The sequence below is a fragment of the Xenopus tropicalis genome, chromosome 2, assembly GCF_000004195.4.
Source record: "Xenopus tropicalis strain Nigerian chromosome 2, UCB_Xtro_10.0, whole genome shotgun sequence".
In the NCBI taxonomy this organism is placed as follows: Eukaryota; Metazoa; Chordata; class Amphibia; order Anura; family Pipidae; genus Xenopus; species Xenopus tropicalis.
The window spans coordinates 131569463-131713641 of NC_030678.2; the positions used below are offsets into that span (position 1 = coordinate 131569463).

General features: G+C 37.8%; 1 protein-coding gene across 1 annotated transcript in view; it reads right to left on the minus strand.

The window, feature by feature from the left end:
* Window positions 1-137398: 137398 nt before the first annotated feature.
* The window catches only part of pcdh8.2 (protocadherin 8, gene 2), a 7179-nt gene continuing 398 nt past the window's right edge, over window positions 137399-144179 (minus strand). Inside the window, 2 exon segments of the mRNA NM_001004845.1 lie at window positions 137399-137634; window positions 142462-144179. The exon segment at window positions 142462-144179 is cut by the window's right edge and continues 398 nt beyond it. Coding sequence (NP_001004845.1) covers window positions 137572-137634; window positions 142462-144179 — 1781 coding nt within the window. The 3' untranslated portion in view covers window positions 137399-137571.

Sequence of the window (144179 nt, forward strand, 5' to 3'; positions counted from 1 at the left end):
CAAGTTTAATGATTATTTAATGATAAATAAGTAAGTAAACAAACAGTAGGTACAGTGCTAGGTACCATGAAAGAGGCAAGTCTTTATACCAGATCAGTGGTCAAGGCAGGCGACAGACCATAACAAGTCTGCATGTAAGGTAGGCACGAGGACTAGGCAGGCAGCAAATTATACAGAGTACAAATAACAGGCCAGTGACAGGAGACAGGCTTATATAACCACTTCATTGGGAACTTACCTGCGGCTGAAACTAATGCAACTGCACCTAAACGCAGAGATAGGCATCGACAGAGGGGAAAGAAAATAACAAAACAGGTTACAAGGCAGAAATCCTAAAGCCTCCTGTGGCTAAGTCAGGTGGAGCACAAACTGGTACAAGGTCCTGGATTCTATTTTGACAGGCGACAACTAAGATCACTTATTAAGACCCTGCCAGCTGTAGTGTTACTTGTCTTAATATTAGGACCTCTGAGGAGGGGGGAAACTTTGGTTTGGGTAGTTTACCAAAACATACTTGACCATCGTTGAACTTATAAGTTGTAGCTGTATTTTAATGTATGGTAAATGGGCTCTTTGGGGGAGACTAGTGCTATGCCACAGGGGACTGATTAAGCCCATTAACTTTTTAGCTACATACTGGTTAGCAAGAACATCTTTATCTGTACCCTTACTATTAGCATCAGCCTGTCAAAGATACAGTAATTCAGTTAGCTTGGCATTGAATAAGCCTAAACCTGCTTAATCCTTTCTTCTCTGCATGTATTGACTGCCAACTTAGCCGAATGAATTATCTTTGACAGGGTGACACTAGTAGTACAGGTACATATAGCAATGTCTTCCAAACCAGTATGCAGCTGAAGAATTAAGTATATTATATGGAATTGTTGGGTCCTGGGCTTTCCAGACAAGATATATTTCCGTAATTTCATCATCATAACCATAAAATCTGATAAACATCAAATAAACCCAATGGATTGTTTTGCCACCAACAAGGATTCATCCAGCTTACAATTAAGTACAAGGTACTGTTTCATTATTAAAAAAAAAAATATTACTTGTTTAAAATGAACTCTATGGGAGAGGCTTCCCTTAAATTGGAGCTGTCTGGATAACTGTTTTAACACACCTGTATTAATATAATCAAGCATACAGTATCTATACATAATTTATATTGAAATCTAAACAAACATGAAGTCTCTTAAATACTAGGGAGACAAGTATACATATACAACAATTCTTAGCATTGCTTAATTAAAATTATGATTTGTTCTGTACTGCTATCATGTGCATTCTAACCAAGTATTACTGTCTTAATTTGATTAAAAGCCTTTATTAAAAAGAGGTTACCAGTTGCCCAAGCCTCACATTTTGGAGTTATTTTAGTCATTTAAGATGAGAATTTTTTTCAGATACAAACCTCTGTACTCGCATGAGCTGACTGTGGAATAGATCTCAGTGCTCAGTGGATGCTTACTGTCAAAGTACATTAAATTATTCTGATCCGTAGAACATTTAATTTATTTTTTTGTCCCTCCAGCACTCATTGCTTGCTCCTGACTTTCATTTGACTTTATTTGATCTGGACTAAACTCGTCTCTGTAAAACACATATAAATTACATGCAAAGATTAAAAAATGACTGGCATAGAGTTAAAGAAGCAACTCACAACACAAGATAATTGTTAAAATTTGCTGTTCATAAAATGTTAAAAATTCATTTTTTTTTGTAATGTTGGTGCCGAGTACCTTGGAATTTCAAATCATTTTTATTCCAGCTTGGAGAGTTTCTTTTGCAATCAGCAATGCACAAAATAGTTTATATGGCTCCCTTTATTTTCATCTATATTTATATTTTCTGGTCTTCTTCATGATCCGTAGGTTTATCATTAAATTGGTAAACTGGATTCTTTCAACTATGAAATAGTGCAAACTTTTCAATAATTGTAATCTCCCACTGTTAAGAATACATATTTTAGTTATTTAGCTACCTGAAGCATGCTTATCAAACATTTCTCTATGGTTTGCCCCTGACACGTTACAGTCCAATGATTGATTAAGGTTTTTTTCCTCTAAAATGAAACCTTACAGATTCAATGTTTTTTTGAACAGGAATTTCAAATGCTCAGACCATAAGAGAGGTGTCAATTCCCTGTGGCAAATCTGAGCAGTGCTTCTAAATTATATTACTGCAAAAAAACATTTTCCCAGTTGAGCACTTTTTTTTTCTCGTCCTGGGGTTTAAAAAGTGATCCTTAGCTTATTATAAATATTTCTGCCTGGATGATAGTAACTAGATCAAATTCTGACTCCCATGACTCCACATGCTAAGGTTCTGAAAAATTAATTGGGATAAGAACAGACTGCAGAACCTTCAAGCTTTGGTGTTCATGCACGCTGATTTACTACAGTACTGCAAGAGATATAAATGTATGCATAAATAGATTTTACAGACAGTCAGAGAAAAAGAACGTAGCAGCCTTTCAGCTCTAGATTTACAACTGAACTGAATGTCGACTACGGGTTCTCTGACAATTGGCAGAATCACCTCGGTGCTGTCTCTCCTTTCTGACTTGAATCAATAACTATCAGACAGAGAAAGAGTTTGGAAGACTAGAATTTTCCAAAATTGCCCTTGCATAATTATACTAATCAATAAAAATGCATGCATTTATAAATACAGTTTAGCTTGTTAGTTTTTCAAGTTACATATCTGTAACCTAAGCACTTTTATCAGATCAAATGTAATTCAATTTGAGGCAATAGATGAAAAACAAGACAAATCAACACTTACAAGGGAAACATTTAAAGATGGTACCAGACACATTTAAATTAACATATCTTCATTAAGATCCTTTTGATTTGGATGATTTATTGTCTTCACTGATATTGAGTTTCACCCCGGCCAAATCTTTAGTGCTGATGGCAAGTGGAAGTTATCAGTAGCAGCTCTGTGGGGCTTATGTCACATATCCGGATAATGGAGAAATGCCTGTTGACGTCCATGCTACTTGAAAGGAAGCTGTTATTCAAGTCAATTGTAGGCCAACATATGTCACACAGGCATTTTCTCATACATCCTCTGTATATACTGCATTTATTAGGCTCATAATTTGATGGCATCACTTTTTACAGGTCATGATTATGAGATATTTTTTGTTTACCATTATATATGGATCATCAAAATGGCATTTCAGTCATTTATTATTAATTCAGCATTGTTTCTGTTTTGTTTAATATTTAGCTTATTAAACTACTTTTTTTTTTTCATTGCTTTACTTAGACAACATTTAATGGCTTTCCAAGAGAAAGGATCATATCCTACAGTTGCATAGGATCCTGGAAAAAAGAAGTCTGGTACAAAATTAGAGAGAACATTTTATCCTGAAATATGTTTTTTCCCCAGGGCAGTAACAACAGAATTTTATCTTTAGGAAGGGAGGGGGTTATGGGTCCCATGTTTCTGCATAAAAAGCATGCCTTTAGTATTTACTACTAAGGGGCACATTTACTAACCCACTAATCCGAATTGGAAAAATTCTGATTCTGAAAACGAACATTTTGCGACTTTTTCGTATTTTTTGCGATTTTTTCGTCGCCTTTACGACTTTTTGGAAATTGTCGCGTCTTTTTCATTACCAATACGATTTGCGCGAAAAAACTTGAGTTTTTCGTAGCCATTACGATTCGCTCGTATCTTGTCGCGACTTTTTCGTATTGAGCGCTTGTAAGCGGCGGCGAAACTTTCAGACTTAGCATGATTTTGGAAGCCTCCCATAGGACTCAATGGCACCCTACAGCTCCAACCTGGCCCAAGAAAAGTCACCATACTGAAGCTTGAATGAATCCGAATCTTTCGTACTCGGCACGAAAGCTGTGAAAAAGTCGCGACTTTTCGCGCAAGTAGTAACGCTACGAAAAAATCGCAACATTTTGCACAACATTCGGAATGGCTACGAAAAAGTCGCGACAATTTTCCGAAAAATCGCCAAATACAGATCATTACGAAAAAAACTTGGACGCATTCGGCCCGTTCGTGAGTAAGTAAATGTGCCCCTTTGTGTAACTGTACATGGGGGCATTTACAGTTAGACTTTTTAAACTCAAATTTAATTTAATGTTTCCCCCCAATCTCTGAGCTACAATTGTAAGTGATGTGTATGTGTACATCACTGCTGATGACATTGTAAAGTCCATGAAGTTTTATACCTTATGTGCAATCTCTAAACCTAAATCATGGTCTATCAGTAGAAAAGGGTGAAATGCAACAAATATATTTTGTGCAGTACAGAATCCATTTCTTTATTTCTTATGACCAATCCATGTGCATGTTGAGTTCTCAAGACCATCAAATTGATGCAAGTAATCATTGCAAATCTTCGTAGAAAATTGTTTGTTATTCAGCAGCAAAACGATGTTTGCATTACAGTTCAATGCACAAACATAGCATACTGAGCAGAAATTTGCCATTTAAGGAAACATTTTATAAACTCCAAAGAAACCGTTCTGGTCTTTTAAATCAATACTCCAAGCAAAGTCAATCAATGATCTTGGCTAAGAACATTCTGAACTGCTTTACAGTAGTATGTACATTTGTTTTTCAAAGTAGACATATTAAGCAAATGAACAAGCCATAAAATTGTCTTTCAAAGCCAAAAGGTGTGTTTAATAAAAGCAAGTGAATAATTAGAATTTTGACTAAACATATAGGTAATGTAAAAACCAATTACAGCTAGATCCTATGTTCTGCTTATATTATTTACATACAATTGTCAAATTAACTATTATGTCTGTAAGATATGTTGTGTTAAAATATATTACAATAAATAAGAACAAAGAGCTGATTCAAAACTGCTTACCTATATATAATAAAAGTGCTTGTACAAGGCTTTTTTTTAGAGATGATGCTGACTAGCTAAAAAGGAAAATACATTAAAGGGGTATTTTACTTTAATTAGTAATGAGGTAGATGTCTAATCTAATTTGAGCTTTGTTTTTTTTAACATTTTTATTTGTGTCCTACAACACTCATGCATGGAGTTTCAGCTTCAATAAGGTTGCTAGGGCTTTATTACCCGAGCAACAAGGTAGTGGTTTGTAAGTTAAAATGGAAAATTAATATTAAAGGAAAAGTTTAAAATGAAAAAAATTAGCAAAGCTAATTCAAAAATCTGCCAGATGCATGCATGCGGATTTATGTGTTTGTGATTGTGTGTGTTATAAATTGACGTTTGAAGCAAAGTCTCTTGGTATTAAAAGGAGAATTACTGCAAAAATGAAATTTTAATATAAGCTTCATCTCATACAGAAGACAGGGTCAGCTTTTGATTGACAGGTAGGTCTAATACATATTTTAGAGGGGTTCCCTTTCCTAGCAAATGTGTTAGTGCTAATTAGTGATGAGTGAATTTTTTTCGACAGGCATGGATTTGCAGCCAATTTCCGCATTTTGCCATTGCCAAATTGTTTTGCAAAGCTTCCCCGAAAATTAGCAGCACGTTAAAAAAAAGTTGCAGACGCGTCGGAAAAAATTGTGGTCAGGTCAAAATAGGCGCGGTCACGTAAAAATGGGTGCATCTGCGATAAAATAGGAGCAGTCGCGTTGACAAAAGTCGAGGACCACAAAAAAGTCATGCAACACCCGTGTTTCACTAAATTTTTCTTAGGCTTTTCACCGTTTTGAGATTTTTTTCCGTAGTTTGGCAAATTTTTTTCTGAAGCAAAACAGGACATATTCGCTCATCACTAGTGCTAATGCAGATAACTAATGCCAGCACAAATGAAGTCTAACAAAATAACTGACTCCGGCATAAACCGGGCATGTAGAGAGACAATATTTCTGTTTATTTTGAAAAAGTAAGCTCTAATACATCCTATAGGCAAATTGAGCACCCCCCCAAGCATGTATTAGAGTGAAGAAAGAATGACAGATGCTGAGAGGGACAGTGAAGATTACCTTAATAATTTCAGCAACAGTACAGAATTTTTAAATGATTTTATTTTGAAAGCTTCTTATTTTATTGCTTATACAATAGTTGCCCTTTAAGATAGTTGTCACATAATCTGTTTAAATTAAAATCTATTTTTTCATCTGCTCCCTGCTAAGCTATCTTAAACTCTCTATTTGGCATTGACTAAAACCTGTAGGATGTGCACATCTGCAGTGATTGCATGTCCTTACCTTACCTTCTGCCAAATGTTTACTGTATACTATATAAACTGTATAATATGGCTGGAGTAAGGAAATCAAATTTTTAGTACGTTATATAGTTCATATGCTCAGCCTCTAAACATTTCTTTATTTCTTTTTAAAAAGTGTTCGGAATATAATACAAAGGAATTCAGGACTTATTTAATAAAAGATACAATTTCCATAATGTGTGCTGTTTATTCATATTTTATGCATGGTTTTTGATTCCAGCTGCAAAGGTTTATTATGAACAAAGATGGGACAACTTATAAAAGATAAAACTTCTATTCAGTAAACACAAATACACTTTAAAACAGCACCACCTGGGTGCCCATCCAGTATAATTCAAAATGCAAGAGAATGGCTGGTGCTTTTGCTATTTTCTCTTTATAAAAAGCTTTGTTCCACCATTTCACTACAATGTCCTGCAGTGTATTACGCTATCCCCAGGAAGTGACAAATACTGTAGGAACTGATTTATCATGCCTCAAGGAACTTTGTCAGGAAAAACGATTGCAGAAAAGGCCAAGTTTTAGGTAGCAAGCTTTTTATTCATTTTGCTAAAACGGTTAGTGGATAAAATGACTTGTTTTTACATGAAACAGGAGCAAGAAAAAACAAAAGCAATCAATTGCAGAAAATGTGAGTGAGTTAAGGAAGTCATTCAACTTTTTGCAATTGTTCCGGCTGACACTAATCCTCAAGGCATGATAAATCAGCCCTGTACTGTTGGCTTAAAATATCTATTAAACCAAACATCTTATAAAACTGTAAATAACAAGTTGCCTAATTCCAGGCAGTATCATTCTGTGGCCACTAAAGCCAATAAAGTGCTGTCTTGCATAAACAATGGCATTAAATCAAGGCATGAAAACATACTTTTGCCTCTTTATAGGTCTATGCTATATGTATGCAGTGCAGCTTTGGGCTCCAGTCCTTGTGCAGAGATGGTAAAGGGGATGGAAGATTTAAACTATAAGGTTAGACTGTCGAGGTTGGGGTTGTTTTCTCTGGATAGAAGAAGCTTGCAAGGGGACATGATTACTCTGTACAAGTACATTAGAGGGGATTATAGGCAGATAGGGGGTGTTTTTTCCCATAAACATGATCAGTATTGTTGCCATTTCGAGCCTATGGAATGTTAATCTGCCTAAAGCATGTGTCCTCTGGAACATTACTAACAGTGCTATCATAAATACTAGGGCTAGGTTGTAGTAGCTAATTCTTGAAATGAATTCTTACCTACTGCTTAATACCACTGCCATTAATAGTAAGGTGTGGGAGCTAGTTTTTAGAGGTAGGCTGACATCAACCACATTCAATAGATAATTAGATTAATCTGTCCACAGTTCTTACATTTTATAAGACTACTCAAACCTACTATCATGGATAACTATGTCAATTTCTATCATTCTGCCGTACCACATCCCATTAGTTATCCACACATCATTGCCAACACAGGTGCCACTATATTATACATATAGATTCTTGACAAATCATTCCTGCAGTATTACTAAAGGTGTGTATTTTCTTTGAAATACATAATTGGTCTACCTTTCCTTGCACCTAGTGCAGCTGACTGAAGTCAATGGGTGAAGCCCAGGTAGCAAATAACTTCTGGTGAAAAAGTGGTAGAAAAAAATGCAGGTGTTGAATGCTACAACTTGGCTACACATATGCCACAATGCAATTACATGCATTACAAAATGTTATAATTTGCCTAGTTTTCATCTACCTATTTGTTTCTACAGCTCCACAAACTTGCTGGTATGTAGACTTGAGTAGAAACAAACATACTGTATCCACCAAGCTCATTACATCCTGTCACAAACACAAGAGGAAATGCGCTACAAAAATATATGCTATGCTAATAACACACAGGAAAACAATAGATAATTTAGATTTCAATGTTCTTTGGTAGTACTCTTGCCTAGGTGCCTAAGTGATATCCTTACAGTATAAAAGAAAGGTTTATTAGAGGTTCCAGATGTGTTAATTGCCATGCTGTTTCCCTAGAGGATCACACAGTATGTGCTTTAGCCCTACTCTAAACAGAATGCAATTAAAGACGTCATTCCCCAATAACAGAAATCATTCATAGGGATTTATGATCAAGCAAAATAGCCATTATGTGATTTACAGAAATGTTTACTTTATATCTGCCTAGGTAAAAATGCAGACCTACACTAAACATTTTAATGGATGGTTGGTCTAGCAATCATGGCATCAGAGCAAGAAGGAGCTGTTTCCTGAATTTCAAATATCCCCTGTCATTCCAAATCTTTTGCTGAATAGATTTTTTTCTTCAGCTGCTTTGCTATGCTGTTCTATCTAGAAGATACTCTGCTATTTTATTGATGTATTATATCTTCCCCCTGACAGTTTTAAATTCACAAACAACTAGTCCATTACGAGCATTTGGTTGAGCTTTTGTTTATAAGACAGAAGATTTCAAAGTACAGATAAGAGTGTCTCTAAGTAACTAGAGTAATTGTTCCGTTGTTAATGTTCTGACAAAATACTCATTTGCATTTGTGATGCATATTTCTTTGCGATGATAAAACAGTGCTGAGAGAAAAGGGATTTTTTTTAATACTACTAAATGTATTTTGATTGTGGTGTTTGCCTCTTGCGTCCTGTAGAAAATCATAACTCATTAATTTCCTTCCATCCACACAATTTGTAATTTCTAAGTAGTATTAAATGAACAGTTAGGCAGTCTCTAAGCTTCCAAACCAATGCAAGAATCAGCACAACGGACGCTGGTAAAGGAATCCCATTAAAAGCAATATATTTCAGAATGCTAGTGCACCCTTTTTGCTCCCATCTAATCCCAGTACTCTAGTAATTAGACTTTGATAAATAGCTGTTCAAATGGTCTATAATACATTAGTCTTTGCATATTTGCCTGCGTGCAAATGCTACCGTGAAACATCACTGCAGCTTATTCCTTGATTAAGAAAGCCAGCATTTGCCAAGTATTTTGTTTGAAGTATGGATTTATCTGGAGAAGGCACACACTGCTTTGAAACTGCTTGTACTCCAGATGCATTGCCTGTAGGATTCGCCTTACTGTGTGATCCCATATCTGTAAACATGGCTGCTTTTTGCATTCAGAATTCCTGAAAAAGAAAACAAATTAAACAGTTACTTATTTCAAGATACATATTGATATTTTATCATTTATAAGTATTCCAATTATTTACTGAAGATATTTTTTTCCTAAACTATAAGAATATTGTATGGTACCATGATTATCAGAACTTAATATATAATAAACAATAATTGTAATTTTTTTTTGTAATGTGCAGTAGATTAGATACCATGGTGGAACAGTTTGTTGCCTTGCTGCCTTGCATTGCTGGTGTTGGGTTTAATTCCAACCTGGCTACCATCTGCAAGATGTTTATATGTTCTCCATTCTTCTGCATGGATTTTCGTTTTCTGCCACACTTAAAAGAACAAGATGATGTTACAGAGATCTTAGACTGAGCCAAGTAATCTGTTTGTATGTTTTTGGAACATGGGAGAAAACTGGATTGCCCAAATAGTACCTCTATTATAACACTTTTTAGATGTGAATACATACATGTTATCAGCTGGTGAACACACCATTCCCATTCAAGCTTTGTTACAGTATTGATTTGCAACTTCCAAACCATTGGGGATATTTAAACTCCTCTTGGACAGGCCCCAGGGTGTACATCTGCAGGCACCTAATATAGTGCCTTTTAATAAACCTCTCAAGTTAATGACCCCTAGCACTGTTTGCTTTTGTACTTGGTAGGTGATAATGAGGACACAAGAGGACAAAAGAAGACACACTCCATTTTAACCATGTATTTGATACCAGCTAAGATATAATTGATCATTATTAGAATCAAAATAATGAATTGGGTTTATTTGTTTAAATAATTTTTGGTAGACTTAAGGTATGAGGATTTAAATTACAGAAAGACCCCTTTTTGGAAGAACTCTAAGTCGTGAGCATTCTTAATAAAATGTCCCATACCTGTAATTTCTTTCTAAAGATGTATGCTTAAAAGGTTAATGTAATTATTAAAGGTGTATAAACCTTTTAACATTACCAAAGTTTTGACTGATGTTCCACCTTCAACTTCTGAGGTCTTTAGAAAGGATTGGGCAATTTTAAAAATGTTTTCAAATGTTTACAGCACTATCTCCCTCATAGTGACCAGATGTTGGCATGTTAAGGGAAGGGGCACACTCACAGATTTGTTATTTCTATAAACCATAAAGAGAATGCTACTAAAGGCACTTTTCAGCCTGATATATTTCAGTCAGCTGGAGCTCAGCTTTGAACTGTAGATGTTCCTACCCGCACCTCTAGACATTTCCCATGTCTCATTCCAGCTGCCAGGGGTTGGGGGAGAAAAATCACAATAATAATTCATATAATCAAGTATTTTGTTTACAAATCAAGCACACTCCATATTTCTGTGATCTGGATTGAAGCAGAAAGCTGTAGTGTACTAAATATTTATAAAGATAAAGGGTATCCTGCTTTCTGCTCCACTGTATGGGCTATTATGCCTGATTGGATCTGCTGAAGCTAATAACAACCGTTAGGTGAATACCATGATACTCCCATACCAGAAGGAAACGAGCCAAAACTTTGCTTGTCAAAGTTTTTTAAATGTATGTTCGATTAGGTATTTGCTTTAACATCTGACTGTGTATATGTTTGTGACTCTTACTGTATATATGGCTGTGTATGTATCACTGTTTGTATGTGTGTTTTACTGACTGGATGTAATGTTTTTGTTTGTCACTTTAATGTTTTAATGTTTTTCACATGTAGAAGAATAGCTATTCAAACTTTGCCCATTCTATTCAGTTCATTTGGGTTTAGTGACCTTAGATATAGGTGGTCCATGTAATTATTGGTGGGAGGAGGTCTAACACATATATGAAAAAGGCAGGAGGTTCCCACTGGCACCTGGGTATCAGATGGGGCCCTTATATTGGTGTAAAAGTAGGAAGGCCTTAGTGAAGAAGAAGCCGGGCAGTGGGGGTAAGGAAGAAGGAACCCACTGAACAAGGAATAGGTAGTGGTAAGTAAGATCTTATGGTAGATACTATGTTTACCTTAAAAGTAATTAAGTGGGGCTGTCTGAAGCTCCATGGAGAAGGGCAAATGATATGCTACAATAAAGCACTCAGGGAAAATATGAAAATTAAACACTTACTTACTTACTTTGGAGAAAATAATAAGGGGACCCATCTTAATGTGCAATTTAAAAAAATAGCTATGATGTTGTGGATTTCTCACCCTACCACATTTGTACAATGCCATACATAGATCATTTCAAAAAAGGATTGCATGTCTTTTTAGCAAGTGATTTGATGAGCCATTATTACCATATAACCTATATTAGAATATAGTCAGTCATTTCTTGTGGTTTTCTCTTCATTATGTTTTAGCTTGTCTTATTTTAGAGGGCCAAGACTCAAGTTTTTTTATTATTAACCCAAATGCAGATTTGCACATAAGCAACCATAAGTAAACAAAGATAAAACAGTTTTTAATGGTTGAATACATTGTGGCCCAATATTTTACTGCCTAGTAGCAGGTGTATTGGAACTATGGATTGTACTGTGTTTATTTCATTTAAATATTGGAATTTGGTTTATGCAGTGAACTTTGGCATTTGAAAATATACAGAAACTACTTATATGTGCTTCCAGCAGAGGATGATTACTTCAAAGAATAATAATGATGGTTAAAAATTGTTTTGGTCCTCAATACAGCCAGTAATAATGATCAAGTTTGAAAATACGGTATCATAAACCTTCAGTGGAAATAAGGTTCTCATTCATCAAAGTGACACTTAAAGGCAAAAACTGAGCCAAGAAAAAGTCAAGAAAATGTAATTCAAACAGATTACAAAAGCACACCAAACTGAAACACGTCAAGAAACGTGCTCTGTAATTTGCTATTGATGCATATTCACTTCTTTATTTGGCTAGCAGTTTCAGAAGAAATGTCAACTTTGCAAGCCAATTATGATTGTAAAAACATATTTGTTCAGAATCCAATTGCTTTCTGGACCAGTAAAACAGCAAACGGCACTGAAAATAAATTGAGCATATTTCAGCATAGCGATTAGGGCGAAAGGTTCTGTCCTAAAAACGGCTTAGACTTTGCTTAATCAATAGAAATGCTCAAATCTATCCCTGTGTTTCATTTTAAGGCTTACCTGTTGTTTATTGGATTTGTTTGCTTTAACGCACATAAGCTTCACTTCCCCTTCTAGCTACAACACTCATGGACCTCTCCAATCAGCAGTGTAGTAAAAGTAAACACTTGTCTTCGTTAAAGGGCAATTGATTCTGCTTTGTGAAATGTTTATTCTCATCCTAATTTTAGCCAGAAAGAAAATAAGTACCAAGGAATATGCAAGCCATTGTAAGAGCAAATCCAAAAACTGATAATGTTTTAGAAGTAAAGTAAATCAAAATTGCCCAAAAGATGACAATTTGATAAAATATTATATATTGCTTTCGGATTACAGGTTCTTAGGTATTTTTATTTGACAAAAGTTTCCCAGATTCCGGGTGAGATTTTGGGTTTCCTATTTCTTCTTGCCAAATAAAGTTTAAAGGACATATAGGAAAGGTAAAAACTCCAGGGGTGGAAGTTTGTTAGGAAACCCCAAATGAACAAAACGCTAACCTTTTGCCCCAGGCAGTGGGCCTCTTCTATTATGAAAAAACAAAAACGGCCCAGGTTAGTTTGCTTGGGAGTGTGCCAGGGCCTAGGTGCTAATGAAATACTAACCAAAGGCAATTCAAGGGACAGCTGGCTGCTGGCAGTTTGCTGTGTGGGGCCCTCAGAAAACTACCCAGTGCTGGTTAGTTTTTTATAGAAGAGGCACCAGCCTGTGAAATATTTAAGGTTGAAGTAGGAAGCATCCCACTTTCTACTAAAAATAGCCCTACATTTTGTAAATTGTACCAGAGATGTATATGAACTACAAGATATGCCAACTATATATTTACTCTGATCATCAAAATGGTCTATTCTGAGAAACAGGTGGCGAAACATCTGGCACCAAGCACACATAGTGTGCTGTTTATTTCAATCAACTTTGGTGTATTTTTATATGAAATGCTCATTGCAGTAGTGAGCAACATAGTAGATTTCAAGGACTAAACATTACATGTAATGCACATGGTTTGAGATCTTTTGGAGAAGTAAACTCACAAGACCCCCTTACTTTCAACTCCAGCTATGCTAATACCTGTAATAAACAGTTAATAAAAAATATTTGTGGAACAGATTTATTTAATGTGACAGATTCCCTTTAACACACTTTGGATTTGTCATTGTAATACAGTTACATAGTTACTAAATTATTGATCACAGTTCGTATATTTTCTTTTTACTCTATTTTCTATCTATATGCACATACAGTGTTCCATCTGGTTTCAAGGTAAATAATAAGAAGAAAGCATAAAATATTACGTCCCTTTCAAAAGATCTGATAAAGTACAGCAAGTCTATCTTAAGGGACATTGTTCATTTTTTAACTTTCTTAAATGTTATCCTTCATTCAACATTGACAATAAATATAAACATGCATTACAAACGCATTCCGATTAAAAAAGCTGTTTATTTCTTCCTAAGGGAAACGGGCTTGCCTAGTTAATAGCATAGATGACTATAAACACAGCGTCTAGGACTCTTTTATCTGCATTCTCCAGCCGATGAGTCCCTTAGGTCATACAATGACCTTAAGAAGTCTATGGAGGCAATGTGCTCCAAGGTATTGCAATTTATCTAGCAGGATGTGATAAGGATGCAGAGAAGGCTGCTTTTGCTGCTATCTGGCGCCTGTGCAGCCTGGCCATTTCCCAAGGAAGAGTCCACTTCTGATATTGTTTATTACATTCTTCACCTATTGGCACAATGTAGAATATATTAATACAGTTATTTTTGGTAAAAATATATAAAAGAACAAACGACATTAAGCAGGATAAAATTATCCAGTGAAAAAACAAAAGTGATTATGTACCTTTATTATTTGGGTGGTTTATTTTCCAAGTATTTTATAATATGTCTGTCTCCTGATCTTGCTAACTGGACAGGTTTTTGGCAAGACTCATGATGCACAGGCATTTCTGCTTACTATGGTCTTTTTGGCAACAAGCACGATGATCAAGCCAGCCTTTTCTATTGATACCAACTTCTCATTCTCACAAATTCAGTCTGCTGTAAGACAGTCACTTCCCATTCAAAGTATAAAAAGTGGTTGGTAGTAGGGATAAATGTTTAAAATTGCTGCAGTTCTTCCTCCTGTTTTGTGATCAAAATATGCTGTGTGCCTTTGTCTTAAAGGGATACTGTTAAAAAGGTGTGTCACATATAACAGAAAACAATATATATTAGTAAAGGTATGGGATCTGTTATCCAGAATGCTCGGGACCTGGGGTTTTCCGGATAAGGGATCTTTCTGTAATTTGGATCTCCATAGCTTAAGTCTGCTAAAAAATAATTTAAATATTGAATAAACCCCATAGGATTTGTTTGCCTCCAATAAGGCTTAATTATATCTTAGTTGGGATCAAGTACAAGGTACTGTTTTATTATTACAGAGAAAAAGAAAATACATGGGAGATGGCCTTTCCGTAATTTGGAACTTTCTGGATAATGGGTTTCTAGATAATGGATCCCATACCTGTACAGGTATAAAATGTATTATCCATAAACCTGTTAACCTTGTACTTGATCTCAACCAAGTTATAATTAACCCTTATTGGAGGTAAAACAACCCTATTGCTATAAAACTATTTTTTATTAGGCTTAAAAGATGGTTATACAAATTACAGAATGACATCTAATAATAAAAAAAAAAACCTAGGTCCTGAGCATTTAAACTTATGGGCTGACTTATTAATAATCGAGCCTCCTGGCTTAAGGAATTGGTTACTAAAACCACGTGTTTCAGAAAAATCTTGGCAAGTTTTAGGTGCTGAGCTTTATATCTTTTTGAGGATACAGAAACTAGTTTGGGAACTTGTGGGGTTTTAAGTAAACAATTGCTCGAGCTGGGAAACTTGAGCATGTCAGCCCCCATGTTAATGTCACTTGTGCATCATTTTTTAGTAGTTACAGTATGTGGCTGTTTCTCCTAACATCTTGAAAAAAATTAGGCTTTTTTATTTATGTATGGCTGATCAGTGGCCAGTCAGTTAAAATACCAGCCAAAACCAAGAGAAGAACATATCAGTAAATGTATAATTCCATGTCATTCTGCCTATTCCCAATCCAAGCTGTTAGCTCTAACTCTATGGCCCTGCTCCTTTATAACCCCATCTTACCCACCAAATTCCTGCCTAGACCTCCCCTATTACATTACCTTCCTGCCGCAGTTGCAAAATAGCCCCATACCCTCACAGTCACCACCACCCCCTTTTTTTGACCAGAGGGCGGCAACCCTTCATTATAGCAAGGATTCTAGTGATGTACTCAGAAACAGAGAAAGTAGGCGTCATTTATCATTGCCCTTGCCACAAGCGAAGGAGCACTAAGTGCCACAAAGATGCTTCCCTTAATGCCCATTCACTTTGCAGTTGTGGCTGGGCCAATACTGCACACAGCACCTCACACCGGGTAAAAATATCTATATGCCATCCTCCTCCCACCCTTCATAAATAGAGGCATTGCTGTGTGCATCTGGAGAAAGCACTTCTGCAACAATTTTTTTAAAGTGCAGGGCAAGAAACTGTGCAGGAAACTGTGGATTGGTGCCTCTGTTTTGCACTTTGCATTCTCTCCTGCACTTAAAAAATGACCCCCAGTGTCTCACAAGGTAGTAGTACAAATAGCCATTAAATTGCATTTGTACTGCTGTCTAAGCATGACTGTGAGTAATTTATCAATTAGGATTGAAGAAAAGAAAGCTTACTTACATAAGTACATAAGTATCCTATATTTATACTAATGTAACTGCCTTATTAATGCTTTTTTTTTTTTTTTAAAAAGAAAATTAAATTGCCATGGCACTAATTTTGAGATAATGGTATTACTTGAACTAAAAAAACCGCAGACAGACACTCCTTACAGAAGAACACTATTTCTTAATGTCCTGCTGCTTTTATAGCCATAATGACAGAGAGAGGAGCACTTGCAGATATACACAACGAGTAGGAGTGCTGGGGCTCAGACATGGTTGATGCTACATGAGTTTTGAGCCACTTATAAACTGCCAGAGCACTTGAAAGCTTTCTAGAATGCAAAGGATTAATCTGAGCAAATATCTCCCTCACTAGCCAAAGATAAATGATGATAAACTATTCATGAATGCGCATGTGAGCTTGTTAGCACTTTTAAAAGCGACGATTTACTGATTGTAAAATGATCAGAAGTGTGCTTTTGCATCTGTATTGCCAACATCAATTTACCACATTTTCTTAATGAGACAATCATTATTCATTGTAATGCCTGAGAATTGCTTTCTTCATTACCCTCTTTTGTTCTTCAGTTCTATTTCACACATAGGTGTGCTCATCTTCCGATCTGTCATTTGTTCTCTTTTCAATGCCTTTTGAGTTATGTGGTTTAGAATATCATTTTATTAAAACTACTCTTGGCAAATTAGTCTTTTAAATTCAGTACAAAATCTCCACTAAGTGATGAAAATAGGTAAAGGTGAACTGAGTCAGATTTAATCATTTAATGCAAATTACACCAAGATGGAGTATGTCAGACTGAAATAAATAGTTATTATATTCCATGGGTTTTCCTGAAATCTACATAAAACTCTCCTCTCAGATTTCAGAAGGAGGGAGTATTATTTTTGTATTAAAATTATATTAAAATTAGCATTACTCATAGAAAAGTAAAACCATCTTAGACATGAAAAAATGCATAATGGATAATACATGGTTTGAGTCCGACTTCTGAGACTTTTACAAAGAGAATTTCATAATCATGAAAGGGATCATCGGGAATTATTCACCTCAAAAGACAGCTATAGCTTAAACAAAGTCACCCTGGATCTACATACAAAAGCACATTTGCAAACTGAACTGAGTCAAGTGACTTATTACAAAAGGTCATCAGACACTGAAAGCAAAGGGAGGATGCATGTTTTGATTTGTTTCAAGTAAACCTCCAGTATATTAAACAAGTAACATCTTATAATAAATTGATCCAGAGTTAAATACTCCAACAAAAGCCTTAACAGCAGAGGTGCAGGTAAATGGAAACCATGTACAGTGCACTTTGGCTATGATTTGCCAGATATGGGTAAAATCACAAATTATTTAGAGGGATTATATATGTGTGCGTGCACAGTGGGCAACATTTTCCTGCAATGAATTGTGCCTAAATCGATTTTCATTATAGGTATTTGGGTCAGAGTAGTGCTGAGAGTTTGTCCTGTTTTGCTTCACCAGAAGATTTGCAAAACTGAATTTTTTTTATGTGCGCAACTTTTTTTTGACACAGCTGCGCCCTTTTTGATATGCCCACGCCATTTTCAATGTGAATTTTTTGCGACAAAATTTTGCAGCAGTTTTTGGAATTGACAAATCATTAGGGTTGAGGAGACTGCCTTATACAAATACAAATAAATAAAAGGGATTCTGGGAATAAATTCCAAACAAGCTCTTAGAAAATCCCATTTAAATGGGTTTATCCTATAGGCTAAACCTCACCCACTGGGTTTTAAAGCAGAATCCAGGATAATAGCTGATCAGATTCCCAGTGTAGTGCAGGGCTTTCTGATCAGCTTAGAGTCACCGTGTGGATTCACAAACAAATCATTAGGGTTGAGGAGACTACCTCATACAGAAACAAATAAGCAAAAGAAATTCTGGGAATGAATTCCAAACTGTTAGAAAATCCCATTTACATGGGTTTATCCTATAGGCTATAGAATTTTGCTGCAAATCCATGCCTGTTGAAAGCATTCGCTCATCACTACTTCAGAGTTCCCTTAGTGCGTCAGCAGGCATAAAAGGATAGGGAGTAAGCCAAACACTGGAAAAGATAGTATATATTTTACATGACTAATGCAGATGAAGCTTTTCTGAGACTGCCTTCTCTATTGAAGCAGTTTGAAGAAGCTTTATGCTTCAGCTAGTTAAAAAGTGAGGCCTCGATGCACATTTTAATAAGAGTAGACAGAAAATAAAACATGCTCAACACAAAAAAGGTTCCACTGTGTAAAAATGTTTTGTACAAATGTAACGTACCCACATATACAGTACGTTGCTAGTGCGTAGTGTACATAAGAAAACTTCCTACTAAAAAATGTATGTGTAATAAAGTGTAATAAAGACTATTGCAAAATGCAGCTTTTAATGCTTGCTTATGCTTGTGGTGTACCTTCATGCCACTTCTGGGCCCGGAATTTTAAAGATAAACAAGTGAAGAAAGAGGATTGCTTGGTCACATGGAGCCCGAGCCAGTGCAGTTTTCTGCTAACAGGAGCACCAACCCAGGATATCAGGGTAGAGATTACAATCACTGGGGGTGCCTAACATTTGGAAACCCCCCCCCCCCTCCCAGTGACTAGATTTTTCTTCTTCTTCTTTAAGCAGCATTTTGATCTATTTTTGAACCAATGTTATGGCCACATTGCCCCATGTGTTGCATGTGGCCCTTCTTTGATTGCTGACTACACTGAATGTTACTAAACCATTGGTCGCACGAAACATCGTCAGATCCGCCACACACCATTCAGGGCTGAATCGGCAGATAAGGAGGTAGGAACAATAGGATTTCTACCTCCTTCTGCCGATTCAGTGCTGAAGGGAGATTTTGGTCAGGCGCCTTCTATGGCGCCCGATCAAAATTTTCAAACTGGTCCGATCGGCGAGTCGGCCGATATCAGCAGCTTCCTGCGATATCGGTCAACTCGCCGACATACCATACACGCACCGAATATCGTACGAAACGAGGTTTCGTACGATATTATCGGTGCGTGTATGGCCACCTTTACTCTCCTTTTGAGTGTCGATTGCTGACTGCCCTTACTTTAGACAGTGGAAACTGGACTTTTGTCTTTTTTTTTTTACTTTCTTCTCTCTGTTTTCCTACTGATGCTGAGTGGTCTAAGTGACTATTCTGTGCACGAGCTGACTTCCTAGCACAAAAGCCTCAACCTAGAACCAGAGGTAGTTGTGAATTAAATTAAAAGACAAAATTTTTATTCTTTATATTTAAAATTACTAATTTTTGGGGGGTTATTGCAATACAGGTGTAATCCAGAAAAAAATATTCTGGTTGCTCTACTCAAGCATTTGGAGACACTGTTGTTCTCTATCCAGACACACTTTGACAGGCATAGCATTGATTTTATTTTACACTTTAGGATTTATGCTACTTCTCAACATTTAAATGTAAAAGCCTATTTTAATATAAGCATTATAATTAGTGATGGGCATGGATTCTCTGCGAATTTCCGCGTTTCGCCATTGGCGGATTGTTTCGCGAAACGGATGAAAAAATTGCTGCTGAAAAATTTGCAGCACGTCCAAAAATTGTCACCGGCATCAAAAAAGAATAGTCGCGGGCGTCAAAAGAATAGCCGGGCGACAAAATAATAGCAGTGCGACAAAAATAATAGCCGTGGGCGACAAAAGAATAGCCGTGGGTGACAAAAGAATAGTTGCGGGCGACATTTTTTTATGCCGCACAACATTTTCGCCATTTTGCTAATTTTTCACCGTTTCGTGGATCTTTTGAAAGATTTGCGATTTTTTCGGCGAAACGGAACAGATTCACTTATCACTAATTAAAATATTTGAATCCGTCTATTCACAATTTGAACTGGCTGTACATGGGCTGAAAGTTAAACTTACCAAGTTTGTGGTCAACTTGCAATAACTTGCTGACAATGCACATGTGATATAAATGGTTAATTCCAAAGAGAAGTAAAGGGAAGTTTTCATTTTCAGGTCAGCTAACAACCTTTACTCTTCACCCTGAAGGTAAAGGTAATTGAAAGGTTCCTAGTCCTACTGCAAGTCATGTCAATCAGTGCAGTGAACTATAGCATTAAGAATCAAGCAGAGATGTCATTTTGCCATAGCACTTTGGAAATGACGCAATCCCGACTTTGAAAACTTTTAGTGCAAATTTGATTCATCAAATTCATTTAAAGGCACCCACTGTAAAATATTGGCTGCAGCTGCATCAGACCGAGTTCCCCTTCGCAGCAGCAATTACATTGGAAGATGACAATAGCTCCAGGGCCCCATCATGGCCTATTTCTATTGACACAGCAAACTAGCATCTAAAGAATTGGGTGCAGACATAAATGATTACATCTGAACAATGAAGATTTTAAGTAAATAAATAATGTCTAGGCACACAGGCAAATGGGTGTTTTTTTATTACATCAGACATGATTGCATCAGGTGCATCACCATCTCATAGCCTCAGTTATGCTGGAATTATAGGAAAAGAATCTGCATTGCCCTTAAAAAGTATGGCAACTTTTGCCTAAAATTACTGCGCAGATTTCTTTGCAAAAATTAAATGTATTTAAATTTGTATGCACAACCAAATTGTTGCAGTCCCCATTATAACCTTTAGTAAATTAATCATACAAACCAAATAGTTGTAGGGACCGGTAGGGTTAAATGGCCCCTATGGCTTTAAATCCCTACAGGTTCAGTTCTTTTAGTTGCTGGGCAGAAGGGAATGTATCTAAGTAAGTTCATTAACATGTGTGCAAATGGCTAGAAGTAAGGTGACCACTTCCTGCCTCACTTTGGTATAGTGCTGGGAAAGGAGTGGCACCTTCCTCTTCGCTTCCACCAACAGGGTGGATGTGTGCTGTGAGCCCGAGGCACAGGCCTAGTTAAAGTCGAGGAACAGGGTCCCCGTGAATGAGGCATTAGATAGTGGCAGGTGTAGCTCGCTTTATAGTACACTCTAGGAGTGTAAGGCAGTTAGGGTTGAGCTAGAAAGAGCAGTTCTTAGCTCCTACATAGGACTGGTAGTTTTGGAGGTATCTCCCAGGCCATATCGCCTGTAGTGTAGGCATCCAATTGAATAGGGAATCAGGATAGAGAATTCCCTGAGGGGATCCACTCCGGGTTGTGGCAGAGGTAAATTGAGATTCCTGCCAAGTCTGTCCTTAGGAGAGTGTCAGTCTGTATTACACTCTGCATGTGGTGTTGCCTGTACCACTGGCCTCTGAGAAGCTGTATTGTGAGTAATCCTGTGGATGTTCAATAAACACTTTTAAAGTGATAAGTACAATTGTATTGCATGAGTGCACACATAGTTTAAATAGCATTCATTTTAAACATATTCAAAGCATATTTATAATCCCCCAAATACTATATAAACTACAATGAGGGGATATATATATATATATATATATAGATTATATACACACACACACTCAGAGGCAGAGGTAAATGATGTCTTATCTTGAAACCCAGAAAGCTCTGAATTACAGAAAGTCCATCTTCTATAGAGATTATTTTAAGAAAATAAATAAAATCATTTTTCTGTAATCTGAAAAACCCAAGGTACTACGTATTCCACATTAGACCCCATATCTATCGTTCTGACTATCTATCTATCTCTCTATCTAGAGAGATAGATATAAATATATAAACACACACAGAGAGAGTTGTTTTATTTAAAAAAATCTAATTCTTTTAAGCCACTCTCCATAACTCCCCACAACTACAGAAACTGCAGTATAAATAATAAAATGAATATATCAATACCTGAAATAGGCTGCATGTAATTGTCTCCCCCAGAAACGTTCCAAAGTGTCTTGTATAATATATCCTCCAATGCAATTTAAAACAATGTATTTTACATCAATCGCATTTAATAAATATTGCAATCGCTTGTTATTCTCTATAGAATTGTGCATAACCTGTTTAATGCATCCTTAAAGAGAAACACGTTCCTAGGTAAAACAATAGAAGAGCTAGCTTATAATGCTTTGTTTCTGAATTCCTTTTTTTCCATACTGCTCATATAGACTTATATTCTGACTATGGCATAAGAATATATAATATTTTATTAGAAACTGTTTAATATTCAATTAATAACCCATAGGGGCCCATTTATCAATGTACGATGTGGTACAATTAAAAAAAACTCGTATTTTTTCTAAGTTTTAGAATTATGCGTATTTTCTGCAATTTTTTCTTTAATTTCTGCGACTTTTTCGTACTTTGCAACAATTTGTGTGACAAAATCGTATTGTCGCAACAGTATGAAATTTTCGTTATTCATTCAAGCTTCGGTATCGTGACTTTCCTTTGGCCAGGTTAGAGCTGCAGAGTGCCATTGAGTCCTATTGAAGGCTACCAAAAACACACACAGAAGGTTCAAAGTCAGAAAGTTTTTTGCGCCTTTTACAATCGTTCGGATACTAAAATTTCTGAACGTTCGGATCATACCCCAATATTTTCGTACGACCACGATGCGATCCAAAATGTTCATATCTAGTAAGATTTTTTTCCCACACATAATTTTTGAAGTCCTAAATTCGGACTTTGATAAATCAGCCCCTATGTTGAATCTATAATGTAAGTACCAATATGTACATTAGTCCAATCCATGAGATAAATTATATCTATGAATTCTACTTATTAATATTATCAAATTATAGGGCTATCAATTTAGGGCTAGGGTCTCAAACATGGCCTTGGCATTTTCTCTAATCATATGATTTGTGAACTGTATATCACATAAGGGAGTGATTTGAGGTTAGGTGTCAAAGGCCAAATATTTATTATCAAGCTTGTTTATAAGAAAGCGCAAACTACTGCACAAAACGCACAAGACCAAGCTTATGTTAAAGTATCTACAATAAATCATTAACTTAGCAGCTATTTCTATCCTCTTCCAAACTGAGCCTCTGTACACTAGACCCTCACAGGCACAAACTCTAGGGATATCATTGCCTGCTCTATTATTTTGAGAGCAAGGAAGCTGCTGTATATAAAGCATAATCACTCCCTGTAATTCAACGGTAATAGAACACAGGGGAAAAATATACAATTCTTTAATGATCTGTCATCTATCATGCTGCACAAGTGGAGGGTGTTAAGACCAGTGACCCAGGCCCTAGGATCTTAGGTCTAAGATCATGGTACAAAGGAATGGCAGCAACATGCTATACTAAATCCCATCTATGCAAATCGGCTTTTGGATTCCCTTAGAAACAAACATCGTCTCCAAGCTCTTCACTGGGAAGATTCACACCTCAGTGGGAGAGAGAATTTCTATATTTCAAAGATGAGCACAATCCAACCTCATAGGACCAACCAAAACAACTCTATTTTGTGCAACAGTGCTGATTAATAAAATAAGAGGCAACCAAGGCATCTACCAAAGGACATGGAAAATAAAGAAGTACATTAAACCTTATGATTTTCCCACATCATTTTTCTTGAATCACCCAAATCTACACACACACACTTAAATGAGTTATGCTATAAAAGGTGCAATATTTGCTACAGATCTTGTCACCTATAGCAACAAATCAGCAGCTAGCATTTGCTTGTAACTTGTTGAAAAGCAAACATCTGGCTGGTTGCTATGGGTTACTGCATCAGGGCAAATGTATAACACATTTGTCAGTTACCTGAGTATCTTAAAAAAGATTGACTTGTTCTTAAGGATAGAATTGTAATGTAAAATAGTTAAAGATATATTTGGTGCTAATGGGGTTCAATCACTAAAAAGCAGATATAACTATGCTTTAAGAAGCGTTTTTCTTTGAAGGAACAGCAATAATGTAATAAATTTCAATCATTCACAGTTTTGTTAATTAAGATTGATGATACATGGGGCTGATTCTCGGCCCATGGATAAATGTAGGCTGAGAATCAGCCCTTATGCTGGCATCAGCCTTTCCCTATGTGTCCATTGCATCAGGCTAGGCGCAAGCACACATGCATACAATCACCAAAATCCGCCAACGCAATGGTGAGTGCTGGGGCTGATTCTCAGCCTACATTTGTCCACAGGCCAAAAATCAGCCCCTACGCTAGCCACTAAGTACCCAAGTGGAATTATCCTAAGAGCAAAAGGGAAAACTAAGAATACACACCCAAGGCTATAGCCAATAGCTTTAATCAGTTTAACACTGGCTCATAATCTTCCCGAAACAGGACAAAAGAAACCATGCAACAAGTCTGCCCATTTCTCAAATCCTAACAATGTAGGAGATAGATTTGCTAAACAGGGATATCACCGATGTTGCCATTTTGAAGTAATTTCCTGCTTATAACACATCTGGTCGTATGTATGTATGTATGTATATTTTTATTTATAAAGCGCTACTTATGTACGCAGCGCTGTACAGTAGAATACATTAATACAAACAGGGGGTTAATAAGATAATAGACAAATACAAAGTATAATAATAAATACAAATAAATACAAGATACAGTTACAGTTGCAATAAGTTAAGAGTCAAAGACACAAGAGGATGGAGGTCCCTGCCCCGTAGAGCTTACAATCTATGAAAGTCGTGAAAGTTTTTTCTTTAGTTATATATTACCCTGTTAACCAGGAAAGGTGCAGCACTATAATTTAATCACAGATCCATACCATTACTTAACTTAAACCTAATTTTGTGTTAATTTAGTGTTAGCCCATAGAGGGTCCAAATACATGGGCAAATAAACTGCCGAACTGCGGTCTGAAGGACTAGAATCAGCAGCTTAAATCTGCCTGTGTATGGTTACCTTTAGGGGCAGATTTATCAACATTCAGATCTTCATGGTTTTAGAGTTTTTGGAAAACACAACTCATTACATCTATTAAAACCACAAATGTCTAGTCATTTATTGAAAGATACGAAAACCTCTAAAACCACACATTAAATAAAGATTTTTACAATTTGCCTATGACAGCTCCCATTGAGTTTTACATGACCTCACCAGCTTTTAGATGGTATTGCATTAGTGTTTTTCCTTAGTGTTTTTAATCTTACAAGGCTGGACTCAAAATATTCTCCTCATACTGACAAATCCAGGAAAGTGGTTACCAAATTTAAATCACTCATTACAAAAATATTGCAACATTTTGGGGCACAAATTAAATATAGACAATATACCCAAACAAACTTGAATCGGGTATATGTGGAGAAATTATTACCTGAAACATATAGTTTTGGAGGGCACACCACAATTGCTAAAGCAAAAACAGCTGGCTTTAAAACAAAGACAGCAAAAAAAAAAAAAAAAAGAGAGAAGAAAAAGGGTGCAAATGAGAATATGTTCCCCAAGTCCACCTAGGGGCAAACAGAATATTAATACAAATCAATCAATAACTCAATGCACACCTACTAACCACAAAAAGGCAGCAAATGGTATGTTTAACATACAATGCTCTTTATATGGAAAATATTCACAAAACAGTAAATACAATTACAATGCATAATCTACATACCACCAGTTGGACAAAATGGAATATACAGACACGTGTGGATTGAGAAACCCCCAACGTTTCGGATCACAGTCCTAGATTCCCCTTGACAAAGGACTGTGTTCCGAAACGATGGGGTTTTTTCAGTCCACACGTGTCTGCTTTGCTTTTGCCTGCTTTTTGTGGTTAGTAGGTGTGCATTGAGTAATTGATTGAAAAATTATTAGCTCACCTATCTGGGGATCCAAGTCACAGCTAGATATTCCACCTTTATAACCAAAACAATTTACACTAATTAAAGGAGCAGTATGCTTCCATTTTCAACAACTGGTCCAATTAACATGATTTTTGATATACTTTTTACATTTTCTTTTAATAAAATATTATGCATGGATTTTATTATTACTTGCACGAAAAAAGGGAAAATTGTTTGTTGAACCAGAAGAAGGTGTAAAAACATATGATACCTTAACAAGCCTTCAAATAATTTGCCCACAGATTCCAAACGTATGAGCCTATTATTGCCAGATTAAGAATGTAATCGCTTTTTAAACATTCCAATTATATCAACTCTCCTCTAGTCCATAGGTACCACACCAGATGAAGGAGAGTCTGGAAAATGAGAAAAAATGGCCTAGCTAATAGTGAACTGAGTTCTCTAAAGCTCAAGGGTGTGTTTGCGCTGAGCCATGTTTATGTTAGCAATATATTTCCATCCCTTTATGGAGCGACATTGTCAATATAAATCTTTTTCCAGCTGATAAAATTAAATAATTTAGGTGGATTAGACTTTGCACAAGAAGCAATCAGTTTCCTATATATTATTTTTTGCCTTTTTGATTTCTGCTGTCTTAAAATGTGTCTGTCCCATTAGGCTTTAAATGCTTTCACCCTCACTCCAATTTACTTCTTCACATCTGGGTTAAGCCATAGGGCTTTTAGCTCCAGTAACAGTAATGTTTAGTATTATTTTAAATAACAACAATTTTTGTTCTGTGTTTTTGCTAAAAACCTCATGCCCCCAATCCACATGTTGAAATAATGATTTTAAGGTGTTGAAACTTTCCTGAAATTGACAGCCTTTTGTTGACCCAATGTATATATGTTTGTTTAATGAGATAATGTTATGATTACTATTACCCAAGTGTTCTAGTACTTTAACTAGCTGGGAAAATCCTTTAATATTTTAAGACGTGATTAAGCTGTTCAAAACATATTTTGCTTTAGGGGCCTATTTATAAACATGCAATGTTTAATTTTATTTCAGAAAACAACCCATACAGAAATTAATTTCATATTCATTAATTTGCAGCATAGAGATAGAGTGTAAAATAACAGCAAGTTAAGCAGATTTTTAATTTTCATTCAGTAATTTAGTTGTTATTTGCAGTCTAATTCCTTCTAAGAGCATTATCAGTTTGTACTGGTGCTGTGGACTTTTGAACCAATGTAGCTGAAGCTAGCTTGATTAGCAGGTTGAAATCTGCTATATTCTAGCAAGAGACAGAACCAGTGTAAAAGAGCAGTGTAAAAGGGACAGCCAGTTACTGCTTTCAATGCAGTTACATAAGCAATAAGCCATTATTATTTACTACTATAGCTTTTGTGAAATCCATTAAGTTCAATGTAATCCCAGTTGCAAAAACTTTGGGGATAAGTAATATAAATGGTTCTACATTTGGTGCTTTTATAGTAACCTATTGCATCCATTCATCGGGTAGCTTTTACTGGTCAGTTGTTTGAAACCAAACATAGGCCTTAAAGTCCATGCCCTCTGCATGCTATTTTTGTACCAATCTCAGTCCATCTTTTTTATGAAACTAATAAAACTAATATTTTTAAATTAATGTACAGACATTGGATCCTCGTTACTGGAGACTCGTTATCCAGAAGGCTATTTTTTAAAAGTTATTTTCTTTATCTCTGTGATAATAAGACAGTACTTTGTACTTGATCCCAACTAGGCTGCATGAATCTATATTAGTGGCAAAACAATGATATTGGGTTTAATGAATGTTTAAATGACTTTAATGTACAGTTATTGGATCCTTTATCTGGAAACTCTTTATCCAGAAGGCTATTTTTTAAAAGTTATGTTATCTCTGTGATAATAAGACAGTACCTTGTCCTTGATCCCAACTAGGCTGCAGGAATCTATGATATTGGGTTTAATGAATGTTTAAATGACTTTAATGTATGGTGATCCAAAATAAAGATCCTTGTCCCGAAAGAGATCCTATTCCTGTATATACTGTATCTAATGTTTTATATATATTGATAATAGGTGAGTGCAGAGGACTTATTTAGTATTTATATTTATTTGTGAAGTGATTCTAAATGCACTAGTGGAAGTAATATGTGATTTTATTTTTCATGTCATAAGAAACAGTTGTCACTTGTCATGGAAATAATGCTTCAGAAAAGCACGATCCACACTTAAGCTACATAAAAAAATGCCTGTTAACCTAAGTTAACAACACAGCATTAATCCAACAAGCGGAAGAGTGCAGTATTGAGAGAATTCTATAGTCTTCAAAGGCAACGTAACATCTCGAGGATGTAAAATGACAGGTGCACCATCTGTAATTTGTAATATAATGACATAATGCTATTTGTGAAATAATCAAGCAGAAGTACGACAAACATATTCACAAATTCTTTACTTCTGTGTAAAAAACAAAATACATAGAAGACCATACCCCTGAATCTTTGGAGCATGCAAAAAAATTTTTTTAAAGACCATTATGGCAGACTGGTTTTTTAGCTTCAAGGGACAGCAGTGCTTTAAACGAATGGAGATCTTATGAGAAAGGGCATGTTGAAAGATCACAGATGTAGATCTTAAGATGAAGCCGACAGTTCTTCCTTGTCAGGGAATGTTACTTTCTGTAAGTGTTCCAACATTCTCTCTAGAATAAGAGTTTTATGTTTTAACAAGTAATGATCACAGTAGGATAAAGCAGCTTGGTAACTTATTTTTGCTCTTTTATACAAATTAAGGACTACTTATCTGGAATTACTGAGCCATGAGGTATGTAAGATAAGGCTATTGTCATATGACATGTTTTCTCAGATGGTGAGACATTTTACTTTAACGTTTTTATTTTCATCAAATGAATAAGATGATACTCACTGATCCTAGGCTATACTGTGTGCATTGTGGGTTGTCTATGTCCTCCGCCCCCCTGTGGGCCCCCTGTTCCCCAGCACCCCCTCACATGCATGAGATTTTTCCACTATATTTAAGCTAGTGAAGAATGGTTATAAATAGCATAAATAATGCACTTGTGCCTGTATGCAAGTTTGCAGCATGAGGCACAAGATACAGCAGTCACTTGAGGAAAGAAGATCTTACACTTGCCTTGTCAAGGCAGTAAGGGTTCCCATTGTAGGTTGTCCTACCCCTTTACATTTTTTAAAACGTAAAGGGGTAGTGCACTTTTAAAGAACTATAATATATGATGTAGGCCATTACTGGTTGTCTAATAGAATTTACAATTGCTTTTTATTCATTTTTTTCCCATTGAGGTGTCTGTAAAGTTTTTAATTCTACTCCATTGCCAATACCAATAATAAAGTTTTTCTGGGTCCAGCAACTCCAGCTGGTCACCTTAGGTATGGTCACAATACTCACGTAAGAGCAATTCATATACACTGTAGAAGGTCTCTAGGACTCAGTTGCAACAAGCCCAATAGCATTATAAAGTATTAAGAAGGAATGCAATACCAAAGCATATTGGGAATTCATGTCCTGTCCCATGGTTATATGTACTCTTATTTCTATACTCTGTTATCAACTTTAGTTTTGATTACCGTATTTTTCGGACCATAAGACGCACCGGACCATAAGACGCACCAATTTTTTGGGAAGGGAAATGAAGAAAAAAAGATTCTGAAACAAAGTGTCCTAAAATATTTTGTGTGCATTAAAACCCAACCTGTACCAGCAGCACCCAACATATTGCCCCCCACCTGTACCAGCAGCACCCAACATATTTCACCCACCTGTACCAGCAGCACCCAACATATTGCCCCCATCTGTACCAGCATATAGCCTACCGATATACTTTAAAAAAATGTTTTACTTGCCCATGTGGTCTCCGCAGGGCCCTCCTCTATTTACCGGCGCTTAGCTCTGGCGCATGCACAATGACGCGCATGCGTATGGGCATGCGCGTCATTGTGCATGCGCACAGCGCCATAGCTAAGCGCCGGCAAATAGAGGAGGGCCCTGCGGAGACCACATGGGCAAGTAAAACATTTTTTTAAAGTATATCAGTAGGCTATATTCGGACCATAAGACGCAGGGACTTTTTCCCCCCACTTCTGGGGGGAAAAAAGTGCGTCTTATGGTCCGAAAAATACGGTACATAAACATCATTAAACCTCTAAAATGGTAAAAGAAGATTCTACAGTTTGTAACTAGTGTTAATTAAAACCTATTTAACCATTTGTTAAAACAAACTGAATAAAATAAAGTTAGCATAGGTAACTGGCTTACTATGCAGATTAAGGGTTGGGTTATCTCTTTTCATTCTTTGTGTGTGAATAGATACAGCAAAAGAATTTTTTTTTTTTTGGATATCAACCAGCTACACGTGTCTGATCATATAAAACATATCGACACAAGTGTCATCCTTCTCCATTAAATATTTTATGTGGTGAAATCCAGCTTTGCAGGGAAGACAATGGAATTGTGTTAAGAGATCACGACCCAAGAGAAGAGATATTTGATGTATAGGACCATACAAAGGCTTGCTGCAGAACAATGGCAAAAATAAAGCATTCTTTATTCCATAAAGCTATTCACTTTCAAGAGCACTGGTATAAACAAACTGTTCTGTCAAACCACTTAATAAAACCCACATTTATTCATAGCATATCTGTTTGCAGTTGAACAAAAACTAAAGTTTTTCAATTAAATGAATGTTCTTATTTGAATTAAAAATTAAAAAACATGGTCCTCAGTCCTGTGTATTCCAACGTGTGGTCACTGGTATCAAAATGTGAAGACATCGGAATAGTCCCTTAAGAGAGAGGTTAGTGCTACCCATGAAAGTGCTGTGCCTTTTGATATTTAAATCAGCTCCCTTCATCTCTCTTGTACATGAGTGAGTTAAGGCAAGGTGAATAACGGATGTCATAAAGCCAGCAGGGGTACATGACAGACAAGTTCTACAAGCCAAACGTACTCATAAAAGTTGAATCCTCAAAGAAAGGAATAAAATAATATCCACGGGAAATGCTGACAATCAAACATGGTTTATAATCTCATACCATGCTATTAATCAAAGCAATGCCTGGTAAATTGCAAGCAGGAACCAAATAAAGATCCTTATTAGCAAAAAGGTCAGCTTGTTCATTCATATTGTTTGTTAAAATGAATGCTTAGTAGTGGAAAAATAAATGCCTAATTAAGATCATATATTACATATTAATTGCTATGGGATTCTAAATGTAATGGGACACCTTAGTCTATCACAATAATGGATATAGCTGCATTTCACCTTATATTTGTTGGCATTAAAAGCAAGAAATTGTTTGAATATATATATACGTAAAGGAATGTCAATACTAATACAGTATTTGTTCAAGGAAACTTCCAGGCCTGTTATTGCATGATGCAGCAGACCTGTTGCTACCACCCTTTGCTAATTCCTATGCAAGCAGCAAGCAGACTGGGGCCAAGTGACAAATGATTCAATAGTAGAGAGTACAGGATGTCACCAGAAAAGGTTATAAAATAAAAAAAAAATGTGATTCAAATTAATCAATAAAGAATGGGTCTTGAAAATGTTTATGATTTTAACTGTTCTTGTCTAGAACCCCTACTTTAGAACCTGGGGCCTGTTATGTACTGGCCACTGCTTCTCCTGCTTGAGCCACAGGGTGCAGTGGGCTTGAACCTGGTGGATATCATCAATTGTTTTTTTCCCCTATCCCTATTCCCTGGGCCATGCCCTTAACCCAGTTGCAAGCAATAGCCCACTTAAGGGGCTGCCTCTTACAACTACCTGTGCTGGATCCTTGTGCTATCGCCATGGCCAAGCATCCTGAGTATCCTGTCCTAGTAACCCATCCAAAGGGCTGATTTACTAACCCACGAATTCGAATCCGAATTGGAAAAATTCCGATTGGAAAACGAACATTTTGCGACTTTTTCGTATTTTTTGCGATTTTTTCGGCGCCTTTACGACTTTTTGGAAATTATCGTGACTTTTTCGTTACCAATACGATTTGCGCGAAAAAACGCGAGTTTTTCGTAGCCATTCCGAAAGTTGCGATTTTTTCGTAGCGTTAAAACTTGCGCAAAAATGTGCGATTTTTTTGTAGTGTTAAAACTTTCGCAAAACATCGCGCCTTTTAAGTTTTAACGCTACGAAAAAAGCGCAACTTTTCGCGCAAGTTTTAACGCTACGAAAAAATCGCAACTTTCGGAATGGCTACGAAAAACTCGCGTTTTTCCGCAAAAATCGTATTGGTAACGAAAAAGTCGCGATAATTTTCTGAAAAAATCTCAAAATACCGATCATTACGAAAAAAACGCAATCGGACGCATTCGGCCCGTTCGTGAGTAAGTAAATGGGCCCCTATGTGTCCTGTCTGAGTAAGTTCTAGGCCGGTCCTTGTTTCTACATCATCTGGTTTTGACCTTGGCCTGTTATTTGGTACTGTCTGCTTTTCAGTTTTTCTTTATTAAATCTTTTGTTAAAACATAGTTTTGGTCGAGCCTATGTACAGTATGTCTGCTAGAAGTTACACTGTACAATGGCTCCTTACAAACATACAACCAGCCATTCTGACAGTTCCTCAATATATACAGTATTACCCTGAAGTTTTGTCCATCCCACAGTCCAATATAAGAGATATATAAGAGAGCTAGGACAAAAGGTGAAAATGGAACCTAAAGAAAAGAAATGCAATGAATATGGAGAAAAGTTTCTATGTACTATGGCTAGAGCATGCTACATCTATATGGGGTGCTTGATTTTGAGCTCAGCAACATCTACAGTGCCCCCCACCCCCAGCTTACACAAGACAAAGTTCCTTTTTATTTATTTATAATTTTACAATATACAATACATATACAATTCATATTTGTGCTTTGTAAAAAAAAAAAAAATATTTTAATTACCTAACTCTAACAGAATACCCAAGTCTTAGTTTTTGGGTTTTTTTTTGCTATGTAAAGAAGAGCTTCAGGATCACAGTACAAAATATTTGATGTGTAAAGCAGTCTATCAGGATTGTTACATTTATGTTTCTCTTCTTTATCATTACACAAAAAGGTCACTTCACTGCCCGAAAGGTCTATAAGGTATTTTGGCGTATGAATGAGCTAATAGCTATACTGTAACCTATACTAAACCTTAGCTTTCAGCTTGACTAGACTCTGCATTCAGCGCTGCAAACATTTAGTTTTATAAATAATTGAATTCATTAGAGGTAGAATTCTGGATGGTGATATTCTGGAATATACTGCTTTCAGCTATAACTTGGTAAGGAAGATGATATCCAGTTGCCATATCTCAAGGCCATTCTGCTTTCAGTTTGCATGTAATTTTCTCTTGACTAGAAACAAGTACTTTTTATTTATATATTTGAATTCACAGTGTCACACATAGTGAATCGAAATGACGAAAACAGCAGCACTCCAGTTATTTTGAAAAGTGATGACTTTACTTAAGTGCCAAAGGCAACGTTTCGGGCTTCAGTTCAGCCCTTTATCAAGTCCTTTATCAAAACATCAAGGGGGCTTTTAAGATCCATATCTAAGCATGCACTTCTGCTTGCAGAAATAGGGGTTTATTTGCAATTGCAACCACAAATGCAATCACACAAAAATAGATACAATCATTGTAGTGGCACCATTCTTTAGATACCTGCATCTAAACACATTCTTAGCACTGTGCCTTCCCAGCCTGCCCTGCAAGCATGCATATTATTGCCCATCACTTTAGAGGGAAGTGTGTAAGAACGCACTGACAGGGACACCTAATTTACAATATGATCAGGTTAATTTATTTGTCAATTATCCCCTCTAAATTGTTATTTAAAGAGATTTTGTTGTGGGAGAGTCTGATAAGTATTTCCATGGAGTTAACTGGGGCCAAATTTACTGTAGAAACTAACACTGGCAGAAATGTAAACAAATCATTTTGGTGCAACATAGGAAACCCTTTAAGACACGTATTAGAGAAGAATCTCTGCATGTAACAATTGCTGGTCATTAGAATCAGCTACATAAATTAAAAAAATGCAAGATTTCTGACACATTTATTTTTAGTACATTGCAGAATGTAATTAAAGCCAGTAATGGAAAATATGAAAAATGATTGCTTTGTGTGAACAAACGTTCCTTTGCTTTAATATAGCTTTTGTGAACCCATAAAAGTATTTAGCGACCCACATGTACCCGTGCACTGTAATTCTATTTGTGCCTAAATGGGCACTTAGAATACTGAAAAAAGCATTAATGAAGCTCTTGGCAAAAAATAACTAACAATAACTAGTCGACCTGCCATTTAAAACTGTCCTGAGATATATACTGTACATTTTGTAAATTGAGAGGTGAATTTATGCTGTTACTAATCGTATTAGAAAATAATGCTGTCAATGGTTTTGGAAAGGTAAAAACTTAATTTAGAATAATGTAGATGTGCTTATACAGTAAGCCCAGAGAAGGGCATTTAAATACTCTAAGGGGCTGATTTACTAACCCACGAATCCGACCCGAATTGGAAAAGTTCCGACTTGAAAACGAACATTTTGCGACTTTTTCGTATGTTTTGCGATTTTTTCGGCGTCTTTACGAATTTTTCGTTACCAATACGATTTTTGCGTAAAAACGCGAGTTTTTCGTAGCCATTACATTAGCGTTAAAACTTGCGCAAAAAGTTGCGCTTTTTTCGTAGCGTTAAAACTTACGCGAAACTTCGCACCTTTTAAGTTTTAACGCTACGAAAAAGGCGCAACTTTTCGCGTAAGTTTTAACGCTACGGAAAAATCGCAAGATTTTACGCAACTTTCGTAAAGGCTACGAAAAACTCGCGTTTTTACGCAAAAATCGTATTGGTAACGAAAAATTCGTAAAGACGCCGAAAAAATCGCAAAAAATACGAAAAAATCGCAAAATACCGATCTTTACGAAAAAAACGCAATCGGACTCATTTCGACCCGTTCGTGGGTTAGTAAATCAGCCCCTAAGCTTTACTAAAGCTTGTTATGGAGCCATGTTGCCCTTACATCTAATAGCAGAATTGTGCTTACAATTATAGTTTTATAGTTTTATAGTTTATAGCTTTCTCTCTACAGAATATTTAGGTGGTTGCTTCTGCAATGAAGAATTCCACAATAGCCACAGTCTCTATTATTTAAGACCACGGGCCTGATTCACTAAAGGGCGATAAAAATTATTGCACACTTTTTCGCGTTAAAAAACGCAAAATAATTTGCGCGCGATTTACCATAGTATTATCGCGTGGGAAAAATCGCCATTTTCGCATGCGGTATTTCTCGCACTAGTTTTACCGTTTTGCGTTAATTTCCACGCTGAAAAGAATATGATCGCATGATTCACTATAACTTTTGCGCGCTAAATATCGCATTCGGCTATGCGAAAATTAACACCTACTACAGGCAGGCAAAAAATTATACAAAAGTACAGTAAATGATTTTTTGCAATAAAATATGGACTTACAGTATTATTTATTCAAGTCTGTGTTTCCCCTAGAGTGACGCAGCCGCCAGTTTGCAGCGAAATGTTCATTTTTAATACAGTAATTTTCTGCAAGTATTGGCGTGTATGGCTAAAATGGCGTGCATTCATTTGCGCGACTATTTCTATTTGGCTACAAGTGATGAAATGTTTCGCCAGGCATGGATTCGCAGCGAATTTTTGGACGTGCATTGAATTTTTTTCGCTGTGGATTTTTTCATGCGTTTCTCAAAACAATCTGCCAATGGCAAAACGCATGAAAAAATTTGCCACGCAAAAATTCACCGCACATCCAAAAATTGATACAAGTGTCAAAAAATAATAGTCACAGCAACAATTTTTTTGGCCGCACATTTTTGCCGTTTCGTGGATCTTTCGAAAGATTTGCTAATTTTTCACTAAAGATAACCAGAACACATTTGCTCATCACTAATGGCTACTATTTATAAGCATCTACTATTTATATGATACCATTTATATGTGGCTAATATTTATATACACCATTTATATGCGGCAACAATTTTTATACACTATTTCTATGCTACCATTCATATGCGGCGATTATTCGCGTAATTTAGCGCATGTACCGGCAAATACCGCATTGAAATAGTCTTTTTGCGAGTTAAATAATGCATGCAATATCGCGCATAAAAAAGTGCGAGTATGCTTATAGTGAATCGTGCGAAAAATCGCCAAAATTAAGACGCGGTAAAAATTTTAGCGCACGATAAAAATAGCGCACGTTTTATCGCCCTTTAGTGAATCAGGCCCCACATCTCTATTTTTATAGGCCATTCCCACTGGTAGCTTAAGGGAGTATAGTTGAACCTGTGCTAGTCATCATGAAAAAAGGTTCTTACTTTAAAACACCAAGCTCAGACAAGAACTCTTTGCTGATGGCAAAGCAATAAGAAAACTATTACCCATGAATAGTGTTCCTATTGCTCACCCAGATATTAAAAGCTGTAAAATAAAAGTCCTTTGCAAATTAAACATGAAACCCAAATTGTATTAAAACATCCATACCTGTTATAAAGGTATTTAAAAATCTGAGCTGTAAGTTATATATTTCCTTTCCTGCCTCTGTGCCTGAGGCACAAAGATGGGGCAGTAAATTGCAGTCATTTTCCATGCAGCTCTTCTAAATGTCACTGGACTCCTCACTTCCCGCTCCTTGCTCACCGCTTGTAATCGAATAACCTGTGCAAGGACATCAGGGTTTCTCTTTCTGGCACATGCACAAGATTTTGGGGTGAAACAAAACTACCTTTTATAACAGCGTCCACAAAATAGCACCTGCCTCCGTGCTGTGATTGTTAATTCCAAACAAGATTTAAATTATTTATATAGTGTAAGCAAAGTTTATTTAGCTCAACTAACATGATAGAAAAGGATTTGGCATTATTTCTTAGGGTGAAGGTCAACTTTATTTTTCCATTTCAATTTAAAAAAAATATATATTATGATACTTTACCTTTCCAAGTGCAACATGAAATGTCTTGATAATGTCATATACACACATGTTATCACCAGGAGCCCTCCCATAATGAGAGGGAAATTAATGAATTAGTGAGACAGCCCCTATCCTGATAAATCATTGAATATTGCCCTCCTGTGAGCCAGGTGCTCAGAAGCATGGGCATGGAGAAAGAGGGTTGTCATTCATTATTGGAGTCTTCTACTGTTGGATGGAAGAGAGTTTCTTTACATGGGTATTTGCTTGTAACTGCACAACTCTTGGAATACATGCAAAAATGTATAAGTTCAGTTTATATTTAATTTATTTAAAAAAAAAAAAACTTCAAGTCAATGATCCCAAAAAGTGAAAAATGCCAGAAATACAGGACAAAAGGGTCAAAAAGTATCCTGGCTTAAATATGCTAAAGCTACAGGCATAATGCAAAATATTATTACACTCAATGTGCTGTGAGACTTACAGATTTAATGCAATGGTTATTCTATACAAATTTCCTCTGTAAAGCTGCCCATACACGCACTGATAATATCGTACGAAACCTCGTTTCGTACGATATTTGGTGCGTGTATGGCAAGTTGGCAAGTCGACCGATATCGCAGGAGGCTGCTGATATCGGTCGACTCGCCGATTGGCCACGTTTAAAGATTTTGATTGGGCGCCATAGAAGGCGCCTGAGCAAAATCTGCCGTCAGGGCTGAATCGGCAGAAGGAGGTAGAAATCCTATTGTTTCTACCTCCTTATCTGCCGTTTCAGTCCTGAACGGTTAGTGGCTGATCTTTCAAAGATCCCAAATCGCCACGTGTGTGACCACCTTAAGTGTCTGTAGGTATAAACACAAGTGTTACACATTGTGGTGCTTATTGCATGCAGTGAACTATCTTTCAAAGATCCCAAATCGCCACGTGTGTGACCACCTTAAGTGTCTGTAGGTATAAACAGAAGTGTTACACATTGTGGTGCTCATTGCATGCAATAGCTACAGATTAGAAATGCTAAGCACCCATTGGTTTAAAAATAGAGGAAGCAGACCCCTTGGTTGCATGTGGGGGGGGGGGGGGCTTGGGAGCAGGGGCACCCAGACGTCTGCTTCTTCTATAGTTAAGAAGTTAAGAAAATAGTAAATAAAGAATTTCCCCCTCCCCAGCCTATCAGCAGGTGGGGAGTGAGGGACACGGATGGGGAAGGGCCAGGTAAAAGTGGCCATGCACTGGGCCACAAGATTCTTTTTGCGGGGCGGGGGGGGGGGGCAACTCCAACTGCTTACACCACAGTAAGCACCAGTAATGTAATTGCATTAAATGAGCAAATGAGTAAATGTGCTAATTGGTTGCTGAGGGTTATAAGACCTGTAACAATTTTTGGCTTGTTAGTACATTACCTGTATGTTATTAAAAAAAAGTGACATGAAGAAATTGTAATTGCTCTAAATAAAACCCTCAACACATTTATAAAGACTGTCAGATGGCAGCTTAACCCATTTGATTTATAACCTTTGAATAAATTAAGTAGTAATCAGGGGATTCTGACTATTTAAGATGCACAGGGTTCCTTCTGAATTAATGGAATTACCCGGAAGGTAGAAAAAAATACTGGGGATATGTTTTGAATAAATTCTGATCAGTATATATACCGTATCTTACAGAATTTTTTTTCTAACAAACAAAAATATTGTGCAAAGTGTATCAGGAAAATGGTTTTTTATTTGTTATCTGTCATCATAATCCACTCTTGAGTTAAATACCCCTGCATGTCCAGTAAATAACACAGTGTCATTTTCTATATATTACTTGACCCCCCTCCCCCCCCCCACACACACACTACAGTTTTCATTTTTTCTTTCATTCCTTTTCTTTTCTGTACATTTACTATTGCATTAAAGCGAGGTGCGTCAAAGCTACTGCTTTCATGGTTCACTTCCATTAGGGAGTGCAGGGTGGAAGCTGAATTGCTTGTACTTCATCCAGGCACTGTCTTTTTGATAGAAATAAATTATTGCAAGTACTGCGCCTCGTCCGCACAATCATCAATAAAACTAGGAGTCTAACAGAATAAAAGATTGCTTTATAGCAAAGGAAGGTCCAAATATTTACTCATCTGATTTCGAGGGATTTACCATTTTGATCATTATTATCCTTTGTAATTGTAATTTATCTTTTCATTTTTTTCATTCTACTGCAGCTATTTTTAAACAGTTACTTCTAACTCTTACTTTTTAGCTGTAAAAATGTCAGCTGTCCTGCCCAGACTCACCTATGAATCCCATCATGCATAGCTTTTCTATCTGGATGAGGATGATGGGTAATTTATTTTGGCCAAATTAGGGGCATCAGGAACTTGACAATACTTCTTGACGGAAACAGCAATCTTGTTAAGTGTAAAGCAGCCTGTCGGAGCTGGGATATTTATTTTACAGCTTTGCACAAACATCCTAATATCATATGAAGATAACTATGTGTTTGCACATCTACATTAACGTAATGGCCATATTATAGCACCAAAATATGTGCTATGTGACTTAGTTTATAGCAAAGGATTTAAAAGTGAAAGGGTTGTCATTCGCCTAGAGTTCCAGGATATACTGTTCTGCAAACCCTTTGTTCTTTTACTGTCAAGTGAATTTATTTTGTTCTGTGCAGGAATTATTCTGTCAGTACTACTGAACCTTTCTGTAGCTTTTTTTTACTCTAATAGAAGCTCTAGGGAATAATGACTTTCCGAATTAAGATGATATGCTGTAAATAGCCTATTCCCCACCTCACCTTAGTAGTCTTATATAACCTTACTTACAATATATACTTCAAAGTCTGATGTTGAGTTTGAAAGCTCCAGCAACATAAGTAGAAATGGCGCACAATGTAAGTTATTACACCATTATATTCTGGGAAAATCCACGGCAGTGATATTTTATGCAGTGGAGCGCCCATTTGCAGTTATCAATGTAAATGTATTGCTTTAGATCTTCTGCTGTGTCTTTGAACACCGAGGTATATCTCTGCCATGTTTTTTTTCTTTGATGGTTTCATACATTCATTTGGCATTGAAAAAATGAAATTGGAGGAAAGGGATAGGACGAACATATAGGTACTGTAGGCTGTTGTGTTTACTGTGGACAAAGTAATTTCAGACTTGTTTCACAAAGGAAAAGATGGAACATGAAAGATAAACAAAGCAATTCTGTTGTCTGCAGTGCTGTTTCTGTAATTGGTTTAGCAATGCAGCATACTGAATACTGAATCTCTTTTCTATTTATTTCCTGCTTTTTAAGAGAACTAAGTTCAAATTAATCTTACAAAGTCAGATAAAAAAGTACTCATATAGGACATATTTGCTGTTTATTACAATCATTTCTGATCTATCTGTGCAGTGACATTTTTTGTGACTGCAACAGAATTTGCTTTACATTGTACACAGTGGTTTGGGAAATGATCACTGCAGATGCAGGATAGTGTCAGGAATTCAAACAGCCAATGGCAGAATTACATTAATTTAACTTGTGACTTGGCCCCTTTATACTTACCGGTACCTATATATATGTTGTACACTCCACTTAATTTTTCCTCTTTGATCTGATACAGAAATAGGAAATGACTATACAGTGCCAAATGTTTGGGTGAAAGGTCCAGTGGAAGATTTTTTTGGTACCCTGTCAGGCCAGTTCAATACTATGTGCTGCCTGTTATTTTGACTGCAAAGACCAATAGACTTTTATACCCTGAATAAATGACAAATGTCTTTATATTTTCTTTTATCAGGTATTACATAAACCTTCACTCAAAACCCAAGCTGAGGGAAAAGTATGAGGAAGCTTTGAAGCTGGCCATGGCTAAGTATCTACAGTGTGGTTCAGGTATGGGACCTATTATCCAGAAAGTTTGGGACCTGGAGTTTTCCAGATAAGGGGTCTTTCTGTAATTAAAATCTTAAAAGCGTTTAATTAAACCCAATGGGATTGTTTTACCTCCTGTAATGAATAATAATATCTTAGTCAGGATCAAGTACAAACTACTGCATTATTATTACAGAGAAAAGTGAAATCATTTTTAAAGCTGAGCTCTGGCTACCGAAGCAAATTTGTTAATAAGCCCCACACCACAGAAACCCCTAATATATCACTGTAATCTGTTCCTTCAAAAGGTATGAATAAATTCAATTTTTATATGCTGAAATCCAGCCACAGAACAGTTATTCTCTCTCTGCATCATTTAAAATACTGGAAGGGGAGGAGGGACTAAAACATTGATCCTACAAATTATGCAGGCTGAGGATGCAGGCTGAAGGCAGGCTGAGGACAGTTGACTACTGTTACGCTTTTTCTTTTTTTTTTTTTTTGAGTCTCAAAGTAGTCACCTAGATCAGCAGGAGAAAGGGGCCCATGCTTAGGTAACTATTCCAAACCATATTGTTACATTAAACATAATGAAAAGGCTGCATATATTTTAATTGATGTATAGTGCAAAGTTGCTTGAAATTATGTTTACTTTTCAAAAAGCTTGAGTTGTGTTTGGGTGGAGTTCTCCCATAAATGTGAATTAGTTGATAAAAATGGAGTCTATGGGAGAAGGCTATCCAGTTATTCTAAGCTTTCTGGATAACAGATTTCCAGATATAGAATCCTATACCTGTACACAAGTATGTTTCAGATCTATTTTAGAATTTATATATTCTGAGCAAGATTTTGTATTGCATTAAATCTAATAGTTATGGATTTACAGCATCTTTAATTTACCAGTTTATGCCCAGTGCATGGGGAAATTATGAGGATATATAATAAACAATTATCATCATTTTTTATTGAATATGGTTCTGGTCTGAAACAGTGATGGATTAGATATTATTTTAGAGGTGTTTGTTTAAAGCAAATTATCAAATAATTTGGATCTGTGAGAAATCTGACCTGTACATTAATGTCACTGAATATCTGACTTTTTGATGTTAGCATTTGTTTTATTTGATGCTATCCCACACATTAACCACTGAAACAAAGTTTCCCAGCAGTGAATTATGTACAGTCTACCAAATGTATTCATAATACAATCACCATTATCATCCTAAACAGTTTCTAATAAGATTGCAAGTATGGGTAATGAGTTTATTTAAATATGTATGAGCTCTTTGGAATTTAGCATTTCGTTATTAACAGCTTGTTGTTTATATTGTGCGAGAAATATGTAATGTAATGAAGTTACAAACCTCCTCAGGATAGTATTGGCACGTAAATATACTGCATATCTTGCTTAGACCATAGGCAACTAGGTTTGTTTGTATGTTGAGCGCACGGTATGTTGATATTTTTGTTTTGTCTTGTTGTTTGTTATTCTGCCTGCCTGTTTGATTGCATGAAGCTAGTTAACATCAATATTTAATAAAAACATAATTTTCCCTCTTAGTTGCCCTCATATAAAATTAGGCTTTTATTGCCTCTAAGGAAAAGAAGGGCAATTTACAAAGGCCTACACTAGAGCACCAAGGGTCCCAAATTTACACCCATTGGTGGTCATCCAAAAAGCAGTTCTGTACCTTGCTGCAGCTCTGGTGGGCATAGGCCTGCCATAGCATTTCTTACCCACTTGTAAACCCTATCAGAATAAGGGACACCTATGTGACCCCACCCTACCTCCCATGAATACAGTGCTGCCAATGTCAGTGAAGGTCCACAAATATCTGTGACCTGCAACGTGCAGGGTGAAAATTTGGCCCTACTTTACTTTTAGCATGCTACCCTACACTGTGTAAATGAAGGTCCACATTGAATGTCTTTTTATCACAATCATACATTAAATGGCGTTGATCATTTTTTAATTTACCAGAACCTTTTATAGAACAAGACTCTGAGACAAGGTTCTCAGCATAACTGATGCTTTATTCATTAATCAAATATTTTCTGCTGCATTGTAGGTAAAGAGGGGATGTCCCATGTTCATGGGTCTATACATTTTAGTTCCTGAGAAATCCTAATCCTAATAAATATTGTTTTAACTGTACTACACTTTATAGAGCTCTCTTCCTATATATAAGACTTAAGTCTTGCACCTGGCATCTTCTGAAGTCCTGAAAACTGTGGCTTATTATGGTGGTTTTGTAAACAGAGTTTTGATTCAGGAATTGTCTAAAGCCTTCTAAGCAAGCTGGTATGGGAGTGATGCTTAGTTTAAAAGCTATCTGGAGGCTGGCGCTTTTATTAACACATTCAACCTAAATCTTAAAACTTAATCTTGAACTGCATTGGATCTGTTATAGTAAGGGGCCGATTTACTAATCCACGAACGGATCGAAAGCGTCCGAATGTGTTTTTTTTTTTGTAATGATCGGTATTTTGCATTTTTTCGTCGCCGTCGCGACTTTTTCGTAAATTGCGCAAATTTTTCGTAGCCGTTACGACTTGCATGAATTGTCGCGACTTTTTCGCAGCCGTTGCGAAAAAATCGGAAAGGTTTGCCCACGGTTTACTAGCGCTCAATACGAAAAAGTCGAGACAATTCGCACAAGTCGTAACGGCTACGAAAAAGTCACGACAATTCACAAAAAAGTCGCAACCGCAACGAAAAAATCGCAAAAAATACGTAAAATTCACAAAATGTTCGTTTCCAATCCGATTTTTTCCCATTCGGGATTCGGATTCGTGGATTAGTAAATCAGCCCCTAAGTGTCCAGAAATCCCCAGGATATCTAGGGGGCTGATTTACTAAGACACGATTTCGAATCCGAATTGGAAAAATTCCGATTGGAAACGAACATTTTGCGACTTTTTCGTATCTCTTGCGAGTTTTTCGTAGCCATTATGAAAGTTGCGCAAAGTCGCGATTTTTTCGTAGCGTTAACACTTGCGCGCAAAGTTGCGCCTTTTTCGTAGCGTTAAAACTTAAAAGGCGCAACGTTTCGCGCAAGTTTTAACGCTATGAAAAAATCGCGACTTTGCGCAACTTTCGTAATGGCTACAAAAAACTCGCGTTTTTACGCAAAAATCGTAAAGACGCCAAAAAAAATCGCAAACAATAAGAAAAAAATCGCAAAATTACCGATCATTACGAAAAAAACGCAATCCGACGCATTCGGCCCGTTCGTGGGTTAGTAAATGTGCCCCTAGGTGTATTAAATGTGTCCATATAGGATTTTTCCTCTTACAGGCCAAAGCAGGTGGCCATATTTGAACAGTTTTTTTAAAAACAAAAGTTAACATTTCTGAAAAGATATTGAGGAATAACCTTACATTATCAGAGAATCTGCCATTATAAATCAACATGAAACATGTTTTCTTTGTAAAGATGGTTATATTATGAATAATCATATGATGCTTTACAGAAATGCAGTACATTTTGTTTGCTTGTTAGAACTTCTCCATATTCATAAAATAGGTTTTATTCCAGGGCACAGACTATGGAACAAGCTGAGAAAGAGCCATGTAAGGTGTAAATCATTGCTGTGTGATCAGTGGTCAAGGAGAAGTGCTGTTCATTCCATGTTTATTACTGACCTAATGTACTCACTACTGCATTGATTGTTACTGTTTCCGCCAAGTATAATATTGCAAATGTATGAGAAAAAAACAAAAGTTAAAGCAGCACATCTTGTGTCATTTATATGACATGGGTGACTTAGTGTCGTCTACAATGGGACTTTCCATAGCCCTCTGTCAGGATTTGTTCACATAAAAAGCACAATGCATATTTCATGCCTGAGTGGTAGAATATGTATTTATCATGGCAGTTCCCTTGGCAGTCAATGGAAAACAGTTCCTGGTGCCACAAATGTCAGGAAAAGATGACATTTGTACACAAAAAAAAAGTATTCATGCAATTTTTTGAGTGATTATGCACATACTATTACAATGAAACTGTGTTGAGCAGTGATATATTGTTGGTAAAAACATGGCATTTAAACGTGCTTTTTTTAATCTTACACTTGCATTAGTAAATGCGTTCTAATATGTGCCAGCTTGACTTGTTTATTTTTTTATTAACATTGTAAAATGTAAAATTTGGACAGAACTATGAGAACTGGTCTTTGAGATATATATGTGTGTGTTGATTGTTTTGCATCACACAGCTCTGTGTCATCTTCAGATACCAAAATATATGCATCAATGCCCACTTATAAGTCATTAAAAACTAGATTACATAAAACTGGCATCAGCAGAAGAACTTTATATCCACCAATTAAAACTTTAGTCCACGTAAAGCATGAGTTGTGATTACCATTGTCTCCATCCAATCTTACAGACAATTCTCTGGTTATGTGCATGTAAATTCTCAAGATCAATAGACTTTAATTTACACAATAATCATTTGTGCCACCATCAAACGCTTCATAAAATCTAAGTAGAATAAATCCCCCACAACATTACTTTACAGGGTACCAATGCAAACATTTGTATAAAATTATCCTAGCACTGATCATTGTCAATAAAAAATCTTTTAGGTATATACATGTATATCCATCCTTTCACTATAGCTCTCTAGCTTACTGGTTTACTGTCTCGATACTTTGATCATAGACAAGGCCTGGTCCATACAGAATTCAATTCACATGGGACTCACATGGGTTGTTTAAAAACAACCTAAGCACAGTTCACATTTGTTGTGTATTACTCCATATGTAATAAAAGGGACTAAGTTTGCCCAGGAGCAGAAACCCATAGCAAACAATAGGATGTTTGCTTTTAAACAGGTGAACAGCAAATACTTTACCACCTGCTGATTGGTTGCTATGGGTTACTGATCCTGAGCAAACTTAATTTTAGGGCACCCTCTTGGACAAAGAAGTCCTCTGCATCAATAAAAAGAATATTTTTAACATAACTTCTAGATGTATGTCTTTTATCAACTTCAGCTATTACATAACTATATATATCATGAGATTCTGACATTAGCTGCTGCTCCTATATAATGCTTAGACATGGGTTGCTCAGTCTTTTTCCTACTTTGTCAGCTGCAAAACATTCTCATTAATATAACCAGCCAAATATTTTCATGTGTCCTAAAATGCAACCTGGTCCCCCAAACTTTTTGAGGCTTGTGACAGACGAGGAGATTAGTCGCCTGTGACTAATCTCCCCTGTCGCGGACGAATAACCTCCCCGCAATGCCATCCCACCGGCTAGAATGTAAGTCGCCGGTGGGATGGAATACGCGGCGTGGCGACTTTCCGAAATCTCCGAAGTTGCCTTGAGACAAAACTTCAACGATTTCGGCACCACATATGCCATCGCACTGGCGATTTACATTCTAGCTGGTGGGATGGCATAGATGGCACACGATGACTAATCTCCCCATCTGCCACGACCCTGACTGGTGAACAAAATAAAGCAACAGAGTAGGCTTTTTTTTTACCTAAAAAGTTGCTTTCCAAATTACCACCAGAAGATTTTTATCATTGACTATAATTTTGGTGGTATTATCACTAAAAATGCACATATTGTACCATTTATTAGCACAAATAAATGCTGAGTAAGTCACTGCAATAGTCTACTTCCAAAGCAAGCAGTGCAGCTCTGCCAACACCATACAGATAGCCAACCAAGTTTAGAAGCTTAGAGTTGTGGGGGCAGTTTTGGCAGTACAACTATATTATTTGTTGTCATAGGGGGGCTCTATATCTGATCTGTTACAAGAAGTAGTAAGGGTGAGTTTTTGTCAGGATTTAGTTACTCTCTCAAATTAAAAAGAGCCCTTGTATACATAATATATGTCCCCACTGTGGATTTATTCATTCTAATTTATCTTAATGAATTCTGCAACAAGGTTTTTTCTTGTTAAAATAGAGTTCATGTATATTTAAGGCCTTGTTAATCACTGTTCTTGGGGTGTCTAATTTTGTGCACTTCTTTGCTTAATATTACATGGAGTTTGCAGACACAAAGCATTCTTGTTTTCATCTTGTGCCTATTAGAGATATAGCAAACTTTAGTGTGTTCGGAGCTAAATTTCTTTGCACTGATATCTACTTTAATTACTGGTAGGCAATGTGTTCTAAGCTAGGAATCATTTAAAGCAGTGTTCCCCAACCAGTGGCTTGTGAACAACATGTTGCTCTCCAACTCTTTGGATGTTGTTCTCAGTGACCTCAAAGCAGGTGCTTAGGTTTGAATTTCTGGTAAGGAGGCAAGTTTGGCTTGCATAAAAACCAAGTATAATGTCCAACAGAGCTTTCTATAAGCTGCCAGTCCACATAGAAACTATTTAGTAGCCAATTATAGCTCTTTTTCTTGCTTGGGTTGCTCCTCAACAATCTTTCCATTTTAATGTGGCTCACAGGTATAAAAGGCTGGGGATCCCTGATTTATAGTTTATAAAAATGTATTAATGAGAAGACAAGTGTGGATTTCTAATTTGCCAAATTGTTTAGTTAAAAATGTGTAATGTCAAGCAGGCAGTATAACAAAATCAGTACTAAAAAACCATTGTGTTTTTCTATTTAAACCAGATTTCCTTCTCCATGTGCCTGACTGAGTACAGGATTGGGATGAATTCAAATGGACTAGATGATTGTATGAAATACATAACCAATGAACCATGCACCTGACAATAAGATGTAACAAAAGTTTAAAAAACTCAGACTTTAGTATGTGGATGTAAATAGTCCCAACCAGGCAAAATTTCAATATTTCCTAGAGTTGGAAAAAAGTAATTGCAAGACTAATTAAATAATAGGATTACACTAACATTTTATACTTGGGCTATTTTTTGGTCATGACATTGACAAAGGCATTGCTCTGACTTTTCAAGAAACATGTGAAGCTTCATATATAGTAATTTACAATTGATGGAAACTGGCAACATATTCCACTGTGCTATAAATAACGGTAGATAATAAGTGACCGACCAACCAATACAATAAGTACTGAGGGCCCTGCATGCAAAGTCTTACAATCCATAGGGCATGTGAATACCTCCAAGTTTTTATTTTATTTTTTTATCTTGTAACCCCTATTTGGCTATAAAATAGTCAATACCCAGGCTAGGCTAGTGTGGTTTGGAGCATGGGGTACATGCGACTCTCTTAGACAGGATGGGCCTTCCCTATATGGAAGAGACCATGTGGAGCAAGGGTGTAGTGGAACTACAATGTACTATAGCTGTGTGCAGTGCAAATTAGCAAAGATGGACACCAGAAGGTTCTTGCAGTTTAACTATAGTACAGTTTATTGTCAGAGACAAATAGATACGCAGGGTTATACTCACACATATGGTACAAATGTTAAAAGATAGTACACTCTGAGGACATCAAAGAGAGGATGCACACTGGTTTATTCTACCTCTTTTGGGAGTCTTGGTAGGGTAAATGCACCTGGTCAGCTTGGCACCCCTTTGGAAGCAGTCAGGAAAGATACCTCAGTCCTCAGTTTGATAACCCATAGCTTGAGAATGCTACAGCTGACTGTGGAATAGGGTTGAGATACTGCCTGTCTCCTATGTCTAAAACAGTAGCCCTATGCTGAGGCAACATTGCCTGTATGGAAGGGTACATCCTTTTCTACTTTCCTTGGTGGAGCTGAGCTGCTCTCAGGGCTGCCATCAGAAATCACGGGGCCCCGTACAACAAAACTATCAGGGCCCCCCAGAGGCCTAATGGTTAAAACCCAGAACACATATTGGTGGCCATGGGTACCGTGTAACCAACAAGAGGGAGATGTGACAACAGCAGTGCTAATGGTTATGGCAAAAGGGGAGACTGGGGGAACTGTTGGCTATGTGGGCGACAAATCTTACGAAAATACCTCTCCCTTCTTACACATATTTCAGCATTTATGCTGAATTGCCACAAGTAAGGTGCTTTATATGCTGTGATATGAATGTTAGTGAAGGGAGTGGTATTTTCAGAAGATCTGTCACTTGCACATAGCAACAAATCTCGTCAGCCAATTTCCCTAACACAAAAAACTCAAACTGCAGATGATAAAAAATGTACACTTATACTGCTGCGCCACTTGCTATGTACCCCTATACTGCTGCACCACTTGCTATGTACCCCTATACTGCTGCGCCACTTGCTATGTACCCCTATACTGCTGCGCCACTTGCTATGTACCCCTATACTGCTGCGCCACTTGCTATGTACCCCTATACTGCTGCGCCACTTGCTATGTACCCCTATACTGCTGCGCCACTTGCTATGTACCCCTATACTGCTGCGCCACTGCTGCCTTGCTATGTACACAAGCAACATAAGGCTTGGATATATAAAAAATGTGCAAGCGCAAAAAAATTCTGCTTACTTTCTTTTTGATTTTGCTGTTCTCTGATTTCTGCTTTGTTTTTCTGTCCTGCTTTCTTACACTCCTATGTTTTTTCTTCTTCCAGCATTTCAGCTCATATACTACTTTTCGTCTCTTTTAAACTTTTTGTCCATATTTCACACCTTTCCTAACTTCTTTGTTTTTCTCTACATACTCTCCCTTTCTGTTTCTCCCAATCTCTTCACTCTCCCATTCACCATATTTTTCTGCCAAACACTTTTTCTTACCCATTCCTTGTTTTTCCCATGCTTTTCTCTATGGGGGTGGGCTGGGCCAATCCAGGCTGCAGAGTGCTGGGCAATCCGGGCTGGGGTTGGACTGGGCCAATCCGGGCTGGGGTTGTCTGGGCCAATCCGGGCTGCTGCTGGCTGGGCCAATCGGGTTGGGGGCGGGCTGAGCCAATCCGGGCTTGGGCGGGCTGGGCCAATCTGGGCTGCTGCTGGCTGGGCCAATCGGGTCGGGGGCGGGCTGGGCCAATCTGGGCTGCTGCTGGCTGGGCCAATCGGGTCGGGGGCGGGCTGGGCCAATCTAGGCTGGGGCGAGCTGGGCCAATCGGGTTGGGGCGGGCTGGGCCAATCGGGTTGGGGCGGGCTGGGCAAGCAATTCTAGGGGCGGGCCGTGCAACGATCTTGGATAAAGCAAGATCCTAGGTTTAGCTGCTGACAGCAGGGGGGCCCGGCTAATAAAGGTGAGTGCAGTAGAGCCGGGCCCCCCCTTAAGAGCCAAAACTCATGGGGCCCGGGACGATTGTCCCCCCTGTACCCCCCTGATGGCGGCCCTGGCTGCTCTTGCTTCCTTCCCTCTCTATCTCATTCTCCTAGAGAGTGCTCTTACAAGAGTAACTATCTAACTGATCCTCGTTCACGGGGTCCCTGTCCACGACTTCTCAAGAGTAAAGGATGGGTACTCTAGGGCAATAAAGCTTTAGTGGGACCTTGTCCTGCTCCCAGGCTCAGTGACCTGTTCCTGAGACACAGAGGCAGCCAAAGAGGAAGCCACACCTCCTTGCTAAACACTATATTGGAGTGCAAGGGGTGCGATCAAACAAATAAACCAATAGGCACATAATGCAAATTGTAAACTAGATACATGGGTCTTTGCCCAGTAACAGCAGAACTCAGGAAGTGGTAGGAAGCCATAGGGACAGATTAACCCTATGGGTCCCTACAATCTTTTTTTTGTTTTTTAAGAATGCATCTTATAGGCAAAGGGAGCTTCCCCCTCCACAAAAAAATGTATCATACCTAACAGTCAATCAAAATTTGACCCTGACTCTTGCATGAAGAGAGACAGTGAAGATTAACTTGGTTATTTCAGAAAAAATGTCATTCTTATTTGATTTTATTTAGAAAGTTGTTTTTTTTCCATGAGGTGAAGCTTATATTAAATTTTCATTTTCACAATAGTTCTCATTTAGCATTACTTCTGGCCAGTTTAGTAGCATTATTGAGGAGGTAAATCATAATTTCATAATTTATGATAACTTTTACTACATAATCCAAATGAGAAGAGACAAAAAGAGCACCAGTGAAGGAATAAAGATAAACCAAACATAATTTACTAGAAAATATGCATTCGTTGCAAGGTTAAAGAAAAGGAGAAAATGACTTGTAAATCAAGAATGAGAGGATAAATGACTAGAAAATTGCAAATAAAATATTTTTATGATACAGGGTTAAACACATCCTATAAACCAACTGCATAAGGGAAATATGAATATGAGTCTCTGTATATTTAGTAGCTATTTTGAAAGAAATGCACTTGCAATAACATTGAAAGCCCACAGGAAATAAATGTTAGTATGCACATTCCTGTCTTTGTGCATTTGCTTTGCTCATACTTAGACTGTGACCTCTATGTGACATCTCTGTGTTTGTTATTATGCCTGATGTATGTTTTCATTTCATGTATGCCTGTGCTTGTTACCTCTGTGTATATGGAGAGGCTTACAGAAATGAAAGTTACTCTAAAAATATACTGACATATGCATTACAAAGATACAGAATATTATCTATCTATCTATCTATCTACCTACCTATCATCTGTCTGTCTGTCATTACAAACAGGATAGAGTTGTCTATATACAGTATTTATATATATTCAATAAAATGAACACACATACTGTATATATATAGATATATGCCATAAATTATAAGTCTATTGCAAATTACCTACTGTGTAAGAACACCTGGAAATTTGGAACCATAATATTTCTTTTTTAATGTATGTTAAAAAATACAAACTTAAACTGGGTCAACAAAGTATTTCTGTAAAGAATTTCAGTAAAGCAAACTTTTTCTTTTAGATCATTACTTTAGTAGCATACAATAAAATCATACTTTCTTAGATAAAACACAAAATAATGCTACTCTTAATTTTTCCCCTGGAAAAAAATGTAAAGACATTAAGGACAACTCTAGATGGCTTAACTCAATAGTAAAGAAGATATTAAGAAGGAAAAAAAAGGACTGGAATCTAAAATTCATATAAGGCAGATACATCTTTCTTAATAAAGAAATGATTGCTTCATTTGCAAAAATTAGTCCCCAAAATTGATAAATATATCAACAGTAAATAGATTCTTGTTGTGAGCATGGGTGATATTTCCTGGTTAATAGAACATTGTAAAAAGCAAATATGCTTAATATAGCACCTAGTATTGGCAACTGGACTTGCTGAGTGATCTTAAAAACAAGTCACCACTCATCTAAGTGATTTTTTCAGACCAATTGAGTGGTAGCAAAATTCCCCAAGATTTGAAACCTTTTAGCTATCCAAAAGCCTATCCCAATGGTTCCATTAAACTTGTCAATATAAGTGCTGCTGAAACTCCATGGGACTAATTAATCAACACTAGGCCAACTATATTTTTGCTTTCATCATTTTACCTTCAGTTGCCTAAAAAAGCTCATCACTGACTGGTTGATATGAGTTACAGTCTAGGTGCAAATGAGTCCAGTATTGATATATAAACCCCACTGAAGACTGAATGTGTAATTCAGTCACAATGGCAACATGAATGTTACTGAGGCAGATTTTCATTTTCTGAGTTACAGGAAATCAGTTTACACTTATACAGTATTTGCTGTTTGAGTCCCACCCTCCTACGGACATAAGCTGGAAGTTATCCAATCTACAACATCACAACCAATGAAACAAGCATTTCAAATTAGCTTTTATAGTTTGTAGATACATAGACTGGGCTTTTACCAAAACAGCAGCGGGGTCAAGCAGAAACACGAAACCAACACACAGAAAGGAGATTAAAAGTAAAGACATTCCTCTCACTTTCAAACCAAGCAACAAACTGAGACAGAAGCTGGTGCACCCAAAAGACCCAGTACTTAAGCAGTCTCAGTGTTAGAGACTACTGAGAGAGTACTAATAAAGAAATAAGGCTCAGAAGATGAAATGCTGCTGAACTGTTGGATGTGCCAGTAGGGATATTGAAGTCTCATTGATAAATAGAAAACAGATCTGATGAAAGTAAGAGAGCCAAGCTGCAAAATGTTCAGAAATTGAGCTATAGGTCCCAGAGGGAGATAGAGTAGTACCACACTGAAGAACAAAGTGGAGTACATAAGTATTGTAGGGCCATGAAAAAGTTAGTAAAGGATATAGAATGAATAACACATATGACCCGAGAAGTACAGTTTTAGTCAGTAGCCTTGCAAGGGATGCAACACTTCAGGCAAGGTATTCAAATGAATTCTGATTGATTTGCTAAAACAACTATTAAACTGACCAGATGCCATAGGCCAGTTTAATACCACCATAAATTCCTAAGGAGTGTTACTGGTTACATTCTTGATCCATTAATAACGTCTATACACAACTGGTATCAGTAAGTAGTGATGATCACATGCATACATATATGTGTACTTAAACAGCAGTTCTATTTTCTAAAAACTTGGCTTGAGAAATAAGACAAGAAATTCTCATGCCAAGGCACATATGCAAACCTGTTCCCAGAAGTTGCACCAAATTATTTTCCCTGCTATGTAAATCTAATTTACAAGGTAGAAAAACACATACACACATACGTACAACTCATACTGCAAATATTTATACCTAGAGATGATTAATTTTAATAAACTACCATATAAACATTGCCTCTCAGATAATTATATAGCTTAAAATAACCATTTGCAGTTCTATAGGTTTGCTGATCTCTTCTTTCTCTAGATACATATACTATCTAGAGATACTAGATACTAGAATTAATGTAATACAAGTGTTTATATGGTATAAAACTATTTAAAATATAACATCCTTTTAGTCACAATATTGTGTGACTTTTTATTAGTTCATGATTACAGCTATTCCTGTTGCTTCCCAAACATCTTGGAAAAATAATGTACTGGTTACAAGAAAACCCAAAGGTGAAAGCTGATTTCTGCACAGCATCTTATCTGATTTAAACACCAATGTGATAGCTGTTGCAGTGCGAATAAGTAATTACATGGTGAGATAATGTTTTTTTTTTTTTTTGAGAGGGTCTTTTATCGATAGCAGATTTCTTTCCAAAAATATAGAGTATTAAAGTCATATAAGTACGCACAATGAAGTATTGCTTCAACTAAATGCTATTATCCAGTCTTGCCTGAAGAGCCGAATTCAGCTGTACTGTTCAAACATTCCATATTCAGCTTTCTTTCCTTTGTTAGATTCCAGAGCTATTAAGAATTGCAGCAGTTGTATGCACAAAAAAATATATATCAAGAGTAAATACTGTTATTGAATACCAACATTTAAAGCTTTAAATTAAAATAGATTTGAAAGTGCACTGTTCTGTTTCCAAGAGACTGATTTGCTATTAAATGGAAAATAGTGCTTATCTTTCTTTTACTTTCTTTCAGACATATGAGAACAAAGTTTATTGTATATGTATTGTATCTTTCCATGCCTTGTTGCATTTATGCTTATAATTAAGAGCAGGCTCTGTTTGCCTTCACTGAGAAATTATCCATTAAAAGCACTGAAAACAAAACTGTTTTGACCCCTAAAGGTGATGTTAAGACTAGTGATGAGCGAATCTGTCCCGTTTCGCAGCACCAATAAATTTGCGAATCTTTCAAAAGATTTGCGAAACGGCGAAAATGTCGCGTGGAAAAAAAATTGTCGCCCACGACTATTCTTTTGACGCCTGCGACTATGCTTGCGACTATTCTTGCAACAATTTGGACGTGCGACTATTTTTTTTTGACACCTGCGACTATTCTTGAGACTATTCTTGTAACAATTTGGACGTGCAACTTTTCTTTTGATGCCTGCGACTAATCTTGTGACTATTCTTGCGACAATTTGGACATGCGACTATTCTTTTGATGCCCGCAACTATTCTTGCAACAATTTTTGGACGCGCTGAAAATTTTTTTGCGGTGAATTTTTTCATCCGTTTCGCGAAACAATCCGCCAATGGCGAAATTCGCCGCAAATCCATGCCTGCCAAAACATTTCGCCCATCACTAGTTAAGACTCCTGTCTGTGATATATTCCTATGTTGCAGCAAATGATATACCATGTTACTGTCTCAGAATGTATGCCTATGATTAAGTGCGGGCACGCACGAAACGTGTCAGGCGTTCTGGGTTTTTAAGAATGTAAATAAAGTTTGAGTTTTATCCATTCTCTGGCTGACCATGGTGCTTTGCGAGCTGCTTTCTTCAGAGATTTGCAGCAAATGATAGCAAAGTCCCTTACATGTATGCATAAACAAGATGGAACCTTGCACATACATACATGCATAACCATTGTTATAGTTCTCCCATGAGATTACATATATGATGTACAATACATTAACCACTTTGTATCGTTGTTGCAACCCAGAAACAAACAAATGAAACCAGAAACATTTCAATTATGGAGTTGTTGGTACATTCACCCTTACCATAAACAGCAGGCATAAGGGCTCTGGCACACGGGGGAGATTAGTCGCCCGCGATAAAACTCCCTGTTCACGGGCGACTAATCTCCCCGAGTTGCCTACCCCTGCCATCCCACCGGCGAACATGTAAGTCGCCGGCGGGATGGCAGACGCGGCGGGGCAATTTCAGGGAATCGCCGAAAAAGACTCGCGAGTCTTTTTCGTCGATTTGCGCAAAATCGCGCCGCCGCGTCTGCCATCCCGCCGGCGACTTACATGTTCGCCGGTGGGATGGCAGGGGAAGGCAACTTGGGGAGATTAGTCGCCCGCGAACAGGGAGTTTTATCGCGGGCGACTAATCTCCCCCGTGTGCCAGAGCCCTAATTAGACAAAACTCTAATCTTAGCCTGTGAGCTGCATTACCTTTTAGGTGTACTTAAGTTCTCATAGTCAAATTTAATGATTGTAAATTATTTATTATTTATTTTGTAGTTTTTTTGCACTGTGCATTATTTCCTTATTATTTTATGACTTTTTGCCCATGCAAATCCTGTGTGCAATATTTTCATTTCTTGGTCTCTACTGACCACATTGTTTTGAATTCTCTGCATGTTAGGTATCAAACTGTTCCGAAGGACCCTGGCATTCTTATTTACAATGTTTTTCTTGGAATGTAAGGATATGTGGAGAATTAATATTTATAAAATGCAAGCTTTATAGAGATTTCATAAAAACTGTTACATTCTGTGAAGTTTTGCTTCCTGGTATTTTGGACTTGAAATACATATTTATCTATTTTGGATTCATCAGAATGTGATCTCTGGCAGTACAGTGATAACTTGTAATTGTTGATTGGCTCCTATGGGTAAATGCACTGATGCAATTCAGCACCTAAATTAGTAAATTAGTCCATATATTTCTGGGGTGACTTTTTTGTGGCTTTTATAACACAGAAAGTGCATACAGCCAATGACAGCCATGACAATTCATATGCACTATATTCCTACCATATACTTTGGTAATCCTAGGAATACTGGGTACAAAACTGTTCAGAAGATCCCAACCATTCACATTTGGGATGTCTTGTTTAAGTACCCAGTGCCCAACATGTTTCTGAAATATGAAAGATTTCAGAAAAACCATTAACTTTAGGAAGGCTTTGCAGTTCTAGGGTGACCTTACTTTTGTTATGGTCATTACCACATATAAAATCCAGAAAATGTGTTGATTTTGTAGAAGATGAATGGAAAGACAATTTGTATGCATTTTAAAATTCTCTTTACAAGGATCATAGTAAGGTAGTCCTTACTTTCCAGAGGACCTCTTAATGCCTCTTGGTATCCAATGAAATGTGGGAGAGGAACTGAAAATGGAAGATCTGAGTAGATTTTTGTGAATTTTGTGTCCATTTTAACTGTTTGCACTTGCAATTCTAAAAGTGGCTATGCCTACTGTTTATAAGTAAAAGCAAACTAATCAAATACAGTTGACAGTATGCCTAAAAGAGCCTCTTCATAACCAGAAGCCTCTGTAATACTGTCCCAGGAGTTAGTCAACAAATGAGAGATGGCTACTATACAGGGTACTGGCTACTATACAGGGTACATTTATCTGGATACTTACTAATCTGGTATATTTACTATGATTATAATATGGAAAGATCCATACATCAAAATGATAATATATTTAAAGCTGCAAAGTTTGCTACAGGTCGTCACCTTCAGCAACCAATTAGCCCATAGTATTTACTGGTTACCTCTTTCAAAACACACTTCTGATTGGTTGCTATGGGTTTCCAGAGTTGGGAAACATTTGGGCCTTTTACTATATTCTATTGGGGTTAGACTTTATTGGAGTTATGTAAAGAAACTGAGGGTCATTATAAACTTTGTGCAGTGCATTGTACAACAGTACATTGCTGTGCCCATCTTTCCTTATTTGTGAACTGCATATTGCATACACATATTCACAAATGGTTCACAAATGTGATAGGGGTTTGCATGTGGCCACTTGTGGTCATTGTGTGTGGATATAGCGTTAAGTCAGCGAATATAAATTTGCAATTTGCTCAAACTAGCGTTTATATTTAAGTTCACCAGCTTGATCCAATATTTGCAATTCACAATTATGCCATATGTAAAAAACAATTGCAGCACAAATAGAAAATTGTGATTATGTTTGTACTTTGAAAACACAAGTCTTGTCCAGCTTTATAAATATAAAAACATATGTTCTCTGTGTGAATCATTCTATATAATTCCACTAAGTACTTTAACCCATAGCAGCCAATCAACAGGTAGCATTTACAAATTACCTGTTCAAACAAAAACATCTTATTGGTTGTTATGAGTTACTGCATCAGGGAAACTTAGTACCTTTTATTTCATACGGGGGGGGGGGGGGGGTGCATCTAAACTGAATTTAGGAAGCTAAAGAGCCCTTCCTGCTTCTTCCCTATACATATAAAATGGAAATCAATCAAAAATAGAGTCTATGATGGATAACTACATTTAGTTCATATAAACACATCGCATTTACGTATTATTTTTCCTATTTTTTATTAACATTTATATGAGTTCATTATGTTGGTGTTAGTATTTAAATGGCATAGTATTTAAATGGCAATCACAAAGAGTCATTTTGCCGTTACTTAGTCCAATAAAAAGAGTAATATTGGTTGTATCTTGTATTGGGTTTAATGTTTCTTATTTGGATAAATTGTCACATTGTATCCTAGTAAGACTTTTCATGGGGAGGATTAAGGAATAATTTATGCTTCTGAACAAGTGGTTAAAGCTACAAAACGTGTTAACATAATGCAACATAGCAATATGATGTAATAAAGTTTTGGTCTGTTATATATGAGCTGATTTCCCCCAGAATGTGACTTCTGCTTCCATGGCTCTATATGTTATGCTCCTTTGCTTATTAGTATCTGCGGCTTGACGGTGTTGCGTGGAGAAATCAAATAGCCTAGTATCCATCTCTGCTTCTATGCTTGCAGCAGTTTGTATTCAGTGTGTGCCGTGTCTCCCCTCCATGGGATTTTTATAGTCCTCAAGACTGCCCAAGGGCACCCCAGACTTCGCTGTATGACATCACTATTAAAGCACCATTTGGCCCCCAGACATTTATTACATTGGGTAATTTGCCCACTAGAATACAAGGACAGATGGCAAGAACAATATGATGAGTTTTATAGTGATTATACAAAAAATGAATAGTGGTTTAAAGACAAAAAAGAAAGACAAGAAGTATATTGCAGTGAAAAATCTCCCAGTACTTAAGTATTTAAGTAGGAAATGGAATATATTGTACATTGATTCTCAGTGGAATTCTGCTTGCAAAGAATATTTTAATATGCACTGTTATGCTACACAGAAACATATGTTGTTAACATATGGAAAATTTGGGTCAAAAATCCTGGTGACTAAAAATGACCCAAGAAAAGATATTTAGGTACATTCTTAAATATATCTTTACTATGGCGCTCTGTACCTGTGCACTTGGGGGGGAGGAGCCTTGCTGGGTGAGAGAAAGCAGGAAGCTGGAAGAGCAGGAGTAAAGGATGAGGCGGGGGGAGGGAAGAGGGGCACAGCGCAGCGAAGCAGAGTACGTCGCCGGAAGGGCTTTTGCGGTTTCTCTGCAGCATCACGACCAGCAGCATCCCGCCCACCCTCCCTAATTTTACATTGGTTTGTGGTAGTGGTTTTCATAATAGGTATAATTTCCAGTTCCTGTCACAGCTGGGCGGAGAAATGCTTGCGAAGGAGGGCACAGGGCCCGGTGGTAAGATGGCTGCAAGCCAGTGGTAACTGTTATGGGAACTCTCCGGGGGTGGATCCCAGGAGTTTGGTGGAGTTAAGGTTCCTGCTAACAAGTGCCCATCTGAGGCAGCTACTGAAGGTGGCTGGCACTGCAGGTACATCTGGTATGGTTTTATTGTGGCAAGCATTCCTGTGTTTTTTGTTTTTTTTTCATGTGAAAAATCCATAAAGTAAAAGTTATATCCAGTTTGAAACAGTTTTTTCTTGTTAACAATACCTTACTTGTAATAAAAGCTGTGGCCTTTCCATCCCAAGATATGCCTGAGAGTTATGTTATTGGAGGTTACTGAAGGGAAGGGGTAGAACAACTAAGAAAGGGGGAGTTCAAAAGGGGGCTGTAGGCTTGATGTCATTTACTATTAGAAACCATTTTGTACGATTACAATTCTGCCGAATACAGAGTAGCAATGAACATATATAGCAATGGAAATACATTTCCCATAATCTCCCAGATATGGAAAATCCCAAGTCCCAAACATTCTGGGTAACAGGTCCCATACATAAAGTAGTGATGTTATAAAATGCTCTTGTGTGTTTGATGGCAGACAGAAGAATGGGTGTTATAAAATAATGAATTCCAGTTATTCTGAAGTATCTGAAGCACTAACAAAATGCGTGACAATTGATTTCATTAAAATGAAAAGGAAGCACGACAAGTTTGATATCTGCATGTTGTTCAGATATAAAATAAATTGCTGAACCTTAGGCCTTCCAGCTGTTATCGATCCTCAGCACCCAGCACTCTGTGACAACCAAAGCCTTGGTGGCTGGATACTTCCTGCAGTAAAAAATAAATATCCCTGTTGCTTTATTGTGACAGGGTTCAGGATTTCTATGTATTTCTCAAAAAAGGCACTCATTACAATGAAATCTAAAGGAACATTTGAGTGCCCCAAAGATTAGGCTTATTATATTCCCAATTTACCCTTGAAAAACAAAGTCTAATTATTGTCAAGTTTTCCAGCTTAAAGTCACATTTAATTACAGGCAAGAAATCTCGGAAGCAGCACAGATTTTATACCTCTCCTAAAACTACAAATTCACACTATAATTAGACTGCAAAACAAATGTGACATAATTTACAAGCAGCACTGATATATTACTATACATTATCATTACAAGTGCAATGTGAGACCTGTTTGATTAGTTTTATCCAAAAGGTTCCTGCACAGAATCTGGATTTATGTTATGACTAGGTAACTTCATTATTTTTTGTTTATGTCCTTTAGCTCTTCTGCATGCAACCTAAATTATATTCAATTTGGATAGCAAGATTCTCCTCGGTTTATTTCTGCAAATTAATGCATCTATACAGTATCTGTGCTGTAATCTACTGCCTTGCAATTAATATACGAGTTGAAGGGTCTCCGAGTATAAAGAAAAATACATATTACAATGCACTGTTATGACATTTTTCTGTTATGAACAAGACATTAAGAGACCTGAAGCTGCATTCTCTCTTCATGAAGCTGAATTTATTGGCTATTTTCCCTTTAGCTTCATGTCATTGATTACATTTGTGCAGCTTTCTGAGCTTTATTGCAAACATATATTCCTTTTTAATAATTTGAAATAAAAAAAATGGATGCATTTTTCATTTCACTCCATGTCTTAGGTTTCAAATACTCCAAGGCACAGCAAAGATCGCTATTAAAAATACATATAAAATTATTTATGAGGGATGATGTGCTTCTCCTTACATGGCTAAATCATGCCACCTTCTGGCTTCCCAGTATTTCATAAAAAAAGGCAAGAAGCTCCTTTCTAGAGTCATGCACCAAGATCTGAAAGTAAAGGCACAGTGCCACCTTTTGGCATGTATCTTGAAATGACCGGCTTACTCTTCATGCACAGTTACTATTTCTTGCTCCTGGTAATAACAACTAGAGAATATCATACAGAAGCCTCTTCATCACCTAAACAAAACCAACATATGTCTTGAGAACAAGTGAAGCATGCAACTGCCAGTTTGCAATTAGCTAATATCACGTGCATATGGCTATTTAATGGCAATCTATTCCTGGATACAGAGATTAAACAGAATGACTCCAAACCATTTTTATGTCTGACATATAATCTCTGAAATCAATCAGCTGTAAATTAGCATTGATTCTTGTTGCAAGCATCTAATGCCATTCAAGCTAAACAAGTGTTTTGCCGTTCAGCTCCTAGATTACACAATATTTTAGTGCAAAAGTTGTCACAATTTCTAATAAGATATAAAACAGAAAATACAAAACAGAAAACTTTCTGTGTGAAGCAGCAGAGTTTATTTAATAGTCATGGCCTGATAAAATAAACACATTGTAAAAATGCATCTTAAGGACAAATATTGTCAGGCAGGCAGGTATAGCTATTGTACAATTTCAATTCCAGGCAGGGGTAGCATCCTGCCTGAATTTGAACCAGAAACTCACTGCTTGCTATGCTATTACCTCTTACCTATTTGAGCAGACTGCTGAGTTCCTGGTTCACTTCAATAATATCCTTAGTTTTCCAGGCAGGAATAATGGCTATAGATGGTCTTTATTTAATCACACCTGTTTTAAATCTCCAATTGTCCATCCTATAAATCTCTACCTCTCAGTTCTTTTAACGCCGTTATAGGTCTATCTAGCATAGTTCCTGGGTACACTTTCTGTTTTGTCCATTTGGTTCTGACCCCTCCCTGTATCTTGACTTTGACTGAACTCTGCCTAGACTATCCCCCTTTGCCTGCTTGACTTTTCTTCTGGATCCTGATTTTGTACTGTGCTGCTGTTCCAGTCTGTCTGACTCTGATTCTTGTAAGCTGCCTTAGTCCTCATCCTACGATCTGGTTCCCTTGCTCGCTCAGAACCTTTACCTTGGTCCTGTCACTTTAAGACCTGGTGGCACCTGAGTAGCAGACGACTCCACCCAAAGCCAAAGGTGGCTGTTATAGGCAGAAGTGTGAGCTGTGACAGGGACCTTGGCAATTGTTTTTGGGTTACCAATCGTGACAGTAGTTCTGTGAGAGTTAAAAAGGGGGGTTGAATGATTTCCCTGCTGGCCAGCCAAACACTTTTTTCCTGCTACCCTTTCTCTTAGCTGAGCCTTCATAAAGTGTTGGATAAAACAACAACCTAAGCTCTTTTAAAAGTAAACATAGTTTTAAGTAACTTTGCAGTATATATCAATTAAGAAATATGCTGCCTTTTCATGCTTTTGCAATGCAATAATATGGTTTGGAACAGTTAACTAAACCTGGCCCCCTGTTCTCCTGATGATCTGGCTGACTACTTTGAGATGCATATAAAATGTAACAGTAGTTGAATGTCCTAAGCCTGCTTCCTCCATATCCCACAATTCCCTGCATACATGAGGGTTGATTCACTAAAGTGCGATAACACATATCGCATGCTTTTTTGCATTAAAATAGACGCGAAAAAACGTGATTCGCTATAGTATTATCGCATTCGTTAAGTTGCATATCGTGTGCGTTAATTAGCACGCAACCGCATGCGTTAATTTTACCGCATTGCGTTAATTAGCGCGTAGAAATAATACTAACACATGATTCACAAACACTTAGACGCACTAAATATCGCATTACTCTATGCGAAAATTAACACCTACTTGAGGCAGGCGGTAATTATAGAAAAGTACAGTTCATGAGCTTTTGGCAACACAATATGGACTTTGCAGTGGGATTTATTCAAGTCTGTGTTGGCCCTAGAGTGATGCAGCCTCCAGTTTGCAGGGAAATGGTCATTTGAAAAAAAAGTAGTTTTATGAACGTAATGCTGTGTATGGCTAATATGGCGTGCGCGCGAAAAGTATCGCTCATGCGTTAATTAGATAATAAAATTTTTAACGCATGCTATAAATAGCGCACGTTTTAATGCACTTTAGTGAATCAACCCTATGATGTCAATAAGGAAAGCAATATCACAGTGCAATGCATTGTAGATTATGTAGTTCCTGCATGTTATATGTAAGCTTTGGAGATGTTACAATTTGTTAGTCCCACCTCCCCTTCCAGGATTTCAAATGATGCAGAAAGAGAAGAACTGAGAGAGAGAATAACTGTTTTGCAGTTGGATTTTAGCAAATAAAAAGTATTTATTCATATTTTTAAGGAATAGATTACAGTGATAGGTGTATTAGGGGTTTCTGTGTTGTGTGGAGCTGTGTTGTGTCTCTGTGTTTGGAAGCCAGAGTTCACCTTTAACTGAAATTCTCAATGTATATACCATGGTGTAAATTTAATTACCTTCATGGTCAGGTTTGTGCAAAAAGTTTCTGAACTTACTCATGTTTTTTCATTGATTGCATTTTTTTTCATTTATTAAAAACAGGGTTTTTTTATACAAATAAAAGGCTTTTTATGATGGGCTCATTTTTTCAACAACCTAACTGTGGAAAAAAAAAAGATTTTGAAAAATAAAAATAATCCACGCCACGCATGAGTTCAGGTCCTGATAACACAGGTAAATAAATCTGACCCATTGTGTAGCTAGAAATAGCCATCAGTGCTGCTTAATTAAAAGATAATTTATTAACCTATAATAATCAATTGCATGTGGTACTTCCTACGTACAAATGTGAGATACTCTTGAGACTGTAGTGGTACAGCAAGAATGATCAGTTTACAGAGGTTTATGCACAGACCCTAACCCTTATATAGTAAGGATATGAAGGAATATTCTTTAATTGATCACCTCCAGTGGGAACCTCAAGGTAGAAAACAGCCAGAGCCATTTTTTCATCTGCGGGTCCTAAACTTAGGTAGCTGGTATCTAAAGAATTCTAACTCCACACAACTCTTCCTTTTTAGAATAATATACTCGTCTTTCTAAGTTGCTCAGTCAATCTCACTATCTCCTAGGAGCGTGCAACAACACAGCGGACTGCCACTACCTTTATCTCACTAAGTTGGTCCCTGCTCCCTGACATCTAAAAGGTCTTAGTAACATTAGGGTTCCAGGCTACTGGGGCTCCCAGCATATCCACCACTGGTACTTTTTTTTAGTACACTGGTACTGGTACACTGGTCAAAGAGGATAAGCCATGCCATATAAACTGCAAACAGGATTTAGTCACAAAACTTCTGGGCCAACTGTAAAACTTTTTTCAAACAGGGCACAGGTTACAGACAAAGGAGATTTTAAGCAGTAGGGAAAATTAACACTTTAGGTCCGCTACAGGTCAATAACACATTAAAGTCTGTATGGCAAACATTCATAATGAAGATATAAAGGACAATTTAAGGCTGATTGCAAGGTTTTTAGAGATCGCTTCTACCTTTCTTCAGAGGACCCAAAATAATTTAGAGAAATTAGTTTGGAACCCAAAAACTCACAATATGTTTATGGCCAATGAGTCATGCACAATGGCGTGGCATAACATTATATACACATGGACCCAATTTTTAGATGCAATATTTTGTTGTAATTTCTGCAAAATGTATTGTAGTAAAAAACTAGTGTTAGGTTTTTTTTTTTTTTTGCATTTTCTTAATAATTAAAACCCTAGCATATGTAGTTGGTATGATATCTCAATACCATCTTGGGTGTCCTTCAGGTACTCCAACACATACAGAAACTTGTCTTTTGAATAAATTGATCCTATTGCATGTGTTGTAAATTGTAAGCTCCATTGGCACAGTGACTTGAGAAGGATAAACAGTCTCTGTAGAATACTGTGCAAATGGGTCAGAGCTATAATAAATGAAAATAATGAAATAAATACATCAATATTATGAACAGAAAAATGAAAACACAGACTCATCCTTACTGACAGTGGTTATTATTCAATGACCATTGTGTGTGTTTATTTTTAAGCAACTATGAAATATGAGAGCTGGTGAGGCTTTGTGGAAAAAAAAACTAAAGAGATAAAAGAAAAACACAATGTTGGAATCATTTTGAGCTAAGCTGTGAGATGAAATCACCGGAAGGTAAAAAAGAGTTAATCCTTATATAGAGGCATAACTTCAGTGCTGTCATTGGGGCCCTCAAGTCTCCTCATATTCAGCCTGTTCTCCAGATCAGAAGATCAGAAAAAAAAACCTGCTGAATTCTTTAATGGAAATAACTATTATGCCACACTCTCTGCCTGGTGCAAGGGGTGCCAGACTGGCTCTGCCCACTTGGGAAGGCCCATTCTGCTCTGGGCCTGCTGTGTCCTGCTATCTGCTCCTGCCTGCTGGCCTGGGCGGTGTGAGGCTCCTGCGCCTCCTCCTGGATGCCGTGAACACTGGACTGCAGCTGCGTGCCCAGCCATCTCTCCCCTTTCCACAGCACAGTCTCTCCAAAAGGGTCCTCAGCTCTGCAGCCATGGAATGGCTTGTCCCCTACTCCACTGGGAAAGGCAGGAACTTCCTTTTCTGCTGTCTCCATATATCACTACTTACAACTAATGGGACAACTAGAAAACAATAAAATAACACAATAAAACCAACCCCCAACAAAGGGAGGGTGGGCAGAGACCTTTCCTCTGCTGTTATGCTCACAAAATGGTGGATAGCCAGCCCTTACTGCAGCGCCTTTATAACCTCTCCCCCCTTCCTTTACATTAATCTGACTTATCCCCGCTAGTGATATTGGGCTGGGTCATGCAGCCCCTCCTCCGACCCTGCTGCTTTAGAGCTAACATTAGCGAACAGATATTGATAAGTCTCCGTCAACAAGTTTTCACATGTTGTCTCAACAACACCATTTTTTGGCTAATATTTTGGAGAGGATAAACAGAGCAGCAGAGGTTTCGGGGGGTATATGCATTATGAACAAAGTATTAAGTAAGCAAAAATAAGAAAAGTTAAAATGAAATGATTGTTCAACATAGCAAAAACCAGTATATAAGAAGGCTGATATTTACATATGGCACATATTTTAGTGCCACTAATGGAAATAGCAATTTGCAGACTTAATAAATATGAGAGAGAGAAAGATTAAAAAAACATAGTAGCAGAGCTATAAATAATACAACAAACACTGGCTTTATTTGAATTAAGGAGAACAAAATCTCCTACTTTACAAAACTTAAGAGTTGAACAGAGGAAGGGAAGAAGTAAGAAACTGTGGTGCTGATTTACTTATCACATGGGTGGTTGTAGCGTTGCAGCTGTAAGCAGTATCCAAGCAGCAATTAGTTTTCACCAGTCTACTACAAAATAGAAAATGGAAGTAAATAACTGATTGTCTGCCATGGGCAACTGTATTGGTGCAATTTACAATGTATGTTATTAAAGCAGCTTAACATACAGTCACTGTAAATCATATTGACCAATTTATGCAATCTCACTCACTGTCAGTGATTATGGACGTACATAATAAGTAATGATTGATAGTAAGAGATAGATGTCATATAACCCTAACAGTTGCTTTATATTTTAAAATTTGAAGCTGGGTACCATTAACTTTATAAAATGTACTGTAAAACAAATATTTTTGGTTTAACTTAATATTACACTCATATTATTTAATAGTACTCTTTCTGCATCACGGCAATCAAGTTTTATAATTGTTTTGCCATTGAAAAATGTAAAATGAGGCTGATTGGGTCTCAAACATTTTTAAAGTAGCTGTGATCCTGTTATTTGTGAAGGAGCAAGGTGCAGCAGCCGCTAGTGTAAAGGAACCATGTAATTTACCGGTGCCCTTAGCAGGCAGTAAGTACAGAGCTCCCTGTACAGGTTGCACACCAGACAGCACCAGCCCCAGGGTTGTATAATGTGAAAATCCAATATTCTTGTCTCTATTTCCCAAGGTTCTGCTCATAGTTGCAAGGTGGCTATCGAACCTTACGGGGATGAGCTTTCAGAAAGAGCCAGTGCTACACATTAGAACTTCTTTCAGGTAACCTATTGCTTCTCTTCCCAAGCTGGATTTTTTTTACTATTGAGTGTTATTCTGATATCTGCTGGGAGCTGCTATCTTGATATCACTCCAACTTGCAGCTCAGCAGTAAAGTGTGACTGAAGTTTATCAAAGCACAGGTCACATAGCTGTGGCACCCTGGGAAATGAAGCATATGGTTATCCTCATGTGAAATTTCAAAATTAAATATAAAAAAATCTGCAGGATTCTGCTGGAGAAGCTCTATTAACTGATGCGTTATGGAAAAACCTTTAACATAATATAGGACTATTCTAATCATTCCTAAATATTTGAGACCACCTCAAATGAGTAATGGCAAAAGTAACATAGTATGAGTCCATATACAAAAATTATGCAGGTAATACTATTATCTAGCTCAAAAACTTATCAAGGATACATTACTCCCAATGTTCATATATACTCCCTTTTCTCTGGCCCTTGTGTCCCTTTGCTTTCAGACATATTTGCTCCTCCTGAGCTCTCCTCTATTCTCCTCTTTTCATTACCTCCTTCTTTTTTCTCTAGCTGTAGCCATGCTCCCTGCAGCTATTATGTTTTTCCATGTATCTCTTCCACCAACTCTCTTAAACATTATTTATTCATTTATTTATCATTTCTTTGAGCAATAATAAAAGGTATGAAACCAAAAAGAAAAGGTTAATGGTACATTTTAGAATGAGGTCAGTTGACACAGAACACTATAAATGCACACAATACTGTAAGTAGAGTAGATGCATATTTCAAGGGCAGTCTATACATACTAAAGCTAATACTTAATAGCTAAGAATTATATACAAGCTGAACTGCTTCTAGTTTAGATGTGCAATGCTATTAATTAAGGGACAGGTCCTTGGGGCAGAAGTTAGAATGACATTTCTAAACTACTAATGGTAGCACAGGATGCCTGAATTAATTTGTTTTTTCTTTTGTAAACTTAGAGGAACTTACATTTTCCATACACATTGTGCTTTCTGCTTTGAAGTGTTATGGGTTGGGATTTTCATCTGCATAGACTAGTGAATAGATTGATCTATGGAATGTAATCCTGACATGCTCAGATGTGTCATAATTAGTGATGAGCGAATCTGTGCCATTTTGCTTCGTTTGAAAAAGTTTGAAAAATTAGCAAAATGGTGAAAAATTCATGAAACACAAAAATGGAAAATTGGTGAAAAATTGTCCTGTGTCAAAATTTTTTATATATATGTCAAAAAATAATGCCCATCTCACTAAACAATCCCCTGAAAAATGTTACTCATCACTAGTCATAAGTACCATTTTAAACCTTTACTAATGGGTTGGGATATAATCATAGGGTTGAGTCATCTAATCTAAGCCAACCCGATTAGTGACGAGAACATTTTTACCAGGTTTGTCCACTTAAAAAAATGTCCACAGTTTATAATGGATGCAAAAGTTGTGCAGTTAAAAAAAAAATAAGTTGTGTAGTTTGAAAAAAAGTTACCATGAAAATATGCCCATTGACTTCAATATGTTTTGGGACTATTCAACACATTTTTGGGTGAAGTAAAATAGGACAGATTCACTTCAACCATCACTAATCCCTATAGAAAATATATAGTTTAATAGGTATGCATAAAAGAATGGTCTTTCTAGAGCAGTTTTTTTTAATAGAAATCAAGTTTCACTGCGCAGGGCTAGCTACAACCAAAAGACTCTTTGGTCAGAATGTAATCAAACTCGGAAATGGAATATTAAAAAAATCATATTGTACATTAGACAGGTTATTCCATTGCAAAGTGTAAATGCCTGTAGCATATTTTTAAGACCTGCTTTGAATGTGCCTTATTTTGAGGGCAAAATAATGTTATTTTACATAAAGACTTTTACAGTATTACATACTGTACATTGAACTGTGGCGCAAACAACAAATGTGTGGTCTTTTAGCAGGAAGAGCTCACAAAACTTACTGTACATACACACAAAAGAAGCAAAACATTTTGGGGACTGCACTTGATAAAAGAACAAGATTTTTGTTGTACCATATGGCTATAAAGTATTTAAGTTTTCTCTTTGGTAATTCTTAAACACTTATTAAATGTCACATGGAACAATGTAACTCTCAAGTTGTGGCCAAGGTTTTCTTGGTGAACTGGTAGTTTATGGTAGTTTATGGGTATATGGTATAGCAGTCCCATTATGAAAAACTTGCTATTTATTTACTTCAGAAAAAATAGCTAATTTCTATCTGAATTGATGAATTGTGCTCAAGCTGCATTGCATACTATTAGCAGATGCCCACAATAATGATGAAATTCTTGATACAACTGCATTATGGGTAAAAAATGCAATTTGTAATATTATTTTGCGCTTTATAGTGACACATGTTAAGAGATACAGGAGGAAGGAGATCTTATAGAACTTGCATTCAAAATAATTCTAGAGGACATCTGAATTTCTTACAGAGAACAGATGATTGTAGGGATTCAAGGTGTGTGACTTCTTGAATATTCCTAGGTGGCCTAGGTGTAGCACCAATAGTTGAAGTCCAAAAAATGAATATATAAACGCTCAGCCTTAGTGTCACTTCATTGTGACATGAACAGGTACAAAATTGACAGAAGGGCACAAGTGAAGACAACAATAGCATTACCCTGTAAATTCAATGGCAATGAATTATTGTGGGTTTTAATGATTTTTCTTATTGTCCTTTTTTACTTGGTCCTTTAATTGTCCTCTATATCCCTGTGTGTAATTTTGTATTCTGTAAGATATTGTACAGCGCTGCGTACCCTTGTGGCGCTTTATAAATAAAGTTATACATACATACATACATACTGTAACCTACAGTATATGTGCCATCATTCTGTATCAGTTACAAAATAGTGATTTTAGTTACTTACATATTGTATAGAGCAGTAATGAGTAGGTGGAGGTGATTACTCGGATGCATGATCTTGCCCATTCTTAGTATAAAGTAAGCAGTAAAATTTTAAGGTATAATGCACCTTGGTATATCATGATAAAGCTGGGTTTCTGTGTATTCTTGTAAACCTGCCAAAGTGCAAAGGGCATAACACATATACAGTATTGCTGATTAATAGCCCAAGAGAATATAGGAAAGGAGAAATATCTGTACTAACAATGGCCACTAGCAGGATTATTAGGCATGTATGGGCATTACATACTATCATATGGAAAAATACAGCTTATTTACACCTGGAAAATATAAACATGTACAGTATATATTATATTTAAAAAAAGATATGTTTTTTTTGGTGCAATAAGCAAACAAATTTAATTCTTACTCTCTCTCTATACATATATATATATATATATATATATATATATATATATATATATATATATATATATATAGCGCATTATGGTCTGTGTAGGCACAATGAGTGGCCCTTATCTAGATCATTAATAACTGTGTAACAAGATGTTAATAGAAATAGTAGAGGTTAATAGTAAGGTAATGTTTTGTTTATGTTCTTCTGTTTTTCACTTTTCTTGAGTTGATAAATCACCAGGCTTCAGGGTTGTCAAAACAGATCAAAGGGGATTCAATACAATGGTGATACAGAGCTAGAATAACAGCAGTGGAAAAACATGCATAACAAGAAAAATGCGAAAGTACAGAAGTGGTTGTTTATCTCAAAAGAAAAGTAATTCTGAGTTTAAAGGAGAGGAAAGCATAAAAGTTAGGACAGCTCACCCTGACTCCCTGCCCGCCAGCAACTGCTCTAGTTTGCCTACCCAAATTTGTCCAGTTTTACTTACCTGAGTAACACTGAGTCTCCTCCTGCATTTGCCAACAAAAGCCTCTGAACTTGGGTTTAGCTGTGTATGCCCCATTACTGCAGTCACTTGTGAGAGAAGATTTAGCAGCACAAAATGGCGTCCTTTAACCCTGTGGCACTGCTTTTTTTCCAAAAGGAAAGGAAAACTGTAGATTTAGGGGGCAAATTGGAGATGTTTGGGGGGGGGGGGGGGTAAGTGTGTCCAGAACTTTTATGTGAAGCACAATAGGAGTCATTTACTTACACAAGTGCAGTGTACAAAGTGCATTATTGGACGCAAATAACCACATTTTTTTAACCTTGCACAGAAACAACACAGTAGAGACATTGTCCCAGAATATCAATATCTATAAAATGAAAATGTATTCCAAGCTGGCCTTCTGCTATAAAGGAAGCTTAGATGCTCCATAGTAGTAAGTACAGTGATAACAAAATATAAGATTTAATGTAACTACCAAATTCACTAAAACCCGATATTAACTTGCTTCTACATAAAAACATGAAAATTTAATTCTGCAGAAACCTTAACATTGAAATGGCATAGTCAATATTCATAATCACATATGAAAGATTAGAATGGATTTCAATCTGCTGTAAATAAATCCTCTTTCCAAGTCACTTGTTATGTAATGTATATATTTGATTTGTTTTTGATGGTGGAGAGATACAAAGTGTGCATATTTATTTACCATTAGCACATGTGCTTTGTTCTTGAGAGCTCTTGAGTCACATGGCGGTGATGCACTTTAGCTTGTTTACATCTCTCTCTTGGTTCCTTCAGGTTAGATTCTCTTTACTTCCAGAGAGAACACTTCACTTCGGTGATATTAAAAGCTTGTAGTAACAGGCAGTTCTGGAACATAGTTTTACTACGAAATGTGGTGAACATAAAAACAATTGTGGCTCTCCATTTAACTGGAAACAGATATTAACACTGCATCTAAAAGGTCTAGAATGTGAACCAAAAAAATTAAGCTTTCATAAAAAATCATTCAAAATGCATCTGTCTATAACAAATAACAGCTACTTAGCATTAGGCTAATGCCACACAGGGTAACTTATCAGCTACTGTATGTTTTTAAAGTTATGTTTTTGGTTTGTTATGGAATATGCAGTGATTATTCTAGACCCAATCATGCATATACAGGGTTGGGGACCCCTCATTTAGAGAAATAGCAAGTATGAAAATATAGGCCGCTGGAATCATTTAGGACCATATGGGATCAGTTTGCATATATGTCACAGAGTGAACACTAAAAAAAAAAATACATTTATTAACCCCACCCTCAATTATATACACACATCCCCTCTTAATTAACTATAATAGTAATGCTTGGGTCAATCAGAAACTATTAGGATCTAGTGGATTCAAGCCCACCAATTGCCCCTGCAGCCCACCTGTGCCCCTGTACATCACTTCACTGCTACAATGAGATCACTTACAAAACAGGAATCTGTTTCTCTCGCAGTGATAATTGGAGGTATTTTACCAAGAGGGCAGACTGTATTTCCCAATTGGCACTACATAAGGTATATTTGAGCCTCAGTTCTCTAGTCATATTGCAGCACTAAAGCCCAAATTATTTGAAATTCAAATGATTTTTTTATAGCATGGGCATCCAACCTTGCGCCACATAGATTTCTATGAACAATATACTCAAAAGCCATATATACATATAGATATATTCACTTAAAAGAACTTGTTCACCTACAACACATAACGGCTGTGATGCTATTCCGCTGCACAATATAAAGAAGCATAATTTCATTATACTGGAGAACAAAATAATATATTCCCTTAGAAAAATGTCTAAAATATTATATGAAACCTGATTAAACCTAATGATATGCTGCTTCATATCAAAAGACTCATAGCTTTTTAGCCTTTTTGCCTGGGCTGGAGTCTGTCTACAAGACACAGCTGTGCATTAGTCACCATGGATACATTTTGAGTTTGACTACAACTATAAATTTAGATGCACTGCTCAGCTTCTGTATCTTAAAAATAGGTATTTTAGCCTTCCAATCACATACAGCCAACAAAAAGTAAGGATCATAAATCTTTCTAAGTTTATAGATATAACAGGTCCATTTGGCTTAACCTTTTGTTTTCTGTGCAGACATCCTTCTGTAACCAAATGTTTTCTCAAGGATTAGTTTTATAAAGCCTGCACCAAACAATATGTTACTGTATAAATGACTCTAAACTTTACTATAAGATTTATATTACCCTGATTTACCTTTATGTTTTTATCCTATTTATATATTTGCTGTTGGCTGCATTTCTGTGTATTCTGCAGCTTTTCCTTGTCAAAAAACAAACAGAAAAACTAAAGGAAGCATTAAGGTACAACATTAAGAGACAGCATACATAAATCTATTTCCTGCATGATAATGAGGATGATAAAACCATTAGGACCAGTGAGATTAAACAACATAAAAAAGGGAGGATGGTCAAGCATATATATTATATTTTACATTTCTAAAAGACTGCAAAAATTATATTTGAAATTGTTCAATGATGCATTACAGCAGGAAGAATACAGAATTCCCTACAATCATTTTATACTCTGTCCTTAAGATTGTAAATGCAGGGATCACAACATTTTTTACTTGTGAGCCACACTGAGATATATAAGGGTTGGTGAGCCACATAGGCATAAAAAAGGTTCTTCAGGGATGCCAAATAAGAACTGTGATTGGCTATTTGGTAGCCCCATGTAGACTGTCAGCCTTCAGGAGGCTCTGCTTAAAGTAAAACTCTCTGTGCTTCCAAAACTTTCCTCCAAGCTAGAAATTTAAAATTAGGCACCTACTTTGAGGCCACTGGGAGCAACATCAAATGGAGTTGGTGAGCAATATGTTGTTCATGAACCACTAGTGGGGGATCACTGTTGTATATGTATAAAGAATCAATGAAGGATTTTGGAAGGGGACATAAAGGCTCCAGACTTTAAACATATTTTAAATCTTGCACCAATCTACTTTTTCCTTTTCATTGAGTCTTCTGAAACTTAGAAGTAGAAATGAATCAGAGACCCAAGATTGACATTGAAGCCATCCTGTCAGAGCATGGTGGGAGATACTTGTGTTTTTAGTTCTGAAATAGCATATACATTGCAAGCTCCCTTCCACTATGCTATAACCGTTCTTCATAGAATAAAAAAGTTTCCAGGTTGCCAATTTCTTATAAATACGGCACCGGGACAGCATCTTAGATAGAAAAGGGAGGCTCTGATCCTATTAGTTGATGTGCAAGGCAAGTTAAACATTTTGTTTTCCTGGCAAAACAAAAATGCAAGGAGAAATTCTAGCACAGATTTGTGAAAATATGAGTTTCAATGTGAAACTGTACCAGGCAAAAAGGTTTGCTCCACCCTAGTTATTCAGTTTCCTAGATTATAATATATAGCTGTGAAGGCTTTGTTCTGCTGTTCTTTGATTGTAATAAAAGTGATGAAATAAAAATTGTCACTGCTGTTTTCTTCACAAGCATGTATCTTCCTGGAGACAGTAAGGGCCTAAGGGGAAATATAATAAAATTTGTTAAATAAAAATACATTTCATAAATTGGGTGGAGTTGCTGAAGAGAGCTGAAGTTGAGCTGCTTGTGGTACACAATCTGCTTGAGAATGAATGCAAAGAAAAAGTTCTGTCTCTATTTTTGCTGATGGCACTAAATTGTGCAAAACTATAAGTTCCATGGAGTAATTTTGGACACACAATACGTGCATAAATATTCACAATTTGCAATTATTCCATATTCTACTTTGGTAAATAAGGGCCCTGGCTTTACTTTATTTTTGCCCAGTAGCCCTCCATCCCCTACCACCTACCAGCATGAATCTGCCATCTGCCTGGCAGGTTTTTAGAAACACCCTTGGGGCCTCTCTCAATGCCCTGGATCCTTTACACTGGATCGAAATCCCTATTCAGTATTATGCTCCCAACACTACAGGCCAGTCTTGCCTGTTGGGAGAGCTACCTTCAGCTATCAATCTGTTGGTTCACAAGCTGCTTTTACTAGCTGTCCTTCCTATCTTACATTCATGAAATGTTTTCAGACAAAGCTAAACCTAACACTAAATAAACCTCATTCACTGGGTCCCAGTATCTCCGAGTTCACCAAGGGCCAACTTCCCTTGGGACCTTTCCTTACTGGGGCCTACATCTCAGGCTCTCAGCAACAGCCACCTGTTTTTTCAGGTTGAGGCCAAAGAGGAAATGCCGTCCCTTTCTCAGCATTATATCAAAGTGTGACAGGAAGTGGGCTTCTATTTCTCTTATATGTACAAGTGATGTAATGAAAAAATATTTAAGTACACATTATTGTAGCTTTATTAACTATCTAATATACAATCATTTAATATATATATATATACTGTGACTGGGTGAGGCATCCCAAAGGAAATCAGATTGTTGTGTATTACATTGAATGAGTGCAGAAAACGGGAGATGGACAACAGCAAGCTCCATGGCTGGTTAATATAACAAAATGAAATGTATGTGGTAAACTATTCCTACATCTATCCTCATGGGTTTGATAAATAGCATTTTAAATTATAGTCCAGTGAGTGATTAATGCATTTCCCTTTCAGCCCAGTCATAGTGTCAAACATTTCTGAGAGCAAATATAGGAAATGCACATTGCAGCAAAGACTACACAAAAATATCCATTTCTGAGCGCAATGCCAGTGTGATCTTCTTTAGTCTGAAACACTGACATGCCTTGTCACTGCTCATTTACTTGCAAGCTATTCATATAACTTTTCATTTTCCTGTCTGGTATCTTAAATCCAATAGTCAGACCCAGCAGATTGAGTGTCATTACTGCTATTATAACAGGTGTTTCTGACAAGATACTGATTAGTTATTCACTTCATAAACAAAAGAGAGGCCCTTTCTTGCCTGGAGCTTGACAGTTCTACTGGGAAACAAACGTTGAAATCCTTCATCTCTTATTGTGTTTGGAATTTCAAACTGTGCAATTACAGAGAAATGTAACTGTAAAATGTTGGCTATGGCCATTTAGAAGTTAATGAGTGTCTCACTACACACAGGATGGATCTAAGCTTCCTCTGTGCGGTAAAGTGCCAATACAATGTGACTATTCATGCAATCTGCCAGATAAGCAGCCTTTTGAGAAATGACAGATTTGGAGGAAAAATGATGCTTGCGGCTCGATTTTTTTTTCTTTTTATCCTTCACAAAACAAAACAATCAGCTAAAGTTCCTCTGGGATGTATTCTTACTGAGACATGGTACCTCATTTTTTAGTCTCCTAAAACCTGGCCTTTTTAGTCTGTCATTAAATAAGAAATGATCTCCTTGTTGGTCATGTCCTTCATCTATTACACTATGTTGAGTGGAGATGACAGCTCTGCTCATGAGGTCAAGTATGGCTTGATTTAATACTGCAGCCCTTTGATAATATTGATAACCATGACAGGGTCTGAAGGACGTTTTCTTAAGTTTTAAATAGACGAAAGTGTTGAAAAGTTCACTATACACATTTAACACCTTTATACAATGCTTTGCCCCTTTCTGGACTCTGTGCAAAGATAAAGACTGGTATAATACTATTGATCTTTATCATTATTATTATTAAGCACTTGAGATGTGTAGAAGAATCATAAGATAAATACATTGCTAAACAGTAAGGGCTCTGGCACACAGGGAGATTAGTCGCCCACAACAAATCTCTCTGTTCGCGGGAGACTAATCTCCCTGAAATGCCATCCCACCGGCGAAAATGTAAATTGCCGGTGGGATGGCATACGCGGCACCGCAATTTCCCTGAAATCGCGGAAGTTGCCTTGAGAGGAAACTTCCGCCGCCGCGTATGCCATCCCACCGGCGATTTACATTTTTGCCTGTGGGATGGCATTTTGGGGAGATTAGTCGCCCGTGAACAGGGAGATTTGTCACGGGCGACTAATCTCCCCGTGTGCCAGAGCCCTAAAAATTGTAATAAATGAGAAAAAACTTTTGCAAAGTAATGTACCCTAACTAAACCCATGGAAACATAGAATGTTCTGCAAAGTTTCTTGAATAAGGGTCTTTTTCTTTGCAGCCACTTTTTTTGGGAGTGTCACTGAATGGGAACACACGAATTACGGACCTAAGTCTTATTTGCTATACTGCTATACTGACAGGAGAACACAGAAGTGGAGATAAAGTTTTTATCTGTTGTCAAGCACTCCCATTGGTACTATCCCCATAGAGGAGAGCCAGGTCAGTGAACTACTTCATTCCAATGTTGTAGAACATATTCAAAACTACCACACAAGTGCCTGTGTGTAAAAGCCTTACAGCAAGTGTGGTTCAACTGAAAAGCATAGCAAATTTACTAATACCTTTTTATGAAGAACGTGAGAATAGGTGCCATCCTTATTGCCCTTTTAAACTTTTTACTATTACTTTATACTTTATACTATTTAAGATTCTATTCTTGAACTAATAAATGCATTTCATTTCAGTAGAAATACTGGGGTGTAAATAGTCATCTCTGGTCATTGTGTCTGATTCTGTGCTTTCAGAAAGAGCCTAAACTGCAAAACTGCTTTCAGATAAGCTGTTGTTTTTCTTAAGGTGGCCATACATGTTATGATTCACTCTGATCTTTTTCCTAATATGCCCAACTAGGGTGGCCCTAGGATCAAACAACTGAATTACAATGAAGGGTTAAAGAGCCATCAGGCCAAGGACTGCATCAATGAGCTGATGTGGTCCCCAATCAAAGGGAACATCAAGCCTGTCTTATGGACACCTGGGAAATTTTCAACCAAATATTAATAGTGGAGGCCCGTCGGGTGGCCCCATACAGGGGCAGATAAGCTGCTGAATCAGTCTAAAGGATTCAGTGTGGTCAGACTTGGGCGCCTTATTATTGAATGCTATTCTCATATCAACCACTAGGTGGGGCATGGGAGTATTTTTAGCAACTGACCTTTTTGTTAAAGGAACAGTAACACAAAAAAATCAAAGTGTACCAAAGGAACTACAGTATAATGTGCTGCTGCCCTGCACTGGTGCAACTGGTGTATTTGCTTTAGAAACATTACTATAGTTTAGTAAATGAAGCTGCTGTGTAGCCCCGGGGGCAGCCATTTAAAAGGGAAAAGGCACAGGTTACATAGCAGATAACAGATAAGTTCTGTACAATACATTGGTGTTTTATCTGTTATCTGCTATGTAACCTGTGCCTTTTCTCCTTTTTCCAGCTTGAATGGCTGCCCCCATGGCTACACAGCAGCTTTTTATATAAACTATAGAAGTGTTTCTGAAGCAAATGTGCAAATTTTACCAGTGCAGGGCAACAGTGCATTGTATTATGATTACTTAAAAACATTTTTATTTTTTGGTGTTACTTTTCCTTTAAACCCCCTGATAGGAACACATTACTTCATTATGCTTCATTCTACCCCATACAGATGAGGAGGTCACTTCCTAAATCCCAATTTGTTCTGGTGAAAAGGATTGTGTCAGATAACAGAGTAAATTGCAACACGGCTAGATGAGATGGAGGCAAAGGTTTTGCAGAGAGGATATCCAGCAATAAAATGAGGTGTAAGCAATATCCATCAATAAAGCCTGCTCTATTTTGTAGTTGTAGATACTTTAAAAGAACCAATATTTTACTTATCAAAACATATAGTATTTAGTAAAACAGCTTGCTCAAATTGTAAGTTAGTAGCAACAACAACAAGCAGCCAAATAGCTTATAAGTGTGGGACCGCTCCCACTAAACACAAATAGCACCAAATGTGTTAATCTTTTCTATATTTGCCTGAGGTATTGACACATTAATGTTTCTGTTACAATCATAATGGCTTTTATTTTAATATGTTTTGATTCTGGATATTGCAAGTGACTGTTTGTTTAACATTGTTTGTATTTCTACAGTATTTGGGCATGCTGTGAGGCTGGCATCATTCCAGTCTAGGGGGAGTTGGTTTAATTGAACAGTGATGAAGAGCTGTTTTACACTTGTAAACAGTTTGGATGTAGAATTTATCCTCAACAAGTACTGGAAAACTCATAGTTAGCTTTGGACTGCTGCTCCTTTTTGAAAAGGTGTGCAGGTAAGTTATCACTGACAACAACTCTAGTTATGTCTAGCTAGAATTGACTTAGCATGCTTGACTACCTCTTCAGCGTGCAAATCTTGTAGTTTTGCAGTTCAGGATTGTTTGAAAAGTAGTCCATAACTGTTAGATAATGTTGTCCTGAAAAAGTAAAAATATCCATACCAATTTTCTCTTAAAGGACAATGAAAGGTTAATATAAATTAAAAGTAAAAGGCATTCTTTTTAAGTACTTACTGCATATGTAAATTCCCAGATCCCTGCTTGCTTCTCTGAGATATGGTGCTGGCAGCCTACAGCAGTGTGAAGCCTACAGTGACATCACTGAAACCTCTCTTCCCTTCCTGTAGGTGCCAGCGGCAGCCTTCCTATTCTCTGAGCATGTGTGTAACTTGATCCTGTCTCCTGTTCTGAGCTACACATGCCCACCAGCCAATCAGAAGCTGATCTGGCAGAGGGAAGGGGGGGGGTTGGAATGAAACACATGTGCAGTATGAAGCAAGGAGGGAAAGGAAGGGAGAATACCTTTTTAGAGATGGCTGCCTGTTCTAGAAAATGTGAAGTAAGTGTGACTGAGTAAATATTTGATTAGGTGAGCCAAAAGTGTGGCGTTTTTACTAAACAATAGGAGGAATATTGGGCAGTGTGCTTTTTAAATTTTAACTTGCATTCTCCTTTAAGGAGAGACTGGATAGTCTAGCCTTGGTTAGGTGAGACCACAGAACATGACTAACTCTGGAAGTTGTATTTACTAAATTCACATGTGCAGTGTTTCTAGTTAAATAAGCACATAACAGTGTGTCGGCTACCACCAAGTTCTTACCCGGCTTATAGTGCAAAACAAAGTTGTATTGATGAAGCCATAGAAATAATCTTTAAATTCTAGGTGAGGCTTTACCTATGCTCTTTTGCACAATAATAAGAAGCTTGTGATCAGTCTCTGCTTGAACTCATGACCAAAAAATGTCATTAAATTTATACAGCCAAATACGAGTGTAAGGGTTTCCTCTTCTAGTTGTGCATATAAAAGTTTTGTTGAAGTAAGTGCTCTGGAAACATAAACCACTGGCAGCCAAGAGTCATTCATATTTTTGAAGAACTGCCCCAGGGCCTTTCTGTGGTGCATCAGTAGACAATTTACTCTGCAAGGGAGAATCAAAATATTGTACTACTGGGTTTGTTGTTAAGGATTTTTTAATATCGTCTAACTCAGCATTGTGATATTCATTCCATTCCCAGTCAGTATTTGCTTCCAGTAAGTCTCTTATGCATTGTGTTCTATGTGCCAAATCAGGTATTAATTTGCCAACAAAGTTAATCATTCCCATTAATCACTGTGGTTTTCTTACATTGCGGAGCAGGCATATCTTTTATTGTGGACATTTTATCTTCATCTGGACAAAGACCCATGTCAGTAAAATATTCCACCAGGTATTTTATAGAAGACTGGCAAAAATTGCACTTCTGTCTTTAGATGGTTTTGACTAGCTCTTTTATTTACTTGCTCCAGACTAGCAGTATGCTTATGTATGTCTATCCCCCACACAAGGATATTATCCATATACACTGCAGTTCCAAGTATACCTTCTATCATTTGGCGATTAGCACAAAGGTTGCCGCTGATATTGCCTGAAAGATGTATTGAATGGCAAAATCCATTAGATCAAATGTAGAGAAGATTTCAATTTCAGACATTCTTCCAAGCATTTCTGTTCTATTGAGGAAAATGCTCTTTTAATGCACTTATTTAGGTCTTAACAAAGACCCCCAAAGTCTCCCAAATTAAGACATATTTTTCACATGTTATTAATCCTGTTGAGGAATGGTGGGGATCTGGAACAACCACCATGTTTATGGAATACAGGTGACATTTAAACTGGATACAAACATTGCACTGGGCCAGATTTTGCATGAGTTTACCACCATAAGTTTTTAAACATAGTTTGCTTTATTGCAGACATGGTTTAGTTTGGAGTATATTATATGCAGAATCTGACAAAATGTCAATTTTAGCACCTGTATCCACTTATCTGTCCCATTAGTGGACAATGTAATGTACCATTCTGTTCTGCATGAATGAGTTGCATGTATGCTGCCTATGTAATAGTCTGTGCCAGTTTGTATTGCACATATTTGTGTGGCAGGTCTACACATTTTCTGAAAATGATTTGCCTTGCTATTTTTTCATATACAGGGCATTGCACGTATGCTTGTTATTGTCCACAACGCTGACATTTAGAGCTTGTAAATGTACGAGCTTTCTTGTTTTTAATGCCAGTAATATTAGAGGTTTTAGGCACCCTGCTCTTATAGTGGCCTTTCAGTGAGGGTTGTTTGGATGGCACCTCCATAGCAGAGCAGCTTTCTCCTGGTTGCTACATTTGCGCTGAGCTTGCGTTATTTCAGAGACTTCACATATTTGTATAGCACGGTCTAAAGTGAGATCTGTCTTTGTGAGCAATTTCTCTTTAATTTTCATGTTATGTATGCCCAATACATTAATCAAAATTAATTTAATCAAAGATTCAGTCAGTGCACCAAAATCACAGGACTGACTTTTTAACTTAAGATCTTCCACATATTTATCAACTGTTTCTTGTTCTGCTATATAGAACTGAACATGAGTCTCTCATACGTGATGTTTTTTCTTGGTACACATTAGTTCTCAAATTTTATTTAAGCACTGCTTTAAAATTATCCTTCTCTGCAAACTGAAAAGTATTGTGTAAGTCACTGGTTTCTTGCCCAGCTACTGTAATAAACAGAGCAATTTTCTATACATCTGTTTCTATACCTCATCCTCATGTGCCTTAATAGCTCTTTGATATAGCAGAAATCTTTGTTTAAATCTGGCCCAGTTCTGCTCTAAGTTACCTTGCATGCTCAGTTCAGGAAGTTGCATCAGGAGATAATATTATAATAGAGTCCATTTTGGTGAATAATTCTATATTTTGAAATTATTTCCTTTTTCACTGTAATAATAAAACAGTACATTGTAATTGATGGTAACTACCCTGCATAAATACATAAGGTGGATAAATGGTCCTTTTGGGTTCATTATGGGATTTGACTCGACTTTGCCTAGGGCTGCCGTTGAATTCTACATATACGTGTAAGCTTTTAGATGCTGAAATTTTACATTTGAGTTTTTGGATTTTTTTTCCCTTAATAAATATCAGACATTCGAGTTTTTGAAACATAATTCAAATTTTGTGAGTTTTAGCGCTAAATGACTTGAATCGTGTAAAAAAAAAAAAATCAAACTTGAACGTTCGTAAATCTTCCCCATAAATGTTTGCATACTTTTTAGTAGACTTAGGGGCTGATTTACTAACCCACGAATCCGAATGGAAAAAATTCCGATTGGAAAACGAACATTTTGCGACTTTTTCGTATTTTTTGCGTTTTTTTCGTAGCCATTACGACTTTTTTGTAAATTGTCGTGACTTTTTCGTAACCATTATGACTTGCGCGAATTGTTGCGACTTTTTGGTAGCCATTACGATTTGCCCGTATCTTGTCGCGACTTTTTCGTATTGAGCGCTCGTAAACTGCGGGCAAAACTTTCAGACTTAGCATGATTTTGGAAGCCTCCCATAGGACTCAATGGCACTCTGCAGCTCCAACCTGGCCCAAGAAAAGTCACGATACTGAAGCTTGAATGAATCCGAAACTTTCGTACTTGGCGCGAAGGCTACGAAAAAGTCACGACAATTCGCGCAAGTCGTAACGCTACCAAAAAGTCACGACATTTTGCAAAAAAGTCGTAATGGCTACGAAAAAGTCACGACAATTTCCGAAAAAATCGCAAAATACTGATCATTACGGAAAAAACGCATTCGGACGGCTTCGGATCGTTCGTGATTAGTAAATCAGCCCCTTAGGGTAAGGTCATCCAACTACGTAATGACCCCTCCAATGTTGTGATGGTATCCTGCACACTATGCAAAGATTTCGGTGGTGATGCTGGTGTTCCCTGGATACCCAGATGTGGTATCACTGTAGTCAGCAGGGCCGGAACTAGGGGTAGGCAAAAGAGGGACCTGCCTAGGGCACAACCATTGGGGGGTGCCAGGCTTCAACCTCTCCTGCCTACCCCTAGCCTGCGCTCCTTTCTCTTGCCTCCGCCGGTTGGCAATGACTATTTTTTATAAAGAAATAATGTACAGTTATATTGTATTTTTCTTTTTTATGTTATTCTTCTTTGTTTTAGGTCTTCATTTCTTCATTCCTTTAATGCAGTCTTAAAAATATACTTTCATAAAAATAAAAAATATATACTGTATATATGTATACACACACACACACACATATATATATATATATACACTGTATATACATGACAAATGTGGTTTATTCTTATGAGGGACTAACATGAGCTTTTTAAACTGTAATGAACAGGAGTTTAGTAAAAGACAATGGTATCAGTTCCCAGTGACCTTGGACAAATATCATTGTTCTAAAGTCACTAAAACTCTGAGCACAAAAATGCCTCATCTTTTGGAAAGAACTTGATGTCCTGGGAGGAAAAGGCTTTATTAAAAATTAAATATATATTATTGTAGCACATCATTATTTTAGAATGAATCAGCCCCCCCCCCCCTTCAGCTACATGGTAATACAAATTGCTGTAATCAAGGTGTATTAGTTATTTTGAAAGGTAGTGAGCATCTCAGTCAGGCACGATGCCCTCAATCTGTCAAAACTGTATACATTAAATATTAATAAGAAAACAAAATGAATTATCTGTTTTTCCAGCCACCAAACACCTTATCAATAATAATGCAGTAAAAATAAGCAAACAGATAATCTGGTTGCAGCTGAACTAATCCCTCCATGAAGTGAACAGACTGGGGCCAAAGTAGAACATCTTTAGGCAGTCATTACAAATCTGCTGCCTACCATCATATAATTCCCATGGTTCCTCCACTTTTCATTTCAAGATGCTGGTTACTTTTAGATACTGGATTGGAAACTCATAAGTTATTTAACTGCCCCAAAAATCAATACATAAAATATGTACTGTAGCTTTTAAATTCTAACTAATAAGTACTGCACTGAAGGAGGCATGTACAGTGAAGTGAGTGAAGTTGGTAACCCTAGAGAGCCAATTTATCAAGTTTTCAGCAAAATACATTTTACAAACAACCTCAATCAATTTCTGTTTATAAAACAAAGCTACATTGTCCCGGTGCTGATACTTGAGTTAGCCTACTAGAGTTTCCAAGACCATTGTAAGTTTAATTTAATCAACCCTTGTTTTTCCTGGTTAATTTAGTTTATGTCGCCATTAGTGATGAGCAACAATTTGGTTAATATGGAAGGCAAGGGGTGAATAATTGTTTCTGGCACAACAGCACACATGGTGAAAATCTCGCACAGATTCTTGAAAATTTTCACTGCTGGCAAAACTACATAAGGTTGCTCACACCTAGGGGCACGTTTACTAATCCACAAATCCGAATCCCAAATGGGAAAAAATCGGATTGGAAACAAACATTCTGCGACTTTTTCGTATTTTTTGCGAATTGTCGCGACTTTTTCATCTCCGTTACAACTTTTTCGCGAATTGTCACGACTTTTTCGTATTGAGCGCTCGTAAACGACGGGCAAACCTTTGCGACTTTGCATGATTTTGGAAGCCTCCCATAGGACTCAATGGCACTCTGCAGCTCCAACCTGGCCCAAGGAAAGTCTCCCATAGGGCTCAATGGCACTCTGCAGCTCCAACCTGGCCCAAGGAAAGTCTCCCATAGGGCTCAATGGCACTCTGCAGCTCCAACCCGGCCCAAGGAAAGTCTCCCATAGGGCTCAATGGCACTCTGCAGCTCCAACCTGGCCCAAGGAAAGTCTCCCATAGGACTCAATGGCACTCTGCAGCTCCAACCCGGCCCAAGGAAAGTCAAAACACTGAAGCTTGAATGAATCCGAAACTTTCGTACTCGGCACAACAGTACGATTATTTCGCGACGGCGATGAAAAATCGTGAAAAAGTTGCGACGGCGACGAAAAAAACGCAAAAAAAGATCATAACGAAAAAAACGCATTCGGACGCTTTTCGGACGTTCGTGGATTAGTAAATGTGCCCCCTAGTCTCTACTGGTTTGTTTGACTTTAATTACTGGGACTAGGAGGTAGAATAGTCAATTTTTTCCATGTTTAGAGCAAGAAGTCACAATAGCACAATATTTCCTATTTAAAACAATAGACTAAAAGTTTGTTCAGTGCATGACCTACTCATTAAACTAATGTTGAAGAAGGGATTATACAGTTCGTTTGACTTTAGGCAGAAGCTTGTAATAACAGCCCTGGCCCAAATTATCCTATGGATCCCTACATATACAGAGGGTTGCAGTAGCAAAGGCCTTCAGAATAATTTCTGAACAGAGATAGATTTCATTTTAGGCTCCCTAGCTTTTATCTATGGCTTTATCACTATATAGAAACCCGTGAGAGCAGCAACCAGAAATGTGGCACCCGTTTTTTAGCCAGTTGCTTCTTTTTGTGCAGCAGTTTTCCTGTGGTATACCAAGACATATTTATCCTCAATATTTCCCCATATTCCCCCCAAAATTAATCATGTTTTCCAATGTTAATGTGGTAATACTTTAACCCTTTCACTGCCAGCCAATTTGTCCTAAAAGCGAACATCTACTGCCAAGCAATTTTGAGACATTTTGCTTAGGTTTTTTGACAAGAAAGTCTACATGAAATAAGGCAAATTATATATCGTTTTTTTCGGAGCGAATTGGGCTTGAACACTGTAAAAAAAAAATGTACTTTTTCAGGAGATGTAACAAAAATTTTGAGTGAAATATGTAAAAAAAAAATAAAAAAAATAAAAATATGTTTTTATTTTGTGTTTTTTTTTCAAGAAAAATTACATTTACTGACAAAAATTTTATTATTTATAAAAGCCCCGACTCTGCTGAATCCACCAATACCAAATATGTATTGGTATCCCACTTTTCTTGCCCAGAAGACACCCCAATAATAAAACAACATTTTCTATAATTTTACATTTTAACAAAACCGATAAGCGCATCTCTTTGTTAACATGGTATATCTAATGATAGAAGTGAAAAACCTCCATATGTTAGGTATTTTTAGAAACTACACACCGCTAGGTTTTTGGGTCTGGGGTAGTTTTTTGCTCTAAATGCAGTTGGCGTATACAGATCACTAAGAAATTCAACAATACTTTTTGGGATTTTTTTTTTTTTATTAAATGTCATCAAAGTCACAGAGACAAAAGTGAATTTGAGAAAAAAATATCCAATAAAAATTTTCAAATGAAGTAAAATATGAAAGAACAAGTTCTCACAAGTAAAACGATACCCCACATGCAAGTGTGCACCTAAAGACGGGGCCACCAAACACCCCAAAACAGGGGCAATACATTTGAGCAATTTCAGCTGAAAAGTTTGGGGCTACTCTCTAAGTGCACTCCTTGCAGTTTTTTAGTCAAAACACCCCCTACCTGTAAAATAACCCCCACAAACCATATATTTCTTGAAAGTGCACACCTGCAGCTATTCAGCGGTGCCATCCTTGTTCCCCTACATGGAAAACTGTGGACGCAGCTCTTCATAGAAGTTTGCAGTTTGGCCTGAAATGAAGAAAAAAAAAGATCCAAAGTTAAATTTCTCCCCAAAACTGCCATGACAACTACAAAAAACCTGCTCACTATCAATCTGCAACTTCTCCCGAACAAAACGATACCCCACATGCAAGTGTGCACCTAAAGACGGGGCCACCAAACACCCTAAAACAGGGGCAATACATTTGAGCAATTTCAGCTGAAAAGTTTGGGGCTACTCTCTAAGTGCACTCCTTGCAGTTTTTTAGTCAAAACACCCCCTACCTGTAAAATAACCCCCCCAAACCATATATTTCTTGAAAGTGCACACCTGCAGATATTCAGCGGTGCCATCCTTGTTCCCCTACATGGAAAACTGTGGACGCAGCTCTTCGTAGAAGTTTGCAGTTTGGCCTGAAATGAAGAAAAAAAAAGATCCAAAGTTAAATTTCTCCCCAAAATTGCCATGACAACTACAAAAAACCTGCTCACTATCAATCTGCAACTTCTCCCGAACAAAACGATACCCCACATGCAAGTGTGCACCTAAAGACGGGGCCACCAAACACCCTAAAACAGGGGCAATACATTTGAGCAATTTCAGCTGAAAAGTTTGGGGCTACTCTCTAAGTGCACTCCTTGCAGTTTTTTAGTCAAAACACCCCCTACCTGTAAAATAACCCCCCCAAACCATATATTTCTTGAAAGTGCACACCTACAGCTATTCAGCGGTGCCATCCTTGTTCCCCTACATGGAAAACTGTGGACGCAGCTCTTCGTAGAAGTTTGCAGTTTGGCCTGAAATGAAGAAAAAAAAAGATCCAAAGTTAAATTTCTCCCCAAAATTGCCATGACAACTACAAAAAACCTGCTCACTATCAATCTGCAACTTCTCCCGAACAAAACGATACCCCACATGCAAGTGTGCACCTAAAGACGGGGCCACCAAACACCCCAAAACAGGGGCAATACATTTGAGCAATTTCAGCTGGAAAGTTTGGGGCTACTCTCTAAGTGCACTCCTTGCAGTTTTTAGTCAAAACACCCCCTACCTGTGAAATAACCCCCACAAACCATACATTTCTTGAAAGTGCACACCTACAGCTATTCAGCGGTGCCATCCTTGTTCCCCTACATGGAAAACTGTGGACGCAGCTCTTCGTAGAAGTTTGCAGTTTGGCCTGAAATGAAGAAAAAAAAAGATCCAAAGTTAAATTTCTCCCCAAAATTGCCATGACAACTACAAAAAACCTGCTCACTATCAATCTGCAACTTCTCCCGAACAAAACGATACCCCACATGCAAGTGTGCACCTAAAGACGGGGCCACCAAACACCCCAAAACAGGGGCAATACATTTGAGCAATTTCAGCTGGAAAGTTTGGGGCTACTCTCTAAGTGCACTCCTTGCAGTTTTTTAGTCAAAACACCCCCTACCTGTAAAATAACCCCCACAAACCATACATTTCTTGAAACTGCACACCTACAGCTATTCAGCGGTGCCATCCTTGTTCCCCTACATGGAAAACTGTGGACGCAGCTCTTCGTAGAAGTTTGCAGTTTAGCCTGAAATGAAGAAAAAAAAAGATCCAAAGTTAAATTTCTCCCCAAAATTGCCATGACAACTACAAAAAACCTGCTCACTATCAATCTGCAACTTCTCCCGAACAAAACGATACCCCACATGCAAGTGTGCACCTAAAGACGGGGCCACCAAACACCCCAAAACAGGGGCAATACATTTGAGCAATTTCAGCTGGAAAGTTTGGGGCTACTCTCTAAGTGCACTCCTTGCAGTTTTTTAGTCAAAACACCCCCTACCTGTGAAATAACCCCCACAAACCATACATTTCTTGAAAGTGCACACCTACAGCTATTCAGCGGTGCCATCCTTGTTCCCCTACATGGAAAACTGTGGACGCAGCTCTTCGTAGAAGTTTGCAGTTTGGCCTGAAATGAAGAAAAAAAAAGATCCAAAGTTAAATTTCTCCCCAAAATTGCCATGACAACTACAAAAAACCTGCTCACTATCAATCTGCAGCTTCTCCTGAATCAAACGATACCCCACATATATGGGAGTATCAAAAGGCACACCCACCAAACACCCTAAAACTGGGGCAATAGCTAAATTTGGTAGCTATGCTATAAGTGCACATCTGTTAGATTTTGAGTCTTAGCAACCCCCTTACCTGGAAAATACCCCCACAAACTATATGTTCCTTGATAGTGCTCACCTGCAGCTGTTCAGGAAAACCATCCTTGCTTTCCTACATAAAGAATTGTGGACACAGTTCTCCGAAAAACTTTGCAGTTTGGCCTAAAATAAAGGATAAAAAAAGATCCAAAGTTACATTTCTCCCTGAAACTGCAATAATGACTAAAACACCCTGCCCAGTTTAGCCCCAAATATATTCTACTTACGTTTATCTATTTAGTTGAGCATCTTTCGGCCCTTTTGTTTCATCTGTACTTCACTGAATTGTGAGCATTTGAGATGCTAACAATAAAGCTCATATTAGCAACGTCAAGTCTGATCACGCTTGCTGTTCATATAAGCCAGGCATCCTCAAACTACAGCCCTTGGGCTTGATGCGGCCCCCCAAGATAATTTACCCGTTCCCCACTATGATCTGATGCGAGGACGCAGCGGAGAGCGGAAGGACGCAACGGAGAGCGGAAGGACGCAACGGAGAGCGGAAGGACGCAGCGGAGAGCGGAAGGACGCAGCGGAGAGCAGAAGGACGCAGCGGAGAGCAGAAGGACGCAGCGGAGAGCAGAAGGACGCAGCGGAGAGCTGAAGGACGCAGCGGAGAGCAGAAGGACGCAGCGGAGAGCAGAAGGACGCAGCGGAGAGCAGAAGGACGCAGCGGAGAGCAGAAGGATGCAGCAGAGAGCAGAAGGACACAGCAGAGAGCAGAAGGACGCAGCGGAGAGGGCCATAGTATGAGGACAGGGGGGGGGGGACTTTAGTCTGGCCCCCCAACAGTCTGAGGAACCATGAACTGGCCCCCTGCTTAAAAAGTTTGAGGACCCCTGATGTAAGCATTCAAAATTGTGGTGCTAGGTCAGGGGTCCCCAACCTTTTTAGCCCCGCGGCCCGGTAGGAGGCACAAAATTTTTTACACGGCGCATAATACATGCAACGCGCTGGGGGGAGGGGGCGCTGCGGCCCACTGCCATGCCGTCCGCGGCCCGGCGGTTGGGGACCCCTGCTAGGTGACTAAGAACAAAATATATACTTCCCAAAATTAAAGATAGCCTCAGTAAGTTGTCAATCAAGTTCCCTGTTCCTTTCACTGTTATGCCTTGAGCTCAGTACTAATATACATAATAAAGAGAAAGACTACAATTAGCATTGAATTAGTTGATTAGTAGATAATAGTTGATTAGTATTGAAATGCAAACTGTCCCCATCTATCAGCAAACCATCAGCAAAACTACTTTCACAACTGCAAACAAAAACCCTAAACATGCAAAAATCACTTTACAAAAAGCTGGAGCCCATAACAAAAAACAAGATTTCAGGGAGACCCAATAAACTAGTAAAATATGAAATATTGTCCAAAAAAACAGATAGCAAGGGCAGCTTATGAGGTGTCAGTAGAAAAAAAACTTTGTGGCATCAGCAGGGGAGATGAAAACATCAGCAGGCAAGATGAATCATCATAATCATCACACACCACAAATGTGTAGGCGCCCTGTGCGTTACCTTACACCTCAATTGGCTATACCCCCAGTGCCATCCATAATAAGCAATATATTAGGGTACTGAAAATTCCAAAATAACCACAACTGCCCTGAATACATAAATCAAAGTATACTATATAAATTTTGCACAAAGTGGGATACCAATGCTTACTATAAATCCAATCCAAATCAATACACAATTTATAAACCTTTCAGTAGTGCAGCTGCGTATGGTATATTTCAAAACATGGTTTGAAACATAACCCAGGGTTGCGAGGGCACTTTGGGCAATAGTACCTTGTATCTCGTCTTATACCCCTTTTGCGGCACACTTTGCAGCCTTTCTGGGGTCTCTGTTTGCCAGGTGTGGGTGGAAGCGTATCTATAAAATGCTTCCCAATCAATCGGGCCACATTATCACTAGGGAGCATCTCAGGCACTGTCTGTTCCTCTACACCACCAAACAACAGGGCAGGGAGTATCTGCAGCTGGTATTTATAATAGGACAATTTGGGACCTGGTACTGCTGCCTTATACACAATATATGAATTTCGGAGGGCCATTTGTATCAAATATATACCAACTTTCTTGTACCAGGCCCTTGTTTTCCGGGTGGCATTGTAATAATGTTGGAGTTGGTCAGTTCTATCAACACCACCCATGTACTTACTGTACTCCTTGCTACAGAGAGGCTTATTTTTGGGGGGCCTACCAACTCTCTGTTCTCTAATTACTGACTCATCGTGGATTGATGTCAGCATGAAAACATTTTTTTTGTCAAAAAATTTGATGGCAAGGAGCTCATTTTTTCTAAGGGCATAAGTCTCTCCACGATTCAATTTTTTATCAAGCAGAGCCCTGGGCAATCCTTTTCGGTTACGATTTATGGTGCCACAGGCTGGGGTATCTAAACAATATAGGGCAGTGAACAAGGGGATACTAGAATAAAAGTTATCCACATATAAGTGGAAACCTTGGCCCAGAAGTGGAGAAATGAGCTCCCATACAATCTTTCCACTGACAGTTAAGTCAGGGGGACAACCAGGGGGATCTAATTTGGAGTCCTTGCCTTCATAAATCAGGAAATAGCTAGTGTACCCCGAGCTGCTTTCGCAAAGTTTATAAAATTTAATCCCATAGCGGGCACGCTTGCTTGGGATGTATTGACGGAATTGTAGGCGCCCTTTGAAGAGGAGAAGGGACTCATCAATACAAATATTTTGGCAGGGAGTGTATACTGCTGCGAAGCGCTCAGACAGGCTGTCTATTAGGGGCCTCAATTTATGCAGCCTGTCATGGCCGGGCTGATCAGGGGGTACAGCTGTAGCATTATTATTGAAATGCAGAAACCGGAGCAGTAGCTGATACCGGTTTCTAGACATAGTGGCAGAAAAGACAGGGATAGACAACACAGTAGTGGTATCCCAGTAGGACTCCAAAGAATTGGCTTTTATGAGACCCATAGCTAAAGTAAGTCCCACAAACCTCTTCATTTCGGCAATATCTGTGGGATGCCATGCATGAGCTCGAGCATACCTAGGTAGGGGATTTTGTGTAAGATACTGCTCGGCGTATACATTGGTATAGAGGACCATATCCTGTAGGATGGCCTCAGTCATAAATAATTGGAAAAAATTTATGGGCTCAAAATTACTGGTGTCCACCTTGACGCCAGGGACTGTAGTAAACGGGGGGATCTCAGGGGGAAAATTACAAGGAGGCCCCCACGCAGGCTCTCCACCAGCTGCAGCATCAGCCCTATCGCCCGCTTCCTGATCTTCCAAATCATCCACATCCTCATCTACCTCCATAGGCTCCTCTAGAGCACTAACAGTGCTGCTGCTACACCATGACTCCTCAGTAGAAGAGTCACTCTCTGATGCAGGGGGCACATACTCAGAATCGGAGCCACTAAACTCCTCTGAGCTAGAGGCCATGCAATGTGCAGCAGCTTCTTCAGCAGAATAAAACCTTTTTGCCATGTTGCAAACAAAATATGTACAGGCTAATCTAAAACTAAAGACAATCAAGCCAGAAAAAAAGATTGCTTGTAAAACTACTGCAACAGGCAAGGCAGAGACTGGAGAAAAAAAACCCAACTGATAATATAAACAAATCAGACCAAGAAAAAAAAAACTGCTATAAGCTCAACCCCCTTGAACTCCCTCTCAACTCCCTGGAACTTTCTGGAGCAAAAAAACAGATCAGACTAGCCAAAGAACTAGTAACTAGTGGCAAAAACTAATCAGAAGTAATCAGAGCAAAGCAAAACTCAAACAACAATAAAATCACTAGTAATCAGAAAAGAATCAGTGATAAACAGCAATACAAAACTGAAAATGAACAATATAATTCACAGAAATACAATAAATCCAATAAAATAGGCAGAACCCCCCCCTCCCAAAAAAAAAAAACCCAACTGATCAGACCTAGAAGCTCAACCCCTTGAACTCTCTGGAACTTTCTGGAACAAAAACCCTATGAGACTAGCCAAAGAACTTACAATATCAAATAAAATGCAATTAGTAGTAACTAGTGGTCAAAATGCAATAAAATTACTAAACAATCAAGAGAACCAGTAATGAATAGGAATATAAAACTAAAAATTCAAAACACAAGCAAAAACAAGTTAGAACCAGTTATAACAATGCAAACCTCAAGATTCAATAAATTCACTGAAAATCAAAATAACCAGCAATGAATAGTAATATAAAACTGAAAATGCAAAGTAAAGCCAAAAACAAGTTACAACAGTAATTAGAGCAAAGCAAAACTCAATCAACAATAAAATCACTAATAATCAGAAAAGATTCACACTGCAAAATGATGGTAACAAGCAAAAGTATATAACAAAAGGGCAACGCAGAAAAGAATAATCAATAAAATCACAATAAGATGCAGAAAATACAGAAAATAAAATAAATCTGATAACAGTGAGAGGGCACAACACCAAATAAACAGTTTTTTTTGTTTTTTTTTGTTTTTTTTTAGACAAAAACAATGACAATGACACAAAAACAAACGTAAAGCAAAATAATATTTTATGTTAGATAGATGTATGTGTGTAAGTGTATGTGTAGTTAGTGTAGATCTGCAAATGTAATGTAAAGTACAAACTGTAAATGTAAAGTAAAGTATGTGTAATAAGTGTGTAGTGAGTGTGTAATGTAAAATCAAATGGATTATCTGAGGGCAGCACAGTATATCTCACAGCCAAGGATGAAAGGAGGACCGCAGCACACAGCAGGAGGGCACCAGCGACATCCAGGACCAGCAGAGAAGGAGGGGGCGGCGCTGGGGGCTGAGTTTAAATACCCCAGCATCAGGCACATGTTGATGACGTTCATGGGGTCGCCGGGGTCATCCTATCGATCGGCGCATGTTCCTGCTTCCCTCTGCTCGTTGCCTAGGGGGTTCTGCGGCGCTCAGTCGGCTTTTGGCTGCGGAGAAAGCCGCAGCTGAAGAGGGATCCGCGGTGAGTAAAAAAACGTACGGCGTACGTGATTGGCACTCAGCGCCTTTGCTTGCCATCACGTACGCCGTACGTGATTGGCAGGCAAAGGGTTAATACATTACATAGGACATTAAATAAAGCAGTAGAATTCTCAATGAATCAGATAAAAGTCAGTGTAGGACTGGCCAGACTGGGGATTACTTTGACATAGTTGGCCAGCTTGAAGTATATTGCAATATATATACAAACAATCCCTGTTTTGTTTAAAGGGAAGGGCATTTCTTGATAGTGCAATGCACTACTTAATGTTCTATAGACATTGATAATGGGTGAGTGCAGAAGCTCTTTTGTTGTTGTTTATATGAGTTTTGTAGTCACAGCCTCATTTTGTGGTGAGCACAAATTCCTTTTTTTCCTTTTTGCTATAGTGTGACCTCCTCCTACTCATTCATAGACATAAAATTGCATTATTTGCTCATCATCATTCTAACATCAATATTTTTTTTAATTCTATTTTTAGAATATTTTATGAAGCCTCACATACAAAAGATGTCTTGAGGAAAAATATATTTCTCTTATTTACAAATATTGGTGTAAGCAGGTGGTCGCTCCTGGGGTTGCACAGTTTAAAATGAATGATGTGTGTCATTGATTGATATGGTGGGAGAAACTGGACATGGATACTTAATATTTTGATTAAGTTTGGATAGTTTGCTGTTAGCATCATGCTACGAATAATAAAACAGATTTCTTTCTGAACATATTCCAAGAGATTGTTTTCAGCATGGTGAGCAGATGATCTGTCCTAGAGGGAAACAATGTGTTCTCTAAAACCTATATTTGATTTCCATATCTTAATCTGCATGGGCTTTCATGCAGCACTGTGCACACAAGTCAGCATTAGTCTTTGTCTGACATTATCTTTTTGAATTTTTCATGAAATTCATTCCTTTGCTCATGCATAAAATATCAGAGTATGAGATACAATTAGTGTAACCTCATAAATATCAGTTCTCTAGAAACAAAACTTCCCTACTAATAATCTATAACATACCTGGGAGACTTTTTCTCCTGCACATGGCTGGAAAAAAAACAGAACAAAACCAAAACAAAACAATGGTTTGCTAACAAAATGACTTCCTTTTGAAGTACGGTACAGTGCTTTTATCTTCTCTTGATACGCGTGTTTCATCTTTGATGAATAAGAATGTATTTGAACAGAATGATATGCCAAGATCTCAGTATCTCTAGAGAAAGTACAAAACTTTGTGTGTAGAGCTAAGCTGTGATTAAAAAGGATTCAGAGCCAAAAATATTGTCAACAAATATTCAAAATATTACAAAAAAGTTTTAAAAAAAGATTCAAAAACTACTTCAACATATTTTTGAATAAGTGATAAGGTAAAAAATATACACAAAAATTAAAATAAATCAGCAGTTCCCTATACAGTATATAACAGTCTGTTAAATGGGAACCCTGGCAGCTGGTATGGTCTTTACTCCTCTTTCAGACAGAACAACCACTGTCAGTATCTGTCTATGAAGATTTTCATTCATCCAGGTCATGGTATATCTAGTATAAATAAATTTGAAGCAACTGGACTTGTTTGGTAATCATTGAAGACGTTTCACTACTCATCCGAGCAGCTTCTTCAGTTCAACTGACTGGTATGGGAAGTCCTAAGCATATATACTCTTCCACTAATCCAATCACAATGGCACTATGTAACTCTTCAGAAAGGTGACATCTGAAACTCACAGAGGTGTGAATGCTGTGGAGTTACTTTGAAAGGATTACCCAAGTATCATGCAACTCTTCAAACAGGTGTTACATGTTTACATACATGTTTGGGATCCAGAACTTTCTGATTTGGGACCAACAGGGGACCTGCACACTTCAATGTGGAAACCTGAATTAATGGAGAATAGATAAGGATCCAACAACAACTTAGAGAGGCATTGAACAAAGGTCAGGATGAGCACCAGTAAGGCAAGGCGTGAACAGCAACTGAGAATCAGAAGGCTGCTAGGGCAAGAGTACTTTGCAAAATCTAAAGTGGGCATCAGGAAATTTAGGCTTGACATCAAAATACACACTAGCATCAAAACAACAAAAGGCATGCATGTGTGTCAGATAACACCAAAGATGTGTAATGGTCAGGTAGGAGCCTATGGGCCTGATTCACTAAAGTAAAAAAGACGCGATAATTTACGCGCGATTCACCATAGTATTATCGCGTGCGATAAATCGCCATTTTCACATGCGGTATTTCTCGCGCTAGTTTTACCGCATGCGTTAATTTCCGCGCTGAAAAGAATATGATCGCATGATTCACTATAACTTTTGCGCGCTAAATATCGCATTCGGCTATGCGAAAATTAACTCCTACTACAGGCAGGCGATAATTATAGAAAAGTACAGTAAATGAGTTTTTTGCAATAAAATATAGACTTACAGTGTTATTTATTGAAGTATGTGTTTCCCCTAGAGTGATGCAGCCGCCAGTTTGCAGCGAAATGTTCATTTTTAATACAGTAATTTTCCCCAAGTATTGGCGTGTATGGCTAACATGGCGTGCATTCATTTGCGCGACTATTTATATTTGGCTACAAGTGATGAAATGTTTCGCCAGGCATGGATTCGCAGCGAATTTTTGGATGTGCGTTGAATTTTTTCGCGGCGGATTTTTTCATGCGTTTCGCAAAACAATCCGCCAATGGCAAAACGCATGAAAAAATTCTCCACGCAAAAATTCAATGCACATCCAAACATTTATACAAGCGTCAAAAAATAATAGTCACGGGCAACAATTTTTTTGCCCGCACAACATTTTTGCCGTTTCGTGGATCTTTCGAAAGATTTGCTAATTTTTCACTAAAGATAACCAGAACACATTTGCTCATCACTAGTGGCTACTATTTATAAGCATCTACTATTTATATGATACCATTTATATGTGGCTAATATTTATATACACCATTTATATGTGGCAACAATTTTTATACACTATTTCTATGCTATCATTCATATGCGGCGACTATTCGCGTGCGTAATTTAGCGCATGTACCAGCAAATACCGCATTGAAATAGTCTTCGTGAGTTAAATAACGCATGCAATATCGCGCGTAAAAAATTGTGCGAAAAATTGCCAAAATTAAGACGCAGTAAAATTTATAGCACACGCTAAAAATAGCGCACATTTTATCGCACTTTAGTGAATCAGGCCCTATGTGTTTGTTAACACAGGGTTGCTAGCAGGATGAATATTAGAAGCCATATGCATATAAGAAAAATTCTTTAGTAAATAATAATTGAACAAACAAATTAAATAAAAAGTAACCTGTAAGTTAAATCCATAAAACAAGCCAGTAGTCAGGGCAGGCAGCAAAAAGAAACAGTTCATGAAAAAAGCACAAGATGTTGGCAGACAGCAGGCAATACAAGTCTGTAAAAACTGGTCAAAACCAATAGATCCAAAATAATCAGGCAAGGAACAAGAACTGGTGTACAGGTACAAGGTAGCACTCAGAAACACTCAGGAACACAAACTCAAAAACTGTGAAGCATGAACAAGGAAAATGGCTTAATGATCCAGCAATGGTGGATAGGAAGAAGCATATGTCCTTGGACAGGAAACTGACAAGCACCTATATTAACATGCTTAGATTTTAGATGAATATATGAACAAGTGTAGGTATCTGTACTGAAAATGAAACCAATGGCTTGATGCTTTTTAGATTTTTTTTTATCAGTACAAAAAGTATTAAAACATGGGAACATTTCAGAATAAATGCTTAACAGCACAGCATTGGTATTAAATGGCCGTTAGCCTTTCTTTCGAATGAATACTACAGCTAGACTTTGGGTAACATAACCTCTCTGCAGCTGTGCATTATGGGCACTTTCTTCTTAAAGCTATATGAAAACTCTTTTGTGCTAATTATATATTAAAAAAAACAGCCAAAGACCAAAGACTATTTTAAAGATAGCCGCACCCCTGTATAGCAATGTACAGCAAACTCTATACAATACATAACAAGCTACTATTATGCAAAACAGAGTTGCTGATTACATTATTAATGCCATTAAGGTTAGTTGGCAAAAGCCCAGCAGCATGAGGCAAGCCAATTGAATATTGTAAATACTTGGCACAGTAACATTTGTATTTTCCCTGTTAGTTTTTAAAATCAAGTATTATTTAAAAATAAATTACTCTCTTCTCTGCACAGATTGTCTTAATTTCCAATTATTTTCATAATGAGTGCAAAGAACCTCTTGTTTTTGTCTCTATAAGTTTTTTTGGTCACAGCCTCATTGCACCCCCCGCCTAATGGTTAAAAATGTAATGGTGAACACAATTTTCCCTTTTTTGTAATAGTTTATACAGAAGCAGTGGCTAGCTCAATGTTGTAGCTCCCACCCTTACCAGCTACAGTCAGGTGATCCCAATTGGCCAATAAAAGGCAACCATTTGGGGGTTTTAGCCTTGAAGCCTGCAAGCTCCAGGTAAAACGTGGTCCCTTTGTAAAATATATGTAATGAAGCAGTAGAAATCTTAATGAATCAGATAAAAGTGAGTGTAGGACTGGCCAGACCGAGGATGACTTTGATGTATATTGCAATATATGTACAAACAATTCCTGCTTTGCTTTAATGGGAGGGCATTTCTTGGTAGCTTAATGTACAGAATGTCTTAATGTTCTACAGGTATAGGACCCATTATCCAAAATGCTCGAGACCAAGGGTATTCCGGATAAGGGGTCTTTCCGTAATTTAGATCTCAATACCTTAAGTCTACTAAAAAATCAATAAAACATTAATTAAACCCAATAGAATTGTTTTGCATCCAATAAGGATTATTTATATCTTAGTTGGGATCAATTCCAAGGTACTGTTTTATTATTACAGAGAAAAAGGAAATCAGTTTTAAAATTCTGAATTTTTCCATTAAAATGGATTCTATGGGAGATGGGCTTTCTGTAATTCGGAGCTTTCTGGATAACGGGTTTCTGGATAAGTGGTCCGATACCTGTATATATATATATATGGTAATGGGTGAGTGCAGAGGACCTCTTTCCATATGCATGCTTTAATGTCATTTAAATTCAATAATAGCAAAATAATGAACCTCTACAAATAAGAAGTGTACAGGTTTAAAGGGATTATGTCAGGAGAAAACATATTCTTTACAAAACACATCAGTTGATAGCACTCCTCTATCAGCATTCTAATGCATTAAAATCCATTTTTCAAAAGAGCAAACAGATTTTTTTATATTTAATTTTGAAATGAGACATGGGGCTAGCCATATTATTAGTTTCCCAGGTGCCCTCTACCATGTGACTTGTGCTCTGATAAACTTCTGTCACACTTTGCTGCCATCAAGTTGGAGTGATATGTAGATAGTAAGCTCTTTTGGGCAGGGCCCTTTTCACCTCTTGTATCGGTTATTGGTTGCTTTTTATATAATTCTGTAAATCCATTGTATGACCTTTTTATTGTACAGTTCTTAAGAATATGTTGGTGCTTTATAAATACATGTTATTAATAATAATAATATATCAGATGAAAAATTAGGACACTTCTAAAAAATGGTGGAATGGACTGCAATTATATTAAATGAAATCAGTGGGCTATTGCTCTGCATCATTTATTATGAAGCAAAAAAGGAATAAACAAGATTTCAGGGACCAACCCTTTCAACCCGATGAAGCTGGTCGTCCTCAAAAACTTGCGCCTTCTTTTCCTACATCATTAGAAAAGACAGGTATGGGATCTATAATCCAGAATGTTTGGGACCTGAGGTTTTCTACTAAAATACATTTAAACATTAAATAAAGACAATTAGATTGTTTTGCCAGCAATATGGATTTTGCAGAATTATTTATTTAAGATGGCCCTCCTGTAATTCAGATAGATGATTTCTTGCAGTTCCTATATTTGAATTCTTGTACAGGTATTGGACCCCTTATCCAGAAACCCATTATCCAAAAAGTTCTGAATTACGGAAAGGCCATCTCCCAATTTGAAAAATTCAAATCAGGCAGCAGGTGCCTGCATGTTACCGGGGGTGGCAAAAATCCACTACTGGTAACTTCAAGAGCCGAAATTCCAATTTTTAAAGCAGCATTTTTGCTCTTCTAGTGCAGAGAGTGCAATTGCAGTGCAGCTCTGTGGGTGTCAGTGTTCACCGTAGCTCTTTGGGTATCAATGTTCAGTGCAGCCCTATGGGTGTCAGTGCTCAGTGCAGCTCTGTGGGTGTCAGTGTTCAGAGCAGCCCTATGTGTGCCAGTGCTCAGTGCAGCTCTGTGGGTGTCAGTGTTTAGAGCAGCCCTATGGGTGTCCGTGCTCAGTGCGGCTCTGTGGGTGTCAGTGTTCAGAGCAGCCCTATGGGTGTCAGTGCTCTGTGCAGCTCTGTGGGTGTCAGAAGTAGCGCTGAGTACTAACAATCATCACATCCATTCAAATCCTTAACAAAAGGACAAAGGATTCAGACAATTATTCTCCATACTGGAACAACATGTTCCAGGACAGAAAAATAATTTGATGCAAAAAAGATCAGTATCTTTGTACAAGTGGTATCTATTAGTACTAATCATGGAAATAAAATGATAAATGGGACCTGTTATTTTTTTTATGAATCTTTTCCTACAGGAGAAAAAGAGTAAGTACTTTCAAACCCTAACATTTAAATAGATACAGAAAAAGAATTAGTGTCATATAGAGGCAGTGTTATATTTCTCTAGTGTTCCTTCCAAGAAATATATACTGTGTGATAGGAAAGCGATAGTGGATTCCATGTGAGGTTACACTTAATGAATATTCAATTATTTCAATAAAATAAAAAGTAAATATTTATTTTACATTTACCTTAATAAACTACTCATGAGCAGAATGCTGAAAAAGAAAATATTAAACTTTTCCAAGGAGATTTAGTAGAATTAATGAAAGGCAAAGGAGTGTATTTGAATAAAATGCAAAGTTGTTGATTTAATGTTTTAAGAGTCAAACTGAGTAAATAGAGGTGGTAGCAAAGAATTTATTAAAATCCGTTTTATTTATTCCAGGAGGATAGTGGTTATTAATCGGGCCAGTGTCATTTCTATACTACAAATAAACACTTCATTTAGTTAGAATTAAATGGCAGCTGTGTATTGTTACATAGACATCTGGAGTGGGAAAACCAAAAAGATTGATTTGGACTCATTTTCTTTGCTAGCAGGGATTTATATTCAGAGAGCGCTTGTTGTTCTCAATCTATTTGCTCTACTTTTGTAAACATGGCATGCCTTCTAATATCTCTACCTCAGCTGGGTCTTAAATACTGACAGAATTCCCAAATGTAATTGCCGGTTTATAGATGATTCGCCCCAATATAAACATTTGCCAGAAGACAAAACACTCTGCCTTCAATTATTTGAGCCCAAAACTGAGAGTATGCAAATAGAATCAATTTCGTGAGTCACAACTAAGAACAATTGACTCATTTTTCTTCTGTAAAGGGACGTCAAAAGTGTTTTTCTACTCCATTAAATTCAATGGGCCTACATCTATTTGCAAGTATTATTCTATGGTGTGGGAAGACACAGGGCAATAAAAACACAATTAGTTATTCTAAAGTGCCACCCACTTAACTGACTTGTTAGCCAATAGCTGGAGTTGATTCTTATTCTCCGTTTTACGTACTAAACATAGTAATCAGCCACTCAGTAGTCCAATAGATACAATTCTATAGAATTAAATCAGGCACCAACCCAGCTTAATTCAAAGGTTTATTCATGCCTTGTTGACTGTGTTACTGCTAAAAGAATCAACAGTAGAGGAAAAATATATTTTTATACAAGCTTCCTAAAATTGTACAGTATAAGAATTGTTGTTATTGGCATCAGTTTCTTGTGTTGCACTCAAGAAGCCTTTAATGTATTTTTTCTATATTTTATAATCCAACAACTTAACCATTAAAAATTTTTTGATTCCCTTTTATCCCTGATATGATAACATGATGATCATCCATTAGTGTTCTGCACATATGCACACACATAAACTGCTTTTTTAGTATTGAAAAAATAAATAAAAGTATATACCGTATATACTCGAGTATAAGCCGATCCGAATATAGGCCAATGTACCTAATTTTACCTAAGAAAACTGGAAAAACGTATTGATTTGAGTATAAGCCTAGGGTGGGAAATGCAGCAGCTACTGCTAAGTTCCAATAATCAAAATAAATACCAATAAAATTAGGGGTATCAGTGGGGTATATGTTTTTAAATATATATTTCAAAGAAAAACAGTAAACTAGCTCTGTAAGCGGAGAAGAGGGTCAACAGAAACAATAGGCACTGGAGGGTCTGGTTACAGGTGGCCTAATTTGCACACAAAGGACAGAGGGTGCTAGTCTGGAGGAACCCATGGCACCCAACTCGAGTATAAGCCAAGGGTGACTTTTTCAGCGCATTTTCGGTGCTGAAAAACTAGGCTTATACTCAAGAATATACAGTAATACAAGCCACACCTACATTCACTGAACTGATTCTATTCGAACTGTGGGGTGAGCTACATTTTGTTATATGTATTTGAGGGGAGCCTTTCTCCATTTCTTTGTTAGCTCAGTTGTTCTTGTTGATGCAGGGGTAGCCTGGAGCTACCGTTGATGTATCAATTTGATGGCCAGGTGCATCTTCCCCACCAAAATGGTTTATAAACGATAAAAATACTGCATTATAGATAAAAACATTGTGATTGCACTTGAAATTGCACTTAGCCCACTGCACTTGTGCTTGTAAATTATCATTACAGTATATTTTTTTGTGTTCAGGTTCACAGTAATGACATTGATTTCATTACGTAATGGCCTTCCAAGTCAGATATCAAGTGGTGTCAAGACATAACTCCGGAGGAGTCGGCTGGCACTATAAACCAATTAGATTTATTTACTCAGAGTATGGTTTTAACTTCAATAATAAAAAGAAACTAATTATTTCAAAGCCACATATATGTTTTTTTTAAAAGCACCTGTGCAGTTTATGGCTTTTCAGTTGTTTAAACCTACAAGTCTTATCCAGCCTTATATCAGCTTCACCTTCCATCATTGCCTATGTCTTGTTGTTCATCAAATAAGCCTGTTCTAAATTTGCTGTGGTTCTAACAAATTCTAAAATAAAAACTGTCCAGCAGCATGCACTGTGATATGAACATGTTACAAACAGTGGATAACAAAATCATTTGTACTCTGATATACAGCAGATCATTAAAACCCAAGTTGGCACCAGAATGAGATGCTCATATTTTTATCCCTACCATGGTGCTCTTTATTCAGCAGATGTGTTATTTATCCATACCTGAATTTAAATAATATTGGACACAAGGGAATAATGAACCTTTAGAAGTCTTTTAAATTCATTTTCATAGGCCCTTATAATTTCATATGCGTTTACTTTTCAACATTGCTAGACAGTTTTGTTTTAATGTCACAACTGCACACCCACATACAAAGAAACGAGTGCAAACAAAGCAATAAGAGGTGTCCTTCCTTCCCGCTAGAACTGGTTCAGGATTATTAGGACACAGTGACAGCTAACAGACTGGAAAACAATATTATTGTGCACATGACAAATATTAATTCATATCACAAACTCATAGGTATACATAACTTTTCCTTCCAAGACACAAATAGATAAAAGGCATTCTAAATCTGCAATAACACCTTTAATTTGACAGTATATGACAATATTTACTGGTAACTATATCTCACAAGTTTACAATGCATTTGGTCTGTCATCAATTAACAAGAGATTGGACCTCTGTTGCCCTCAAATCTTTGCCCTAGCTTACAGTATGTTTAGTGCATTCTACTGTGTTCAATGCCATCTAAGTTTGCTGACCTCTCCTCTCCTCATTTCATCAGCTACATTTCTGATTTCTGTAAATCTTAACCAAATCCTGTATTTAATTCTGCAATAGCCCATGCTGTCCATATGACTATTTTGATTATTTATATCTGTACTAGAAACCATACATATTTAATTCTAATAAACAATTTTTTTCCCTTTTGTAATTTTTTTTTTACAATTGGGGACTCCAGGGGTCCACCATAAAACTTTAGACCATAGGCCCACTCTCCAAACTATTTTTCCTCCTTTTCTCAACCAACCTCTTTATTCTCCTAGTCTCTTTTATTTACATGCTAGCATCTATTCTATATCCTTCCATCTATTTCTCCTCATTCTTCCCATTCAGAAATAGGGAATGACCATGAAGCAGGCCAAATGGTCAGGAGTAAGAGGGCCCACTGACACCTGGGCCCACCAGGAGTTTTCCTAGTATCCCAAACGGCCAGTCCGACACTGGGGTCATTCATGACCCCAGGTGCACAACTCCAAGAGCATTAAGGGGGTCAAGAACCTCATTCCTAAAGCTTTTGCACCCTTCCGTGCGCTGTGCTCTGCCAGATGAAAAAGTCAGGGCTCAGTGATGAGTGCAGAGTCAGGAGACCCAGCTAGCACTGTCCTTACTGCCAATGTGTGCTGCACTACCTGCCACTCTATACCTTGCATGTCTGAGTAATGCACAAGGTATGAGTAGTTACATGCACAACATTTTTTATGCCTGACTTTTTTTCTTAATCCAAATGCATTAAGGTCAATGGACATTTTTTTTCAGGGTCTTTTTTGTCTGAGCAAAATTTTTTCTTGGTGACTTCTTGTTTTGGCAACTTTTTTTTTTGTCTTGGCAAATTTTTGCTGCAGTTTCGTATAAAAAAAAAATTTTCACTGCAAATCCATGCCTGGCGAAAAAATTTGCTCATTACTACTTGTGTGTTATTAGTATAATTTTCATATGACTGCGGAGACTTATTCCCTCCCTTCCCACCTTACCCCGATACCCTTGACTAAGAAAGAAGACACACGGACACCGTTCAGTGGGGTGGAGTTCGGCCACAGCTTTATTATATGATACATGATCGATAGTCCTTGCCATGTATTTCACCTTTAGCAAACATTTAACAAACTGTATAGCTGTTTTATACCTGAATGCCAGCCACTGCGAATGTAGAGGGCATGTGGAAAACATAGCTAACCAAACCTAAAAGTCATAAGACAAATGTGCCTGAAACAGGAGTGGAGGGAGGGAGATGCGGCTCCGGACACACAAGGCAGGAGAATGGAGGAGCGCAGCGTAGGGGACGCCGGGAAGAGGAGGGGTGAGCAAGGTTGCTGCTTTTCACGGGAAAATGAGCTGGGTAAGTTAACCCTATTATGCACGGAGGGAATTAGGCAGTTACTTGACTCCACAGTCCCTCTGCACTTTCATTAGGCATTTCAGAGCTTTCTAAGAGGCTGGGCGGGCCATTTCATAGTGACTATGAGCACTTTATCCTGGGTCATCTCTTTTACTTTCAGTGTCTGGTCAGCTTATGTTTTCAGGGAATTTTAAAAGTTCTGCTGATCTGAGCATCAATTTTATTTCTCTTTTAGATGTGTTTCAGGCCTGACAGTTTTTGTTCCTGTTAATTGCAGGTTATGTTGGTTATTTATTTGGATTGTGTTATTGCCATTATACTGGAAGTTATCATTATCATCTATCTCATCAAGCTGTGTGGTTTAAACTGAAAGTTCTCAGAAAAGGATAAAATGACATTTTTATTATTTTCCTTCATAGTTTGCTGCATAATGTGCTATTTTTGTAGGCAACTATTCTGTGCAACTTGAAGTTGTAGGGGTTTACTCTAGCGCCAGTATGAATAATCCTAAACACATTTTTAGGGCAAAAATCATTCATCTTTATCTCTATCTATTATTATCTTGGCAGCAGTGTTGGACTGGCCCACCGGGGCACTGGGAGAAAAACCTGATAGGCTCTTGTCCTTGTGAGCCCTTGCAGCCACTAGCCTACGTAACTTCTTTGCCAGGCATTTTGAGCCCCTCTCTGGTGGTGCACATATACATATTCACAAAGGTGTAAGGGTCCCGCTGCCACTAGTCCTGGGGGACTTCCGGTACCCCAGTCTGACACTGTTTGGCAGGGTTTCAGAATCTAATATGGCAGTGCTCATAGCCACATTACCATCATCCCCCAACACTATAATGGTATGCCGACATATACTGTAACATAAAAATGATTTGGAGGACTTGGTTTCAATGCATGATTGTAGGTATTCTCTTTCGGTATTATTTTACCTTTCTGTTTGATCATTTGATTTCTGACCTCTCAGCCTTGTTTTAGACTATCCTGGTTCCTGTTGTCTCTGATTATTGCCTGATTATTGACTATCAATTTATGTAACCCTTTGGACACCTTGCCATCAGTTTGAACCATGTTTCTGCCTATTCTTCAATATCATGTTATCCCTTGTTTATCCTTCCAGTCTAAAAAGGTCATGCAGGTAAAACTGCTGAGATGTTCTATGGGTGTGTTCTCTATTGTGGTGGTACAGCTCACTTGGATAACTGTCCACTGAAGCAAGGAAACTCCAACACCTAGGTGGCTACCTGGGTTCTACTGAACCATCTCCCATTAAGTCACACATCGTTCTCTGCTTCCGGGTTCTGCTAAGATCTTCAGTACATATGCCTTTAATGATTTAGGAGACACAGGCAATTTCATTGACATTACTTTTTGCAATTTATTCCATCGTTATTTAAATATTTTGTATTTACAACATGAAGATAGTGAGCAAGTCATCAATAATAAAGATTAATTAAAGAAGTAAACAGTGCAAATTGCAAGGTGTAAATTTATCATCAAGATGGTTTGCCAAGACATAGTAATAATAGGCTAAGCAAAAAACATATTAGTCACATTATTAAACAACTATAAACTAGTGCAGTTCATTAGCTAAGTATACATGATCCAAAATCCCAAAGGGAGTGATTGAGTACACAGTGTATAGAGGAAAGCAACTTTCATATTTGTATACATATTATATAGAAATATGCAATTATTTATTTGCCAATGGCTTGTTCTCTCATCTTTCCATGTGTAATAATTATAATAGTATATAGTGAGGTCCTCATTTACTCCATAAGGCAGGGCTCATTAACCACTTCAAGTCATCTTTCAATTGTAGGGTGTTTTTTTCTTCTTCTCAAAAAGAGAGGAACCAATGCTTCAGCAGCTAATAGAGGCTGGAGCGGTATGTCATTTTGGATGCCTCATCAAGTTCAAATTGATGTAAAAGTAGAATAGCAGAGGAGTGTATAGCAACCTGGCATCCCATCATTTTCTTACAATATCCAAAATGAAGTAATTACTGGGCATGTCAGCCAGATGTGTTCTAGGTTTCCCACGTGTCTCACATCTCTAGCATCTGTTGATATTAAACCCAACAGCAGGAGTCTTATACCACCCAGACAGTAGTTTATAAGAAAATTCTCAGTACTTGTTACTAATGGAATATTTTGCATCCAATCATGTTCAGACAGCTTAATGTGCAAATCTGATTCCCAGGAAGTAAGGGCATGTTGGGGTATTTACAGTACAATATTTTGTAAATTAAGGATAAACAATGTGTAAGGCCATTTTTAGCACAGCAATGCTGGTTGAAGCTCTACATGTGGGCACTTATACCCTTAATGGGACTGCACTAGGCAAATCCATAATGGAGAAGGACCTTGGAGTCCTTGTAGATAATAAACTTGGCTGTAGCAAGCAATGCCAGGCAGCAGCTGCAAGGGCAAACAAGGTTTTGAGCTGTATTAAAAGGGGAATAGATTCACGGGAGGAGGGGGTTATTCTTCCCCTTTACAGAGCACTGGTAAGGCCCCATCTAGAATATGCTGTTCAGTTTTGGTCTCCAGTGCTCAAACGGGACATTATTGAGTTAGAGAGGGTCCAGAGAAGGGCAACTAAGCTGGTAAAGGGTATGGAAAGTCTCAGTTATGAAGAAAGACTGGCCAAGTTGGGTCTGTTTACACTGGGAAGAGGCGCTTAAGAGGTGACATGATAACTATGTATAAATATATAAGGGGATCATATAATAACCTCTCTAATGCTTTATTTACCAGTAGGTCCTTCCAACGGACACGAGGGCACCCACTCCATTTAGAAGAAGGGAGGTTTTTTACAGTGAGAGCTGTGAAGTTCTGGAATTCCCTCCCCGAATCAGTCGTGCTGGCTGATTCATTATATAGCTTAAAGAAGGGGCTGGATGGCTTCTTAGCAAGTGAGGGAATACAGGGTTATGAGAGATAGCTCTTAGTACTAGTTGATCCAGGGACTGGTCTGATTGCCATCTTGGAGTCAGGAAGGAATTTTTTCCCCTCTGCGGCAAATTAAAGAGGCTTTGTTGGGTCTGTTTAAACTGGAGAAGAGGCGGTTAAGAGGTGACATGATAACTATGTTTAAATATATAAGGGGATCATATAATAACCTTTCTAATGTTTTATTTACCAGTAGGTCCTTCCAACGGACACGAGGGCACCCACTCCGTTTAGAAGAAGGGAGGTTCCATTTAAATATTCGGAAAGGATTTTTTACAGTGAGAGCTGTGAAGTTCTGGAATTCCCTCCCCGAATCAGTTGTACTGGCTGATACATTATATAACTTTAAGAAGGGGCTGGATGGATTCTTAGCAAGTGAGGGAATACAGGGTTATGGGAGATAGCTCTCAGTACAAGTGAGGGAATACAGGGTTATGGGAGATAGCTCTTAGTACAAGTGAGGGAATACAGGGTTATGGGAGATAGCTCTTAGTACAAGTTGATCCAGGGACTGGTCTGATTGCCATCTTGGAGTCAGGAAGGAATTTTTTCCCCTCTGCAGCAAATTAGAGAGGCTTCAGATGGGGTTTTTTGCCTTCCTCTGGATCAACTAGTAGTTAGGCAGGTTATATATAGGCATTATGGTTGAACTTAATGGACGTATGTCTTTTTTCAACCCAACTTACTATGTTACTATGTTACTATGTTACTATGTTAGATGGGGTTTTTTTGCCTTCCTCTGGATCAACTAGAAGTTAGGCATTATGGTTGAACGTGATGGATGTATCTCTTTTTTCAACCTAACTTACTATGTTACTATGTATTTACAAAACTCTAACAGCTCTGAACAGTGGAATAGTTGCTGGCTGAATGAGCACTAAGTAAATGACCCCAAATATGTGTTTTTTGTGCTTTAATTTTGTGCTTTTGTAATTGCTGATAAATTCTGGCAACAAAGTTTGCAACACTACAACTGCATTGCTGCTATTGATAAGAAAAGTGCACAATATAAATTCTCCTTATTCGGAAAGTAAACTCTTCATCTATAAACATGCATTTCTATTGTGCGTGTGACAGTAGTAGATTAATTGGTGATATTAATTTCTCTCATAATTAGTCCATCCCCAAACATGGCATTTGTATTTGTGGCTTTTGCACTTGGGAACATATATTTTATCACTTAGAAATATCTGGATGACAGAAAGCAACTGCATAATTACAGATATAATGATGTAATGAAAATATATCATCCGTACAGGAAGCATCAGATTTGAACTAATAATCAGGAAACAGTTCCTCCGTGAGTTCACCCAGTGTTTTAGAGAATTGATAAAAGAAATATACTGGTAAAGCATCTATTATCCACAATGCTTGGGACCCGGGGTTTTTAGATAAACACTCTTTTAGTACAGATAATATTTTATTACAAGGAAAAAGCCGATCTGTCAAAACTAAAGATTTGGGTTTTTTCCCCGTAGAATACTATGGGAAATAATCTTTTTGTATTTCAGGTTATCTGATGCAGAATTACAGTTACTCAAAGATGTTTGTTTTTTAGTCCTTTAATAACCAAATTCTAATATTTCAAACAATACAATCCAGCTGGTCCATCACTGCAAAGGCTTCCTATTTATAATAAAGGTCAAACATTTTCCAAATAATCAGAAGTGTCTGGAGTACAATATAAACTCACACAGGAGGATGGTTAAGTTGTTATTATTATTACAGGTATGGGACCTGTTATCCAGAATGTTTGGGACCTAGGGTTTTCTGGATAAGGGATCTTTCCATAATTTGGATCTCCATAACTTAAGTCTGCTAAAAATCATAATTAACTATTGAATAAACACAATAAAATCCTATTGGGATTAATTATAACTTAGTTGAGATCAAGTACAAGGTACTGTTTTATTTGTACAGAGAAAAAGAGAATCAATTTTAAAAATTAGAATTATTTGATTAAAATGGAGTCTATGAGAGATGGTTTCCGCATAAGGGATCCCATACCTGTTTTAATATTAATAGTAATAATACTAATATATTATTTAGATATGTAATTTAAGACTTAATTTATCCATCAATCAGACTGTTATAATGTAACAGTAAATTTTCAAATGAAGAGATATGGAATAATAATTTAAAGCCAAAATGTAAATTTAAAGCCTAAATACCAGTCTCCAAAACTGTGCCTTTAAAGCACATCAATACTGATTTGCACCACAAGATGTCAGGAGTGTTCCTTGTAAAAACATAAATGTGAATGCACGTTAAAGGGATACTGGCATCAAATAAAAACTATCTACCTGTACTTGAAAACAATAGGAGTCATTTACAATGCCCCATACAGTGTGCAAAATGTGACAAAGGCTGCAAGCAGCCATTTTTTGCACTTTTCCCTGCATTGTGCAAATAGCTGCAGGCCCCTGTGCTCTATTTCAAAGCCAAGAGACCAGATAAGTGCACCTTTCAATTCAAGAATGGTGGGGGGGAGACACAAAGGCATCCTGCATTCTACTAACCTCATTCCTTGCAGAGACACAAGAATTTAGGGCAGCACTGGGGCCCTGTCCCTATTGCATGCCTTGTGACACTGCGTTTTGCATGGAGTACCAGATTTTTTTCCATGCAGAGAGCAACCAGGCCCGGGCCTAGGGCGCACAAATTTAGGGGCGGCATGCCACCCTGCCACAACGAAAATTTTAAATTTTGCTCACATGCGGAGCAAGGGGGACCTCTCCCCACTGCTCTGGATTTGAAATCCAGCACTGAAAGCAACACACTCCAGGGTACAAAAGATCTAGATGAGCAGTAAGGTTAATGCTCTCGTATCCCTTAGTACAAGAGCAGTGTCTAATAATGCCCCCAGTGTCTAATTTTGGGAACATTTAATTTATTCATTTCTTCAAAAGATATAGGAATTTTTGTGCTTATGGGGGAGTATATTTCATACTTTTTATGTCACCCCCTTTTCTTCTTATTACTAGAAAAAAACTAAGGATGATATGAGGCAGTCTGCCCTTGAATAGACTCTCTACTGAATTAGCACTCCATGTATATCAAGTGTAGTATCTAAGTCTGCAAGGTGAGATGCAATGGCATACCTCCCAACATTTGAAAATTGAAAAGAGGGACAAAAATACTTTTGACCACGCCCACCTTTGTGGCCACGCCCAAATTAACACACACCATTTTTTTTCTAAAAATACTCATTTTATATAGTTGAAATGGCAGGATCAGACGCAAATGTGCTATACCCTCATACTGTACTACCAAAGGAAAACAATATAGCAACTCCTACATATAAATACAAATATAGAGAGAAGGCAGTGAATTATAACTATGTACCAGTTTTGCCCCCTATACACAGTGCCCCCAATGGCCCACAGTACCCTTCATACACAGTACTCCCAATACACAGTGCCCTTCATACACAGTGCCCCCTAATACACAGTACCCTTCATACACAGTGCCCCCCAATACACAGTACCCTTCATACACAGTGCCCAAATACACAATGCCCTTCATACACAGTGCCCCCCAATACACAGTGCCCCCCATTACACAGAGCCCCCCATTACACAGAGCCCCCCCACACATCCTCCTACTTCTTCCGCGGTTCCTCTCCTTAAGCGGCTCCATGTGCGGTGGTGCCAGGCCCCGTGCGTGCATGTGACGTCAGTACGCACGGGGCGCAACCTTATAAAAGGGTCTGGCACCGCCGGAGAAGAAGCCACATAAGGAGAGGAACTGCGCAAGGAGCAGGAGCGCCCACCTTCAGCCGGCGGATTTCGCTATCACGGATCGCAAAGCGGGACAGTTGGGGGTTATGCAATGGACAGCACCTATTTAACTGGACTGGCTCTGGTTTATGGCTGATTTTGTTCAGGATAAAGCCATGTTTATTTATTATAATTATAGAGATAATAGAATAAGTACAAGCATCAGTGGTTACAAACAGAACATAATTGCATCCTAAGGGGCACATTTACTAAAACTCTAACATTTTTTTTTTTTATTTTAAAATTCAAATGAACTTATTTCCACAAATGTCTGACATTTACTAAAAAGTCTGAACTGAAAAAGTACATGCAGGAAAAAATAGTAGAAAAACATGAAACAGCATCAAAATTCTGAAACCTCTAAAGTTTCAATGCAAAGGAAGGATCCTCCAGGGAAGGGAAGGGACATCTGCCACTGACTTCTACAGTGTTGGATTCGGATTTTTAGCCATTTTTACACATAGTAAATTGTAAATTGCGACTTTTAGCACTAAAACCATCACTGAATTTATCTCTACAATGCTGAAATCTTCTTCAGCCATTAGGAAATGGCCTTCTTCAGCCATTAGGGTCTGGGTTGTCAGAAATCATTGCCTCTCATTGTATTTAAAGGGGATGTAAAGTAAAAAAACATAATCCTTGTGTGTGTTATTTAGACCAAATGAAATAAATTTGCAATATAAACCCATTTAAAAATTCTCTGTTCTCCTTTATTTAATTAGAAGCCTTTGTATTTTGCATCTTATGCTAGTCCCCTGAAATGAGCTCTGATCACAGCTCTGGGTAGCCTACAAGGCCAGTGACCGTCCTGATGTGAAAAAAACCAGGAGACTGCCCTGTACCAGACCACAGGTCCTGGAAACCTACATGGCCAGTAGCCAACAAAAGCAGGGACTGTGCTACTCCAGACTTGAAAAAAGCAAAGGGGTTTGTTTACTGGATTGTCATTGGTCAAGTTGCTAAGAGTAAGTCAGGCACAGATAAGGTAGTAAAACATGAGCAAAAAGAAATATGCTCCATCCTCATTCTGCTGCAGACACTGAGGAATACAGAATTCCAGTTAGTTGTTTTAACCTATTTCTAACTACTTTGCAATCTGATTTTTCAATCTGTTACAGGATTATATAAAACTCTGAGTTAAGACTTTGACTTTCCATTAGATTTAATGTATTTAGAGCTAAAGTTCCCCCTGCTTCTCACCATATGTAATGTATGGTTGCCACTACGCAAAGCCGCCATGGGGGGGGGTACAATTGTGCCAGGCCCCATGAAATTGCAAAAACTGCCTCGAAATGTAGCTTTGTAGGGACAAATTCCACTGACCATTAATGAATTAAACAACTTAAATTCCACTGCCCCAATGAGATGACTGACTGATTAGCACATTTATTATTCATTCTAACTTTTTATAGGAACTGCTTATTATAGCATATAGTCAGCTGTTTATATTGTGATCTATTTACTGAATTCTATCAGCATCTTCTAAACTTTTCAGCTGGGGAATGACTGGTTGTTGGGCCCCTACACTTACGCAATTTATGTAACTTATGCAAAAATTTTACTTTTAAAGAAATTTACGTAACTTAGGTATAAACTCCACTGACCCCCCAATTAAAATTCTAAATAAATAGATGCCAAAGACCTGGGCTCAATGCCCTAATATAGGACTTATTCTGTAAGTGCCTGGGTTCATCCTAAATTGCTTTTCTGACCTGATCCACTGGTTCCTGACTCTATATTGCTACATTGTTCTGATTATCCTGATTGCTGCCAGCACTGACCTGTGCCTGCAATTGACTAAGAGACTCTTTAAACCCTTCTGATATCTTGTTGTACTAAGTGTTGCCTGCCAGTACTCTGCATTGTCCTCAGTCCTGACTACAACCCTGAAAAGTGTGAACAGGCCCTGACACATATTAAGTGGTTAAATTCTAGTTTTCATTGTATATTATTTAATATATCAGTACACTTATCTATTACATAAGCTGAAAGACTAAAGCTGACCATACACCATAAGACTGGCTAGTTTGGTGAGGTTGCCAAACAAGTGGATCTTTCCCCCCATATCCACTCCTAAGGTAAGTGATATTGTGCTAATTCAATCATTTGGCCTTTGAGCCAAACAATCACTATACAATGATGGGAATATGAGCCATTGTAGCTAGAAGTGCATCAGTGAGCCAATGCGGTCCTCAGTATAACGGAAAATCAAACTTGACCGATGTTAGCCACCTTAACCCTTTTACTGCCAGCCGTTTTGGTCAAAGCGAAACTTGTATTGCCAGACAGTTTTTGAACATTTTGCACTGTTTCACTTTAGGGGCCTTTCCTCGGGGGGACTTTTAGTTTACCCAGGAAAACAATATATCGTTTTTTTCAGAACAACCTAAGCTTTCAAAATATGGTAGAATTTTTGTGTAATTCCAATTGTATAACAAGATATAGGCTTCTAAATGTCTAAAAATGCAAAAAAATCAAATTTTCCATAATATAAGCACACATACTAGAAATAAAAATTATTTTATGCACGAATATACAACTGATTTGGAAAGTCCCATGTCTCCTGAACGTGCCATGGCAACAATATTGTATACTTACCCATCCTGTTGCACTTTGTATACCAGGTGTCATGAAATAACCACAATACGCGTGACGTTGGATCAAAAAGGCCACAGCGTTTATTAACATTAAATAAATTTAACATTGTTAAATGACAAGTTGATAAAACCTAACTAACATAAACCACCTTACTAAACTTAATCCTCCTTTCTTGGCAAGTGGCCCATGGAACCGCAAAGTTTTCCACCGCAACGTCCCAAAATTTCTGACCAATCACAAGCTACTCGCCAGACGCCACCACACCGACTCGGCGAGTGCCCACCACCAGGCTTGCTCTAACCAATGTGCCCCCTGACGTGAAACCAGGGGGCCCAAAGTATAAATATCTATCCATAGCTCCCTTAAGTTCCAATCCTGAGCCAAACCTCCAGTCTGCAATCACCTGTTCCCATGAGCCACCGCCGCTTATGCTGTGACAACCCTCTTTTTTTTTTTTTGCTGGAGATAACTCTAAACCACCACCTTCCTTAAGGGAGGACGGGCGGGAGATTGCCTGAGACCCCCTTCTTAAAATGGCGCCGTCTTCTTTCCTCACGCAAAGCTGACTGGGCTTCCTCCCGTAACCCCTAGCAACCCGCGCCAGTGTAGGCAACCAATGGGAACGCTCCCAATTGTTGCCATGCCTCCCTGCCGTCTACCCCTCACAGGAGTCCTATACCAAATATATGTAGTTTTAAGGAGATTTGTCACTTGTATAGGTCGAAAACTCCCAGCTGTCAGTGTATTATGTGCCGAAACTTCCCCTATCTATACAGAGACCCCCACAAAACCATATATTTTTGGAAAGTACACATTCTGACAAATCCAACAAGGTAAAGAGTCCTTTCTACACCAAAGTACCAATCTGCACAACTTTCCTAAAGTTATTGGTTTTTATGACATTGCAGAAAATCGCCTAAAAATGTTGCAATTTGCCGCATTTATCTCACACAATTTCTTGCGTACAAAGGCAAGTCACCCCAAATAGGAACACCTAAGGTCTACTGAACAGTTTGATACCCAATATGCATAGATATACCAAAGTCTGCGGTATGTACTGACCCCAAAATGAAAACAGCGCAAATGGATTTCTCGCCTGCCAACTCAGCTTTTGCACACAGAGCCCCCTGACAGAGTATTATGTGCCGCAACACCCCCCCCCAACTATACACAGACCCCCAGAAAACCATATATTTTTGGAAAGTACACATTCTGATGAATTCAAAATAGGTAAAGTTATTTTTGTACACCAAAGTTACACCTGGCAAAGCTACGCTAAAAACAGATCAGGAACACTTATACAGGGATAAAATGCGATAAAACCACAAAAATTGTGCAAATCAGTGAAACAACAAAATAAGTCACATGACAGTGTAATTAGTGGTCAGAATATCTGATCCAATAGTCACGCTGTCAAAATAAACAGTTTTTAGGTAAAAGAAACTAAAAACAAAGTGGTAAAATGAAAAAAAAAATAAAACAAAACAAAAAGTGTTTGTGTATACATGTGTGTACATGTGTAAATGTTGTGTGACAGTGTAAGTGTGTATATGAGTGTAAATAAGTGTATAAAAGTGTGAAAAATGAAAAAAAAAAACCTGCTAAATTGTGTGCTGTAAGTGTGTGTAAATGTATGTAAGTGTGTATAAATGTATGTAAGTGTGTGTAAGTGTGTAAGTTCAAAAAAAAAAAACAAAACACCTACCTGTCCTGAAGCACCCGATCGCCTCCAGGTCCTCCAGTGGGCGGCGGCATCGGGGGGAAGCAGAAAGCAGCAGACGCGATGCGATCACGTCTGCTGCTTCCAGAAGGGTCCTGGCGACGATCGCTTCGCAGGACCCTCATGACAGCCTCCCTGGCTCATTGCCCAGGGGGCTGTCATCGCTAGAAACTCTCTGCAGAGAGAAGACTTTAAATGCCGACGACGTATGGGACACGTCGTTGGCATTTAAGGCCTTTTACTGCCACGACGTATCCCATACGTCGATGGCAGTAAAAAGGTTAAAAGCTTGTCATCATAGTGCACATGGTACCTTAGTCTGGATATCTCATGGTTTTATATAGGGATGTTTTTATATTGTTTTGTTTTTGTAAAAGATATTAATAGTTCAATCATGTTTGTAAAGTATTGTGGAATATGCTGCAAATTTGTAAATACAAGTTCACATAATCACCCTCAGTATTCATCTGAAGTGTAAATAAGTGTCTTAGAAAATCCATCTCAAAAAGCCAGTGTTGACTTGAGCTCAATTTTGCTCATTATTCTTGCTCAGGAGCATCGGATGTCATGCCTGACTCCATCAGCAGCCTAGTTTACACAATATGTAGCATGCAAACAATAATGTGGGTAATGAAAATGTACTTTTATTGTGAGTGTTAATATATATATATATATATATTTTTTTTTTTTTTTTAAACAACAGTATGTAAACATGTTATAAAAAAGGTCATCTAGTAGGCAAATAAATCACATATCTAAATTGAATGGTTTATGAGCAACCTTATTAGAATCTGAAAACAAAAAAAACACTTTCCACAATGTCAAGGGCAAGAACTCTGACGTCTACTAAGTTCCTCACTGTTAAAAAGGTCAAGCAACTCACAAACATCATCTAGTTCTATGACAAGCATACACAAATGTATCTGTGGCTCAGGTCAGTATATAAGGTTGATTTTTGTAGCTTCCGGCTAAAATTTATATCGATGGAAAAGACTTTTGCCTAAAGTCAGCAGATCAAGAGCCCAAGAGAATTTGATAAACAGATGAAACAGATATTAAGAACAACAATATTTCTATATAGTCCACACACACACACATATCTTATCCAAGTTATAAACTAAACATCAAAATTAGGTTTACAAAAACCATTTGTATAGCGAACTTTTGCCTTCTAAGAGGCGAGAGATTTTGGAGAGATTTCCCATCTATAGACATTCACCAATTTTAAATGTCCAGTGATGGGCTGGACCAAGTCAGGACAAGATTACAGGTAAGGGGCATAAAATGCAAAAAAGCCTCAGAAGATATTAGGAGATTTAATTCCATGTACATTATAGAAAGTGATCTGTGATTGGTGATTCACTGGAATGAGTATGGACAAAAATCTTCTATAGAAAAGGAAACCAGTGAAGGTCACATGTTGTGCAGGCAAACTGGTGCCATGTTGGTAGTACCAGGAGCACTGTTGGGAGGAATGAGAGTAGAGGACAGCTTGAGTAGACAGTACAACATTATAGAGACCCTGATAGTACCAACCATAACACATTGATAGATTGTCTCAAGCGTGATTAGTCCTCTGAGTAATGCTGGACTGGAAAACGGCATTTTTTTTTTTTTTTTGAAAATATTTTTATTGAGTTTTTACATATAGGTTACATTTACAGTTCGTATTTTCTGTGTCGTTTCTGTATCTTTTGACAGAAGTATTTATTCCGTTGTCAGCATGTTTCATCTATGACATTGCACGGTTTAGATTCTGATATTGTAACTTTATCTTCTATATGCATCTCATTTAACTTAATATTTTTCAATAAACCAATAAAATATAAACCTGGTGACCCACCTTCAAGCTCAGTCTGTTTATTCCTTTTTCTTAGGAAATATTTGTTCTCTTTGATAATATTTTAGCAGTTCTGTGACTCCTGGGAGGCTCCAATCGTTGTGATCTCTCATCATTTGTAGTTGTTTGTATGTATGTCTGGGTTTCTACCAATAGTTGGTTGTTTCTTATGAGTTCTGTTTCATACCATGTCGTGTTCTGTAGAGAGTATATGGTTAGGTGTTTAGCATGTTCTGGGACGGATGTTATGTAGTTTTCCCAGTTTGTGAAAAATTTGGTTGTGTTTTGTTCTCTATGTATCATTGTTTCCAGCCAATCCATGTAAAAGATATAATGCCGTTTTTGTTTGGTCAATTCTATTGTAGGTTGTTCTGGGGTTAGCCATAGGTGTAAGATTGTTTTGCGTGCGGCAGCGGCGAGGTATTCTGCGAGGACTCTTTCAGATTTTGTGAGTGGGGTCGGTTGTTTTAGTTTGCTAAAGAGTGCCCATTCTAAGGAGAGGTGTAGAGTTTTATTTGTTAGGCTAGACCAGTAATTGCTAATTTCTGTCCAGAAATTTTGTATTTTTGGACATGTCCAAAGGCAGTGTTCTAGGTCTGCTTCTGGGGTGTTGCAGCGTAGGCAGTTGGATGTGGGTAGGTTGCCAATTTTGTGGCGTTTGAGTGGGGTCAGGTAAGATTTATGTAAGATTTGGAGTGCCATTTCTTGGTATTTGCTTGATGTGAGAAGTTGCATTGAATGGTTATGAAGTTTTAGTATATCTTGTGTTGTTGTCTGTGGGGGAATGTTTGTCCATTTTGCTAATGTTTTGTCTTCGCTCTCTTTATAGATCGAAGTTCTTAATGCTTGATATAGTTGGGATGTGGATTTTATTGATGTTTTGTCTTTCCATATGAGGTTGATAGAATTGGTTCTATCATTTTCAGGGAGATATTTTAATTAAGTTGACGTAAAGTGTAAGATTTGTAGAAGGAGAAAGTGGTTTTGTGTAGTGAATGGGTATTTGAGTTGTATCGCTTCTTGTGAGAGAATTAAGTGATTTGGTCCTAGTAGATTTTTAATGTTATAAAGGCCTTGAAAACGGCATTTTTATTTCTAATGTTCCCAATCATTTTTACTTCTAATGTTCATAATCACTGACAAAAGTATGGCCAAGTCAGACTGGCTGAGTTCCCAAGTTTTCTGTTGTTTAATTGGGCCTGGGGGATATAGGAAGTATTTTATCAAATTAAATTTCAATTTACTCAAGTAAACTGATTATTACTGATAATATTCAGATGATATTAATTATATATTGAGGGTTTAGAAATAAATATTATATAGGTCATTTTAGAGCTTCTAACTTTTTTCTTGAATGCAAAGCTGAAATCCTATCAACTCATATCATACAGGTCAAAACAGGGGTAACTGAAAGTGACAGTTTGGCATAGCACCTCCATTCAGTAAAATTGCTGCTTTGGCCGTGAAAGAACTATTTTTCTGGTGAAACAGCTGTTGTTTTGGTAAACCCCCAAGACTAATTTCAAGTAGCTGGATCAACTCTGTTTTTGTTTAGCACTATAATCTGATGCCAGAGTTTGTGGCCTAAGCCTGTCAGTCTCTGACCTTGCTGCATGGAGTAAAATGCATGTTTCTGCATTTAATTATTCTAGGGCTTATTCAATGCTATGATAAATGTCCTACTGTGCCACCCTCCACAATCACTGTAGGTTTAGTCGTATAATTGTCAATACAGATAGACAGAGCCTAGGTAGGAATCTTGGCTCTAGTGTCAGAGAGTGACAATCTGACTAAGAGGCTGGATGAAATGGAGAGTAAATTTGTAGATAGAGGATACCCTAGGAAGGTTTTGAAAAAATGTAAGGGAGAAGTGATATCTTGTGCACCAAATAGTGAGTTTAGAAAAAGGGTAAAAACTAGCGATCGTTTATCATTTGTGAGTGGGTATAATGGTCTGTCTAGACAAATTGGGAAGATAATCAGTAAACACTGGAATATACTAAAGGTTGAATTCCCTAGTGTGACAGCATCTCAAAAGCCAAGACTTATTTCATACAAAAAGGCTCAATCATTGAGAGATAATTTGGTTAAGGCAGACGTCGGCTCGGGTAATGTATCAAGACAAAGTACATTACGTGACCAAAAAAGTGGTACCTTCCCTTGTCTATCGTGTAAACATTGTAATAGTTGTCTAAAAGGTGATACAGTGTACCATCCCCACAAGGGGACTGCGATTAAAATAAAAGGTTATCATACCTGTCTGTCTGTTGTGTATGACCTTAAGTGTCCATGTGCAGGCCCGGATTTGTGGCGAGGCCACAAAGGCCTGGGCCTAGGGCGGCAAAAATTTAGGGGCGGCATGCCGCCCCGCCGCACCGAAGTTCTGCTCCCATACAGAGCAGCGGGGACCTCTCCCCGCTGCTCCAAATGTGTTCATATCGGCGCCCGCACAAATGCGCATGCGTGCGCTGGGGGGTAAGTTGCGCATGCGCACGCGTGCGCTGGGTGAATTGCAAACACGCATGCGCAGGGGGCGGCTGAGCGGGATGAAATCCGGCGCTGTCCATGTGGACTTATGCATGTGGGCCAAACAATCAGGCAACTTAAGGATAGAATAGGGGAACATAAGTCTGATATTAGGAGAAAGGTGAGACAAACGCCCGTGGCCAGTCATTTTGTAGATGTGGGACATACAGTGGCTCAATTGAGTTTTCAGGTGTTGCAGCATGTCCCCAAACCCAGGAGGGGGGGAGATAGAATTAAACAACTTTTGAGATGTGAAGCAAGTAGCATCAGGAGATTAGGAACACTAATACCTAGGGGTCTGAATAAAGAGTGTAAATTAGGCCCGCTGATATAAATGTGGCGCAGTTTACTTTTTAATTATTTATTATGTTTTTACTTTCTATCCTAGTGGTTACCAAGCAAATGTATGGGAAATAATGAAGCAAAGTAGGTTCCCTCTTTCCTTCACTACCTATGAGAAGGTATTAATTGTTGTGAATTGTATATTACGAACCAGCTGGTAACGGGTAACATTGCATGTTGTTAAACAGATGTGTTAAAGGGATCTGTTGGGGTATTTTGTATTAAACACTATGGGGCACATTTACTAATCCACGAACGTCCGAAAAGCGTCCGAAAAGCGTCCGAATGCGTTTTTTTCGTAATGATCGGTACTTTGCCACTTTTTCGCAAATTGTCGCGACTTTTTCGAGCTCTCAATACGAAAGTTGCGACAATTCGCGAAAGTCGTAATGGCTATGAAAAAGTCGCGACAATTCTCCAAAGGCATAATGGCAATGAAAAAGTCGCGACAATTCACGAAATTTGCTATGGCTATGAAAAAGTCGCAACAATTCGCGCAAGTCGTACCGGTTACGAAAAAGCCGCGACAATTTACGGGAAAGTCGTAACGGCGACGAAAAAATCGCAAAAAATACGAAAAAGTCACAAAATGTTCGTTTTCCAATCGGAGTTTTTCCATTTTGGATTCGGATTTGTGCGTTAGTAAATCAGCCCCTTTGTGATTGTCTTAAACACTATACAACTGGATCACCACTAGGTGGCAATGTTATATTTGAATATTTAAGTGAGCTGCAAGTGTCTTAAATGATTCTTTGTTAGCTTGAGAAAGGACCAGGAGGTCCGAAACGTTGCTGTGTCTGTGCCATATGTAAAATAAAGGCGGTTTTATGAAAATGAAATTGGGAGTGTTGCAATTCCGATATACTGAAGTCTGAAGGTATGTGGAGGTGAACATATGATGCTGCGTGCACCCCTCTGATAAACTTCTCACAAGTGTGCTGGAAATCCATTGTAGGTAGGAATGTAGAACAGATTGCCAAGTTAAAGGAAAACTATACCCCCAAACAGTGTAGGTCTCTATAAAAATATATTGCATAAACATGCTCATATGTAAAACCCTGCTTCATCTAAATAAAGCATTTCATATAAATATACTTTTTTAGTAGTATTTTAATAGAAAACTGCCATCTTAAGAATTAAGAGTCAAGGAAAAAGATGTAAAATGGCAATATTTACTGATATATATATATATATATATACAGTATTCCAGTTTGGCAAAAATCTTTAATTCATTATATCACTTAATATGATATAAACTATCTTTTGGTTAAGTATTCATTCTGGGGTATAGTTTTCCTTTAAACAATGCAACATTGCAGTTTTGTTTGGCTCTAACTTGCACAGTTAAATACATCTTACTCTGTACTTACTAGTGAGAATATAAATGTTTTATCCAGACTTCCCAATTATGTGCATGTGTCTGACCAAACATGGCTGCCTGCACCAAATACTCCCTCCTGGTGTGGGCAGCATATTGCTCACCATGAACATTTTCTGTCCCAAAATGTATTATTTTCCCCAAACACAATATAGGCTCTATTAGCTTGCACCTCAGGTGGGTGGGAATCAAAGTTTACTATGATAGGTTCCCTGTAATGATGTTTTCTTACCACTGAGCTAGGGATGCCCCCAAGAAGTATCTGGTAAACTTGGGTGCCTGTTTGCAACCAATTGCAAATCTAATACCCCCGTATAGATGCCATTCCTTACTTTTGTGTCTGAGCATTGAGGCTGTGTCTCTAGCTCTTACCCTAAGAATACTTGCCTGTTCTGAGAATTCTTGCTCTGCCAGTCCTGCAGATATTACATTAGAATCCTTCCACAGCATGTTCTTTATAGCTTTACCTGCCCATCTGATCACAATTAATCCTGGTCCTGTTTGTTTAGATCTTCTGCTCTATCTTGTTGTTGTCTATGTAACAACCCCCATTTTTTGTTCAGGCAGGTTTCCCCTAGTTTGGACACCTAAAGGTGGTCCTACAGTGTGTGAGTATGTTTTCCCCTTTCTGGTTGCTTCCCTGCAGTTCTAATAAATGCCCAGTAGGTGGCAGGGGACTCCAGTATAAAAGGGAAAGCCCAAATGTACTCCAGGTCTTTTCCTGGGACCTCACCCATCATGAAGAGGATTACATGTCAGTGTGTTAGTAGTTCAAGATAGAGAGAGGGTAACTTTGAAAGGAGTTGCTCTAGGAGTGAGAGAGAGGTTCAGGGAAGATAGCCGGGCAGTTGATAGCCCCACTGAGGAGTTTAGAGGGGTGACACCCTGGGTGGTCAAAGCGACACAAGTGGGTGAGCTCAGGGGAGGTAGTTTGCCAGGGTGCAACACCTCACCATGGGGTTGCCTATTTTGAAAATAGGGCCACTGTGCAGGCGTGTGGAACCTTCAAAGAAGTGTGCTATAATATACTGCAGGTGGGATCTGACATTTGTGTAATCATATTGTGCTATTACTGATATTTGGGAGAACCGCTGCCTGACAAAGGTAAATGGGTGGCACAATTACTGGGAGTTACTTCACAGTGGCTGGAATCAGGGTAGCACCACACACACACTTAATCTGCCATAAGCCAACGCTACATCTATATTGTTCTGTGATTGTTGTGGTCTTTCACTGCCCCACCTGGTACATACTATTTCCAGGTCACCCGCTGTAGTTAGGATATGACTAGTGAATTTTCTTGCAGCAAATGGGTGCCAGGAATATGTATAAATATTGGGACACAGTCTGCGCTGTATGTGTGAAATTAACAGTTGGACACCTTGCACATCAACCCAACTATAATTGGTTATTATTTGCAGTATTGTATTGATGCACTGGTGAGTTATTAACCAATATGCTGGCATATCTTAGAATAAGGGCAGTGATTAAATTATAAGAACTTGATTAAATAAAATATCTATGTGCCCTGGGTGTAAATTAAGAACTCCCCCAATGGGTATTTACAGGTGTTTACAGGTAATGATTTCTGTTTAATAAAGGGCATCATTGTTCCTTTTGATGGATTTTGACTAATCTGGGTAAATTAACCCAGGTGCTGTGAGTTTGTCTTGGATATCTGTTTCATTGGTTGTTATGGGTGATTTAATCAAACTTGGGAGTGTTTTATTACAGTACATTCTCCCAGTAGGCTGCTACTGTTCCTAATTAAACATTAGCAAGCTCCATTGTTGTGGTAAGTCTGTATTGTAAACAGACAGCAGGCATAACAGTTTTTTGCTCAGTAACTAATGCCAAACTTGATCACCCATATATAGATTTATAGAGATTTAGAGTTCTTTTCCCTATAGTAGCCAAAATATCAGCAACAGGGGCTTCCCAAAATGTATATAGGATAATGTTACCTTTAAAATATAGATCTACAATTTAATAATTGTATTTACAAAGACTCAATTCTTATGACTGCAACCGGTTATTTCACTTTTATGACTTTTTATGCATTTTAATGTAACCCTGACTTTGCCCTTGAAAATGCACCCTGCCAAGCTTATCCTGCATTTTCCCTGTCGCTTCCAGTTCCCACTGTCCAATCACACAGCAGTAATCTTACCGTTAAATCTCAGGCCTTTGCCAAATAAAAATGTCAATACTGGCTTATCTAATATCTTTTTGACATACTGCCTACTTGAAGAGTAAAGCCTGCAATTACTGGGATTAGATCAAACTTCACACTTGCTCAAAATGTATCTATATGGCAGTACTAGTCGCAGTCACTTCATTAGCCCGCTGCTTCTTTTGCAGATAAGGATTTTTTTGAACTAGGCTATAATTTTATCATGACGGATTAAGAAATCATTACTATTTTTCACATTCTGTATTTCACCACCAGATCTCTGTAAGTCATGTCCTTGTTTTCAAAATTCTACTCTTCTTTACCATTTGCCTATTAATAGTAAATTGTCTGTCCCAAAGAAAATGATTGCTGTGGAAATACCTACGAATATTAGATTTTGATCTTTTTCTGGTTCATAGCTCTGCGTCTTGTAAGAAATGTCATTACATACCAATGTATGTACTGTATGTTACTATAAAATGCAATCTTTTTCCACGGTTAATACAAAGTTTAAAAAAAAATAAGTCAGAAAAATATGAGTTCTGGCCTGATTTTTCAATTTATCAACTAACCAATCAATTCATGTAAATTGCCATCACGCCATAGCATTTTATATTGCTTATACTGATAGTTACATAGTTACATAGTTACATAGGGTTGAAAAAAGACCATTGTCCATCAAGTTCAACCCATCCGAGTAAACCCAGCACACAACCTATACTTACCAATCTATACACTGACATACATAAACTATAAATACAACCACTAGTACTAACTGTAGATATTAGTATCACAATAGCCTTGGATATTCTGATTGTTCAATAACTCATCCAGGCCCCTCTTAAAGGCATTAACAGAATCTGCCATTACCACATCACTAGGAAGGGCATTCCACAGCCTCACTGCCCTCACCGTGAAAAACCACCTACGCTGCTTCAAATGGAAGCTCCGTTCCTCTAATCTAAAGGGGTGACCTCTGGTGCGTTGATTGTTTTTATGGGATGTAGTGTTACGGTATCTGTATTCATTAAGTTATCCCTTCCCATTTGTTTCCCATTCAGATTGTTAGGCCCAGATTTGTGAGAAGGCCATAAAGGCCCAGGCCTAGGGCTGCAAAATTGTAGGGGTGGCATGCAGCTCTGCTACTGATTGTGATAGAAGAACCAGCTCATGGTGGAGCACCCTTCTCCCTTTTAGGCTGTGTGCAGAGCGCCGGGGGGATAGGTTTATGGAGAAGCAGGGGGAGTGATATCTGTGAGTAGAAAGGTGAATGCGCATAGTCACAATGGGTGCCTTCCTTCACCTGTCTAAGGGCAAATCTTTTTGAAATTCGGCCCTGCAGATGGTGACATCCCTAATGATTCCAAAATATAACCTTTGGGCCACTAAACCATGACACTTGCTAATTTCTTGTATGGGGGCAATAACTGAATAGCAGGGCTATATATAGTTATGTAGAAGCTGAATTACAAAAAAAGGTGTCCATTGAATTCAAACAATTCAAATTCCACATAATTGTTAGCTGATCATATGTGAGGTGTTAAGAGGTCCGAGACCAGCCAGCTTCTTAGACAAGCATAAAATGGCAAACACAGAAATTAGCATTAAAAATTATATAGATAATGATTCATCTTTTAATATTCTTGTTATATAAATACAAAAGTGAAGTAAAAATAAAGGTGTAGGGATCTGTAAATACAGGAAATGTACTTGTCAAATAGACTGAAATAAGGATAATTATGTTAATCTAACAGGAATAATCTGCATTATTCACATAATATCACATTCACAGGCGCGGAAAACAACAGGTAGGATTTTCATTGCTTAATGTCAGTCCCTTTGTGATTAATTGTGTTGTGTTTTTGATATTAATGAAATAAAATGGCTGAAGAGGAATCTATTTTCATAAGTACAGGTTACAGTTGCAGATAATAATGTCTTTTCTGTTTTCATGTACATAAAAATAGCTATCATGATTAATCAGGCCACTAGATGGCAGAGAATAGAACAAATTCATCAGAATATATCTCACTGCCACAATAGCAGTTTTCTACCCTTTCCCTAATAAACAGAACTGAACCCGTAGATATAATTGTAATGTGCTTACATTTGTCATAATGTTAAAAGGAGTATTTTTAATAATACATTGGGATTTTTAAAATATACTCCTAACATTTCCCTTTTCTGTTGTTAGCAGAGAATCTGTATATACTGTGAATGTCATAGAATTGTTTTAAACCCCTCTGATCACCTGGTACTGAGCTAGCCCATGCAGCTTCCATAGAAAGTAATAAAAAAATGAAGGTGTTTATCACCTACTAATATTCTCAGCAATGTGTTTCATCCATAGAGCAATCCTTTCTTTTTCGCCTTGAGATGGTTTGATCTTGCTTTTTGGGGAGTGGTTAATCTTCTATTAAACATTTAAACAGTAATGTGTAAACGCTAAACTTTTTCCCCGGTTGTGAACATGAAATATCTCTTAGTTGTTGTTGCTACGGTTGCCATTTTGGAGACAATTCTATGACATAAAGGGTGGAAAATGGGTGGACCTGGTGGGAAAGGGTGAATGTTACCAGTTAATAGGTGGGGAAATGGGTGAGGCAGAGGTAGGCCTGTGAGTATAAAGGCTGATCAGCACTGGAGAAGGTGAGGAAGGGGGGGTGTTACAAATTTACTGGCAAGTTCATTGCCGGAAAACTTGTAATACCGGTGCCAGCCCAAGCTCTTGATTTAAATTACATACCGGCCAGGTGGAATCTCTAGATGTTGCCCCTGCTGCTTGGATCTGAGGTATGTAGAATACAGAATATAAGGAAGCTACAATATAGGATGAGGGCAGACTGGATGTATGGTCCACATCTCTCTGCCTGCGTTTTGTAGTCAAACGGAGAGAAGAGGATCTGTTCCTATTCTGTGTGTAGCAGCACTGCACAGTGTTGGCCTGAGTGCAGCTGCACAGACTAGAGATGTGGCCAATCTTGGCTTCATGTAGCTGCACTCAGATTGGCACTGTGTCTGTTAGGAGAAGATCTACTTATCTCCGTCTGCCTGAAAAACGCAGAAGAAGAGACGGGTAATCTGTAGGTTCTGGCAAAAACCATAGGGGCTGTGTAATATGCCATAGACACTATTTGTTGGACTGATGGGGCCTCCTTGAACTTGAAATGCCAGGGCCTATTTTGAATCCCAGTCCAGACATGGACCTACCCAGTGTGCCCTCACCCTTAGAAAATGCAGCACACTGCAGGAAGAAAAGTAGATAGGGGGGGCTGGGTTTAAAAAGTATTGCTTGCAAAGTCTCCAGTTCGGACTTCCATTTCTTTCAGCTTTCACAGATTTCTTAAATCGCATTAGAAATAGATAAATCATTAATAGCTGTACTCCCATAACATCTTTGAATATTTAAAAATTCTGCACCATAGGGCTATTAAAATACAGATGTTAAAATGCACAAGTACCATTTGCAAAGACAACCAATCAGGTACTTGTTTAACATTAATTGCTGCACTCAGTATGTACAAAACCTGTTTGCTCTATCAGGATCTTAAAATATGATAGCACTCTTTTATAAGGCTGCCTTGGCATATGACTTCTTGGAGGACAATATGAGCCACTAGAGAGACTTCAAGAGACTAGCGTATGCTCTGGTTTATAGAATACTCTCCAGATTGATCTGTTTCTGCCTTTTACAGGGAATGTGGATGTATGACCAAACATGAATATTTTACTGTACATTTGATACATACATTCATGCTTTATAGCAAAACATTTATTACGTTTTTGACCTCCTTCACAAATACCTTGTAGAGCACTGTTTTTCTTAATTAATTTTTATTAGTCAATATACACCTATATATATACTATTTTTTAATATGAGGCCATTACACAGGGCTTGAAAATGTATTCTGCCGATGTTCGCGCGAATTAGTTCGCCCGCGAACAGTTCGCTACATCTCTATCTAGCAACATCAGGGTTGTATTTATTTTACAATAAAACTTCTCAGGTTCTCCTATGCCCACGGCAACATTATATTTAATATTCTGGTGCATTAATAGATCATAGTTTCCCCTTAATATTTCTCCTTACCCCTATAATCAGTAGAGTTTGTTTTAATAGAGATAATGAGCTCTGTATACACAAATCTCTCCCTTCTCCCAGCTGTAGAGCTTTATGTGTGGACTGGTAATTTGATTGTTTCCCTGTTCTCCAACTCCAAATTGCTCTTAAAATACTGGAAGATGAAAAATCAAAGTATGTTGCACTGTTACATTACACTTGTTTTTTTTTTTTTTTTTTTGTTCGCCCTGTTTAGTGCAAAAATAAGAAAAACATAGTTTTTAAATAAAAAAATAGCTTAGAAATGTTGCTATATTTAAAGAACTGCCCCTTTAATGTAATAGTTGTAATTTTGCACAAACATGGCCTTTTAAATGAGAATTTGCATTGATATTGGTGGAAAAAATAGGGTAGGATAGTTTATGTTCAAAAACTGATAAACTAAACATTTCATACCCTTTTAATAATGTTTATTTTTTATGGCCTAACAGTCTTTTAAGTTTCAAGTAATGGCACTTCAGAATAAGGATGAAGGTTACGCAGTAATTGGTTTTCCTAGATCCAAATAACCACAAATTGGATAAAATACATGTTTTTGTAGGGGAAGATTAAAAACTCCAAAAATAAATAACTAGCTCAGTTTGTCAACAGTTTTAGGGAAATTGTGTTATATTAATATTAATGAATATATGTTATATGAAGTATATGAATATTCAGTACCTACATCTTGATGTGTCCATTAGTAATGTAGTCACTTTGTAACGGCTGCATTTAATCATTTTAAAAGCTCAACATGTCATCTGCTGTGTCCTAGATAGCAGCTGAGAGTCTAATTCTAAAGGGTAGGTCATGTACAAGATCAAGGCAAGACGACCATTTATTTGATACAATCATAACACTTTTTCATTGGCCTTTGGTGTGTAAATCATTTATGTTATATTTTATAACATGGATGAGAGATGGCAGCAGAGAGCTTCAGATTTGCTTCCAGTGAACAATATGGCATTGCAACAAATCAGTATTTCAGCAGCAGAGACTAGGGTATTTGTCTAATCATAAAACAAAATGATAAGAAAAAATAGACCCACTTCAAAATCTGTGAAGCAGAAATTGTGCATACTGATATCTGGAGCAGATCATATCAGTTGTAATTAATATGTATATCCTCAGGTCTATATTATTAGAAGACCAGATTTTTTCACGTAGCATATCCTTACTGAGCTGTGCAACACCATTGTGAGCATTTGTTGATACAGTACAGTGTAATAGTATTTGTATAAAATAAGCATTTATGTATTTATATAAATATTATGTTTAATTACAGTTATTAAATACTCTGAAAATAATACCTTTTTTGCTTGCGAGCTGCATTCAAATGTAAAAAGAGTGGGGGAGCAACACAAGCATAAAAAAAATTCCTGGGGTGAGTCCCAGGTAGCCCCTATGTCAGGGGTGACCAATACATTAAATATTTATAGTAGACTGTGTCTAAGCTGGGGAATGCGGAAGTGAGGCGCATCTAATGGGAGTGCGTACATACACTGCGTCTTAGGGGAATGCGTACGTATGTCACATCGTAGGGGAATGCACATGTATGGCGCATCTTAGGGGGAATGCGTAGTTGTGTCTGGGAATGCATGCCTAGAACTGTTCTGCTACAGTGCTTCATGGCTATACACAGTAAGTAGCAGTGAAACTTACTCACCCTACACCTGCCTTTATGTTGAATAAATTCAGCTTGTGATAATCATGTTTATAATGCTGGTAGCAGAGCCCACTATTACTGATATTTTTTCTTGTGGCTTGCACCGAGCAATTGATGGGGTGCTATTTTTATTATGTTAGATCCCGCAACTGTGGCCAGGAGGCAAGAGTAGATCACAGGGGGACAAAGTCTGGGCACCCCTGCCCTATGTGGATTAGCAGCCTACAAAAGGCTCTGTTTGGCAATACACCTGACTTTTATGCAACCAAAATGTGCCTCCTAGCCAGAAGTTTAAAAATAAGCACCTGCTTTGAGGTCACTGGGAGCAACATCCAAGGAGTTGGTGAGCAACATGTTGCTCTCGAGCCACTGGTTGGGGATCACTACTCCCTCTTGGTGGTCACAACTGGGGATGGGGGTGTTGCACCCAAAGGTTCTGCTAGGGAGCAACCAGTGATCCCCGACCAGTAGCTCGTGAGCAACATGATGCTCACCATCTCCTTGGATGTTGCTCCCAGTGACCTCAAAGCATGTGCTTTTTTTTAAATTCCTGGCTTGGAGGTTTTAGTTGCATAAAAACTACAAATTCCAGAATAATGTAATATATAGTGATGGTTGAGGCATTTTGGGAGGTGTAGTCCAGCAATAGTGATGTAGCGAACATCGGCGAAAATGTTTGCGAACCCGTTCGCGGACTTTCGCCAAAACTAGCGAATATTCGCAAACTTTACAAACCCCATAGACTTCAATGGGAAGGCGAACTTTAAAACCTAGAAAAGCCATTTCTGGCCAGAAAACTGATTTTAAAGTTGTTTAAAGGGTGCCACAACCTGGACAGTGGCATGCAGGAGGGGGATCAAGGGCAAAAACTCTGAAAAATACTTGTAAAAAAAACGCAAAAAAATAACGCAAAAAAAAAAACCGCAAGCTATTCCTATGTATATGCATAGGCGATAAAACGAAGCGAAAAAACGCGGCGGAAAAACCAAGGCGAAAAAACGCGGCGCCAAAGAAAACGCGGCGAACCCAAAGTGGCGAACATCTGCAAAAGTCCGCGAATGTTCGCGCGAATTAGTTCGCCCGCGAACAGTTCGCTACATCTCTATCCAGCAACATCAGGGTTGTATTTATTTTACAATAAAACTTCTCAGGTTCTCCTATGCCCACGGCAACATTGAAATGCAAAAGAATCCTCCAATAAGAATCTCGGATGAGCTGTGTAAATCTGGCTCCATGTTCTTTGTTCCTGCAATTGGAGCTGGCAATGGGAGCAATAAGCAGTATCCCAGCACTGAACAAGTCTGTTTTTTATCCCTATATTTGATTCCAGTGTCATATAATGAAGGGGGAAAAAAGGCATAATTATCTCTATATGTAAAATAACAGGAAGATGCCTGACATATTGCTGGAAATCAGTATCCCCATTGGTCGATTCTCCTGCATCTAAAATTAAGGTTTGGGTCAGTAGAATTCTCATTGGTGAATTGTTTTCCATGTGTAATTAGTTAATCAACTTCTAGAGAGAACTAGAGGGCACAGTGGGACAGCTTTATGGTTGGGTTTAGTTTCCCTTTAAGTGATATTAACGCAGCAGCACGTAATTAAAGTTTTATTATTCTTTTTTTTTCAAAAAATCCTGTATTCCTCCCCTTGTGCTGAAACCATGTATGTTTGCCTGACCTATCAAACCAGATGCCTGCCCATCACAGCCAGCAGCAAGATTCTGCCATTCCCACTAGGGTTCTGTATTCACTGTAGGGATTATTAGGTTGCTGGCTGTTGAAGCAGGCAGTGTGCATAAGAAGGGGCACCGTTGCGGGGTTAAAAGAGATGAGAAGGTGTCAGTGGCTTCAGTACATTCAATGAAAGATGTGCTGACACAGGAACAGGGATCACATCAGCAGAAGATACAGCAATATTCTTGATTGCCTTAAATTGTGATGCCAAATTGACTTGAGAAAGTAAGCTTAAAATCACATTTTAAATAAACTAACACATACACACATTGTCACACAAACAGTATCTGAAGATAGAAACCCCCTTTTTAAAAACCCAGGATGGAATCCTTGCCATCGTTCACAGATCACTTCATGTTCCTTGCTCCAGCATATCCACTGTACCCAAACATAATCACCTTGATCAATGATGATGATAAAGATTTATAAATAAACAATAATATATCAAATTCATGCTAGTGTTTTAGCCTTGGGCTTTTTTTCAGTCATATATTCATACACATGCTCCTTCAGAAATAATCAAGTGGAGATAACCTTCAGCGTCTCACTCAGTGGTTGGCAGATCTGTATATTTAAGAGGTCACAAGCAAAAGTCAACTCAATATTTCTGAAGGGGTCACATATTCCTGAATAGCTTCATAAGCATGCAGGGACACATTAAAACAATGTCACTGCTTTTCTTAATGTTACATTTCTCCTTCTCAGTATTGCAAGTGAGGAAAGGTTAATTCTTTGTCCTTATGGGGATTCTCTTTGTTTATTACCCAAGAAAATATATAAATTAGCATCAAGTTGCTTCTTAAAACCAGAGAAATAATTGAGCAATATATGCTAAGCCTACCCATAAACAACTGGCTTTAAGTGAATGTGGGACAGCTGATACCGGGCCAATGTCATCCATACATTTCAAATTTAATATGAGTCTATGACAGTAGTTTGTTTCAGAATCAAATGTATGCTAATGTAAGGTTCTGCTATAGCTTGGGAAAACCCCTATTGGCCCAGTGAGGTATGACATCTCATGATCATCCTTAATATAGTAACTGGCAACCCTCTATGGCCTCCAGCTGCTAAAAGGGAACATTAAGGCCCTAGTAAATAAAACAAAAGTGCCCTAAAGGGATTACCCCCTTAGTGAACAGGAAAGTGTGATAGCACACTAGCCCCAATGGCCTGCATTCCTCCAAACTAGCCATACACTAGTTCTTTGCATGGTTCTTGCCTCAACAATATTTTTAAACATGCCGGATAGATATCTTGCTGACTTTTGGACAGAAATCAGTCGGACAGGCATGTCAGAGGGCTCCGTACATGGGCAGATAAGCTACCAACTTGGAATGAACTTTTCAACTTGGAATTCAGCAGCTTAAATTTGCCCATGTATGGCCACCTTTAGTAAATAAACTAGGCAAATTTAGCTAGAAAGAGCAGAGCTAAACTCATAGGTAGAGTTGAGGTAGTTGAGGAGTATAAGGAGGGGGTGAAATTTGGAGTGTGTGCTTATTTGCTGCCCTGGATAACTATAATCAGGGTAAATGAATTTGAGGCTTAAAAAGTCTGAAAAACTGTGCCTCAGATGGACATTATGGTAAGAAATCTATGAAGAGTGAAACAGACACAAGGTATAATCCAGGACTAGTAACTTATATCAAACAATTTGATGCTTGTTTTTCTTATTCTCAATGCTAGCTATTACTGAACCTGTAGCAAACTTTGCTCCTGTTACCATATGCAAGCCCAATAGCGTAAAGTATCAACAAATGCAACATTTGTTCCAGTTCTAGCAACTTAGATGATGATGATTATTATTATTACTATTATTATTATTATTTATGTAATGCCAACATATTTCACTTTAAAAATATCACAAAGCATTCACAACAGTCCCTGCCCCAGTGGAGTTTATAATCTAAGGTCCCTACTGCATATACGCACACTGTGGTCAATTTTATTAGGAGCCAATTTACCTTCCTGTATGTCATAGCATCCAATCAACAGCTAGCAATAACTTGTCTGCTGTCTCAAAGAAAACACTTGATTAGTTGTTATGGTGAATAAAAAGGCAGCTGGCATAATATTGCCCCTTATATGTTTTTCATACATTTTCTTGTTAAAACTAGCATACTCCAATCTGTATGAGATACATAGTCAAATTTAAAACTTTTAGTTGCATCATTTTCAATGGAGGAACTTTCATTCTGTGGATGATATTTTAGCAACACTTGTCAAAATAAACAGATGGACATCTTCTGGTACAAAATAAGTATTTCCTTATGTGTGGCCGAACAGGAGAATTTGGAAAAAAGTACATTTGAGACATATTAATGTACTGTATGTGGTGTACTGGAAATATTACCTTTACTTGTGTAATGTGATAAGTCACTTGACTTAGGAGATCCAGTGTATAATTCTTGGTGACAGTATTACTATTAATGCTCTGGGGTTGGTGCCTTGGGCAACAAATATAATTTGTAAGCTTTACAAGCAAGGAATTCATGGTGGTGCAATAAATCTGTGTACAGATCTATACATAATTATTAACTTCCTCTAAAGCTTTGAGAATTCAGCCTATAAAACAATGGGAATGCAGCTTTAATTATAATAATATTTTGTCAGGGAATTCTATAATTTAATATATTTTTGTTTTACTAACATGCCACACAAACCCAAGGGATTATAGAACAGGAATAAACATTTATTATAAAAAGAAATGAAAAATCTTCCCCAATGTGTTCAGATTGTAACAGAATATCTTCAAAAAAGCTACTTTTCATTATACACGACTTTAGCTTTTAGTAATATAAGTACAGGTATAGGACCTGTTTTCCAGAATGTTTGGAACCTTGTGGTTTTCTGGATAAGGGACCTTTCTGTGAATTGAATTACACTACCTTAAGTCTGCTAAAATCATTTACACAATAAATAAACCCAACAGGATTGTTTTGCCACCAATATGAACTCATGTAGCATAGCCAAGTAGTAGTAAAAAAGTACTGTTCTGTCATTACAGAATTACAGAATTAAAAATTAGAATTATTTGTTTTAAATAGACACTATGCAAGATGACCTTCCTGTAATTTGGAGCTTTCTGGATAATGGGCTTTTGGATTATGGATCCCATACCTCTACTATATTTTTTCAGCTGCAGGTGATGGCACAAAATCCATTTAGGTTGAAAGCAGCAGAGCCAATGGCTGCCATGAGTTGGCAGTGTGATTCAATAGGAATAAGCACACAGAATGTATTAGTGATATTCCTAATGGGCATCGAGTGTTCCACTTATATAAAAAACAAAATTCCATGGCCAATACAAACAGCAAACATATATGAATTATATAACACATTAGAATATAAACAAAATGATCAATTAATTAAATTGACAATTATTAAATGAACAATATATTTATATATGTACATATGTACTACATATACAAGAGTGATCTTGTCCTGATGCCCCCCACCATGAATTTTGCTTGTAAAGTTACCATGAGTGTTTTTTCAGTGCAATTTTGTCAAAACTGTAAAAAATTGCAATTGCCCTTAATCACATTTTGACACATCGCTTGCATTTCTGTCAGGCTCATCTCCCTGTCATGGCTTCAATTACACTGGGATTCCAGTGGGAAATGCTGACTGAGAGTAAAAACATGGAGAACTGTGATGTTTCCAAGCAAATATAAGCCACAACTGAGGTGTAATACCAACTGGCATTTTCACCTTGTAGATTTTATAGGGTGCCTACAGCTTCAGCATGCAGAGAACAAAAGGTTTATTCACACACTGGGAATTTATTATTGTGGCCTTAGCTTCTTGGAACCTTTGAGAGTGTCGGGTAGAGGTGCAGCAGAAGTCCCTTCATTTCCTGTTTGGTGCAGCTGCTCTTACTTGGCCATCACTTTGAGGTCTTCACAAGCTTGTTTCCGCTGCTGGTGCCCATCAACCATAATGTGATTAGACAGTGAGGAACATGTAAGGGGAAATTTGTAGTCATTTGTATGCTTAGGCCATTCTATGGTATCCTTAAGCCCTATTTCCATTAAGCACACTAATGCACTCTTAATAATAGCCCTTAATTATCATTTAGGCTTGGTGCATGTCAAGTCCAAAACCATCAAACTGTTTACTACAACTCCCAGCATCCTCAGTAAAGAATCTAAATAATAAAATGTGAAACTAGAACTTCTGAGTGGGGGTTGTGTGAAAGTACAGTGATAAGCCATGGATGGAAGGCTAGAACTTAATTGCTCATATTGCAGGAAGGCTCATAGCAACAGGCTACAAAGTCTGACGTGGGCACCAAGGGCCCACTAAAGAATCTGATGTCAAGGGCCCAGACACCATTAGGGAACCCTACAATAATATTCTTGTGTCTAATTTTAGTACAATTTACCCACTAAATGCAACCAGTGTGGAAGTTTCCAAAACAACAAATGCAACACAAAACACATGTCATTGCAGGTGACCAAGAATTGTAGAATGCCTACTTCTGATGAACAATTTCAGTACATTTGCAATTTGCACCCCTTTTTTTTAGTCTGGACCCAGAAGACTAAATATAGCTTTTCTCTTGCATATTAAAAACAGGGACATAATTATGGCCTAAAGCAGATTAATACTGTCTTTCCTTAATAAATGGACAAGAGGTAAATTTTCTCAGGGCCAATGTGTTCTGAGGGCCCTCAGTGCTTGTACCTGTATTACTTGCAACTTCTCCCAGTCTCTCACCTATAGGTCCATGACATGACTCCTTCCATGTCACAAGCCACCCATCAAAAGCCACTCACACCACCCTCTTCCCCTTCTTTGCTTACCACCCACAGCCAGTGTTTACAGGATAGTGAGGGTGGACCCACCAATTTGATATTTAATGAATTAATTCATTTATCACTCAGACACAGGGCAAATACCCAAATGTTATGCTGTTCAGACCTGAACCCATTAGCAATACAGGACCCGTTATCCAGAATGCTCGAGACCAAGGGTATTCTGGATAAGGGGTCTTTCTGTAATTTGGATCTCCATACCTTAAGTCTACTAAAAAATCAATAAAACATTAATTAAACCCAATAGGACTGTTTTGCATCCAAAAAGGATTATTTATATCTTAGTTGGGATCAATTACAAGGTACTGCTTTATTATTACAGAGAAAAAGGAAATCCATTTTAAAATTCTGAATTATTTAATTAAAATGGAGTCTATGGGAGACGGGCTTTTCGTAATTCAGAGCTTTCTGGATAATGGGTTTCCGGATAAGGGATCCCATACCTGTACTAGCCCCTGCATCCCAGTTGAGACTCCTTAATAAGTTTAACCCCCCAATAAACATAGCTCATTAAATCTACCAATCCATGGTAGAAGAATGTTTTTCTCTAACTATTTTATGTGTGTTATTAGATATTATGTAAAACACTTCAGAACCCTCAAACTGTAAACCATCTGGACATTGCTCATTTTTATTAATTATGAAATGTCTCTGTGGTTTATATCAAAACACACGTCACAATGTGCTCCGTGAAATAAAAATATGTTCGGCTGCTTTTCAGAACAGAAAATTTCCTCCCTGTTCCATTCTCTCCATCTGTTGCAGGCACTGCAGGTATAAACCACCGCAGAAATCAATGTTCTAACAGCCTGCTGCAAGCCGTGCCTGTATAACGGATGACCAACCTGGCGCACAACGGCAGTCATTAAAATTTCGCAAGTTGAAGTTCACCAGCAGAATTTATTCTATACAAAGCACCTATCATGCATTCTGCATGGCTTATTTACATATGGCTGGATACTTAGTGACATTTCAGCTTTACACCATTTCTAATATGAAACCAATAATCAGATATGGCCCTTCCAGTCGCATAGAAGCAGGCATGTTTAGAATAAAAAGTTTGCAATATTACCTTGCCATTTTTCTACCGTGCTATTCAACAAGCTTGTCACATCAATTATTCCGTACAAGATTGTTCAACCTTAGATTATTGGATTTGAAGGACACAAACTGCAGATAGCTACCAGCATAAATTATTGTAATATGTCCTTGTCATTACTAATACACCTGGATGACTAGATTGTTATGGCTAAAAGAACATTGTCTGTTTTGTTGTGTTTTATTCCAAAGTGTTGTTCGTGAGGAAGAAGCAGAAGCAATGTCAGGATTGACTGGCAATGCTAATTGCATTACTAATGGATCCGGGTTTTCAGAGCAAAGCAAATATAAAATAAAAGAGTTGCAGTTTTTATTTAATTATTTATTGAGGAAAAAAAGTATCAGAATATTTAATTTAAAAAGAAAGTTCTGCGCTATATACACATGTCTTTGTGGACTTGAAATATATACACAAACACCAAATGTACAGAATATATACAACAGCGAATGCACTGAAATCCAGTGCCTCCTATTAAAGGTCTAATTCTCCTTTAAGTTTATTATGTTAAAGAATGTCCAATTCCTAGCAATTTTGCAATTGGTCTTCATTATTTTTAATAGTTTTTTTAATTATTTGCCTTCCTTTTCTGCCTCTTTCTAGATCACTGTCCCCAGCAGACAGAAAAATGTTGCACTCTGTGGCTAAAATATTACTGTTATTGTTACTTATAACTTATCTTCCTTTTCAGTCCTTCACCTATCTATATTCCAGTCTTTCATTTAAATAACTGCCTGGTTGCTATGGTAAATAAGATCTAAGTAACCAGATAGCTGCTGAAATACCAAACTGGAGAGCTGCTGAACAAAAAGTTAAACAACTGAAAAACCACTGAAAAATGAAGACCAATTGCAACTTATCACAGAATATTATTATCTACATCATGCTAAAAGTTAATGTAGAGGTTAACCACCCCTTTAAGTGTAAATCATGTTCACACATAAAAACCCAGTAGGTGAGATGCAGGTAAAACCCCATGATATTGCCCTTATCTCTATTTAGGTTTGACCAGGGGCTTATTAACAGAGAGGGCAGACTAAAAGGACCACTGTGGGTTCTGCTTTATGTGCTGTTTCAGGGGCCCTAAAATATTTGACTGTATGTCTGTGGATTTAATTGATAGATGACAGGACATATGTCACATACAAACCGGGAGAAATAAATAAGTTAAAAAAGTCCCATGTGAAATGCAAATAAAAGGCAGCTGTGTATTTATGACTGTCCTCTGCCCCCCATCCATCAGAGAGAAGGGGAGACTCCATATATTTAGCTTTCATGCTAAAACGCTTGCCTTCGTGCATTCTCACTTGCATGCCTAATGATTAAAAGGTTGTAGCTATTTCTGAAGGATGAAGCTGTCTTGATATCTTCGGATTGTAATTGAATTCTTGGTATCTGCTAGACGATCTCTGTGGAGATAATGTGCCACTTCTGTAGGCTAAATCTCTTTCATATTCAGCCGGCATCCGATTAGCAACAGGATTATTGATATGGTAATACGGGTCTCTAAGGGTATGGTGCGGTATGTGCAGGTTAGGCATTCTTGCATGGTAGGTATTGTAATGAGCAGGAGCTAACGAGTAAGACAGTCTATAGCCTTTTTCATATTGCAAAGTGAGGTTCCCATTTTCTGGACCTTTGTTGATTCGGTGGCTGAAATAGTTATCGGCATGTCGGAGCCCCGCTGATTCATCTGTGTATTGAGCACCTAGAGACACAACATAAGTGTAAATGTTAGTCATTTGTATGCTTAGGCCATTGTATGGTAACCTTAAGCCCCATTTTCACTGAACTCACTTATACACTGTTAATAATGGTCCTTTAGGCCTTGGTGCACAATAAGTTCAAGGCCATCCAACTCTAATGTCATCAGTTAAAGGAAAACTACACCCCCCAAACACTGTGGGCCTCTATAAAAAATACATTGCATAAAACAGCTCATATGTAAAACCCTGCTTTATCTAAATAGACTATTTTCATAAAAATATACTTTTTTAGTAGAATGCGACATTGGGTAATGCTAAACAGAAAACTGCCATTTTAAGAAGAAAGGGCTGCCCACTGGGATCATACAATTCAAACGTATTCATTCTGGTGGTATAGTTTTCCTTTAAGGATCTAAATTATAATAAAATGCCAAACTAGAACATTTGAGTGGGGGTTGTGTTAAAAATGAATGCTTTCACTGGTATCCACCAAGGGCCCTCCACAGAACCTGATCTTAAGGGCCAAATATCAATTAGGGACCCCTAAATATGATTTCTTCTTGTTAAGAAAAACACTGATATCCCCATCTTTGGAAGTGTGTGTTTTTAGTACAATTTACCTATTAAATGCCAGTTCACTGCAGTCTATTGGCGCATTTTATACATAGACATACCACAGCAACCAGTGTGGCAGGTTCCAAAGCAACAAATGCAACACATATAGTACGCAGAAGTCCTGACTCTGTATTTAGTATTTCTGTGTGTTTGTTGCATGGTGTTCCATTTGCTACTACAAACCGTGTGAGAGACATACTGCAGTGGGTATCAAAGGCAGACAATGTATAGGCTAAATCTCTACAGTATATGACAGGCAGTGCCTTTTATTACATAACCCCATTTATGTCCACCATTTTCCTATCTTGCCTATTAATAAAAGGGCAAAAATGTAAAGAATTAATTCTACTGCACCAGTGCAGCTTCCCATAGCAACCTACATCCTCCTTCTAATTTGTAGCCAAATTGCTCATTGGTTGCTATTGGTAACTGCACCAGTTCAATGTAGTGCCTACTTTGGTGAACTGGGCCCTTAATATTTTACATATTAATATTATTAGATAAATTATATATATACATTTATTTGTGTACAGATTAGTAAATGCCCCCTATTTTGTGAATAGTCCATAGATAAATAGTGCTGATAGATAGATGATAGATATATAAATAGATAGATAGATAGATAGATAGATAGATAATAGATGATAGATAGATAGATAGATAGATAGATAGATAGATAGATAGATAGATAGATGTGCTGATATTACTTTGCACTTCTCCATTACAAGCTGTGTAAGGATTTAACAGACTTCCCACCATCACAAAAAGACAGAGGCTCAATTGAAAAGAAAATGTCAGGAAGTCAGAGTGTTGGCAGCACTGGCACATTAGCTCACAGCTGTCCCAACACCTGTCTTTAACTTTAACATGTGAATATTATTCTAACAACCCCGACCATGGCTGTCACTCTTCATTGTATCTATCAGTGATGTGCTGCTTAATATTAACTGTCCTGACAAGGAATGTGCAATCCCAATGATAGGCAGGTTTAATGGAACAAGTACTTACTGGTCTGTGCCTTTATTGGCTGCTCACAGTTCTTCTTTTGTCCTTCTCCACTAGTATCAGAGTCACTGTCATTGAAGTCACTATCTCCTTTGCCGCTGTCCTTTGTACTAAAGTGCCCTGTGTGAGAATTTTCACTGCAAAAAGAAAAACTTCATGTTAATACATGCCTGCATTTTGCCTGGAAAAAAACCCTCTTATCTATGCAAATTGGTTTTAACCACTAGGTGTTGCTAAACTACAGATCCCACATGCCCTGGAAGCTTAGCCACAAGTAGCAGTTTGATTTACTTTTGAATGTAGCAGCAAAACCCTATAAATAACCTGTTCATGGCACTGAGAATCAAAAGTGGTTTATTTTTAAAAGATTTTTCAAACAGTGCTTGTGTTTTCTCAAGATTCCCACTAGGTTCAGTGGGAGAAAATACAACAATAATGGACCTCTATAACTACTCAAATATTGCATATTTCATATACAGTGTCCAGGATCTGGTGTTTCAGTCTTTTTTACTACAACTCCCAGCAATCCCTGTAAACAAAAGCTGCTAAATATTGCCAATGTAGGGGGTGAGTACATCTTTTACATCTTGTCTGGCTCTAAATTTTACCCAGAAAGTTTGTTGGAATAAAAGCAATGAGAATTGTCATAGAATAATTCCCTTTTATAAGTCTTTATGGCACCTACTAATATATTTTGCTTTGGAGTGCACCATGATCTTATAGTCTATACTTTATGTATATCCCTATGTATCTAGTGCTACTGTGCTTTAACAATATGTTATGAATATATAAGTTACAGATTTAGCTACACTTTATTTGCTTGATCACTACTTTGAGAGAAAAACCTTAATACAGTAATCTAGTATTGTTTGCTTTTGCTATTGCTAAAATTGTCAAGTATTCTGCCAACTGACTGATTATTTAGGTGCCAACTGACTGAATATTCATGGATTTTGTAACTGTGGTACATAAACAGGAAAGTTTACCTTATGCTCATTGCACAGTTGTCCAGGTGCCAACCAGATGTGTGATAAGTTGGTACAGAGACTGAGTGCTGCAAGGGAAAAAAAGAAAATGTCAGTTATTCGGTATCTATATTACACAGCTGTTGTACAGGAGCAATGGCTGTCTGTGGCACTAGGGGGACAGGGACCCAGCAGATAGCATTAGATCAAAGGCCCACTCTCTATGTTCTTTTATCTCACTTTATTGTCCTAGTCTCCTCTTTTTACTTGCTATCATTTATGCCCATGCAGAAATGGGTAATGGTAATGGTATAGGCATACAAGGGCAAATGAATAGGACAGCAGGATACCCACTGATGCCTTGGCCCCCTAGCATTTTCCTAGTATTCTGCAGGGCCAATATTCCAACAGTGGACTGGCATTTCCCACTGTGAAGGCAATTATAATAAATTACTGGCTACTGTACCCTATGGCACATCATTTAGGATTATAATGAGTAAGATTTACAGTGTTTCATTTAAGGTGTTTCCATCTGATTACTCCTAACTTAAACTAATGTCGCCCAGGTTTATTTAACCCCAATGTGGACATTGCTGCATTATACTATGGAAATGAATGCATAACAACTCAACTCCTGAGACAGTATTTTTTAATCCTAGCCAAAAATGTAAATTTGAACATAGTAAAATCTTACCTTTAGGCCTGTTTGTTGATGCTCACACTGTTCTTGGTTGGAGGACACACTGCAGTTCTCAGACTCAGTACTGATGGAGAGTTGGCATGAATCGGATTGAGACACAGAAGAAGAGACTGATTGGGGAGATGGGGTGCTTAGCAGGCATTCTTCATTGCATGTTCCATGTTGTTCAGGCACCTGCTTAAATTCACCAGCTTTCTTTTTACAAGTACAGGCCACAAAAAAGATGGCCACAAGCAGCAAAGCACAACCACCAGCCAGTACTGCAATGAATATAATAGACAGGTCTATCTGGTGTTGCTCTTCTGCAGATGGTTGCAAAATGACTACTTCAACATTAGAAGGCATAGAGTCAGTAAGGATAAACTTTACTGTAGCATTGGTGGATAGTGAAGGTCTTCCTGAGTCATACACTGCAACTACTATGCTCAAGTCCTCGAAACGGTCAGAGGTTAATTGTTTTTTCAAGAATACTTCACCATTTTCTCTGTTAATCGCAAACAATCTACTTGGATCTCTCAGTATGGTATAGAAGAGCTGGGAGTTTTGACCTTCATCTAAATCCACAGCTTTGAGCTGGAAAACTAAGAAATTTTGAGGAGCTTTGATTGGGAGCAGGACTTCAGTTGAGCCATTATTAAGAATAGGATTGGTTATCACTGGACTATTATCATTTTGATCAACTATTCTGAGTTTTACTTGAACACGAGTGGAAAGTTTAGGTATGCCATTGTCTGTAGCTTCAATCTCAAAATCTAGTTGTTTAAGCTTTTCATAGTCTAAAGACCTTACAGCCCGCAATACCCCAGAGTCCACATCAAGAGAAACAAATGTTGTTAGTGACTGGCCCATCACTTTTGCATCCACAAGTCTGTAGTTTACTTTGCCATTCTGATCACTGTCAGGGTCTCTGGCCACCACTGTAGTGATATACGAGCCTGGAGCATTATTTTCCACAATAGAAGTTTCATACTGTGGTTTAGAAAATACAGGTGCATTATCATTCTCATCACTAACCTTGATCATATAGTACTTTTTGGTCTTCAGTGAGGGGAAGCCAAGGTCTTCTGCCACCACAGTCAAAGTGTACTCTGCTATATTTTCCCTGTCTAATGCAGAGGTGGTAACTATCATGTAACTGTCCTCATAAGCTTGCTGCAGTTTAAAGTGTTCATGTCCATAAAGAGTACAGCGAACTTGTCCATTAGATCCAGAGTCTCTGTCTGTAGTGCTGATAAGGGCTATAAAGCTCTCCTTTGCGGCTGTCTCTGGAATGTAGGCAGCTCCTTCATTTACGGCAGTGAGAGGAGTAATGGTGATGACTGGGGTATTATCATTTACATCAATTATATCCACAGTTACTTTACAAGTAGCAGTCAGTGGGTTGGGGCCCATATCTTGGGCTTGTACCTCAAACTCATAAGTCTGCTTGGACTCAAAGTCAACTTGGCCTTCAAGAGTAACACTGCCAGTTCTGGAGTTAATTTTAAATAGCTGACGTACCTCTTGAGATGTCAAAGCGCTGAATCCATAGACAATTTCTCCATTCACTCCTTCATCATCATCAGTAGCATGTAAGTCCAACAAAAGGTATCCCAAAGGAGCATCCTCTATTAGATCCACAGTAATGGTGCTTCTCTCAAACACTGGGCTGTTATCATTAAAGTCCAGTACTCGGATGTTAACCACTGCAGTACCAGACAGTGATGGTACTCCCCCATCCATTGCTAGTAGCTCCATTATGTACGTTGGCTGGATTTCCCTGTCAAGTTCCCTTATTAAGACCAAATCTGCATATTTCACCCCATCTGCTCTGGTCTGCATATCAATGCTGAAGTGACTATTATTTGAAATTTGAAAGTTCTGGATGGAGTTGGACCCAACATCTTCATCTACTGCAATTTCTAAAGGAATCCTGGTCCCCACAGAGGCACTTTCAGACACCTCCACATGAATTATTTCACTAGGAAAGCGAGGGCTATGGTCATTAATGTCTCTTACCTCAACTTTCACATTCAGAAGCTTAAAGTGTTCTTTGGAAAAACTGACCACATCCAAAGCCAGGGTGCAGTGATGGGACTGCCTGCAGATCTGCTCCCGGT